This window comes from Ranitomeya imitator, chromosome 3 (assembly GCF_032444005.1).
Source record: "Ranitomeya imitator isolate aRanImi1 chromosome 3, aRanImi1.pri, whole genome shotgun sequence".
Classification (NCBI taxonomy): domain Eukaryota; kingdom Metazoa; phylum Chordata; class Amphibia; order Anura; family Dendrobatidae; genus Ranitomeya; species Ranitomeya imitator.
In genome coordinates, this window is record NC_091284.1 from 15084775 (window position 1) to 15228953 (window position 144179).

The window sequence follows — 144179 nt, forward strand, 5'->3', positions numbered from 1 at the left end:
ATACATGATAAGATCCTGTCTGCAGCCACCACTAGGGGGAGCTCCCTGTATACAGAGATACATGATAAGATCCTGTCTGCAGTCACCACTAGGGGGAGCTCCCTGTATACAGAGATACATGATAAGATCCTGTCTGCAGTCACCACTAGGTGGAGCTCCCTGTATACAGAGATACATGATAAGATCCTGTCTGCAGCCACCACTAGGGGGAGCTCCCTGTATACAGAGATACATGATAAGATCCTGTCTGCAGCCACCACTAGGGGGAGCTCCCTGTAAACAGAGATACATGATAAGATCCTGTCTGCAGCCACCACTAGGGGGAGCTCCCTGTATACAGAGATACATGATAAGATCCTGTCTGCAGCCACCACTAGGGGGAGCTCCCTGTATACAGAGATACATGATAAGATCCTGTCTACCGCCACCACTAGGGGGAGCCCCTGTATACAGAGAAACATGATAAGATCCTGTCTGCAGTCACCACTAGGGGGAGCTCCCTGTATACAGAGATACATGATAAGATCCTGTCTGCCGCCACCACTAGGGGGAGCCCCTGTATACAGAGAAACATGATAAGATCCTGTCTGCAGCCTCCACTAGGGGGAGCTCCCTGTATACAGAGATGCATGATAAGATCCTGTCTGCAGCCACCACTAGGGGGAGCTCCCTGTATACAGAGATGCATGATAAGATCCTGTCTGCAGCCACCACTAGGGGGAGCTCCCTGTATACAGAGATACATGATAAGATCCTGTCTGCAGCCTCCACTAGGGGGAGCTCCCTGTATACAGAGATACATGATAAGATCCTGTCTGCAGTCACCACTAGGTGGAGCTCCCTGTATACAGAGATACATGATAAGATCCTGTCTGCAGCCACCACTAGGGGGAGCTCCCTGTATACAGAGATACATGATAAGATCCTGTCTGCAGCCACCACTAGGGGGAGCTCCCTGTAAACAGAGATACATGATAAGATCCTGTCTGCAGCCACCACTAGGGGGAGCTCCCTGTATACAGAGATACATGATAAGATCCTGTCTGCAGCCACCACTAGGGGGAGCTCCCTGTATACAGAGATACATGATAAGATCCTGTCTACCGCCACCACTAGGGGGAGCCCCTGTATACAGAGAAACATGATAAGATCCTGTCTGCAGTCACCACTAGGGGGAGCTCCCTGTATACAGAGATACATGATAAGACCCTGTCTGCCGCCACCACTAGGGGGAGCCCCTGTATACAGAGAAACATGATAAGATCCTGTCTGCAGTCACCACTAGGGGGAGCTCCCTGTATACAGAGATACATGATAAGATCCTGTCTGCCGCCACCACTAGGGGGAGCCCCTGTATACAGAGAAACATGATAAGATCCTGTCTGCAGCCTCCACTAGGGGGAGCTCCCTGTATACAGAGATGCATGATAAGATCCTGTCTGCAGCCACCACTAGGGGGAGCTCCCTGTATACAGAGATGCATGATAAGATCCTGTCTGCAGCCACCACTAGGGGGAGCTCCCTGTATACAGAGATACATGATAAGATCCTGTCTGCAGCCTCCACTAGGGGGAGCTCCCTGTATACAAAGATACATGATAAGATCCTGTCTGCAGCCACCACTAGGAGGAGTTCCCTGTATACAGAGATACATGATAAGATCCTGTCTGCAGCCACCACTAGGGGGAGCTCCCTGTATACAGAGATACATGATAAGATCCTGTCTGCAGCCTCCACTAGGGGGAGCTCCCTGTATACAGAGATACATGATAAGATTCTGTCTGCAGCCACCACTAGGGGGAGCTCCCTGTATACAGAGATACATCATAAGATCCTGTCTGCAGCCACCACTAGGGGGAGCTCCCTGTATACAGAGATACGTGATAAGATCTTGTTTGCAGTCACCACTAGGGGGAGCTCCCTGTATACAGAGATACATGATAAGATCCTGTCTGCAGCCACCACTAGGGGGAGCTCCCTGTATACAGAGATACATGATAAGATCCTGTCTGCAGCCACCACTAGGGGGAGCTCCCTGTATACAGAGATACGTGATAAGATCCTGTCTGCAGCCACCACTAGGGGGAGCTCCCTGTATACAGAGATACATGATAAGATCCTGTCTGCAGCCTCCACTAGGGGGAGCTCCCTGTATACAGAGATACATGATAAGATCCTGTCTGCAGCCACCACTAGGAGGAGTTCCCTGTATACAGAGATACATGATAAGATCCTGTCTGCAGCCACCACTAGGGGGAGCTCCCTGTATACAGAGACACATGATAAGATCCTGTCTGCAGCCACCACTAGGGGGAGCTCCCTGTATACAGAGATACATGATAAGATCCTGTCTGCAGTCACCACTAGGGGAGCTCCCTGTATACAGGGATACATGATAAGATCCTGTCTGCAGCCACCACTAGGGGGAGCTCCCTGTATACACAGATACATGATAAGATCCTGTCTGCAGCCACCACTAGGGGGAGCTCCCTGTATACAGAGATACATGATAAGATCCTGTCTGCAGCCACCACTAGGGGGAGCTCCCTGTATACAGGGATACATGATAAGATCCTGTCTGCAGCCACCACTAGGGGGAGCTCCCTGTATATAGAGATACATGATAAGATCCTGTCTGCAGCGACCACTAAGGGGAGCTCCCTGTATACAGAGATACATGATAAGATTCTGTCTGCAGCCACCACTAGGGGGAGCTCCCTGTATATAGAGATACATGATAAGATCCTGTCTGCAGCCACCAGTAGGGGGAGCTCCCTGTATACAGAGATACATGATAAGATGCTGTCTGCAGCCACCACTACGGGGAGCTCCCTGTATACAGAGATACATGATAAGATCCTGTCTGCAGCCACCACTAGGGGGAGCTCCCTGTAAACAGAGATACATGATAAGATCCTGTCTGCAGCCACCACTAGGGGAGCTTCCTGTATATAGAGATACATGATAAGATCCTGTCTGCAGCCACCACTAGGGGGAGCTCCCTGTATACAGATATACATGATAAGATAATGTCTGCAGTCACCACTAGGGGGAGCTCCCTGTATACAGAGATACATTATAAGACCCTGTCTGCAGCCACCACTAGGGGGAGCTCCCTGTATACAGAGATACATGATAAGATCCTGTCTGCAGTCACCACTAGGGGGAGCTCCCTGTATACAGAGATACATGATAAGATTCTGTCTGCAGCCACCACTAGGGGGAGCTCCCTGTATATAGAGATACAAGATAAGATTCTGTCTGCAGCCACCAATAGGGGGAGCTCCCTGTATACAGAGATACATGATAAGATTCTGTCTGCAGCCACCACTAGGGGGAGCTCCCTGTATACAGAGATACATGATAAGATTCTGTCTGCAGCCACCACTAGGGGGAGCTCCCTGTATACAGAGATACATCATAAGATCCTGTCTGCAGCCTCCACTAGGGGGAGCTCCCTGTATACAGAGATACATGATAAGATTCTGTCTGCAGCCACCACTAGGGGGAGCTCCCTGTATACAGAGATACATCATAAGATCCTGTCTGCAGCCACCACTAGGGGGAGCTCCCTGTATACAGAGATACGTGATAAGATCTTGTTTGCAGTCACCACTAGGGGGAGCTCCCTGTATACAGAGATACGTGATAAGATCCTGTCTGCAGCCACCACTAGGGGGAGCTCCCTGTATACAGATACATGATAAGATCCTGTCTGCAGCCACCACTAGGGGGAGCTCCCTGTATACACAGGTACATGATAAGATCCTGTCTGCAGCCACCACTAGGGGGAGCTCCCTGTATACAGAGATACATGATAAGATCCTGTCTGCAGCCACCACTAGGGGGAGCTCCCTGTATACAGGGATACATGATAAGATCCTGTCTGCAGCCACCACTAGGGGGAGCTCCCTGTATATAGAGATACATGATAAGATCCTGTCTGCAGCGACCACTAAGGGGAGCTCCCTGTATACAGAGATACATGATAAGATTCTGTCTGCAGCCACCACTAGCGGGAGCTCCCTGTATACAGAGATACATGATAAGATCCTGTCTGCAGCCACCAGTAGGGGGAGCTCCCTGTATACAGAGATACATGATAAGATCCTGTCTGCAGCCACCACTAGGGGGGGCTCCCTGTATACAGAGATACATGATAAGATCCTGTCTGCAGCCACCACTAGGGGGAGCTCCCTGTAAACAGAGATACATGATAAGATCCTGTCTGCAGCCACCACTAGGGGAGCTTCCTGTATACAGAGATACATGATAAGATCCTGTCTGCAGCCACCACTAGGGGGAGCTCCCTGTATACAGAGACACATGATAAGATCCTGTTTGCAGTCACCACTAGGGGGAGCTCCCTGTATACAGAGATACATGATAAGATCCTGTTTGCAGCCACCACTAGGGGGAGCTCCCTGTATACAGAGATACATGATAAGATCCTGTCTGCAGCCACTACTAGGGGGAGCTCCCTGTAAACAGAGATACATGATAAGATCCTGTCTGCAGCCACCACTAGGGGGAGCTCCCTGTATACAGAGATACATGATAAGATCCTGTCCACCACTAGGGGGAGCCCCTGTATACAGAGAAACATGATAAGATCCTGTCTGCAGTCACCACTAGGGGGAGCTCCCTGTATACAGGGATACATGATAAGATCCTGTCTGCAGCCACCACTAGGGGGAGCTCCCTGTATATAGAGATACATGATAAGATCCTGTCTGCAGCCACCACTAGGGGGAGCTCCCTGTATACAGAGATACATGATAAGATCCTGTCTGCAGCCACCACTAGGGGGAGCTCCCTGTATACAGGGATACATGATAAGATCCTGTCTGCAGCCACCACTAGGGGGAGCTCCCTGTATATAGAGATACATGATAAGATCCTGTCTGCAGCCACCACTAGGGGGAGCTCCCTGTATACAGAGATACATGATAAGATTCTGTCTGCAGCCACCACTAGGGGGAGCTCCCTGTATACAGAGATACATGATAAGATCCTGTCTGCAGCCTCCACTAGGGGGAGCTCCCTGTATACAGAGATACATGATAAGATCCTGTCTGCAGCCACCAGTAGGGGGAGCTCCCTGTATACAGAGATACATGATAAGATCCTGTCTGCAGCCACCACTAGGGGGAGCTCCCTGTATACAGAGATACATGATAAGATCCTGTCTGCAGCCACCACTAGGGGAGCTTCCTGTATACAGAGATACATGATAAGATCCTGTCTGCAGCCACCACTAGGGGGAGCTCCCTGTATACAGAGACACATGATAAGATCCTGTTTGCAGTCACCACTAGGGGGAGCTCCCTGTATACAGAGATACATGATAAGATCCTGTCTGCAGCCACCACTAGGGGGAGCTCCCTGTATACAGAGATACATGATAAGATCCTGTCTGCAGCCACCACTAGGGGGAGCTCCCTGTATACAGAGATACATGATAAGATCCTGTCTGCAGCCACCACTAGGGGAGCTTCCTGTATACAGAGATACATGATAAGATCCTGTCTGCAGCCACCACTAGGGGGAGCTCCCTGTATACAGAGACACATGATAAGATCCTGTTTGCAGTCACCACTAGGGGGAGCTCCCTGTATACAGAGATACATGATAAGATCCTGTTTGCAGCCACCACTAGGGGGAGCTCCCTGTATACAGAGATACATGATAAGATCCTGTCTGCAGCCACCACTAGGGGGAGCTCCCTGTATATAGAGATACATGATAAGATCCTGTCTGCAGCCACCACTAGGGGGAGCTCCCTGTATACAGAGATACATGATAAGATCCTGTCTGCAGCCACCACTAGGGGGAGCTCCCTGTATACAGGGATACATGATAAGATCCTGTCTGCAGCCACCACTAGGGGGAGCTCCCTGTATATAGAGATACATGATAAGATCCTGTCTGCAGCCACCACTAGGGGGAGCTCCCTGTATACAGAGATACATGATAAGATCCTGTCTGCAGCCACCACTAGGCGGAGCTCCCTGTATACAGAGATACATGATAAGATCCTGTCTGCAGCCACCACTAGGGGGAGCTCCCTGTATACAGAGATACATGATAAGATCCTGTCTGCAGCCACCACTAGGGGGAGCTCCCTGTATACAGAGATACATGATAAGATCCTGTCTGCAGCCACCACTAGGGGGAGCTCCCTGTATACAGAGACACATGATAAGATCCTGTTTGCAGTCACCACTAGGGGGAGCTCCCTGTATACAGAGATACATGATAAGATCCTGTTTGCAGCCACCACTAGGGGGAGCTCCCTGTATACAGAGATACATGATAAGATCCTGTCTGCAGCCACTACTAGGGGGAGCTCCCTGTAAACAGAGATACATGATAAGATCCTGTCTGCAGCCACCACTAGGGGGAGCTCCCTGTATACAGAGATACATGATAAGATCCTGTCCACCACTAGGGGGAGCCCCTGTATACAGAGAAACATGATAAGATCCTGTCTGCAATCACCACTAGGGGGAGCTCCCTGTATACAGGGATACATGATAAGATCCTGTCTGCAGCCACCACTAGGGGGAGCTCCCTGTATATAGAGATACATGATAAGATCCTGTCTGCAGCCACCACTAGGGGGAGCTCCCTGTATACAGAGATACATGATAAGATCCTGTCTGCAGCCACCACTAGGGGGAGCTCCCTGTATACAGGGATACATGATAAGATCCTGTCTGCAGCCACCACTAGGGGGAGCTCCCTGTATATAGAGATACATGATAAGATCCTGTCTGCAGCCACCACTAGGGGGAGCTCCCTGTATACAGAGATACATGATAAGATTCTGTCTGCAGCCACCACTAGGGGGAGCTCCCTGTATACAGAGATACATGATAAGATCCTGTCTGCAGCCACCACTAGGGGGAGCTCCCTGTATACAGAGATACATGATAAGATCCTGTCTGCAGCCACCAGTAGGGGGAGCTCCCTGTATACAGAGATACATGATAAGATCCTGTCTGCAGCCACCACTAGGGGGAGCTCCCTGTATACAGAGATACATGATAAGATCCTGTCTGCAGCCACCACTAGGGGGAGCTCCCTGTATACAGAGATACATGATAAGATCCTGTTTGCAGCCACCACTAGGGGGAGCTCCCTGTATACAGAGATACATGATAAGATCCTGTCTGCAGCCACCACTAGGGGGAGCTCCCTGTATACAGAGATACATGATAAGATCCTGTCTGCAGCCACCAGTAGGGGGAGCTCCCTGTATACAGAGATACATGATAAGATCCTGTCTGCAGCCACCACTAGGGGGAGCTCCCTGTATACAGAGACACATGATAAGTTCCTGTTTGCAGTCACCACTAGGGGGAGCTCCCTGTATACAGAGATACATGATAAGATCCTGTTTGCAGCCACCACTAGGGGGAGCTCCCTGTATACAGAGATACATGATAAGATCCTGTCTGCAGTCACCACTAGGGGGAGCTCCCTGTATACAGATACATGATAAGATCCTGTTTGCAGCCACCACTAGGGGGAGCTCCCTGTATACAGAGATACATGATAAGATCCTGTCTGCAGCCACCAGTAGGGGGAGCTCCCTGTATACAGAGATACATGATAAGATCCTGTCTGCAGCCACCACTAGGGGGAGCTCCCTGTATACAGAGATACATGATAAGATCCTGTCTGCAGCCACCACTAGGGGGAGCTCCCTGTATACAGAGATACATGATAAGATCCTGTTTGCAGCCACCACTAGGGGGAGCTCCCTGTATACAGAGATACATGATAAGATCCTGTCTGCAGCCACCACTAGGGGGAGCTCCCTGTATACAGAGATACATGATAAGATCCTGTCTGCAGCCACCAGTAGGGGGAGCTCCCTGTATACAGAGATACATGATAAGATCCTGTCTGCAGCCACCACTAGGGGGAGCTCCCTGTATACAGAGACACATGATAAGTTCCTGTTTGCAGTCACCACTAGGGGGAGCTCCCTGTATACAGAGATACATGATAAGATCCTGTTTGCAGCCACCACTAGGGGGAGCTCCCTGTATACAGAGATACATGATAAGATCCTGTCTGCAGTCACCACTAGGGGGAGCTCCCTGTATACAGATACATGATAAGATCCTGTCTGCAGTCACCACTAGTGAGAGCTCCCTGTATACAGAGATACATGATAAGATCCTGTTTGCAGCCACCACTAGGGGGAGCTCCCTGTATACAGAGATACATGATAAGATCCTGTCTGCAGTCACCACTAGGGGGAGCTCCCTGTATACAGATACATGATAAGATCCTGTCTGCAGTCACCACTAGTGGGAGCTCCCTGTATACAGATACATGATAAGATCCTGTCTGCAGTCACCACTAGTGGGAGCTCCCTGTATACAGAGATACATGATAAGATCCTGTTTGCAGCCACCACTAGGGGGAGCTCCCTGTATACAGATACATGATAAGATCCTGTCTGCAGCCACCACTAGGGGAGCTCCCTGTATACAGAGGTACATGATAAGATTCTGTCTGCAGTCACCACTAGGGTCTGCAGTCACCACTAGGGGGAGCTCCCTGTATACAGAGATACATGATAAGATCCTGTCTGCAGTCACCACTAGGGGGAGCTCCCTGTATACAGAGATACATGATAAGATCCTGTCTGCAGCCACCACTAGGGGGAGCTCCCTGTATACAGAGATACATGATAAGATCCTGTCTGCAGCCACCACTAGGGGGAGCTCCCTGTATACAGAGATACATGATAAGATCATGTCTGCAGCCACCACTAGGGCTAGCTCCCTGTATATAGAGATACATGATAAGATCCTGTCTGCAGCCACCACTAGGGGGAGCTCCCTGTATACAGAGATACATGATAAGATCCTGTCTGCAGTCACCACTAGGGGGAGCTCCCTGTATACAGAGATACATGATAAGATCCTGTCTGCAGCCACCACTAGGGGGAGCTCCCTGTATACAGAGATACATGATAAGATCCTGTTTGCAGCCACCACTAGGGGGAGCTCCCTGTATACAGAGATACATGATAAGATCCTGTCTGCAGCCACCACTAGGGGGCGCTCCCTGTATACAGAGATACATGATAAGATCCTGTTTGCAGCCACCACTAGGGGGGGCTCCCTGTATATAGAGATACAAGATAAGATTCTGTCTAAGATAAGGAACATATTTCGCTGTTTTTTGCTTCCTCTTTACATTACAGAATAGGCTTGGTGAATTGTCTCAGGTTTACATATTATACTATGGTGTCGCTGATATGTATATACAGATTAAATAAGAGTAAGGGTACCGTCACACTATACGATTTACCTACGATCACGACCAGCGATATGACCTGGCCGTGATCGTAGGTAAATCGTAGTGTGGTCGCTGGGGAGCTGTCACACAGACAGCTCTCCAGCGACCAACGATGCCGAGGTCCCTGGGTAACCAGGGTAAACATCGGGTAACTAAGCGCAGGACCGCGCTTAGTTACCCGATGTTTACCCTGGTTACAAGCGTTAAACTAAAAAAAAACAAACAGCACATACTTACATTCTGGTGTCCGTCAGGTCCCTTGCCGTCTCTGCTTCCCGCACTCAGTGACTGCCGGCCGTAAAGTGAAAGTGAAAGCACAGCCGCTGTGCTCTGCTTTCACTTTACGGCCGGCAGTCACAGTGCGGGAAGCAGAGACGGCAAGGGACCTGACGGACACCAGAATGTAAGTATGTGCTGTTTGTTTTTTTTTAGTTTAACGCTTGTAACCAGGGTAAACATCGGGTAACTAAGCGCGGTCCTGCGCTTAGTTACCCGATGTTTACCCTGGTTACAAGCGAACGCATCGCTGGATCGCATCGCTAGATCGGTGTCACACACACCGATCTAGCGATGACAGCGGGAGATCCAGCGATGAAAGAAAGTTCCATACGATCTGCTACGACGTACGATTCTCAGCAGGATCCCTGATCGCTGCTGCGTGTCAGACACAGCGATATCGTAACGATATCGCTGGAACGTCACGAATCGTACCGTCGTAGCGATCGAAATGTTATAGTGTGACGGTACCCTAAGGCACCATGGCAGCACTGTAGTTGTGGTTGTGGTTCTGAACTGGTAGTTTTATATAAGCAAAGTTAACCCCTTTACCACCGAAGGTGGTTTGCACATGAAGCCAATTCTGACCACTGTCTCTTTATGAGGTTAGAACTCTGGAACACTTCCATGGATCCCGGTGATTCTGACATTTTTTTTCGTGACATATTGTACTTCAGGATAGCGGTAAAATTTCTTCTTTAAATAATTAATAAGTAACATTTCCCACATGTCTACTTTATATCAGTACAAATTTGGAACCAACGTTTTTTTTTGTTAGGGAGTTATAAGGGTTAAAAGTGGACCAGCAATTTCTCATTTTTACAACACTATTTTTTAGCGACCACCTCACACTTGAAGCCACTTTGAGGGGTCTATATGATAGAAAATACCCAAAACTGACACCATTCTAAAAATTGCTCCCCTCAAGGTGTTCAAAACCACATTCAAGATGTTTATTAACCCTTCAGGTGTTTCACAGGAATTTTTGGAATGTTTAAAAAAAAAAAAATGAACATTTAACTTTTTTTCACAAATAATTTACTTCAGATCCAATTATTTTTAAATTTTACCAAGGGTAACAGGAGAAAATGGATCTCAAATTTGTTGTGCAATTTCTGTCTTGCCGATACCCCATATGTGGGGGGAAACTACCCTTCAGGCACAGTGCAAAGCTCAGAAGGGAAGAGGCGCCATATTGGAGTTCTGATTTTTCTGGAATGGTGTGAGGGGGCCATGTCACATTGGGAGAGCTCCTGAGGTGCCAGAACAGCAGAGACCCTCTATATATGAACTCGTTTTACAAACTACACTCCCCAATGAATTCATCTAGGGTTGCAGTGATCATATTGACACCACATGTGCCTCACAGAATTTTATACCACTGACCGGTGAAGAAATAATAAATTACATTTTTTACCATTAAAATGTTGTTTTAGTCCCAAGTTTTAATTTTTCTAAGGGCTAATAGGAAATTTTTTTACTACAAACTGAGGTCCATTTTTTCCTGAGTGCGCCAATACCCTACATGTAATCGGGAAATATTTTTCAGGCACAGTGCAAAGCTCAGAAGGGAAGGCACACCAGATTTTACTGTTATGGTTTGCAGGTGCCATAACCCACTGGGAGAGCCCCTGACGTGCGAGAACAGCAGAACCCCATTTTGGAAATTATACCCTTTGGGGAATTTATCTACAGGTGTAATGACGATTTTGACTCCATGGGTGTTTTCCAGAAACAGGCAGCAATGAATGTTGCCGAGTGAAAATTGCAAACTGCGTTGTAGTGACCAGTACGTTGTAGTGACCAGTATGTTGTAGTGACCAGTCTGTTGTAGTGACCAGTACGTTGTAGTGACCAGTACGTTGTAGTGACCAGTACGTTGTAGTAACCAGTACGTTGTAGTGACCAGTACGTTGTAGTGACCAGTACGTTGTAGTGACCAGTACGTTGTAGTAACCAGTACGTTGTAGTGACCAGTACGTTGTAGTGACCAGTACGTTGTAGTGACCAGTACGTTGTAGTGACCAGCATGTTGTAGTGACCAGTATGTTGTAGTGACCAGTACGTTATGTCCAGCTCATGCCTCTGGAGGCATGCACCCTTAAGTTAGGCGGGCTCTCATCACTTCAGAAATTCCAAACGTCGACTCTATATGTGGTTTAGGTACACTGTTGGGTTCAGAATGGATGGGGGCATTTGGATTTGGCAGCTGAGAATTTGCTGAATTTCTTTTGAGGGACGAGGAGCCATTTTGCTTTTCCAGAGCCTTTGTGCTACCAGTTACATGGAAGCCCCCTATATTTCCATTAACAGATCACAGACCTGAGTGGGGACTTGCTTTTTGTGTGGATTGAGTTGAAGCTTTTATTGGGAACATTTTACATAACGTTTGGGATCACAGTTATCCTGCGCTCTACGCTGAGCACTTACTTTGTGGTTTTCGTCTAAATCTCTGAGTGACGTGATTCAGATGAAACCCCCGAGGGATCCACTCACTATGAGGCAGCAGAGTTACTCTGGACTCCGTCTGGCCTCTGTTCAGCGGTGTCCTTCTTTTCAGAGGTGCATAAAACTAAAACTGTGGCCGACGGCACTTTTATGCAATCCTAAAAAGACAGACACCACCGAATCACAAGTCAGACAGCATCCACAGTGCCTACATCTGCCTCATTATAGGGAATCTTCGGCAGGGGGTTCCGTCTGAATCACATATTTTAGAGATTTACACAGAAACCTCGATGTAAGCGCTCAACGCAGTGCGCAGGATAAATATGCGTCGAGCCTTACTGCGATCTTTGGGAGGCAGAATGAAAAAAATCAACAGCAGGTGAAGAATTGGTTTTCATTATTTTTTATGCCGTTGGTCATGAGGTATAAGTGATTAGGTGACTTTCTTCTTCGGGTCGGTGCGATTACAGCGATACCACATTTATATTGGGTTTTTATGTTTGCCTGCTGTCACACACTAAAAGACGCATTTTATTGCAAAAAATAATTTTTGCATCACATTTTGAGAGCTGTAATTTTTCCATATTTTGGTCCACAGAGTCATGTGAGGTCTTGTTTTTTGCAGGATGAGCTGATATTTTTATTTTTACCATTTTCAGGCACATGACATTTTTTGATCGTTTTCTATTCCGTTTTTTAGGAGGCAGAATAAACAAAAACCAGCAATTTAGGAATTTCTATTTTTTTTTTTTTTTGGGGGGGGGGAGTTATGCTGTTCTGTGTGTGGTAACATTGATAAGACAGTTTTATTCAGGTCAGTATGATTACAGCGATACCACATTTACATTTTTTTTATGTTTTGGCAATTTTACACAATCGCTGGAATCAGCCTGGGCTGTTTTGCTGTTTCAATATAATCAGTGTTTTATCGGCAGGAAATTTTTTATCACTACAGGACTAGGTGCCTCGTGTCTCCTAGTCCAATCTTGCCTGGAATCATAGGTTTTATACATTTTGACTGATAACGTGTATATATCCTCATCCTGCTCTATTAGCTACAATTGAATCCAATATAGATAATGCACTGAACTCGACTGATACATTGCAGCAAAGCAGTGGATAGACCTGTGCGACTGCTGCTGAGTGCGGCCGCTGCTGAGTGCAGCTCATGGACTAGTCACAGTATTGAAGATGGTGAAGAGCAGAAGTTCCCTGGGGCTTTCCCCTGTGGCAGTATATATGTATCAGGGTGTCTATACGGTGATGACAGCATATTTGTGTCTATATGTTACGATCTATGTGTTGAGAACTGATTTTCTTCACTGCTGGTCCTCATTCCAGGTTTTGGTATGGGAGGGAGTCTCCGTTTCTTGTTCTCCCTCGTATTTTTACTAGTTCCACATTTCCCTTTATCTGCATTATGGAGCTGTGCTTCAGCTGCAGAGAAAAGGACGTCATAACCACAGTGAGCCCTTATTTGCCTAATATCTGCTGCTGCCCATCACTTCCCTAGAATGACAGCTAGCAGAGGTCTGGAAAATGGTGCGAAATTCAACGTCTAGTAGAAATGTGCAATTATTACAGGGCACAAACAAATAAATCATTGTAAAATCAGAAGTTAAGAAACTTCACAGCTTATTACAGTAGCTGATAAAATGCTGCTGTTTCTGAGGTGTGACATGGCGAGGCGTCCACCAGCTCCGTGTCACCTGCTACAGTCACATCCATGCTCAGATTGTGCTCTGATCGGCTCTGTCAGCAGTTCTGCAGCGAGCGCTGATGTTATGGGGCCTGTGGTTCTGGTCAAGGTTACAGTGACTGGGGATGTGCGCACAGGGAGGGAGCTCACAGAGGCAGTCAGGCTCCGCACTGGGCTAGAATACATTATAGGATACATTGCCCCCTCCAGAACACTGAGACCTCCCTGGTGCCAGGGTCTTCACCTGTAACATCACTGACTTCAGGAGAGCGTCAAAACGAACATACTAGATAAAGAGGGAGAAAACTTCTGAAGACGAAAATGTGCAGCAATTTACCGATCCTGAGACTGTATAGTAGTCTCAGGAAGGTGCTTTGCAGGTGGAGTGGGCGGCAAAGCTGCTTCTGCCATGAGGCAAAATACGATGCCACCCCCAGAAGTGGGGTTGCACTAGAGCCGGTCCAAAGCATACAGGTGGTCCCCTTCTTTCTGCATTTACGACTTTCAGACATGAAAACAATTGAAGACGCGAGCACTGTAAAAGACGGAGATAAGTGTTCATCAGCCCTCGCCCCGACGTCCAGCTACGTAATAAGGCCACCTCATGAAGCTGACCCCATCACACTGCCGCTGTCTCTGCTGCACTACAGGAGTGTACAGCGGCGGGGACGGGCAATGCTTTATGGAGCCAAGAAATAAGGACTTTGTGTCAGTGTGAGGAGACAGTATGGTGGAGCAGGGTGAGCATAGTATAGAGTGGGGGCAGCATGGGGAACAGTGGGGACAGTGTCGAGGGGGGGGGGGGGGGAGTGTGGAAATAGGGACAAGGTGAGGGAGTACAGTGTGAGGAACTGGCTGCATGGAGGGACAGTGTAGATGCAATGTATCATAAGAGGGGCAGTGTGGGGGTCATATTTTGTACAGTTAACAGTGAGGGGTGATGGTTTAGGTGCAGCATGTGCATATATTTTTATTTCAGGGGCATTAGAATTACACTTCGTTTTAAGGGCACTCTGTTGATATGTGCCGCAGAAGGACAGAGAAACCGGTTTTTACGTACCGGTAATAGGATTTTACAGAGTCCACGACAGCACCCATACGAGAGAGGGGATCCGCCCACCATCTGGACAGGAACCTACAGGATTTAAAGGGGCGGTCCCCCTCACCACTCCAGTTTGTGTTTCAGAGTATAAGGGACACCGCCATTGAGTTAGTACACAATCATAAATACTTAAACATTACTAAATACCATCACCTTCTAGAGAGTGACAATTAAAAGCACACCTTCCAATAGAGTGCAGGAAACCAGTGATTAACTACGGGGGGGAATGTGCGGGTGCTGTCGTGGACTCTGTAAAATCCTATTACCGGTACGTAAAAACCGGTTTTCCTATCGCCACGACAGCACCCATACGAGAGACTTTAAAAGACCAATCACCTGGGAGGGACTACAGCACTAAGTACTGAACGGCCAAAGTCTAAATTGGCCTTACATGATAGATCAAGACGGTAATGATTATAAAAGGTGGAAGGAGATGACCATGTTGCCGCCTTACATATCACGTCTATGGAGACGTCCGTTCTCTCCGCCCAGGATGAGGCCATGGCTCGGGTGGAGTGGGCCTTGATGCCTTCTGGTGGAATTTGACCTTTGGCAGTATAGGCAAGGCATATCGCATCTCTGATCCATCTGGCAATAGAGCCCTTTGTTACACTCGCCCCCTTCCTTGGATTCTGAAAGGAAACAAACAGAGCCCTACTCTGCCTCCAAGGTTCTGTTTTGTGCAGGTATTGTAATACTGCTCTTCTAACGTCTAGCATATGACATTTCTGCTCCTCTGCTGAAACTGGATTATCACAAAATGATGGTAAATATATTTCTTGACTTCTATGGAATTTAGAAGCTACCTTTGGCAGATATGCTGGATCCGGTTTTAAAACTAACCTATCCTGAAAGACCATTAGATAAGGAGGGTCTACCGACAACGCTTGCATATCACTCACTCTTCTAGCAGAAGTCAAGGCCACTAGCAGAGCCGTCTTTAAAGTTAAATTTTTAATGGAGACAGAATCTAATGGCTCAAAGGGGGGTTCTGTTAAAGCATCCAAAACCAAATTTAGATCCCATGGCGGTAATCTAATAATATGTACAGGGTTACTACGTTCCATAGCTCTCATGAATCTAGATACCCATCTATTTCCTGCCACATTGCTATTATATAATGCCCCCAGGGCAGATACCTGAACTCTAAGGCTATTTACCGCCAAACCCAATTCTCGGCCTTTCTGCAAGAATTCCAGAATAGCCGGAATTGGAATTTTATCCGTAAAGGGCTGTTGATAAAAGGCAAGGAATTTTTTCCAGATTTTACAGTAAATTTTAGTAGTGACTTCTTTCCGGCTACTTAAAAGGGTAGATATTAAAGCGTTAGAAAAACCCCTCCTTTTTAATAATTCCCTCTCAAATTCCATGCCGTCAAATGCAGAGATTCCACATTCGGATAACGAAATGGACCCTGAGAAAGGAGTTCCGGACTCACCGGCAACACCCAGGGGTCGGTCACGGACATTGCCCTGAGTAAGGAGAACCATGCCCTTCTGGGCCAGAAGGGGGCAATTAGGATTACTCTCGCCCCCTCCTTCCTGATCTTCCTGAGAACTAGAGGGATCAGACATAGTGGGGGAAATGCGTAGGCTAGAGGGAAATCCCAATGAATCTGAAGGGAGTCTACTACAGAAGGTTTGTCCGCTACCCGAAGGGATGCAAACTTCTTGGTTTGTCTGTTTTCCCTCGTAGCAAACAGATCTATAACAGGTAACCCCCAGAGACCCACTATCTGTTTGAAAACTAGCCGATTTAGGACCCACTCTCCCTGACGCAGAGAATGACGGCTGAGGTAATCTGCCTCTATGTTGTGTTCTCCTCGTATGTGAACCGCTGAAAGAGAATGAAAATGAGCTTCGGCTATGTTGAATATGTCTGCGGTGGTGATCATCAGAGACTTTGACCTCGTTCCTCCCTGATGGTTGAGATATGCGACCACTGTCGTGTTGTCCGACTGAACTCTTACATGCGAGCCCCGCAGGAACGGTAGCCATCTGAGCAGGGTATTTTTTTACTGCCATAAGCTCTTTCCAATTTGAGGATCTTTGGGCCTCTAAGCGAGACCATTGTCCTTGAGCCCAAACCTCTCCTATGTGAGCTCCCCATCCTATTGGACTGGCATCGGTTGTGACCGTGTTGTCTGGAACTATTTCCCAATGTACCCCTTTTGCCAGATGTTCCATATTTAGCCACCATTCTAGACTCTTTAGAGTGGTGGTAGATAGCTTGAGTCTTCCGCTTAAGTGACCTTGAAGACTCCTCTCTGTATCCAGGACCTGGGCTTGCAATATCCGAGTGTGGAATTGAGCCCACTGAACAGCCGGTATGCATGATGTTAACGATCCCAATAGGGACATTGCGTCTCTTAAGGTCAGATCCGGTTTCTTTATCACAGCCCTGACTTTGTGTATAATCTTCTGCTTCTTTTCCTCTGGAAGAAAACACAGCTGATGTTCTGAATTTAGCAAAATACCCAGGAAAATCTGATTTGTTGATGGGTTTAGTTTTGACTTCTCTAAGTTGACCAGCCAACCTAGGTCCTGTAGGGAAGATATTATACAGTTTAGGCGATCTTTACACTGAACAACCGAATTACCCACTACTAGGAAGTCATCCAAGTAGGGTATAACTAATGTATCCTGTTCTCTGATATGAGCCATTACTTCCGCAATGACTTTAGTAAACACTCTTGGCGCCATAGATAATCCAAATGGCATTGCCGTAAACTGAAAGTGCCTGACCTGATTGTTTAAGCACACCGCCATTCTGAGGAACCGTTGGTGATCTTCGTGAATGGGCAGATGGTAGTACGCATCTTTTAGATCCAGGACTGTCATATAACACCTGGGAAAAAGAAGTTTAGTCGCTGATTTAATTGATTCCATCTTAAAAGCATGGTATTGTAGGAATTTGTTCAGTTTCCGTAAATTTATGATGGTTCAAAAGGAACCATCAGGTTTGGAGATTAAAAATAAAGGGGAATAGAATCCTTCCCCCTCCTGCTCTTTTGGAACCTCTACAATAACTTCTTTCTGTCTCAGTGTCTGAATCTCTTTTTCCAGGGCCTTCTGTTGGTCTAAGGAACCAGGGGCAGTCAATATATAATAATTTGAAGGTTTTTCCAGGAACTCTAATCTCAATCCTGACCTAATTATACCCAGGATCCAATTACTGGAAGTTATTCTGGCCCACTGAGTATAGAAATGTTTTAGTCTGCCCCCTACAGGAAGATTTGAATTAACGATAGTTTCACCTACGTCTTGAGGAAGATGATGTATTGAAGTCTGAACTTCTCTTCTTCGGCTCTGGTGCCTCCCAATTTCGGGCTGAGTAGGGTCTCCGGTACGGGAAGCGTCTCTTGAAGGTATTCCTAAAGGTGGGATTGAACACTTTAGGAAAACCTCTATTCCTATCCTCAGCCTTAGCTAGGATGTCATCTAGCACCGGGCCAAATAAGTACTCACCCCTGCATGGAATGGTACATAGTTTAGCTCTAGCCTGTGCGTCTCCTTTCCAGGTTTTAAGCCATAAAGCCCGCCGGGCAGCATTTGAAAGTCCTGCTGATCTGGCCGCCAGTTTCAAGGTATCCACCGAGGCATCCGCCAAATACGCCACACCATCCCGAATCTGGGACAGTGAATCCAGCAACTTATCACGAGGTATTTTAGTTTTAAGCTGCTCCTCCAGCTGCGCTACCCAGACCATAACTGATCTGGCTGTGCAGGTACCTGCGATTGCTGGTTTAAAAGCACCTGACGATGCTTCCCAAACTTTTTTAAGAAACATGTCTGCTTTCCTATCCGAAGGGTCTTTCAGAAGACCTACATCCTCCAGTGGTAAGGTGCCTGATTTAGATGTGGAGGCCACAGCCGCATCCACTTTAGGTATTTTCACCCACTCTGCTAGGACTTTATCATCAAAAGGGTACCTTCTCTTTGCTGATGATGGTAGGAAACCCTTATCCTGTTTGTCCCACTCACGCTTAATAAGGTCCTTCACAGTATCTACCACAGGAAACGATTTACGGCTTCTCTGGCACAACCCTGCAAACATTAAGTCCTGGGTTGACCTTGGCTCTTTGTTCTCTACAACCCCCATGGTTGTGCGAACTGCCTTAACCAGTACGTCCGTTCCATCTACTGAAAAACAAGGTCTCCCTTCTTCGTCCGAAGAGGACGGTGATGATGAACGTGAGCATTCACCTTCCTGCAACGACGGACTGGATCCTGGTGATACTTCCCTGGATCTCTCATGCCGACTGCTTCTAAGGGAACAATCAATTTCCTCCCTTATAACTGCTCTGAGATCTGATGCACGAAGGGGAGCCTCTTCTTCTAAGGTCTGGCAAATACAAGTTTGGCAGAGCCTTTTCTGATAACTATCAGGTAAGGGAACTGTACATAGGGCACATTGCCTGTGCTTAGATTTGGCTGATTTCTTTGCCTAAAACAAAGCACAATGACAGACAGACTATATCAGCTACCAGGTGATTTTCGTCATGACACTCACCAAGGCTGAACTGAGCAGTACCGGTCTCTGAGGGGAATCCGTATGTGACGTTGAGGCACCCGCATGCTGCTGCCCCCGTACCACACTGCTGCTGCTTTTGGAGCGGCTGCTGTCGCTCTTCTTGCTCTGGTCAGGCACCTCCACCTGAAGGTGCTCTGTGTCCGCAACCGAGGACATTTCTTTGCCGCACGTTGCTCTGCAGCCTCTGCCGCTTAATACCAGCAGCCGCGCCTCCTCCCCCAGCCTCCCCCGGAAGTCCTACCTTCCACTTCCGGGTCATCGGTATGAAGGGACGCTGAGCCAGCTGCGCTCACGCGACCCAGGGCGGCACTGCCCGACCCCTGGGATCGCATCCGTACGGCCAGACGAGGAGGGGTCTGAAAAAGAACACCCCCGACGCTGCTTCCAGAGTCCCCGATTCTGCCGTTCTCAAGGATACCGCGCAGAGGCCTGGTGGACCTGGGTAAGAGACATCCTGCAGGGTCCTACCATCCGGACAGGAACCCAAACTGGAGTGGTGAGGGGGACCGCCCCTTTAAATCCTGTAGGTTCCTGTCCAGATGGTGGGCGGATCCCCTCTCTCGTATGGGTGCTGTCGTGGCGATAGGAAAAAGGTGAGTCCGCAGAGATGAGCTGCAGGTGTCTGGACTACATAGAGACAAAAGGGGTGCAAATAACTCCAATCCGGTATGCCCCTCAGTCTGATGATGGCTGGTAACAACTCCCAGTATCTCCTTACTTCTGCCAAAGACATACTGGGAGTTGTAAGTTTATGCGATATAAGTGTATATGGCGGAACAACTTGAAATTGCAGTTCATCGTTGTACTAAGCTTGATGATGTATTCATCTTCTGATACTAAATCTGGAGCAGTCTTCATGTACTGATTAATAAAGCACCAGAACCACCATAAATAAATCAAGCACCAGAATCACCATGTCCAGATGGTAGCTCTGATGTTGTATTCATGTACTCGTGTTGGTTCTGGTGCTGTATTAATGTACTCATGGTGGTTCTCGTGCTGTATTCATGTACTCGTGTTGGTTCTGGTGCTGTATTCATGTACTCATTGTGGTTTTGGTGCTGTATTCATATACTCATGGTGGTTCTCGTGCTGTATTCATGTACTCATTGTGGTTTTGGTGCTGTGTTCATGGATTGATTGTGGTTCTGGTGCTGCGTTCACATACTGAAGGTTGTTCTGGTGCTGCGTTCATGTGTTGAAGCTTATTGTGCTGTATTCATGCTCTAATGATGGTTTTGATGCTCTATTTCTCTACTGATGATGATGGTTGTGAAGCTGTATTCCTGTATTGTTACTGGTTCTGATTTTGACCACATGCGGCAATCCATGACTTGTCAGATTAAGTACTACATGGCTGTTAGTAAGGTCTTGTACTATCTGACAAGTTAAGGATTACTACATCTGTTTTTATGTTAGGATAATTAAACCTTTGCATTTGAAGACCCACAAGATTGACATTTTGGCTCTCCTGTGCCACAGGCTGCGTTTCATTGCAGATTGTGATTTGTCTACAGAAGATGCCGTTGAGGATCCTGCTCTATCCGGTCTCACCATATTGATTGGTTTGGCCTTGTGTGGGGGGGGATCTAGATTGTATTGGCTAGAGCTCCCCCTAGTGGAAGCACCTCGGATTGCAGAGCAGAATATTCGTGTTTCACCGGATGTGGCCCCTTTAATACGGAATGGCGATCTGACAGGACGCCCAGATTTTATAATACAGATTTATTTCCATTTCTTACATTTATACTGAAAGCAGCCAAATGTCTCATACTGCATGAAGGCGGGTATACATAATGCGTCGGTGCCTCCGCCAGCTGGAGGCGCCGTGTGGTCCTGCGGACATACGCGGTGCGCGCTCGCCGGCTGACATGCTAGCGCAAGCTATACGTTATTAGGTCTCGTCGGCTCCTCGTCTACCGTCCTGGGGGCTGTGGGATACGGCGGTCGGGGGGATTCTGACCAAACAAATCTTTCCTTATAAAGAAAATAAATCTATGTACAAGACATAAATATATAAATATCTATAGTATAAAAATAGACTCCGTTTATTTCTCTGCTGCACGGGGGACGAACGAGCCGGAAGACGCAATATTACCGAGAGCGGCGGCCATATTGGAAAGGTCACGTGGGCCCCTGAGCACGTTTACAAGGGTCCCCGATCTGTCTGCTGGTTCAGGGTCTCCGCTGCAGTGCATCGTGGGAGATGTAGCGCTCACACCTAGCAAAGCATCATGGGAGCGGAGCTGACTGACGACACACTGGTGAGCACAGGTGTGGGACGAGGTCACGCTCTCAGTAGGATCAGGTATTTCGGCTCAGTCGTCCCCCGTTATAGTCCATGATTGGGTCCATTAGGTGGCCGGTCCCTGGGACGTGTGCCGGCCGGGTCGGTCTTCTGTCTCGCTGCTCTGTGCTGGGACATGATGGAACTGGGGGTCCGTGGGGGAATTCGGCACCACCGGACTCTCCGCCATCTCTGCCGGGGGCAGGAAGTACGAGCAGTCTGCCATAAAGAAAGGACAGAGATGAACAGCGGTGGTCTACTGCTCCCTGTTATCAGCCATTTCAGGCCCTTATTACGTCATGTCGCGTATCTCCAGTGTTGAGAGCCTCATTGCGTGGCATACGTTACCTTGGCATAGCGGGCTCTCGGTGGGCACGGACAGGATGGGGAATGTCTGGCTGGGGTCCGGTATTCGGGGGGACGCTTGGTCCTCGGGTGGGGGGATCTCTCCGTAGGGAGGAGCTCTGTCCTGATCGCACAAGTCGCACATTACGGTCACATCGCTGCTCTGCCGCTCGTACAACCTATAAAGAAAAATACTGGAACGTTATATCACAACACCCCCCCCTACAGCACAGTGAGGACCCCCCAATATCAGCGCTCATCATATATCAGACCCCCGTGTACTGTAAGGAGATCACAGCATGGACTGGGCAGATTGGATTATACACCCATTTACTCACTCTGGGGGGTGGAGGTCCGTGGGCTCAGGGGGTCCGGAGTCATTCTCCAGCAGCGTACTGGCCTCGTCCTGGTTACAGAAGACATGATGGAATATATTCAGCAAAGATCTGCCGATCCCTGCTGTTACCCATGGCTGTAGTCTCCTCCAAAGCTGTAAGTGCAGCTCTGGCTGTGACTGGAGGACGGTGGGTGCCATTGCTCACCTTGTGCAGCGTCTCGGAGGTGTAGTCTCTTTGCTTGCCACCCGGATGCAGCAGTTTAGCAGGACAGTTGCCATTCATCACAGACCCATTAGAGTAAGGGATGGTGCTGATGGCCGGGGCCCCTCGGAGCGGCACCATCGTGTACTGGCAGGAGGAGGAGGGGTTCAGGAGTCCTGTGCTGGGAAATGTCACGTCTGTTTGCTCTGCAAAGAAAATAAAAACATGGAGGTGAAAATGGTGACAAACTCCAGAGCGTTCATCTGCACTCAACGCGTTCAAGATCATTCATACCATCCAAACATGCTCGAGAACGTCCACACCCACCTGACATGCTCCAGAACGTCCACACCCACCCGACATGCTCCAGAACTTCCCTATCCACCTAACATGCTCGAGAACGTCCACACCCACCCGACATGCTCCAGAACTTCCCTATCCACCTAACATGCTCCAGAAGGTCCACACCCACCCGACATGCTCCAGAAGGTCCACACCCACCCGACATGCTCCAGAACGTCCACACCCACCCGACATGCTCCAGAACGTCCACACCCACCCGACATGCTCCAGAACTTCCCTATCCACCTAACATGCTCCAGAAGGTCCACACCCACCCAACATGCTCCAGAACGTCCACACCCACCCAACATGCTCCAGAACGTCCACACCCACCCGACATGCTCCAGAACTTCCCTATCCACCTAACATGCTCCAGAAGGTCCACACCCACCCGACATGCTCCAGAACTTCCCTATCCACCTAACACTCTCCAGAACGTCCACACCCGACATGCTCCAGAACGTCCACACCCATCCAACATGCTTCAGAACGTCCACACCCACCCAACATGCTCCAGAACGTCCACACCCACCCAACATGCTCCAGAAGGTCCCTATCCACCTAACATGCTCCAGAAGGTCCACACCCACCCAACATGCTCCAGAAGGTCCACACCCACCCGACATGCTCCAGAACTTCCCTATCCACCTAACATGCTCCAGAAGTTCCACACCCATCCGACATGCTCCAGAACGTCCACACCCACCCGACATGCTCCAGAACTTCCCTATCCACCTAACATGCTCCAGAAGGTCCACACCCACCCAACATGCTCCAGAACGTCCACACCCACCCAACATACTCCAGAAGGTCCACACCCACCCAACATGCTCCAGAACGTTCACACCCACCCGACATGCTCCAGAACTTCCCTATCCACCTAACATGCTCCAGAACGTCCACACCCACCCAACATGCTCCAGAAGGTCCACACCCACCCAACATGCTCCAGAAGGTCCACACCCACCCAACATGCTCCAGAACGTCCACACCCACCCAACATGCTCCAGAACGTCCACACCCACCCAACATGCTCCAGAACTTCCCTATCCACCTAACATGCTCCAGAAGGTCCACACCCATCCGACATGCTCCAGAACGTCCACACCCACCCGACATGCTCCAGAACTTCCCTATCCACCTAACATGCTCCAGAAGGTCCACACCCACCCAACATGCTCCAGAACGTCCACACCCACCCAACATACTCCAGAACGTCCACACCCACCCAACATGCTCCAGAACTTCCCTATCCACCTAACATGCTCCAGAAGTTCCACACCCATCCGACATGCTCCAGAACGTCCACACCCACCCGACATGCTCCAGAACTTCCCTATCCACCTAACATGCTCCAGAAGGTCCACACCCACCCAACATGCTCCAGAACGTCCACACCCACCCAACATACTCCAGAAGGTCCACACCCACCCAACATGCTCCAGAACGTCCACACCCACCCAACATGCTCCAGAACGTTCACACCCACCCGACATGCTCCAGAACTTCCCTATCCACCTAACATGCTCCAGAACGTCCACACCCACCCAACATGCTCCAGAAGGTCCACACCCACCCAACATGCTCCAGAAGGTCCACACCCACCCAACATGCTCCAGAACGTCCACACCCACCCAACATGCTCCAGAACGTCCACACCCACCCAACATGCTCCAGAACTTCCCTATCCACCTAACATGCTCCAGAAGGTCCACACCCATCCGACATGCTCCAGAACGTCCACACCCACCCGACATGCTCCAGAACTTCCCTATCCACCTAACATGCTCCAGAAGGTCCACACCCACCCAACATGCTCCAGAACGTCCACACCCACCCAACATGCTCCAGAAGGTCCACACCCACCCAACATGCTTCAGAACGTCCATATCCACCTAACGCTTTCCAGAACGTCTACACCCACCCAACATGCTCCAGAACGCCCTTTCCACCCAACATGCTCCAGAACGTCCCTTTCCACCCAACATGCTCCCGAATATGTCCCTATCCACCCAACATGCTCCAGAACGCCCTTTCCACCCAACATGCTCCAGAACGTCGCTATCCACCCAACATGCTCCAGAACGTTCCTATCCACCTAACGCTCTCCAGAACGTCCCTATCCACCCAACACACTCCAAAACGTACATATCCACATGACTTGCTCTGGAATTTTCATATTCACTTAACATGCTCCAGAACATCCATGTCCACCCAACATGCTGTAGAAAGTCCCTATCCACCCGGAATGCTCAGGAATATTCATATTTCCCCAACATGCTGCAGGAAAAAAAAGTATTTAGTCAGCCACCAATTGTGCAAGTTCTCCCCCTGATAAAGATGAGAGCGGCCTGTAATTGACATCATACGTGACCACAACTCAGAGTCACAATGAGAAAACAAATCCAGGAAATCACCTTGTCTGATTTGGGAAGATTTATTTTGCAAATTATGGTGGAAAATAAGTATTTGGTCATTAACAAAAGTTCATCTCAATATTTTGTTATATTTCCTTTGTTGGCAATGACAGAGGTCAGACATTTTCTGTAGGTCTTCACACGGTTGGCGCACACTGTTGGTGGTATGTTGGCCCATTCCTCCATGCAGATCTCCTCTAGAGCAGTGATGTGTTGGGCCTGTCACTGGGCAACACGGACTTTCAACTCCCTCCAAAGGTTTTCTCTGGAGTTGAGATCTGGAGACTGGCTAGGCCACTCCAGGACCTTCATATGCTTTTTAAGAAGCCACTCCGCTGCCCTGGCGGTGTGCTTGGGATCATTATTATGCTGAAAGATCCATCCACGTTTCATCTTCAATGCCCTTGCTGATGGAAGGAGGTTTGCACTCAAAATCTCACGATACATGGCCCCATTCATTCTTTCATGTACACGGATCAGTCGTCCTGGTCCCTTTGCAGAGAAACAGCCCCAAAGAATGATGTTGCCACCCCCATGCTTCACAGTAGGTATGGTGTTCTTTGGATGCAACTCAGCATTCTGTTTCCAAATACGACCAGTTTTGTTTCTACCAAACAGTTCTACTTTGGTTTTATCAGACCATATGACATTCTCCCAATACTCTTCTGGATAATTCAATTGCTCTCTAGCAAACTTCAGACGGGCCCGGACATGTACTGGCTTAAGCAGGGGGACACGTCTGGCAGTGCAGGATCTGAGTCCCTGGCGGTGTAGTGTGGTACTGACGGTAGCGGTAGCCTTTCTTACGGTGGTCCCAGCTCTATGCAGGTCATTCATTAGGTCCCCCGCGTGGTTCTGGAATTTCTGCTCACCGTTCTTGTGATCATTTTGACCCCATGGGGTGAGATCTTGCGTGGAGCCCCAGTTCGAGGGAGATTATCAGTGGTCTTGTATCTCTTCCATTTTCTTATTATTCCTACCACAGTCTATTTCATCACACCAAGCTGCTTGCCTATTGCAGATTCAGTCTTCCCAGCCTGGTGCAGGGCTACAATTTTGTTTCTGGTGTCCTTCGACAGCTCTTTGGTCTTCACCATAGTGAAGTTTGGCGTGTGACTGAGGCTGTGGACAGGTGTCTTTTATACTGATAACAAGTTCAAACAGGTGCCCTTACTACAGGTAATGAGTGGAGGACAGAGGAGCCTCTCAAAGAAGAAGTTACAGGTCTGTGAGAGCCAGAGATCTTGCATGTTTTTAGGTGACCAAATACTTATTTTCCACCATAATTTACAAAATAAATCTTGACAAATCAGACAAGGTGATTTTCTGGATTTGTTTTCTCATTGTGACGCTCATAGTTATGGTCTACCTATTATGTCAATTACATGCCTCTCTCATCTTTTTAAGTGGGAGAACTTGCACAATTGGTGGCTGACTAAATACTTTTTTTTCCCCCACTGTTTGTCCACCCATCACACTGCAGGACATCCCTATCCACCCACCATGCTCAGGAATTTTCATATTCACCCAAGATGATTCAGAACTAGTGATGAGTGGTCGTGCTGGCATAAGGTGTTACCTGAAAATGCTCTGGTGCCTATCTGTTAGCCACGATACATGCAGGGATTGCCCGTTTGTTATACAATCCCGGCATATGTTTTGGCTGTCTAACACCATGAGACATGCAGCCGTGGGGACTCTAACATATTATTCGAGCATTCCGAAGACACTTGGTTAGCACCAGAGCATCTTCAGATATCACCTTATCCCAGCACATTTCCTCATCAATATTCAGAACGTTCATATCCAAACATGATCCAATGTGTTCCTATTCACCCAGCACGATCCTGAACATTCTTATCCACCCGACATGCTCTAAACCGTCCATATCCAAATAACATTCTCAAAAACTTTCATATCTCCTCCGTATGCCCTTTAGCGCTTATATCCACATGTTCTAGATCTTTCGTATCTACAAATCAGACCAGTCGGTACATACAAGATTCTAGAAATGTAACATTTTGAATGTGACCCTGCAGACACTTACTTTGCTTGGACAGCGCCCTCCACAGGCAGATAGGGGTGAAAGCGACAATCAAAAGAACTATGGAGCCCAGAACTACCCCCACAATCAGATACGGCAAGTCACTGGATCTCGCCACCGTGGCGGTTCCAAGAGGCCCATTTCTGTTGGGTGGCAGCTGCGGTGATGGCACGGCAGGCAGCGGTTGACGACCTCCTTGAGTAGAAGACTTCCGAGCTGTAAGTAAAGAGAACTAGTTGATGATGACTCTCACCGATACCAGAGCCGGCACCCTAGGATGGATCCCACTATTGGTGCCCTCCATTACAAATCATTCCATATTATCTGGCCTGTTAGTAGTCAGTCATGTCAGTGAGGCACGAGGTACATGGTGCCTCACTTTCCACTGAGGGTAATACCGGATGCCATAATTACCTTTAGTTTCGCAGATCATGACGTTACTGAACTCGCTCTCGCCACCCTTATTATAACATTGCATCTTGATATCATAGGAGGTTTCGGGCTGAAGATCGGTGATGGAGTGCCAGTAACGGTCACCTGGAATGAGGGAGTGACATTTGCAGGTGTAAATGTACAGATGGACATAAGAGAGGCGTATAAATGTACAGTAAAACCATGGGAGCAAGAAAACAGCGCCCCTAATGGAGAATACTAGCATCACGGTATAACATACAGAGTGATCCCGCGACAGATCTGGTGGTACGTGTGGGCAGTGGAGGAAATCGCCACTCACCTTCCACCATGTCCTTCTTGTAGTCGCTGTCATTGTCGCTGTCCGTGGGGCGATAATAGATGTAGAAGCCGTGAATGGGGGTGTTGTTGTTACTCGCCGGGAAGTACTACAGAAAGAAGAAAGACTAGACTATGACTACATAGATGATGAGAGTTATAGTCTTCATTATATGAAACTAGGGAGCAGCACACGTGTGCACCCCACCCCCCCATCACAACCGGGCAGGACACTTACCACCCATTTCAGCATAATGGTGGTCTCGTTGACGGCTTCAGTGAAAGTGATATACGGTCCGGTGACCGGACGCTCGTAGTTGCGGTTGCTGTACCCCGACACCATGTAGGGCTTGGAGGGCGCACTAGGCTGACTTTCTCCTAAGATATTCAGTGCCCTCACCCTGAATCTGTAGCCGGTTCCTGAAGAAGGAAAATAATCAAGACAATAAGACACCTGGTAGCTTCATCATGTAATATGGCCAAGGTAGGATGATGACAATGTCAAAAAAAATTGAAAGATTTTCCAAAATTTCCACTGGAAATCTCTTCGTATCCCCGAAACGCAACAAGGCCCTGGTCTAATGGTGATGTCAGCAGCCCGTGGTCAGTAGAAGGGAGCCCTGAAAACCTCCTCGCTGTGATTTCATGGTTGAGGTGCAATACATGCATGACGTCACACCGGGCGATCAGAAGAACGCCGGCAATGTCGACGGGTAGGGAGAGGTTCACAGTGTTTCCAAGCAGGTCAATATGATCGTCACTGTAGGAGTTCAGTCCATAGAGGCTGCTCAGTTCGGGCGTCACCCTATAAACCTTCAAGACTTTGTCACCTACTGCAAAAACGTGCATGCCTCCCTTACCTTTCTCAAGCTCTGATATTTCCACGGACAGCCGGGATGGCGGGATATCACTGGTGGCCAGGATCCAGTCTCCAGGCTGCTTCAGCTTCTTATACTCTACTCGGAAAGACTGAATGGGGAATCCACCATTGCCTCTCGGGATCCACGTCACAAACACGGACGTCTCTGAAGCCATGGAGATAGTGGGTCGGTCCGGAGCCTCAGGAGCTGTAATCAGAATGGAAATTGCTCCATTGTTCCACATTGATTTTGTTATTGGCCAAGACTCATCGTCATTTATCAGTTTACTTACGGGATAGCCGGTTGTTGTCGGGCTGGATGCTGCTGACGGTGCTTGTCCCAGGATCATCCTTCTGGATTTGAACCTCTTTACTGGCAATGATCTCTGGTTTTGGACGTCGACCTACAAATTAAAAAAAAAAAAAAAATCAATTATTATTTCATGACCACAGTTTCACTAAAAATTTGGCGATAAGCACCAAAAATCAGGGCAAGTCACCTGTCCGAAAGGTCATCATGGCCGTCTGTCCTTCCCCAGCGCAGTTATATGCTGCCATCTCCACTTCATACAAGCTGCCAGGGTCCAATTTGGTGAGTATTTGCCGATGCTGCGTTCCAGGAACACGGGACACCGTCCATTCATCTGTGGCATTGACCACCTGGTGCAAAGTATGGAAATGTCAGATGGGAAATATGAAGACAAGATCTGCTCTGGTGACCCCAACCGTTCAGTAGAACTTTTGAAGGGACCAGGGTGAGGGCATGGAGCTGTGCCAGGTTCCTCTACACCTTTGTTTTATTAATGAGGTGGGGTTCAAAGGTTACGATCCACTAAAACCATCACCAGTTGTTTTATAAAACCAAAAGTTATAAATTTGGCAAATCCATTCACCCCTTGTATTGTATAAGTATCAGATGAGGTGGCTGAATTCATCCCTCTCTGCTTACCTTGCGGTGTTTGATGGTATAGAACAGAATCGGAGCGCCGCCATTGTGACGTGGTTTCCAAGTCAGTTCATAGTAATCTGTCTTCGAGGTCCGAGGGGAGCTGAGGATGATTGGAGCTTCAGGCTGGAAGACAGTGGTCTTGTCAAGCAAACATGGCACCGGTAACCCTGGGGTGGGAAGTCTTGGTTTCAACTGAGCCTTTAAGAGCAGATGTTTGTCATCCGGGATCGGAAGTGCAGTTGGAGGAAAAGTGTCCCTTTCCGATGCCAGGTTTGGTAGAGCTCCTGGATATAAAACATAGCAGGGAGATTATTATGATTGAAGACCTTTCACCAACCTGTCAAATTTTAGGACCACACAAATATTTCTCACCTGTCCTTGAGGTCATTAGGAAAGTCAATGTCTGGGCACTCCCAACCTCATTCTCGGCTACACACTGATAGATACCATCATCTTCCGGCCCCACGCTGGTCACCCGTAGGATCCTCCTGGAAATCTTGTGCCTTGAACTAGGTAAAAGCGGCATGGCATTTCTCAACCAAACCACTGAGGGTTGAGGATTACCCCTGACATTGCACGTGAACTTTGCACTTTGACCCCAGGTGACCATCTGCTGGGAGCTCTCCATATCGACTTCTGGTGGTTCTAAAGGAAAAATATTATGGAACATCATGAAATATCATGGTCCTTGAACCAAGTGTGGTCACAATCCCCAAGCTGCACTGATCTAGAAACTCACCAAAAACTTGTACGTTATAGAAGATGAAGGCCGAACCTCCATCTCCGATCCCATTTGTGGCCGTGCAGGTGTAGGTCCCAGAATCCTTCTCACTGGTGGCCTCTATGAGGAGGTTGGTGAGCAAGAAACGAGTCTTGTTTTGACCACTGACTTCGGCTCCATCTTTTGCCCAAGAGACTTTGGGTGGTGGCATGCCACCTGCTACACACTCAAGAATGAGGCTCTGTCCTTTCGTGACAATGATGGTTTGCGCCACCGGAGGGTATATGATACGGGCGGCTTCCGCTGTTGAACCTAGAGTCAGTAATGGACATAATGAACATTAGAACAGAGCAAAACTAGGGTTCTGAAATTTCTCATTGATTCGTCATCTTCACTTACGTCGAACACGAAGTCGTTCACTGGACACCGATGTCTTCACCTCCTGAGTCACTGGGTTGTACGCCGCACACTTGTACGTTCCCTCATCGTCCTGGGTAGCGTTCACTATTTGTAGGTTCCCCGAGGGCATGATAAGGTAGTTATCTGCAGGCACAAGGAATGTATGAACAAGTCAACCCAACATTCAAGACTTGAAAACAGGATGGGGGCCCAGATCCTACTGACATCACAAGACCTGGCACCACCACATTCATTCAATGTCCTATCAAAGCACACAAAGCACCAATAAAGGACCTGGAAATATAAAACCCACCCACTAGGAGCCACTTAGTCATTAAACAGAGCTGAGAGGAGTCTCATAACACATGGATATTAATTTTTTTCACGGGCAAGCTTTGACTTTTGCGAACATGCTGTCCTCTTTGATTGTACGCCATACTTCATTATCATAAGGCGAGACTCCGGACAGGGCATCATATATTATCTAGTATATAACCAATCCCCAGTATGACTTGTTCTGTGCCCGTTTATGCTGCCATCTCTACCCTTTTCCTGTATATTGTTTTTCCGCACCCCTGGACGGCGTCGGTGTGAAGTGACAGCAGGTAAGGATCACATTGTCTGTGCCGCCTGGGGGATTATTATTTAATTATTATTTGACACCAGAAGCTTAAGAAAGGCTGACACTCCGAGACCTGATACCGCCAGTCCGTGTCCTCCTAATCCCGGCATCGACTGTCAGGTTAACCTCTTAACGCCTGCTCATGCTCAGTAGACTACAGGGGACGGTATGTAATCTCATCGCTCAATTATGGGCGAACCCACAGCCAAGAGGGAGGCAGAGCCGCGTCATTCCCTCTTTATATAGGTGGTGAAAGGGTTAAGTCTGAGCGGATCTGACAGGTTGCGCTCTAGGGTACTGCAGGCAGAGCAGAACGCAGTGCAGCCTGGGGCGGCTCCGTCACCTGGAGACAAACGTTTCTCCTCTTCCAGTATTATGACTTTCCAAATCAGCGAGGATTGTCAGGCCCGCAGCGGCTGCAGCTCCGGACATGTTCACCGCAGATGAGGTGTGTCCTGAGCTGCAGGGCCGAGACGAGCTGAACTGACACCCGGCCAAGAACACAAGGACGTATCTCGCATGAGGCTTAGGCTACTTTCACACTAGCGTCATGTGACGTCCGTCGCAATGCGTCATTTTGGAGAAAAAACGCATCCTGCAAAGTTGCCCGCAAGATGTGTTTTTTCTCCATAGACATGCATTATCGACGTATGGCCACACGTCGCATCCGTTGTGCGACGGATGCGTTGTGTTTTGGCGGGCCGTCGGCACAAAAAAAGTTCCATGTAACGTGCGACGTGTCTGCCATTTCCGACTGTGCATGCACGACCGAAACTCTGCCCCCTCCTCCTCGGACATTACAATGGGGCAGCGGATGCGTTGAAAAACTGCACCCGCTGCCCCCGTTGTTCATTTAATTTTACAACGTCCGTCGGGCCGACGCATGGCGACAGCCCCGTACCGACGGAAGTGTGAAAGTAGCCTTAGATACATGGCTCAGTCAGAGGATTAGATACACGGCTCAGCAGACTATATCACACATTATAGGATTAGATACACAGCCTGGCAGATGGAGACTTAGATACTCCAAAAGCCGGCTCCCTTCTCTACCTCTGGATGTCTCCAGCCATTCCTGCTTGACGCTGTACCGCACTTGCGCCTTGGGGTGACTCTCCGGCACGTTACAGGCGATGACCGCCGTGTTTCCTTCATCCACTTCGATGTCGTGTTGAGTGTCAAACTTAAAATCCTGCAGATCTGTAAAAACACAATGAGAGAATATTATAATTAGTCCATGTCGCGGTCTGTAGAGGGGAGAATACAGAATATGTATGAAGCTCCAGCGCAGAGAGCCCCGCGCGTCAGTAACATCGTCCCTTCTCTTGTTACTTAGTATCCTTTTTTTAATCAAACTGTATAATAACAATCTTCTCATTGTTTTACTAATTTCACAACAATTTCAAAACTTTTTCTCAACTTTTTTTTACAATCTGCCTCCTCTCTGCTGCTTCTCCTCTGTGTCAGTCTGTACTGCGTGTCTGGAATTATATTTAATCACCATCAATTTCATGAGAATATTTTTGTAAAAATCTGGATATATTGACGACGTCACAAATTAAAACAGGCTGTAGTCGCCATCTATTAGGGGTTTCCAGAAGGAAACTTGGGACAACAAGTAGTTAATCTTGCAAGGAGGGGCTAGGAGGGCCTCTGTTTCTGTAGAATGGAAAAATCGGGCTAAACTGGCTTTGGTTTCTGGCCCAGGCTTCATACCGGTACATTTGAGAAATCCATTAGGAACTGTTTTTCTAGCAATCTCCCAGTGCACATTCCAGGCTCGGGCCCATCAGCCAGCTCCCATCAATCACAGGCCTGTTCTCCAAGGCCCCTATACACATCTCAGACACTCAGGGGTTTTTTTTTTTATGTCATCATTGGCCGGGTCCCCAATTTAACAGTCTCCCCTTCCAGTCACATCCAACCCCTTTCTCCCTCCCTTGAACTGGCAGCTGAGTTCTCTTTTTTCTCCTTCCTGTGCCTGGACAGAAAGCAGGCGAGAAGCAAGGCCAACGAGCTCGAGAGTGAGAGAAGCCAATGCTCCTGGCCAACATACGCTTCATACATCCCTAGTGGCTTCTCCATTCTAGACACACATTGCTCCATGACCCGCCGACACAAGTAAAAGAGAGACTTTCTGCTTTCAATTAAATGTTTAAAAAAAAAATGCTGAAAAAAAAATCAAAAGTTCTCTTTGTAAAGGAAAAGAGATGGAGGGGAAAGAAATAATCAGAAAATTGTGCAAGAATTCTGCAGTATAAAAGGTTTAGAAGAAGATTCAGAGGTCTACATGAGTGCATGTCCTTAAGATACAGATAGACGTTACTCCGGGAGATCAAGGCTTCGACAGCCGCCCATCGAATGTAAACATTGGGATCGAGCTCCGAGTGGAATGTCGCTAAGCCGGTGTTTACTAGTCTGACAGCAGAACAGTGTCAATTGTAACAAACATATTACATCCTCCACTAAACAGAACATCGGACCAGAGCCTGGAGAAAAAACAGCAAAAACAAACCAAGGACGTGAGAACTTGGCACGCCGTTCAGAGGCTCTAGCCAAAATATTAGTCCTTTAGTCCATGAAATCTTTGACCACAGTGGTCACAGCTTGTGAGCAGGTCTTCAGATACGAAGTTCTCATAGTCTCCATCGGTCTTGTTCTAAGCGAATCTCTTGATGGTCTTGTGAAAGTTGGATGTTCTCGTACAACATCAAGTATCTATCTAAATATGCTGATTAGTAACCTTACTACTAGAGTCTCAGAAGGACAAGGATGAAGTTTGAAGAACCGTCTCAAAGGTGCTTCATGACCTAGATAATAACAGCAATGACCCTGTCAAAAAGCTTTCAAAGAGATCACAAAAGAGGAAAATTGTCAAAAATGAAGAACAACGTTACAGGGGGTTCTTCATGACATAGATAGATATCGAAATCATTGAAGCAAAATGAAGAGGAAAATGGTTAAGGATGAAGAGTGAAGAACCATGTTAAAGATTCTTCATGACCTAGATATCGACATCGTTGAACCTAGAAGCTCAAGGACAATACATAAAACAATCAAATGGAGCCTTGACTAAGTCAAGGCCGTCTGTCCACCAATGAACAAATCATAAGAAAACAATTATGCTAAGAAAAAGACGACGATAACCATAAAGAAGTTTTGAGATGTAAACAGGAGGTTCTAGAGAAACTTTTCATTTGGTTGTCAGGAGATGAATCGATAGTTCAGATAGAATTCTTACTGTCTGAAGATTTTGTCGTAAACATTTCCTCCTCTGAATGGTTCTATATGGGACTCGGAAGTTTTTTTGTAACTCAACCCTGAGGTCATTAAACAAAGTTCAGCTGTGAACTGTCTGCGATTGATTCTGTGATGTGGTGCTATTCCTGGGAAGATGGAGAAGCCACAGATCACCCAAAACTCAACGCTCTACAACAACGATACAAAGAAAAAGATCAAAACACAAAAACACTCAAAATCCAGAAAGTAAAAAAAAACTGAGAAAAAGGTCATCAAATAAAAGGAGAAGGGCTGGTGAAGGAAACTTAATTAAAAGTTAACGAGAAATTAAAAACATGTGAGCGCCTATGGTGTCAGCGCAGTCTTTTCCTGCCAATTGGAAAGCGTTTAAAAGGGGAGTTACATCAAACTGTGGATTTTGGCATCGGAGAGTTGCACCTTTGGCCTTGGTGGGCATTTTCCAAAGCAATTTCTGAGGTCCTTTAGTTATGGATATGAAGCACTATGGTCCTTTTCTTCTGGTTGTTGGCAGGAGTTTCAGGTGTCAAATTACAGCCAAATTTACCAATTTCATCTCCTAAATGTATTTGCGCCACTATAACCTCAACAGGTCAAAAATTTTCCATAAAGGACAAACTGAGTTTTTTTTTTTTCTGACAGTAAATGAACCAATGATGGACGATAGCCCTGAAGTCTCCATAGATCCCTCACTGGAGGATCAGCTAAAAATGGTTTCACAACACAAAATCACACATATATCAAAAAGCATTTCTGTATCACGAAGAAAAAGAAACATTAATAAAAATGGAAATATTCAAGAGAAATAGTAAAAAATATATATATATTTGGCAATAAGCAAACATTCAGCTCAACAAGCAAGAAATTGACGTAAATTGGTAGAGAAGCATTTAATCCAGGCATTTAAGGAAAAATTAAAGCCCCTTTGGAGAGTAATCAGACTTCACCTTTAATCATCGAGCAGGAATGTAACTTTCTGACTTTCCAATCAAGCAAATAAAAAATAATAGCTCCAAGTTCTCATTTTTCTCTCCTAATGTTTTAGTTTTATTATTTTCTCTTCTCAGGGCAGAAAAACAAACCCAGATGAAACTCGGGACACATGAAAAGGAAAAATGTGCAAGAAAAAAAAAGTTAATTCTGGGTACTTGGCTTCTTTGCTCAGTGTCTGGTATTAACGAAAACCTCAGCAATGTTCTCGAGAAGGTGGAAGGAAAAAGAAGATCTACTACAGACAACAAGCATTCGGCAACTTCAATAAGTGGGGTAGAGGGGTGAAGGTTTCTTAAATCGGGCTACTTCGATCAGCCCCATCCAGATAACCCGAATCTGAGAGATGTTCTTAGAACACCTGGACGATAGAGAAACAAGGCAGAAGAACCTATGTCTTCGAAATGTGGTGCTGAAGAAGGAGGTTATTAATACCACGGATGGCAAGGAGAACAAATCAACTTTGGAACAGATCAAGTCAGACATGTCACTTGAAGCAAGGATCACCAAGCACAGCTTGCCTACTTTGGACATATCATATGAAGAGAACAATCACTGGAGAAGGACATCATGGTAGGAAGAATAGAAGGAACAAAGGGAAGAAGAAGACCAGCAACACAATAATAATAATAATAATAATAATAATTTTTATTTATATAGCGCCAACATATTCCGCAGCGCTTTACAAATTATAGAGGGGACTTGTACAGACAATAGACATTACAGCATAACAGAAATCACAGTTCAAAATAGATACCAAGAGGAGTGAGGGCCCTGCTGCTCGCAAGCTTACAAACTATGAGGTGGATGGTAACAATTGCTTTAGTTATTCGGACCAGCTATAGTGTAAGGCTCAGGTGTTCATGTAAAGCTGCATGAACCAGTTACCTGCCTAAGTATGTAGGAGTACAGACACAGAGGGCTATTAACTGCATAAAGTGTATGAGAAGATGATGCGAGGAACCTTTTTTTTTTTTTTTTTTTTATTATAAATAGGCCACACAGGGATCGTTAGGTTAATGCGTTGAGGCGGTAGGCCAGTCTGAACAAATGAGTTTTTAGGACACGCTTAAAACTGTGGGGATTAATCGTATTAACCTAGGTAGTGCATTCCAAAGAATCGGCGCAGCACGTGTAAAGTCTTGGAGACGGGAGTGGGAGGTTCTGATTATTGAGGATGCTAACCTGAGGTCATTAGCGGAGCGGAGGGCACGGGTAGGGTGGTAGACTGATACCAGGGAGGAGATGTAGGGTGGTGCTGAGCCATGGAGTGCTTTGTGGATGAGGGTAGTAGTTTTGTACTGGATTCTGGAGTGGATGGGTAGCCAGTGTAATGACTGGCACAGGGTAGAGGCATCGGTGTAACGGTTGGTGAGGAATATGATCCTGGCTGCAGCATTCAGGACAGATTGGAGCGGGGAGAGTTTTGCAAGAGGGAGGCCGATTAGTAGAGAGTTACAATAGTCCAGACGAGAATGAATAAGTGAAACAGTAAGAGTTTTTGCAGAGTCGAAAGTAAGAAAAGGGCGAATTCTAGAAATGTTTTTGAGATGCAGGTAAGAAGAGCGAGCCAGTGATCGGGTGTAGGGGGTGAATGAAAGGTCAGAATCAAGGATGACCCCAAGGCAGCGGGCATGTTGCTTTGGAGTAATGGTGGAACCGCATACGGAGATGGCAATGTCAGGCAAAGGTAGGTTAGTAGAGGGAGAGAACACGAGGAGTTCAGTTTTTGACAGGTTTAGTTTCAGATAGAGGGAGGACATGATGTTAGAGACAGCGGTAAGACAATCACTGGTGTTTTCTAACACAATGGCTCGTTATGGTCAAAATAACGGTGGAGAAGACCCTGGTGAACCTATCTAGGCTTGCACAAGATCGCTCTTCCTACAGAGCATTCATCCATAAAGTCGCCATAGCTCAAGATCGAGCCAAAGTTTGTTAAATAATAATCTCAGAAGACCAAAATGTGTTAAATCCGTCCTTCAGAGATTACACCGTGGTCAAAGTTTCCTACTCGCAGACTCATTTGGCGAATTGTTTGGTCGGCAACCACAAGCTCAAATTTAACTTGTGGTGGGTTTGAAACAAAAAACATATTGTTTTTTTTTTTTTTATTTCATATAGTTGACCCAAGTATAATCAATTTCACAATCTCATTCTCTTCTCAAACAAGCCCACGAATGGTCTATAGACCCCAGAATCCCAAGCAGATATTGATCTGATTTTGGCTTCTGAAAGAAAAAAAAAGAATTACAATACATCCAAAGATAAACAATTTACTGTAGATCTTAGAAGTTAATGTTGGACCCTTCCAGAATCCAGTTACCCAGTAAGAAGACGTTTCATGGAAAACAACACAAAAAGTTAGACGTCAAGGTCATGGTTCGGAAATTATCCATTTCAAGAAGAAGACATCCGAGAGTTGCAGTGATGGAAATTTCACAATAGTACCTAAAATAGGACCTTTTGGGAGTGTCAAAGGTCTCGGACTGCACAAATCCCTGAAACATTTTCACCAATGTGTCGGCAAAGTTTTTGGATTGTTTTCTATTAATGTTTTTGAGGATTCCCATTAGTGGACCACTAAGAAAGTCCGACCGGCCATTAAGCTTACGTTCCCTTGTGCACCACACAGGGTGAAGTGGACTTCTTCTTAGTGACTTGTGTTGGCTCCTGACTTTTCTAAATGCCTTATTGTTGCCATTTTTTCTACAGCTTTATTTTTTTTTCAACCTTCTAGAAAAGTTACAAAATGATTCTTCCGAGTCTCCCGATATTTATATTCTAACATCACTTGGTGGAATTTTTCCAGGCAGGAAGAAGAAGATGTAGCGTGATTACGACTTCAGCGAGACCAATCAATAGAGCCACTTATTGGTGAATTACGGGGTCGGGCCAGGAAATGACTTTAATGAGAGGATCATTAACATGAACCTGTTCTGCTCATTACACGAGAAGGCCTCAATGTACAGAATGTTTTTGCATTTTTTTTTTTTGTGTGCTCCTAATGATAATCTCTCGCTGCCTCATACCATCTGATTAAGGCAATTATCCTCCTCCCTCGTCTCCCACCTTTCCGAAATACAGAGCCCAGAACAAACTGAGCTTTTGAGCATTCAGATATTTTTTATGGATGGAGAAGGCTGGAAAAACATGAAAAAAAATATCTATTTTTTTTTTAAGTAATAAAAAAAATTGCATAGAACCGGCTGCCAGACTCGGTCGAGTTCATAACATTTCTTAAAATGACTTCCAATGTTTAACGTTAATGGAATTTTTTACACCTGCACTTAAATTCAAGAAGGAAAATAAAATGGATTAATCCTTTAAGACAGGGTGGACCCAGCCGAATAGTGCCAGAAGTTAACTCCTCGAGGTCTAGAAGAGCGCCGACTAGTAAAGTGGAAGGGTCCAAATTATGGAAGATCATGAGCAGAAAGTAGCAAAAGAAAAATTGTTAAGGCAAAATATTTGTAAATATTGATTGTCAGATTTTCAACGTTCCATGATATAAAGATAAGAAGGAGAATATTCCATTGTGTCCTGAGTGTTCACTGCAATATCCAGGATGGAAAGTTATTAAACGACAAGAGAAACAGAAGAGAATCCGCGACTCCAGAAACAGGAAATGAAAAGATTTCTGACCGGAGAAAAATGTACAAATTAATCTTCGGCTTTAACTTCAGCCGATGATGAAAATCTGAGAGACAAAGCTAAAGAGGAACAAGATGTCCGAGTCTACAGCACAGATGTACCCAAAACCTGTCCCTGCACGCCGAGCGTCAGCATCCTGTACCCCAAGTGTCAGCGCCATTATCCTGCACCCTGAGCGTCAGCATCATCATCCTAACCCCCAGTGTCAGCGTCATCATCCTGTACCCCAAGTGTCAGCGCCATTATCCTGTACCCCTAGTGTCAGCGTCATTATCCTGTACCCCCAGTGTCAGCGTCATTATCCTGTACCCCCAGTGTCAGCGTCATTATCCTGTACCCCCAGTGTCAGCGTCATTATCCTGTACCCCCAGTGTCAGTGTCATTATCCTGTACCCCGAGTGTCAGTGTCATTATCCTGTACCCCGAGTGTCAGTGTCATTATCCTGTACCCCGAGTGTCAGTGTCATTATCCTGTACCCCGAGTGTCAGTGTCATTATCCTGTACCCCGAGTGTCAGTGTCATTATCCTGTACCCCGAGTGTCAGTGTCATTATCCTGTACCCCGAGTGTCAGTGTCATTATCCTGTACCCCGAGTGTCAGTGTCATTATCCTGTACCCCGAGTGTCATTATCCTGTACCCCGAGTGTCAGTGTCATTATCCTGTACCCCGAGTGTCATTATCCTGTACCCCGAGTGTCAGTGTCATTATCCTGTACCCCGAGTGTCATTATCCTGTACCCCGAGTGTCATTATCCTGTACCCCGAGTGTCATTTTGTCCCAGTATCACCCCCTGGATTCGCTCTTTCTTCCTCCAGTCTCGTTGATACATTTATCAGTGTCCGGACCGGAGGAATTTCTCTTAGAGAGTCAGTGATGCGGGACCCCGGGAGGGGCTCATCCGATGTGAGCAGAGCAGGAAGAAATCCCTTCATTGCTGGCTCTTACATTCTTGCCTTCATATAACAATGTAAAATAACCTACAATCGCTAAATTGCTTTTGATATTTATAATTCTAAATAGAGAATTTTTTTTTTTTTTTTTTTTTGGGGGGGGGGGGGGGGGTGGAGGTTAAAAATGTGCATGCCTAACCATACAGAGGTACAGACAGGGGGCTCCCCAGCTGGTCGCCACCCAGAGGAGCTGCACAGACCTCTTCTTTTACTGGCACCCCCCAAAGCATCCATGAAACGAATGCCTATTGTCAGCGCGGGCACGTACCTCTCACTTCAGAGAAATCAAGTTTTATTCTTGACTATCTTGCCTCCATCATTGCAACAGATGTTATTATTGCAAAAAAATGGTCAAAAGCAAAAAGACCTTTCATTTAAAACTCATTTATTGCTTCATTTATGTGAACGATGTGATGTAATGTAACTCCTGGACTAATCGAGACCAGAAGTCAAAGTTTTCCTAGTAAATATGAACATATTTTATACACAGAGAAGCTGAACCCCTCGGATAGAGGGACGTTACCCCATCACAGTTCTGCATTCCAGGCCGCCAGGAAGAAAGTCATTGTAACTGCTATTTACATTGGACCATACCTTAAGAAAATTCATCTTAATTAAGGCCTCTGGAGACTGAACCTCCGAAAACCTGATAGGTGTGTAAGTTGACGGGCCTTACTCTGGGAAGAATGGTTCTTTGTGTTTCCTTCAGCCTCCATCTCTTCTGTGGCGGCATTTCTGCCATGCACACAGCAAAGAAAAACAGAGCTTGCAAGTCATTATGAAGGGACCGCCATGGGGACGTAGACAATGCAAGAGAAGGAGAAACCATCAAGGTTGCCGTCATGGACCATTTATTCTACCTTACAAGGGGCTCTCTGTATGAAGATAAATGTAAAAGATCAATGTTTTAAGATGTGGGGAAAGTGGGATCAAGTCATTTAAAGGGATCATATTGTTTTACCAAACTTCTAGCATGTCATAACAGTTAGGACAACAAGGTAGAACCAAATCAGGGTGCCTTGCATTCTAATAATCAATACAGTTTCTAACTCACAGACCCATCAACTGCAACATTACCAAATTTTCATCTCACTCTACATTTCCATTCTTAAAGGGATACAACCATAGTCATTATATCTCCAGTATATATAGTGCACATGTGCTGGATCTACACAAGAGTCATGGTAATGGATGAGTTAACTGAAATAGGCCTCCATTCCTGTGTAATCATATCTCTCATTAAAACTATGTCCCCCCCACCCATCCTCTGCATGCTCATTTATCAACTCTCAAGCAAAAACACTACCCCTATTCTGCTCAGGAATGTGTTTTCAGAAACTCTATCCCACTCTCCTAGCCTGGGCCAAGTCCCAAAACTCTCAGGGATTAATGACAGAGGGGGCTCTTTAACCCCCACCCCTATGTACTTCCATCTCAAGGGGATATAGTTCTTGGTATGTTCACCTGCATACAGCATTGTTACTGATCCTGAGCTCTGGGGAAGGGTCTCACAGCTGTAATCCATGAAATTGTCAAAATTCAATCACCTTTGTCTAACCCATTCGTAGCCGGAGGGGAAAACCACAGACTGATCTGCATTCCGAGGAACTTCTGACGTCAAAACACTCTTCATGCAGGCTCCTGACCCTCTGCTCCCTTAATACTTTCCCTACATCTGTATGATGTTTAATAATGACTGAATATTAATAGGACGGAAAGTATAAAAATGTGCTTATTAGGTCTGGCAGATTGTCCTACTCAGGCCTACAAGTTGAGGCTATTGGAAAACATTACTTTCATGCCTCAATGCAATGAGACGCTTGTTCCAATAGTTACTTGTATAGTCATGATGGTATCGGCAAAACAAGTTCTTAGTATCATTCAATTCAGTGATGTCCACAAGGGATGGTAATTTGGAGCAAACATCATCCCTTGTACATTATTTTAGACTGTGTGCTGCACCTCTAACTCTGACTTGGGTATTACTATAGATGGCCATACAGAGAACCATTGGCAATGCACTTTGTTCTGTACACAGGGATGATTATTGGGTCAAATCTCACTTGTTGATCATTAATTTCACCAATTATAAACATATGTTCCTAGTATCCTTGCATTCAGTATTGTCAGTCAAACAATGTTCCTCACATTGTGGATGAAAATGGGTTAAAAGTTCACCTTCTGTTCAGTATTTTAAATTGTTGATTGCTTCTGTACCTCTGGCTTAGATATTATAGTTTGTGGCAATAGAGAGCATCACTGACCATGCAAGAAGTAATTTGTAAAGGGGACAGTAATAGGGTCAAACCTCACCCCATGTTAATTATTATAGATCGTTGCTCACTCCTCTACCTCTGGCTTAGATATTGTATTTTGTGGCTATAAACAGCATCACTAACCATGTAAGAGGTAATTTATAAAGGAGATAGTAATGGGGTCAAACCTCACCCCTTGTTCATTTTTATAGAGTGTTGTTCGCTCCTCGACCTTTGGCTTAGAATGTCCCTGACTGACTGTGACAATACAGAGCATTATTAACTATAAAATAAGACAATCCATTGGAACAGTTGTGGGCTCAGCATATAGGCTTTGAGACAAAAGGGATAAGAGGCTGTGTTTGATCTAATTATTATCCCAAATGATATCTATGGTTGTTTCCCATTGGAATGCAGTTAAATACAATATGAGGGCTTAACGCGTTCACATTCCATGTTACAATCGTTCATTGTGTAATGAACAGTCATACTCACTAGCTAGGGTGACAATTGCCGGAACGCTAGCTATGGCTCCAGCTGAGGTATGAACGATGCACTGATATCTCCCTGCAGTTTCATTATTCAGCCCGGTGATCACCAAGGTTCCTCCTAAAACCAAAATCCCTGGGAATTCTTCAAGCTCCTCTCCATTCAACCTCCAAGATATGGTTGCACTGGCTGGTTCCACCACACAACTAAGAGTGACTGATCCACCATATTTCTGGAACGTAGACACCGGCTGGACCAGGAATTGTGGGACTTGGACTGAAAAAAAAAAAAAAAAAAATGATAATGTAAAAATATTAGTATGAGTTTATGGTAATTCATGTGTAATAATTAGCATTTTCGTTACCATTTCTCTTCTTGTGGCTCTATCACGTCACCAGTGTTAGTATATAGCAGTATTATTGGAGCATTGTATGGCATTGTCAATTGTGGCGGCTGTCATCAAAACATCTCTGAACTTCACTCTGCACGTACGTACCTACACGGACACGTGACCTTTTGATTTGGCGAGTACGATTTCTATTTATGATTACCTGCCATTCCGAGCCACCTCTGTGTTAGGCGATATATGTGACAATATTATGTGAGCACCACATGAGGATATTCTCTTGGCACGAGATGGCACTTTTATGGGTTCACTGTGTGACAGTATTATCCGGGCACTATTTTTCGTGTGTTTTAGGATATTTTATTCTAGTTTCCTGTGGCACAGGACGACATTGTTCTGCACAGTTTGGCAGCATTACATGGGCACGGTTTGGCACTGATACATTTCACTGTATAGAGATAATATTTAGATGCAATTCTATGGGCAGTGAATGGCAATACTACTTTAGTTGGTTTCTGACGCCCGGGGTCCATTACACACCTCCATCAGACCGCCTTTTCCTACCTATGACCTCATGATCCGCTGGGCTATATATACACATCATCATTAATCCTGGGCATTAGTAATACTCTTCAAACGTCACCCGCATTTAGCGCCCTCTAACCCGGTGATGGCACCGCGCCCAGCCGGAGCAGACAGCACTGAGCCGCCTTTGTCCGCTAGACTCGGTTTCTGATCCTCTTATCCCACAATGTCTTCCATATGTGATGGAGACGACTCCTGTTAGCGGCTCATCTCCCGGGGACGATATAACCTTTACACTGTGACATCATGTCTGCTGTGTGTCAGTGACATCACGCCTCAGGAAAGAGCAGAAATCATCATTAGTGATCTCACCCAATGCAAAACAGTCAATGGAGAAGAAAGAACTCATCACATTTGTTGTAACAACTTGTGTCAGTGAATTGGACAATTCCTATTTAGAAAACGTCTACAGACCGGCGACATCTCACAGTCTGGGGTCACGTAGATACATACAGTACAGACCAAAAGTTTGGACACACCTCATTTAAAGATTTTTCTGTATTTTCATGAGTATGAAAATTGTACATTCACACTGAAGGCATCAAAACTATGAATTACCGCATGTAGAATTATATACTTAACAAAAAAGTGTGAAACAACTGAAAATACGGTGTTTCCCTGATAGTAAGACACCCCCGAAAGTAAGACGTAGTGGGGGTTTTAGCGGGGTCGGCTAATGTAAGACGTACCCCGAAAGTAAGACGTAGTAAATAGTGTTGAGCATTCCGATATCGAGTTCCAATACTTTTGTGGTATCGGGAATCGGTATCGGGATCCATATTCATGTGTAAAATAAAGAATTAAAATAAAAAATATTGATATACTCACCTCTCCGGCGCTCCTGGACCTTACCGCTGTAACCGGCAGCCTCCGTTCCTAAGAATGAGGAGTTTAGGACCTTTGAGGACGTCGCGGCTGACGTCGCGGCTTGTGATTGGTCGCGTGAGCGGTCACATGAGCGCTCACGCGACCAATCACAAGCCGCGACGTCATCGAAGGTCCTAAACTCCTCATTCTTAGGAACGGAGGCTGCTGGTTACAGCGGTAAGGTCCAGGAGCGCCGGAGAGGTGAGTATATCCATATTTTTTATTTTAATTCTTTATTTTTTACATGAATATGGATCCCAGGGCCTGAAGGAGAGTTTCCTCTCCTTCAGATCCTGGGAACCATCCAGGGATACCTTCCGATACTTGTGTCCCATTGACTTGTATTGGTATCGGTATCGGCGATATCCGATATTTTTCGGGTATCGGCCGATACTATCCGATACCGATACTTTCAAGTATCGGACATACCGTATTGCTCAACACTAGTAGTAAACTGTACGTTGGAAAAAAAAACGCAGCGTTTTTTTTTTCCAATGTAAGACATACCCCGAAAGTAAGACATAGTGGGACTTTTGAGTGGTAAAAGAATGTAAGACACTGTCTTACTTTCGGGGAAACACGGTATGTCTTATATTCTAGGTTCTTCAAAGTAGCCACCTTTTGCTTTGATGACTGCTTTACACACTCTTGGCATTCTCTTGATGAGAAATCTGCTCGTGTTTTTTTTCACGTTTTTTTCCAGTGCTACCCAATACAATAATATAGCGGCAAATCCGCAAAATTAATGATCATGCTGCGTTTTTTTCCGAGATGCGTTTTTTTTTCTAAAAAAAGCAACATGGGAACAAAAATTGCAGAATGCATTAAAATATATGGGATGCTTAATGTAAGCCTTTTTTTAGCGTTTTTGCAGCGAAAAACCACAGAAAAACCGCTATAAAAAACAAAAAAAATCCTGAACGTGGGCACACAGCCTAAAACATCCATTTATTTCTTCATATTAAAAACCAGTAACAAAAAAGGTCAGGCAGTTTGGATACACTCATGATTAAGACCTGCCTGGGTCAAAACATGTTGGTTCCTATGACTTTTTTTTAATCATGAGTGTATCCAAACTGCCTGACCTTTTTCTGTTACTTGTTTTTAATATGAAGAAATAAATAGATGTTTTAAGAAATCTTGGATTTCCTGGGATCATTCGTCCAAAGATGCATATCAACCTTCACCCAGTGGATCCGTGCAGCCTGGTGGACATATTAACCAGAGGAGGAGATGAGCTGACAAGGTGACCAGAAAAGAAAAAAAAACAAACACAAAAAAACAGCAATTTAAGGAAAAAATGAATTAATCTTTATTAATACAAAAAGTTACACACAAAATAAACGGTAAAACAGATCACATCAGGCTAGGGACCCTGCTAAACATCTATAGCTGAGATAATGATGAAAAATTTAGCAATAAAGATGATAAAGTGCATCATGAAAATAGAGGCAATAGCATTGATTGCATACTAATACGAATAACCATCTCAAAGAATGCAAAAATTGCTAGTTTATTATAAAGTGCTTGTGCAAATGATGGTATAGTCAGTAAGTATAAGCAGTCAATGTACTAATAAAACCCCTATTATGTAAGCGAGGAGCTAAATACTTATTACTAGTGATGAGCGAATATACTCGTTACTCGAGATTTCTCGAGCACGCTCGGGGGTCCTCAGAGTATTTTTTTAGCACTCGGAGATTTAGTTTTTAGGGCCGCAGCTGAATGATTTACATCTGTTAGCCAGCATACGTACATGTGGGGGTTGCCTGGCTGCTAGGGAATCCACACATGTACATATGCTGGCTAACAGATGTAAATCATTCAGCTGCGGCAAGAAAAACTAAATCTCCAAGCACTAAAAAAATACTCGGAGGACCCCCGAGCGTGCTCGAGAAATCTCGAGTAACGAGTATATTCGCTCATCATCACTACTTATTACCCCTCGTGAACTATAGAGCTCTATTCTGGATAAGTAATGAAAAAGGGGGAGCCCCACACTAACATTGTATACTATATGAAATTTGTCAGAGTAAATAACATAGTATTTAAGGTTGAAAGCAGACTTTAAGTCCATCTAGTTCAACCCATAGCCTAACATGTTGATCCAAATGTGCTAACACAAATGCTATCTGCAGCTTGTAATATTCCCCTAGTATGTAACTTACTCAGATAAGATGAAGGGTCCGTGCCACATCCCTCAACCCCGACGCGCGTTTTGTCCACACTTCTTCATACTAGTGTGCAATCAATGCTATTGCCTCAATTTTCATGATGCACTTTTATCGTCTTTATTGCTAAATTATTCATCATTATCTCAGCTATAAATGTTAAACAGGGTCCCTAGCCTGATGCGTCCGTCGCATTAGAGGCATCTGTTTTATTGTTTATTTCGTGTGTAATTCTTTGTATTAATAAAGATTGTTAACTGATATTTCCATAAATTGCTGTTTTTTGTGTGCTTTTTCTGGTCACCTTTTGTTCACTCCTTATTTGGAGGGATTTGGTGAATCAGACTGGTTTACTGCCTATTTATAGCATGAGTTAATATGGATCATACTCCCTATTGATTTAAACAGAACCTGTCACCCCCAAAATCGACGATGAGGTAAGCCCACCAGCATCAGGGGCTTATCTCCAGCATTCTGTAATGCATTCTGTAATGCTGTAGATAAGCCCCCAATGTAACCTGAAAGATGAGAAAAAGAGGTTAGATTATACTCACCCAGGGGTGGTGCCGCTGTGGTCCGGTCTGATGGGCGTTGCGGTCCGGTCTGGCACCTCCCATCTTCTTACGATGACGTCCTCTTGTCTTCATGCTCCGGCGCAGGCGTACTTTGCCCTGTTGAGGGCAGAGCAAAGTACTGCAGTGCGCAGGGAAAGGTCAGAGAGGCCCGGCACCTGCGCACTGCAGTACTTTGCTCTGCCCATAACAGGACAAAGTACGCCTGAGCCGGGCGCGCAGCGTGAAGACAAGAAAAGGACGTCATCCTATGAAGATAGGAGGCCCTGGACCGCGACGCCCATCGGATCGGACTGCCCGCCCCTGGGTAAGTGTAATCTAACCTCTTTTTCTTATCTTCCAGGATACATCGGGGGCTTATCTACAGCATTACAGAATGCATTCCAGAATGCTGGAGATAAGCCCCTGATGATGGTGGGCTTAGCTCATTGTCGATTTTGGGGGTGACAGGTTCCCTTTAATAACAATGTACCAGTGCAGGCAAAAATTCTAGAGTCCAAACTGATTAGGGTTGTACAGACAGGACACAACTGTAACAAACTCTCAGCTGTGAGAAGTACATATCTACAACTTCTCATAGCCTGGGGGCACAAATAGATCTAGATTAGACCTGGGAAAAGTGTATAGGGGGACTATGTAGGGGCTGATATTGTATATAGGGGCTTATTCTGTATATAGGGGGATTATGTGGGGGCTCATACTGTATTTAAGAAGCCATGTTGTGGCTCATTCTGTGTATAGGAGGCTATGTGGGGGCTCATACTGTATATAGGAGGCTTTGAAGGGGCTCATACTGTATACAGGAGCAATGTGGGGGCTCCTTCTGTATACAGGAGGCTATGTTGGGCTCATACAGTGCATAGGAGGCTATGTGGGGGCTCATACTGTATATAGGAGGATATGTGCGGGCTCATACTATATATGGGTATAAAGGGGGATTATGTGGGGGCTCACATCGTATTTAAGTGGCGATGCAGGGGCTAATAATATATTTAAGAAGCTATGTGGGGGCTCATACCATATTATACCATACATGCACTGTGAGTTCACCAATAAACAACCTAGTAGTGAAAGCAGCCACAAACTCCTCCGTTAATAGTTGATCAATATCGTAATTTTCCTGATGATCGGGGGCAGCAGAGACCTGTTTGTGACAAAAAAGTTACAGAGGGTGATATCTTGACATGTGGGCTGTATGTGAGCTCATATTGTATATGGGGGCTGTGTGCGGGCTGATATGGTATGATTAAGAATTTGTACATTGGGGCTGTATTGGGAAGAATATAATGCTGTCTGCAGGGAATGCAGGGCAAGAGTTAGAAGAGCTAAAGCCAATAATGAAGTGAGGCTTGTAAGGGAGACCAAAAGCAGCAAAAAAGGATTTGGGGTAAAAGAGGCAAAAGAAAAGTCAAGATGCTAAAGGATTTTTACAGGATGAAAAGGGTGAAGTGGTCAGAAATTATGTTGAGAAGGACGAACTTTAAATTCCTATTTTCCATCTGTGTTCTCTCAGAAAGTAAATGCAACATCAACTGATCTTCAATGTCATCGAAGGAATAAAATAATCCACACTATCCATAAACAGACGGTGAGGGAACACTGAGCTAATTTACATGAATTTACAGCTCCCGGTCCAGATGAATTACATACTAAGGTACTGAAAGAGTTAGCAGAGGAAATTGCAGAACCACTAGCCAGAAACTTTGAAAAACACTGGAAAAAAAGAAGTCCCAGAGGCTTGGAGAAGGGCAAATGTTGTCCCTATCTTCAAAAAAGGAAAGAAGTTGGTGCCAGGAAATTACAGGCCAGTGAGCCTTACTTCTATACCAGGGAAGGTCTGTGAACAAATTATTACACAGCATGTATGTAAGTACTTGGATAAGAATACAGTAATTAACCAGAGCCAGCATTGGCTTGCAGCAAACAAGTCATATCAGACTCATCTAATGTCCTTCTATGATGGAATCACTGACTGGGTGGATAAAGGAAATGCGGTAGATAGAGTATATCTAGACTTCAGCAAAGCATTGGATAATTATCTCATACTATCCTTATTGAAGAAATGACCAATTATGGAATTAACAAGGGAGGATAGGGGGATGTCTGGATACTTAATTCTGCTCAATATTATATGATACAATATAAAATAATTACAATATGTTAATATTAATATTGAGAAGAATTCATTTCAGTCTATTGGTTCGGCTTCCGCAACACTCTTGGTCTCACATCTGGTCCCTTGGAAAAATTAATTGACCACCCCAGACCTAGATGCATCAGCAACACAAATCTCTTCTATTTTGATAGTTGTTACAACGTATCAGCGCATGTAACAACAATCCTGGAATCCAAACTGTCTAGGATCGTGCAGACTAGATGCCACTGTGACAAACCCTCAGCTTTGAGGTATCTTTGATTAGGACGAGTTTTAAGCACTAGACATCAAGAATGAACGTTTATATTCACTGACAGCAAGCAGATGTATCGAGAATTGACAGAAATTCATACACAAGGAATATGAGGAAATTGCAGAACTTCTCGTTATGTTATGTAGGTTTATCATCCAGTCCTCCGATCAGGAGGCTACGTGACATGTAACGCATCAGCGGCAGGCGAGATCATCACACCTGTCCAACAACAACAGGGGTGGCGCTCACCCGGGCACAGGCTGGCACACATCCCACTATCACTCAGCTCAGGCGTTGTGGCATCATTAATCCAGCTCATGTGTGTGCGTGTAGATAGTAAGCTCCCTGGTCCAGTAGATGAATGGCACAGCAGATTCTCAAATGTTAGATGTCCAAGATGAGATTACGGGAAGTCTTAGGACTAGCGGCAGTCGTGCCCAGTGGTGACTGCAGACAGCGAGAGACTTACCAGGCAGGTCCTGGCAGCAGACTGTGGAGAGGAGGCAGCAGCAGACGGCGGCGACCGCAGAGATCCGGACCATCATCCTGATTCCATATACAGCAGCGGGGACCCTGGGCACATTCACCGCGCTCCCCGACCCTGAGCCGCCAGCACCTGTGGAGACAACACAAGCCATAAATACACAGATAGGGGGTCCTGCATCACTAATGGGGGCTACAGAAGAACGTCCTGGCACGGTCAGGTGTAGATACAGAAGAAGGAAAAACAGGAGAGATGTCCAGCTCAGCCGACACCCCAAGGGGTAATAGAGATCCGCATCTACAGTGACACTGTGACCGCTCTTACAGTAGAGAATCCACAGTGTGACCGCTCTTACAGTACAGAGCTCTATAGTGTGACCGCTCTTACAGTACAGAGCTCTATAGTGTGACCGCTCTTACAGTACAGAGCTCTATAGTGTGACCGCTCTTACAGTACAGAGCTCTATAGTGTGACCGCTCTTACAGTACAGAGCTCTATAGTGTGACCGCTCTTACAGTACAGAGCTCTATAGTGTGACCGCTCTTACAGTACAGAGCTCTATAGTGTGACCGCTCTTACAGTACAGAGCTCTATAGTGTGACCGCTCTTACAGTACAGAGCTCTATAGTGTAACCGCTCTTACAGTACAGAGCTCTATAGTGTGACCGCTCTTACAGTACAGAGCTCTATAGTGTGACCGCTCTTACAGTACAGAGCTCTATAGTGTGACCGCTCTTACAGTACAGAGCTCTATAGTGTGACCGCTCTTACAGTACACAGCTCTATAGTGTGACCGCTCTTACAGTACAGAGCTCTATAGTGTGACCGCTCTTACAGTACAGAGCTCTATAGTGTGACCGCTCTTACAGTACAGAGCTCTATAGTGTGACCGCTCTTACAGTACAGAGCTCTATAGTGTGACCGCTCTTACAGTACACAGCTCTATAGTGTGACCGCTCTTACAGTACAGAGCTCTATAGTGTGACCGCTCTTACAGTACAGAGCTCTATAGTGTGACCGCTCTTACAGTACAGAGCTCTATAGTGTGACCGCTCTTACAGTACAGAGCTCTATAGTGTCACCGCTCTTACAGTACAGAGCTCTATAGTGTGACCGCTCTTACAGTACAGAGCTCTATAGTGTGACCGCTCTTACAGTACAGAGCTCTATAGTGTGACCGCTCTTACAGTACACAGCTCTATAGTGTGACCGCTCTTACAGTACAGAGCTCTATAGTGTGACCGCTCTTACAGTACAGAGCTCTATAGTGTGACCGCTCTTACAGTACAGAGCTCTATAGTGTGACCGCTCTTACAGTACAGAGCTCTATAGTGTGACCGCTCTTACAGTACAGAGCTCTATAGTGTGACCGCTCTTACAGTACAGTGCTCTATAGTGTGACCGCTCTTACAGTACAGACCTCCATAATGTGACCGCTCTTACAGTAGAGACTCTGCAGTGATAAACAGTAATAACAACTGAACATTTATCATATGTTTCAATTTGTAACCAATATTTACAGCTTCCTCTCTGTAGTATAATCCATAGACACGTTACAACAATAAACAGTTCATCTAGCACCCAAAAAAACCAGGAAGCCCCTGCTGGCCATGCTGGGACTTGTAGTTCTCCAGCCTCAGTCAGGAGCTCTCCACAGGAGGAATACACTCATCACACGATGATCACATGCAAATACATCAAGGATAAAAGGTGCGATAAGCGGCAGGCGTGTTACGGTCACATGACTGCGACAATGGCGGAGGTGCTGAAATCTGCAGCCTAAACACAACCTTCCAAGAGTAAAGAAAAGCCCTACAAGACGGAGAAATAAACACGATGGTGAAAAAAGACGTCAAAACAAAGGAAACACAAATAACATTGTAACCAAAATGTCTCAGTAATGTTCTGAGAGCAACTTGTGGGGGGGAGATTGGGGTCTACAAATCCCAACAGCTACTGGAGATGGAGCTTTCCCTCTCGCCTCCATGGAAGGGACATTCCTGGGGCACACGAGGGGCCACCAGACTCACTTGTAGGGATAAAGTCCTGGCCGTGCCCTTTTCAGAATGAAGGCAACAGCAGCTGTTTGGAAATCTTAATACTCTTCCCACCAGGTTAAAATAACAATTTCCTGTGAGTGGGGGTTTAGATGACCTCTGACCCGCAGACCCCTTCTCTTTACACCCCTCCCTCCCCAGCCGCCTCCTCCTCTGGCCTTAGATAGGCATGTAAATCATACCCCAGGGGGGAATCATTAGTGGAGTGAAATTAACAAGGGCTGGAACTTTATAAAAGACACAACTCCAATTCCTTCTGCTATAGGGGCTGCAGGGGAGTGAGGGGGGCTACAGGCTCACATTTCACCACTCCAGAGTGGACAGTCAGGAACATGTCCTCCTCTTCTGCAGAAGTTAACCACTTCCACACTGTATGAAAGAGAATCACATTAAGTTGAGGGTATATCGACGATGTTCCCATAGAAAGTAATGGGCGACTCTGATCACCAAGTCTTTCAGCAGTAAGGTGATGCCATAAGATGAAAAAACATGCTGCTGTCACTTTAAAAAAAAAAAATCACATAGCACAGATTCCAAATGGCAACACTGTTGCACTGGAGCTCTGAACAGTCCCCCATATTTGAAAAAGTAAAACATGAGAATCATTGATCACAGATATGCAAAGCGCTGTGCACAACTTATATTGCACTGTAATGACCCTTTAATGACCTGAAAACCCAATTAAAGCATGCAGGTCCACTTTAATCCATGTGTCAAATCAGGATGCCATGCCGCTATGTGGCATGACTCGATATTGTAATATTTGAGATAAAGCACCCATGTGTATTAGGAGAGCTATGGAGGCATCATTATAGATACATCAGCTGAATGTATCATTGCAGGTATGTTTCATCAGTGGGTTGTTGGTGAGTTGAGATGAAACAACCATGGGTTTTAAGAGAGCCGAGTCTATCATTATAGATATATAAGATGATTATTAATAATAATAATAATCATTATATAGTGCCAACATATTCCGCAGCGCTTTACAGTTAAACAATTCATACACACGTCATAAGTAACAACATCCAAAATAATACAATAAATAAAGCAAAATAAGAATATCCAGATCGTGAGGGAAGACAAAGTACAGGGACTGATTTACAGTGGTGATGATGCAGCCATCTTGAGGGAGTGGGGGACAGATAAAGGCTGCATGAGGTTGTCGCCAGCCAGTACTTGTGGTGCTGTTGGGTGCGGTGGAGTTTGATGGAGGGTTATTTTCAGATAGTGAATTGGCCACACACACAAACACACATACAAGGATTGTACTGTTCCAGGTAAATTTAATCTTTAGATTACTGGAAAGCGAGATAAAGCACCTTTAGGTACTGAGGGAACTTAGGAGGTATCATAAGCGATTCACAGGATAATTGAATTGCTGGATTATTGGAAAAAACACCTTTGGATATTGGGGGAGCTGTGAAAGTGTCCTAAATTAATACATAAATTGGTCGGCTATACCACTGTCAGCAAGTTTGTGTGGATTATTGGAAAGTTTAGATGAAGCATTCATCTTTGTTGGTGGAGCTAAGGAAGTATCATTAAAGAAACATAAAATCAATGTCACACTGCAGTTTTGTTTCATCAGTGGATCATTGAAGAGCTGAGATAAAACACCTATGGGTATTGGAGGAACTGAGGAGGAATTTTAAAAGATTTAACAGAAAGTTTCATCTGTGAGATTATAAAACGTTGCGATAAAGAACCCTAATGTATCTGGAGAGAAGAGATCATACATTGGATGAGTATATCAGTCCGTTTAAGTTTTATCTGTTGCGTTTTGGAAGACAGAGATAAAGCACCCATGAGTATTGGGGGAGCTGAGGAATGATAAATAGAATGGGCTTATCACTCCAGGAAATATTGACCTGTGGATTATGGGACAAAGCATCCATGAATTTTGGTGGAACTGAAAAAAAGGGGATGGGTCCAGGACCAGCAGTCAAAATTTGGGGGAATCTGCACTAAAGATAAGTAATAGGGAGGTACACTGTTACTTAATGTAAGAATAAGACGACTGCACGATTTTTACATATAAAAGTCAGACATTATTGTAACAAAGTTTGTAATAAAGCCACGCCAACACATGAAACAGAAAGATCATATTTCCACTTTAAGAACCACAATTTGCTGCATAAAATAACAGGCAATGTGTCATGAAAGTCTATATTTGCTGAAAAAATATACACAGTGGTCAAACCATCCCGGGTCAGAAAATCAGTCGTGGTTCCCGATCACGACCACTGAATCTTATTATTACCACCTTCCGTGCAAACAAGGCTCACAATAGGTATCAGCCGTGTCAGAATACGTATTCCTGGGACCTGTAGTGCTTTAGTATTTCTACTGTCTTGATGCAAATGTAGGAATCTGATACTTCTATCTGGAATGCTAAACTGGATTACAGGTGGGGGCGCTGTTGCATTCATTTCCATTTAAAATGACAGTGGTAGAAAGTGGTACTGCAACTGACAAATGTAACTGCGTACTTCAATAAGATTTGAAGGAAAATTTGCCCAAAAAGTCTAGAATCCATCACGAAAAAGAGAGAGAAAATCTCACAAAAAAATAAGAGATTCTAAAGAGTCCCATAGAATTCATTAATCCTAAATCCTACAGGAGTTGAAAATTAGGGGCAAAATCTTAGAATTATCTTTCAGCCCCGTCCGAGTACTTTCCACACCTCAGATGATGATAGTTTCATATAAATAAACTTATGAACGCAATTCAAAGCCCCCTCTGCCTCTCCCCCCTATTCATACCTACCAGAGAGAGTCCTGGCGCGGATCCCCAAACTGTGAGGCCAGATCCTCATCATTGGGGTCTGCTTTATCTCAGCCCGGCTATTTCTGGCACTCGCAGGTTTGCTAGTGGGAGGTTGGACGCGTATGACTGCGTGGAAACTTGGCCTTACAAGTCCGCGTCTTGTGAGACGTCTTTTATTATTTCATTTTTCTTGATTTTCCCTTCTTATACTTGGCAGTTCTGCCTAAACAAGTGATAGAGAAATATTATTGCGGACGCTGCGCCACCCAAACTCCCAGTAACTCCTTTGTCACCAAAATGGAACTTTTTTTGCATTTTTACTTTTATTGGGGGGGTTGAGCCACCATAATTGGGAACCGCGGATTGGCCAAATTAGTGGCGGGTTGAGAAGAAGGAAGCTAAATGAAGACTTTTTTTTATCTACAAAGATGGCTGCTCGGGAACACAAGAAGCCGCCATGGGACCATCCAAGGACAAACATGCTCTAAAGTCAGGTGACTACCACTGGGGGTCTTGTCCCCATTGATAATGCAATATTAGCCAAAAAGGAACCTTCTTCTACGCATGGCCATTTTTAGTTCCATCCTTGGTTTTCTGGACAGGTCCGGACAATGGACAACACCCATTATTGTCCCTTTAAGAGTCTAGCTTTAATCACGACTTGGGCATCCATATTCAGTTAATAACATTGCATCACAAAGAAAGTTTCTGGGAGCTTTGCAGTTGACCACCAAAGAGAAATACTCGTGATCTGTACAGTTCTGTTTCCTATCAGTGGGATTACATCCAGTGTTTGAGTAGAGGGGCCAAGTCCAACCCTGGACACATAAAACATCTTCTGGAATGCAATATATCCTCCTACTGACAGGGGCTGCACCCTCCCAAAGTCATAAAACTTTCAAGGAGAGAGACCACAAGGCAACCAAGCCACCACAGGCAGTGGCCAACAGGAGCCCCAAAAATAGTAGAGCAAAAAGGACCAAGGAAGGTAAGAGAATACGAAGAGCGGAGAGGCGGAAAAGCAGAATCCGAGAAAAAGGATGGGACAGTATTAAAGAAGGCGATCGGATGGGCAAAGATCTGCCAACTCCACCGTGGAAGAAGACGCACCAGACGGAGACCTGTAAGGGATATCTTCTCTAAAGTGCCACAACAATCAAGAATGTATGGACCACCATCGATGCAGCCGGAGAGACGGGCGCATCGGAGAACACGTGATGGTTCCAAGGAAAAAAGAAAATGTATGAATTTGGAAGAAAATTGACAGCAAGTAAACACATTCCTACCAGAGAGGACCAAATGTCTCAGGTCTCTTCCAAGAAGACCTGGCACTCTCCTCCCTGACGCCTTCCCCTTGGCTCTAGCCCCTTGGCGTTCTCTCCGGACACTCTCCTCCCTGACGCTCTCCTCTGGTGCTCTCTCGTCTGCTCCCCTGGCGCTCTTCACTATCAACCTCCCCGCCACTCTACCCTGGTGCTCTCTTCACTAAAGCTCTCCTGGTGCTCTCTCCCCCCCCCCCCCCCGGCGATCTTCCCTCTAACACTCTCCCCTTGGCTCTAGCCCCTTGGTGCTCTCTCCTGACACTCCCTTCTGATGCTCCCTGATGCTCTCTTCTGGTGCTTCACCGCCCCCCATGACACTCTATCTTGGTGCTCTCCCCCACCCTCACACTCTCTTGGTGCTCTTTCCCCTGGCGCTCTTCCCTATGATGCTTTCCCCTGGCTTTAGCCCCTTGGTGCTCTTTCCTCACACTCCACCCCCTGATGCTCTCCTCTGGTGCACACACGCCCTCCCCGATGCTCTACCTTGGTGCTCTTCCCCCTGACACTCTCCTGCTGCTCTTTCACCTGGCGACGCTCTCCCCCCTGATGCTCTACCCCCTAATGCTCTCCCCTTTGCCCTGACGCTCTACCCTGGGGCTCTCCCCCTGACCTTCTCTTTCCCCTGGCTCTCATGGTGCTCTTTCCCCTGAAACTCTCCAGGTGCTCTTTCCCCTGATGCTCTCTCTCCTGACACTCTCTTGGTGCTCTTTCCCCTGACGCTCTCTCCCCTGACACTCTCCTGGTGCTTTTTCCCCTGATGCACTCCCCGACACTCTCCTGGTGCTCTTTCCACTGACGCTCTCTCCCCTGACACTCTCCTAATGCTCTTTCCCATGATGCTCTCTCCCCTAGACACTCTTGGTGCTCTTTCCCCTGACGCTCTCTCCCCCTGACACTCTCCTAGTGCTCTTTCCCATGACGCTCTCTCCCCTGAACTCTCTTGGTGCTCTTTCCCCTGACGCTCTCTCCCCTGACACTCTCCTGGTGCTTTTTCCCCTGATGCTCTCCCCCGACACTCTCCTGGTGCTCTTTCACCTGATGCTCTCCCCCTGACACTCTCCCCCTGACACTCTCCTGGTGCTCTTTCCCCTGATGCTCTCCCCCTGACACTTTCTTGGTGCTCTTTCCACTGATGCTCTCTCCCCTGACACTCTCCTAATGCTCTTTCCCATGACGCTCTCTACCCTGACACTCTCCTAGTGCTTTTCCCAAGATGAATTGATCAGACTTCACTTCTTAAACCCTACAATTATTTAAGGCCAAATGAAAAAAAGCAAAAAAAAAAAAATTACAAAAGAACTGGAGGGGGAAGAAGAAGACCGGATAGGACTTTTTTTTCCTCAATTTGCTTTTGCTTCTGTCCCTTTGCTCAGGATCTTCTCCACTTGACAAGCTGCTAATTGGATAAGTGCAGATCCCACACTCTCCCGATGCCTCAGAACTGGGTTGGGAAAAGTTTTTTGGAGGGAGATCATTGGTTTAATAGTGAGGGGTGTTTTTTTTCGCCTCTCAACATGAATTCCATCTGCTCCCCCCCCCCCCATCTCTGATGACGCAGCTTGAATATTCATGTATTTTCGGGGTGCCCCCCCCTTCTGCCCCTCTCATAGCGCGGCACAATACCCCAGATAACAGCCCCCCCTCCATGCATTAGATAAACACAGGCAGTGTCAAGTGTGAGGAGGAACTACAACTGCCAGTCATGCATCGGCCTCACAATGAGACCCTCTAATATACTGCATGCTTTCCATATGGGGGCTGCGTTGCCCCTGGAAACACTAACAGGCAGAACGAGGCTTAATAGAGTCCGTATTCATTGTCATGCAGCAAGCTGGCTCAAGAGACTATTGCCCCGTGGGTCGGTATCCATTATTTCTACACCCCCCCTCCTTCTTTCTCCTTTCATTTTTTTTCCTTTTATTGAAAAGGGGACAAAAGACCAAGGTTGCTTAAGGGTCCCAATCTGGAGAGGATCGGGGGGGTCTCACAGAAAAGACTTTGCTGCGGTTTGGGAGCCTTGAGGAGGGGGCAAAAAAAATAAGAGACTAAATTAAAGAAGAAAAAAAAAATTGAAAGTTAAAAAGCAAAAAGCGAGCAGAGGTGCCAGCTGTCCATAGAAAAGCTGCCATAGCCGAGGGACAAAGGCCTGGCATGGAAAAAGGTCAACGCAGAATAGAAAAAACAGCTGCTTGAGACCAGAACCACGTCTGACCACCCGCCTCGCAGACGTGGCCTGGGCCAAAAAATCCTGCCAACCGTGCAATGGCGACAAGTCCCCGCACCCACGGCTCAGAGTCCTTGAAGGTTAATGTAGTGTCCTGTGCACTTCATCCATTAGAAAGGCCCAAAATCAACATTTCTGCTCCTCCTTGATCGGCCCCGAGTGTGCGGGGGGCGAGGTGCCCGCTGTCGTGTTCTTCTCCTCATGCGCTTCTTAGATCGCAGATTCAGATAACAGGATGGTAATGGTGGAAGAGGCAAAGGACCCTCAAGAGCACATCAACCAAGCAGCAGGAAAATCCCACTTCTAGCATTTGTAACCTCAAGTTTCAGAGAACCACAAATACGTCAACTGCAGCATCCTAAAGCATGGACGCCTCAACCAAAGTGTTCTGAAGCATGGACACATCAAACACAGCGCTGACACCTACACCACAGTGGCCCAGAGAACGGACAGATCAATGGCAGCTCCCCTAAGTGCGGACACATCAGCCGCAGTCTCGATGCCTGGACACCACAACCACAGCGGACACCTCAACCGCTGAGACCTGAAGCACAGACACCTCAACCGCAGCGTCCTGAAGAGCCGACACCTCAACCGCAGCGTGCTGAAGCACGGACACCTCAACCGCAGCAACATGAAGAACCGACACCTCAACCGCAGCGTCCTGAAGAACCGACACCTCAACCGCAGCGTCCTGAAGCACAGACACCTCAACGACAGCGACCTGAAGCGCAGACACCTCAACCGCAGCGTCCTGAAGAACAGACACCTCAACCGCAGCGTCCTGAAGCGCAGACACCTCAACCGCAGCGTCCTGAAGAACCGACACCTCAACCGCAGCGTCCTGAAGCGCAGACACTTCAACTGCAGCATCCTAAAGCACGGACGCCTCAACCGAAGCATTCTAAAGCGTGGACACATCAACCACAGCGCTGACACCTACACCACAGTGGCCCAGAGAACGGACAGATCAATGGCAGCTCCCCTAAGTACGGACACATCAGCCGCAGAGTCTCGATGCCTGGACACCACAACCACAGCGTCGGATACCTCAACCACTGAGACCTGAAGCACAGACACCTCAACCGCAGCGTCCAGAAGAGCCGACACCTCAACCGCAGCGTGCTGAAGCACGGACACCTCAACTGCAGCAACATGAAGAACCGACACCTCAACCACAGCGACCTGAAGCGCAGACACCTCAACCGCAGCGTCCTGAAGCGCAGACACCTCAACCGCAGCAACATGAAGAACCGACACCTCAACCGCAGCATCCTGAAGCGCAGACACTTCAACTGCAGCATCCTAAAGCACGGACACCTCAACCGCAGCGTCCAGAAGAGCCGACACCTCAACCGCAGCATGCTGAAGCACGGACACCTCAACTGCAGCAACATGAAGAACCGACACCTCAACCACAGCGTCCTGAAGCGCAGACACCTCAACCGCAGCATCCTAAAGCACGGACGCCTCAACCGAAGCGTTCTAAAGCGTGGACACATCAACCACAGCGCTGACACCTACACCACAGTGGCCCAGAGAGCGGACAGATCAATGGCAGCTCCCCTAAGTGCTGACACATCAGCCGCAGAGTCTCGATGCCTGGACACCACAACCACAGCGTCGGACACCTCAACCGCTGAGACCTGAAGCACAGACACCTCAACTGCAGCGTCCTGAAGAGCCGACACCTTAACTGCAGCGTCCTGAAGCGCAGACACTTTAACAGCAGCATCCCGAAGCACGAATATCTCAAACGCAGTGACCCGAATAGCAGACACATCAAGCGCAGCAACCCGAAAAGCAGAAACATTAGCCGCAGTGACCCGAAGCATGGACATATCAACTGCAGTATCCTGAAACACGGGCACATCAACCGCAGCGTCCTGAAGCACGGGCACATCAACCACAGCGTCCTGAAGCACGGGCACATCAACCACAGCGTCCTGAAGCACGGGCACATCAACCACAGCGACCTGAAGCACGGGCACATCAACCACAGCGACCTGAAGCACGGGCACATCAACCACAGCGTCCTGAAGCACGGGCACATCAACCACAGCGTCCTGAAGCACGGGCACATCAACCACAGCGTCCTGAAGCACGGGCACCTCAACCGCAGCGTCCTGAAGCACGGGCACCTCAACCGCAGCGTCCTGAAGCACGGGCACATCAACCACAGCGACCTGAAGCACGGGCACATCAACCACAGCGACCTGAAGCACGGGCACCTCAACCACAGCGTCCTGAAGCACGGGCACATCAACCACAGCGTCCTGAAGCACGGGCACATCAACCACAGCGACCTGAAGCACGGGCACCTCAACCACAGCGTCCTGAAGCACGGGCACATCAACCACAGCGTCCTGAAGCACGGGCACATCAACCACAGCGTCCTGAAGCACGGGCACCTCAACCGCAGCGTCCTGAAGCACGGGCACCTCAACCGCAGCGTCCTGAAGCACGGACACATCAACCACAGCGTTTTGAAGCACGGGCACTTCAACCACAGCGTCCTGAAGCACGGGCACTTCAACCACAGCGTCCTGAAGCACGGGCACATCAACCACAGCGTTTTGAAGCACGGGCACATCAACCACAGCGTCCTGAAGCACGGGCACTTCAACCACAGCGTCCTGAAGCACGGACAGATCAACCACAGCGTCCTGAAGCACGGGCACATCAACCACAGCGTCCTGAAGCACGGGCACATCAACCACAGCGTCCTGAAGCACGGGCACATCAACCACAGCATCCTGAAGAATGGGCACATCAACCACAGCGTCCTGAAGCACGGGCACATCAACCACAGCATCCTGAAGCATGGGCACATCAACCGCAGCATCTTGAAGCACGGGCACCTCAACCGCAGCGTCCCAAACTGACAACACCTCAACCGAAAATCTAAAACCATAAACACATGAATCCTAACATCTATTTTTCATGCTGAAGAGAAATCAGGAATCGCTCATTTTCCCTAAGTTTTTGTAAACTTTTCTTAGGTCGTTTTCTAAGCGCTTTTTTTTATTTTTTCCCCCAGAGTTTTATCCTTCAGGGTTTTTTTTTTTATCCATGTTTTGGAAGTATTTGGAATCCATAATGCAAAGAAAAAAAAAAAATGCCAAGAGCCATTTCAGCCTTCCATTGCCATCAGTACAGTACAGAGCATCTTTTTAGACACCTCAACTGCAGCGTCCAGAACCAAGGATGCCTGAACTACAGAGCTGAAAATAACCCACGAGTATCTGCACTGCAGCACCTAGAACCAGCAACACTTAAATACTTATTTCTGGACTCGAGAACCCCACGGATCCCCACCCCTCAGCTCCAAGAGCCCCACGGACGCCCACACCTCGGGTACAAGAGCCCCACGGACGCCCGCACCTCGGGTACAAGAGCCCCACGGATGCCCGCATCTTGACTCCAAGAGCCCCACGGAGCCCGCACCTCGGGTACAAGAGCCCTATGGACACCCAAACCTCAGCCCCATGGACACCTGAACTCCAGCATCTAGAACCATAAACACTTTACTCTGAATGACTACTGGACCATTCCCAAAGTCCCACATTCAGACCACTGGGTGGCGCCGCTCTATTGCCAGCTTGCATTGCTTCTGAGGCATGGCATCAATAATTCGGAAATTTACCCCCATTTAATCTGTTCTCCCACCCCAGTGTGAGCGGCATTGCCGATTCCCCTCACAGTGGGAGGAACAATGCACAGTTTGCAGGTGGATTTGTTCCTCCGTCTCCCTCCCATTGTGTGAACAAGTCCTTAGAGGGCAATTTACAAGAGTTTGTTGTAAGTGGACAATCCCTTTAATTTCTCTGTGGGATTAGTGGATCTCTTCACGTGTTTGCTTTTGGCGCTTTGTGCCACCTGCTTCCAGCCACATTTCAGCTTCACACTGTGCTCAGAGCAAACATGGAGCACAAGGAGGAAACCAAGCGGAGACCCAGCCACTGTGGATTTAGCTAATCTCTGTGTGATGTCGCCAATCCATCAGGAATCTCCGCACATCAGCACCAGCGCAGAGTCATAACAGTGTGCGAAGAGGAGAAGAACCAGAGGAAATCAAAGAGCGAAAACCAGAGGTTCACACTCATCACCAGAGATCAGCGGTGACCTCACTGAGAATGTCTCCTATCCATCACCAGAGATCAGAGGTGACATCACTGAGAATGCCTCCTATCCATCACCAGAGATCAGAGGTGACCTCACTGAGAATGCCTCCTATCCATCACCAGAGATCAGAGGTGACCTCACTGAGAATGCCTCCTATCCATCACCAGAGATCAGAGGTGACCTCACTGAGAATGCCTCCTATCCATCACCAGAGATCAGCGGTGATATCACTGAGAATGCCTCCTATCCATCACCAGAGATCAGCGGTGACATCACTGAGAATGCCTCCTATCCATCACCAGAGATCAGCGGTGACCTCACTGAGAATGTCTCCTATCCATCACCAGAGATCAGCGGTGACATCACTGAGAATGCCTCCTATCCATCACCAAAGATCAGAGGTGACATCACTGAGAATGCCTCCTATCCATCACCAGAGATCAGCGGTGACATCACTGAGAATGTCTCCTATCCATCACCAGAGATCAGAGGTGACATCACTGAGAATGCCTCCTATCCATCACCAGAGATCAGCGGTGACATCACTGAGAATGCTTCCCATCCATCGCCAGAGATCAGAGGTGACATCACTGAGAATGCCTCCTATCCATCACCAGAGATCAGCGGTGACCTCACTGAGAATGCCTCCTATCCATCACCAGAGATCAGCGGTGACATCACTGAGAATGTCTCCTATCCATCACCAGAGATCAGAGGTGACATCACTGAGAATGCCTCCTATCCATCACCAGAGATCAGCGGTGACATCACTGAGAATGTCTCCTATCCATCACCAGAGATCAGAGGTGACATCACTGAGAATGCCTCCTATCCATCACCAGAGATCAGAGGTGACCTCACTGAGAATGCCTCCTATCCATCACCAGAGATCAGCGGTGACATCACTGAGAATGCCTCCTATCCATCACCAGAGATCAGCGGTGACATCACTGAGAATGTCTCCTATCCATCACCAGAGATCAGCGGTGACATCACTGAGAATGCCTCCTATCCATCACCAAAGATCAGAGGTGACATCACTGAGAATGCCTCCTATCCATCACCAGAGATCAGCGGTGACATCACTGAGAATGCCTCCTATCCATCACCAGAGATCAGCGGTGACATCACTGAGAATGCCTCCTATCCATCACCAGAGATCAACGGTGACATCACTGAGAATGTCTCCTATCCATCACTAATGATCAGCGGTGACATCACTGAGAATGTCTCCTATCCATCACCAGAGATCAGAGGTGACCTCACTGAGAATGCCTCCTATCCATCACTAATGATCAGCGGTGACATCACTGAGAATGTCTCCTATCCATCACCAGAGATCAGAGGTGACATCACTGAGAATGCCTCCTATCCATCACCAGAGATCAGCGGTGACCTCACTGAGAATGCCTCCTATCCATCACTAGAGATCAGAGGTGACATCACTGAGAATGCCTCCTATCCATCACTAGAGATCAGAGGTGACATCACTGAGAATGCCTCCTATCCATCACCAGAGATCAGCGGTGACATCACTGAGAATGCCTCCTATCCATCACCAGAGATCAACGGTGACATCACTGAGAATGTCTCCTATCCATCACTAATGATCAGCGGTGACATCACTGAGAATGCCTCCTATCCATCACCAGAGATCAGAGGTGACCTCACTGAGAATGCCTCCTATCCATCACTAATGATCAGCGGTGACATCACTGAGAATGCCTCCTATCCATCACCAGAGATCAGCGGTGACCTCACTGAGAATGCCTCCTATCCATCACTAGAGATCAGAGGTGACATCACTGAGAATGCCTCCTATCCATCACTAGAGATCAGAGGTGACATCACTGAGAATGCCTCCTATCCATCACCAGAGATCAGCGGTGACATCACTGAGAATGCCTCCTATCCATCACCAGAGATCAACGGTGACATCACTGAGAATGTCTCCTATCCATCACTAATGATCAGCGGTGACATCACTGAGAATGCCTCCTATCCATCACCAGAGATCAGAGGTGACCTCACTGAGAATGCCTCCTATCCATCACTAATGATCAGCGGTGACATCACTGAGAATGTCTCCTATCCATCACCAGAGATCAGAGGTGACATCACTGAGAATGCCTCCTATCCATCACCAGAGATCAGCGGTGACCTCACTGAGAATGCCTCCTATCCATCACTAGAGATCAGAGGTGACATCACTGAGAATGTCTCCTATCCATCACCAGAGATCAGAGGTGACATCACTGAGAATGCCTCCTATCCATCACCAGAGATCAGCGGTGACCTCACTGAGAATGCCTCCTATCCATCACCAGAGATCAGCGGTGACATCACTGAGAATGTCTCCTATCCATCACCAGAGATCAGAGGTGACATCACTGAGAATGTCTCCTATCCATCACCAGAGATCAGAGGTGACATCACTGAGAATGTCTCCTATCCATCACCAGAGATCAGCGGTGACCTCACTGAGGATGCCGCCTATCAGCAGCACACTTTCTATAGGCCGCCCTCAGGCCGCTCATCCCTCGGTGACATTCACTCTCCTTTCATCCCTTGTACACACAGTGCAGCAGGCGCCTCTGGGATAATCCGCAGTTTGCTTTAGTCAAGTGCTCTTATCCCATCGCCCCGCGGAGACCAAAAATGGCGACAGACGGATAATTAGAAGTTCAGACCCAAATCCTCCTCCCTCCCCAACACAAGTATCTAATCCTCTCCTGTGTGATACCGTCTGCTGAGCCGTGTATCTAAATCTTGTATGCAGCTCACCGGGTATGATGGGATCACTGGCACTGGTCTCTGCGGATTTTTTGTGGTGCAGAAACGCTGCAGATCCGCAGTTGATTTACAGTAAAATGTAAATCAATGCGAAAAGCATGCCACTTCTTTTTTGTGAATCTGCAGCGTTTTTGTACCCATTCCATTATAGGAAACCGCAGGGGTAAAAAAACACAGCAAATCCACAGCAAAAACGCACAAAAAACGCTGCGGAAATGCACAAAAAAACGCGACAAACCCGCAGCTGCGTTTTCTGCCAGGAGAGGCAGAATCCGCACCAGAAATTCCTAAGCCTAATCCGCAACGTGTGCACATAGCCTGACTTATAACATAAGAGACAAATTAGGAAACTCCAGCAGAAGACGATCTGCCGGGGGTCTAGGATCACAGTAGCGGTGTCAGCACTGTGCCCGGGCGATGCCACACTGCACCCGCAGATCCTGATCGACTTCATGATTATACTCTAGTCACATCCAAAGCTGCACCACCAATGTGACTGACCAGTTGGGGAATGATATGCCCGATAATGCAGCACAACAGAGTGGGCTCTGGGCAATGCCCCTACCAGGAGGAGATACAGGACCCCCAGAATCCTGACTGCAGCTTTGGATGTGACTGGAGTATAAGATCTGATATAAGTGCTCAGCTTCGGCCTCCATCCTGTAGCATCAGACACTTCCCCGGGTCAATATATCGGCGTTATTACATTCTCCTCCGCCTTTTTATACCATGTGTGACTTTAATTCAGGAAGAGAATGAAGGATCGATCCGCGTTCTCCTCCCGACATCCTGGACGGTCGATAGGACGACACCAATATGTCCGAGCTCTGATCCCAGCAAGGACACGACAGGGCGGGATACAAGTCACAGGTTTATCAGAAGTGACCGTTCCCGTCTGAGGGTTATAGATTGTAAGCTCTTGTGCACACTGCAGATCCACCAAGGAATACAGCCATACTGTGTCAGAGAGCGGCAGCACGCTAACTGTCAATTAACATCGCCATACAGTTCTCATATACCACCGTACAGTGGCCAAATACCACCGCCATACAGTTCTCATATACCACCGTACAGTGGCCAAAAATCACCGCCATATAGTTCTCATATATCACCGTGCAAATGTCAATTAACATCGCCATACAGTTCTCATATACCACAGTACAGTGGCCAAATACCACCACCATACAGTTCTCATATACCACCGTACAGTGGCCAAATACCATCACCATACAGATCTCATATACCACCATACAATGGCCAAAAAACACCGCCATACAGTTCTCATATACGACAGTACAGTGGCCAACACCGCCATACAGTTCTCATATACCACCAAACAACTGCCAAATAGCACCGCCATACAGTTCTCATATACCACAGTACAATAGCCAAATACCACTATGCAGTACTCATATACCAATGTACAGTGGCCAAAAAACACCGCCATACAGTTCTCATATACCACAGTACAGTGGCCAACACCGCCATACAGTTCTCATATACCACCGCACAACTGCCAAATAGCAACCCCATACAGTTCTCATATACCACCGTACAGTGGCCAAATAACACCGCCATACAGTTCTCATATACCACCACCATACAGATCTCATATACCACCATACAATGGCCAAAAAACACCGCCATACAGTTCTCATATACCACCATACAACTGCCAAATAACACCACCATACAGTTCTCATATACCACCATACAGTGGCCAAATAACACCGCCATACAGTTCTCATATACCACCGTACAGTGGCCAAATAAGACCGCCATACAGTTCTCATATACCACCATACCACTGAGAAACACTGCCATACAGTTCTCATATACCACAGTACAATAACCAAATACCACTATGCAGTACTCATATACCACCGTACAGTGGCCAAATACCACCGCCATACTGTTCTCATATACCACCGTACAACTGTCAATTAACACCGCCATACAGTTCTCATATACCACAGTACAGTGGACAAAAAACACCGCCATACAGTTCTCATATACCACCGTACAGTGGCCAAATAACACCGCCATACTGTTCTCATATACCACCGTACAACTGTCAATTAACACCGCCATACAGTTCTCATATACCACAGTACAGTGGCCAAATAACACCGCCATACAGTTCTCATATACCACAGTACAGTGGCCAAACACTGCCCTATACGAGTCTCATACCACCGTACAACTGCCAATTAACACCGCCATACAGTTCTCATATACCAACGTACAGTGGCCAAATGCCACCTCCATACAGTTCTCATATACCACCGTACAGTGGCCAAATACCACCGCCATATAGTTCTCATATACCACCGCCATACAGTTCTCATATACCACAGTACAGTGGCCAACACCGCCATACAGTTCTCATATATCACCATACAACTGCCAAATAGCACCGCCATACAGTTCTCATATACCACAGTACAATAGCCAAATACCACTATGCAGTACTCATATACCAATGTACAGTGGCCAAATAACACCGCCATAGAGTCCTCATATACCACCGTACAGTGGCCAAATAACACCGCCATACAGTTCTCATATACCACCGTACAGTGGCCAAATAACACCGCCATATAGTTCTCATATACCACCATACCACTGAGAAACATTGCCATACAGTTCTCATATACCACAGTACAATAACCAAATACCACTATGCAGTACTCATATACCACCGTACAGTGGCCAAACACCGCCCTATACGAGTTTCATACCACCATACAACTGCCAATTAACACCGCCATACAGTTCTCATATACCATCAGACAGTGGCCAAATATCATACAGTCCTCATATGCAACCGTACAGTGACCTAATACCACCATATAGTGACCAAACACCACCATACAGTTCTCATATACCACTGTATAATTGCTAAATAACACCACCATACAGATCTCATACCACTGTACAGTGGCCAAATAACACTGCCATACAGTGGCCAATTAACACTGCCATACAGTTCTCATATACCACCGTACAGTGGCCAAATAACACCGCCATACTGTTCTCATATACCACCGTACAACTGTCAATTAACACCGCCATACAGTTCTCATATACCACAGTACAGTGGACAAAAAAACACCGCCATACAGATCTCATATACCACCGTACCTTGGCCAAACACCGCCCTATACGAGTCTCATACCACCGTACAACTGCCAATTAACACCGCCATACAGTTCTCATATACCAACGTACAGTGGCCAAATGCCACCTCCATACAGTTCTCATATACCACCGTACAGTGGCCAAATACCACCGCCATACAGTTCTCATATACCACCATACAACTGCCAAATACCATCGCCATACAGTTCTCATATACCACAGTACAGTGGCCAACACCGCCATACAGTTCTCATATATCACCATACAACTGCCAAATAGCACCGCCATACAGTTCTCATATACCACAGTACAATAGCCAAATACCACTATGCAGTACTCATATACCAATGTACAGTGGCCAAATAACACCGCCATAGAGTCCTCATATACCACCGTACAGTGGCCAAATAACACCGCCATACAGTTCTCATATACCACCGTACAGTGGCCAAATAACACCGCCATATAGTTCTCATATACCACCGTACAGTGGCCAAATACCACCGCCATACAGTTCTCATATACCACCATACAACTGCCAAATACCACCGCCATACAGTTCTCATATACCACAGTACAGTGGCCAACACCGCCATACAGTTCTCATATATCACCATACAACTGCCAAATAGCACCGCCATACAGTTCTCATATACCACAGTACAGTGGCCAACACCGCCATACAGTTCTCATATATCACCATACAACTGCCAAATAACACCGCCATATAGTTCTCATATACCACCATACCACTGAGAAACATTGCCATACAGTTCTCATATACCACAGTACAATAACCAAATACCACTATGCAGTACTCATATACCACCGTACAGTGGCCAAACACCGCCCTATACGAGTTTCATACCACCATACAACTGCCAATTAACACCGCCATACAGTTCTCATATACCATCAGACAGTGGCCAAATATCATACAGTCCTCATATGCAACCGTACAGTGACTTAATACCACCATATAGTGACCAAACACCACCATACAGTTCTCATATACCACTGTATAATTGCTAAATAACACCACCATACAGATCTCATACCACTGTACAGTGGCCAAATAACACCGCCATACAGTGGCCAAATAACACTGCCATACAGTTCTCATATACCACAGTACAGTTGCCAATTAACACTGCCATACAGTTCATTCATATATATCACTATATAGTGGCCAAATAACACCGCCATACAGTTCTCATATACCACCGCACAGTGGAAACACCGCCATACAGTTCTCATATACCACTGCACAGTGGAAACACTGCCATACAGTTCTCATATACCACTGCACAGTGGAAACTCTGCCATACAGTTCTCATATACCACTGCACAGTGGAAACACTGCCATACAGTTCTCATATACCACTGCACAGTGGAAACTCTGCCATACAGTTCTCATATACCACTGCACAGTGGAAACACTGCCATACAGTTCTCATATACCACTGCACAGTGGAAACTCTGCCATACAGTTCTCATATACCACTGTACAGTGGCCAAATAACACCATACAGTTCTCATATACCACTGTATAATTGCCAATTAACACCGCCATACAGTTCTCATATACCACCGTACAGTGGCCAAATAACTCCACCATACAGTCTTGTAGATTGTGAGCCCTCGCGGGCAGGGTCCTCTCTCCTCCTGTACCAGTTGTGACTTGTATTGTTTAAGATTATTGTACTTGTATTTATTATGTATACCCCTCCTCACATGTAACACGCCATGGAATAAATGGCGCTATAATAATAAATAATAATAATAATACAGTTCTCATATACCACCTTACAGCGGCTAAACACCACCATACAAAACCTAAATACTACAGAGAATCCAAATAATATCACCATACAGTGCTCAGATAAAACCACTATACACTGCCCAATACCGCTATACAAATAACACTACTGTACAGTGCTCAAATATCACCATAAAGTGCTGAAAAATGTCATCATACAATGTCCAAGTCACAGCTCCAAACAACGCACATTGTCATCAGTGTTCAAAACAATAGCACAAACGCTGAAGACATCATTTGCTTTCTGGGTCTGTTCATGTTCCTGCACATACAGTATCCAAAGTCGTAAACTTAACGTTAGTCCTAAATTTCTTTAGTCATACAGTGCTCATGCAATAGCGCTCAAATAATATCACCATACAGCGCTCATATAATACCACCATACAGTCCTCATATAATATCACCATGCCGCGCTCATATAATATCACCATACAGTGCTCATAATATCACTATACAGCGCTTATATATAACCATACAGTGCTCATATACCACCATACAGTGCTCAAATACCACCATACAGTCCTCATATAATATCACCATATAGTCTTCATATAATATCACCATGCCGCGCTCATATAATATCACCATACAGTGCTCATAATATCACTATACAGCGCTTATATATAACCATACAGTGCTCATATACCACCATACAGTGCTCAAATACCACCATACAGTCCTCATATAATATCACCATATAGTCTTCATATAATATCACCATACAGTGCTCATATAATACCACCATACAGTACTCATACCTCCATACAGCGCTCATATAATATCACCATACAGTGCTCATAATATCACCATACAGCGCTCATATAATACCACCATACAGTCCTCATATAATATCACCATGCCGCGCTCATATATAACCATACAGTGCTCATATAATATCACCATACAGTGCTCATATAATACCACCATACAGTACTCATACCTCCATACAGCGCTCATATAATATCACCATACAGTGCTCATAATATCACCATACAGCGCTCATATAATACCACCATACAGTCCTCATATAATATCACCATGCCGCGCTCATATATAACCATACAGTGCTCATATAATATCACCATATAGTCTTCATATAATATCACCATACAGTGCTCATATAATACCACCATACAGTACTCATACCTCCATACAGCGCTCATATAATATCACCATACAGTGCTCATAATATCACCATACAGCGCTCATATAATATCACAATACAGCGCTCATATAATACCGCCATACAGCGCTCATATATCACCATACAGTGCTCATATATCACCATACAGCGCTCATAATATCACCATATAGTGCTCATAATATCACCATACAGTGCTCATAATATCACCATACAGTGCTCATAATATCACCATACAGTGCTCAAATAATATCACCATACAGTGCTCATATACCACCATACAGCGCTCATATAATATCACCATACAGTGCTCATATAATATCACCATACAGTGCTCATACACCACCATACAGCGCTCATATAATATCACCATACAGTGCTCATATACCACCATACAGCGCTCATATAATATCACCATACAAGGGTCATATATCACCATACAGTGCTCATATAATATCACCATACAGTGCTCATATACCATCATACAGTCCTCATATAATATCACCATACAGTGCTCATATATCACCATACAGTGCTCATATACCACCATACAGTACTCATGTAATATCACCATACAGTGCTCATAATATCACCATACAGTGCTCATAGCCCACCAGTCCTCATATCACCATACAGTGCTCATATAATATCACCATACAGTGCTCATATAATAGAACCATACAGTGCTCATATAATATCACCATACAGTGCTCATATAATATCACCATACAGTGCTCATATACCACCATACAGCGCTCATATATCACCATACAGTGCTCATATACCACCATACAGCGCTCATATAATATCACCATACAGTGCTCATAATATCACCATACAGCGCTCATATAATACCACCATACAGTTCTCATATTATCACCATACAGTGCTCATATCACAATACAGTGCTCATATAATATTACCATACAGTGCTCATATCACCATACAGCGCTCATATTACCATACAGTCCTCATATAATATCACCATACAGTGCTCATACACCACCATACAGCGCTCATATAATATCACCATACAGTGCTCATATAATATCACCATACAGTGCTCAAATAATATCACCATACAGCGCTCATATAATATCACCATACAGTGCTCATATAATATCACCATACAGTGCTCATATACCGCCATACAGTCCTCATATAATATCACCATACAGTGCTCATATAATATTACCATACAGTGCTCATATACCAAACAGTACTCATATACCGCCATACAGCGGATACATGGATGAAGCTGCTCCTCCTATACATAAAACAACTCGGCACAGACGGCAACAACCGTGGCCCACGCTGCAAACACGTTCCCTGCAGCGGTGCTCCAGGTGCGCAGAACGTCTGTGGAGAAAATCTAATCTACCCGAAGATTTCATCCATTATAAGTTCATGCTAAAGACATACAATTCTGCCCTTCACCTCTCCAAACAAACCTACTTCAACACCCTCATCACCTCCCTGTCCAATAACCCTAAACGTCTCTTTGACACGTTCCAGTCCCTACTCAACCCAAGAAAGCAGGCCCCAACCACGGATCTCGGTGCTGACGATCTGGCCAATTACTTCAAAGAAAAAATTGACCACATTCGACAGGAAATCATCTCCCAATCTCTTCATACCATGCACTGTCCTCCCTCCCCCACTGCATCTAGTTCACTCTCTGACTTTGAAGCAGTTACAGAAGAAGTAAGCAGGCTCCTTGCATCTTCTCGCCCAACCACTTGCACCAGTGACCCCATTCCGTCACATCTCCTCCAGTCCCCGCTCCAATCTGTCCTGAATGCTGCAGCCAGGATCATATTCCTCACCAACCGTTACACCGATGCCTCTACCCTGTGCCAGTCATTACACTGGCTACCCATCCACTCCAGAATCCAGTACAAAACTACTACCCTCATCCACAAAGCTCTCCATGGCTCAGCACCACCCTACATCTCCTCTCTGGTCTCAGTCTACCACCCTACCCGTGCCCTCCGCTCCGCTAATGACCTCAGGTTAGCATCCTCAATAATCAGAACCTCCCACTCCCGTCTCCAAGACTTTACACGTGCTGCGCCGATTCTTTGGAATTCACTACCTAGGTTAATACGATTAATCCCCAATCCCCACAGTTTTAAGCGTACCCTAAAAACTCATTTGTTCAGACTGGCCTACCGCCTCAATGCATTAACCTAACGATCCCTGTGTGGCCTATTTATAAAAAAAAAAAAAAAAAGGTTCCTCGCATCATGTTCTCATTCACTTTATGCAGTATTAGCCCTCTGTGTCTGTACTGCTACATACTTAGGCAGTTAACTGGTTCATGCAGCTTTACATGAACACCCGAGCCTTACACTATGGTTGGTCCGAATAACTAAAGCAATTGTTATCATCAACCTCTCGTGTCTCCCCTTTTCCTCATAGTTTGTAAGCTTGCGAGCAGCAGCGCCCTCACTCCTCTGGTATCTGTATTGAACTATATTTCTGTTATGCTGTAATGTCTATTGTCTGTACAATTCCCGTCTATAATTTGTAAAGCGCTGCAGAATATGTTGGCGCTATATAAATAAAAATATTATTATTATTATTATACAGCGCTCATATAATATCACCATACAGCGCTCATATAATACCACCATACAGTACTCATACCGCCATACAGCGCTCATATATCACCATACAGTGCTCATATAATATCACCATACAGTGCTCATATACCACCATACAGCGATCATATAATATCACCATACAGTGCTCATAATATCACCATACAGCGCTCATATAATACCACCATACAGTGCTCATATACGCCATAGAGCGCTCATATAATATCACTATACAGCGCTCATATAATATCACCATACAGCGCTCATATAATACCACCATACAGTGCTCATATACCGCCATAGAGCGCTCATATAATATCACTATACAGCGCTCATATAATATCACCATACAGTGCTCATATAATATTACCATACAGCGCTCATATAATATCACCATACAGTGCCCATACACCACCATACAGTGCTCATATAATATTATTATTTATTTATATAGCACCATTGATTCCATGATGCTGTACATGAGAAGGGGTTACATACAAGTTACAAATATCACATACAGTAAACAAACTAACAATGACGGACTGATACAGAGGGGCGAGGAACCTGCCCTTGCGGGCTTACATTCTACAGGATTATGGGGAAGGAGACAGTAGGTTGAGGGTTGCAGGAGCTCCGGTGTTGGTGAGGCGGTAGCTCCGGTGTTGGTGAGGCGGTAGCTCCGGTGTTGGTGAGGCGGTAGCTCCGGTGTTGGTGAGGCGGTAGCTCCGGTGTTGGTGAGGCGGTAGCTCCGGTGTTGGTGAGGCGGTAGCTCCGGTGTTGGTGAGGCGGTAGCTCCGGTGTTGGTGAGGCGGTAGCTCCGGTGTTGGTGAGGCGGTAGCTCCGGTGTTGGTGAGGCGGTAGCTCCGGTGTTGGTGAGGCGGTAGCTCCGGTGTTGGTGAGGCGGTAGCTCCGGTGTTGGTGAGGCGGTAGCTCCGGTGTTGGTGAGGCGGTAGCTCCGGTGTTGGTGAGGCGGTAGCTCCGGTGTTGGTGAGGCAGCAGCGGTGTCAGTGCAGGCTGTAGGCTTTCCTGAAGAGATGGGTTTTCAGGTTCCGTCTGAAGGATCCGACTGTGGTTGATAGTCGGACGTGTTGGGGCAGAGAGTTCCAGAGGATGGGGGATATTCGGGAGAAGTCTTGGAGGCGATTGGATGAGGAGCGAATAAGTGTGGAGGAGAGAAGGAGGTCTTGGGAGGACCGGAGGTCACGTGAGGGAAGATATCGGGAGATTAGTTCAGAGATATATGGAGGAGACAGGTTGTGGATGGCTTTGTAGGTCAGTATTAGCAATTTGAACTGGATACGCTGAGGGAATGGGAGCCAGTGAAGAGATTTGCAGAGGGGGGAAGCGGAGGAGTAGCGAGGAGAGAGATGGATTAGTCGGGCAGCAGAGTTAAGGATGGACTGGAGAGGTGTAAGGGTGTTAGCAGGGAGGCCACAGAAAAGGATGTTGCAGTAGTCAAGGCGGGAAATGATGAGGGCGTGCACAAGCATTTTAGTAGATTGGGGGTTGAGGAAAGGACGGATCCTGGAGATATTTTTGAGCTGGAGGCGACAGGAGGTGGAAAGAGCATGGATGTGTGGTTTGAAGGACAGGGCAGAGTCGAAGGTTACTCCGAGGCACCGGACTGCGGGTACAGGGGAAAGCATGATGTCATGGACTGCGATAGATCGGTCAAGTAAGGAAGATTTGTGGGATGGAGGAAAGATGATGAGTTCAGATTTGTCCACATTGAGTTTGAGGAAGCGAGAGGAGAAGAAGGAGGATATGGCTGATAGACACTCTGGGATTCTGGACAGCAGAGAGGTGACATCTGGGCCAGAGAGGTAGATCTGAGTGTCGTCAGCATAGAGGTGGTACTGGAATCCATGGGACTTTATGAGTTGTCCCAAGCCAAGTGTATAGATTGAGAAGAGTAGGGGTCCTAGAACAGAGCCTTGGGGGCCTCCAACAGAGAGAGGGTGGGATGAGGAGGTAGTATGGGAGTGGGAGACGCTGAATGTGCGGTTGGAAAGGTATGAGGCGATCCAGGATAGGGCGAGGTCCTTGATGCCAAAGGAGGAGAGGATCTGTAGTAAGAGGCAGTGATCAACTGTGTCAAAAGCAGAGGACAGGTCTAGAAGGAGGAGTACAGAGTATTGTCCAGTAGCTTTGGCGGTAAGTAGGTCGTTAGTGATTTTGGTCAGGGCAGTCTCAGTTGAGTGATGGGGGCGGAAACCAGATTGTAGATTGTCGTACAACAAGTTAGATGAGAGGTGGGAGGAGAGTTCAGAGTGGACATGCTGCTCCAGAAGTTTGGAAGCAAATGGGAGCAGCGATATTGGGCGATAGCTGGACATAGCGGTTGGATCGAGGGTTGGCTTTTTAAGGATAGGCGTGATTGTGGCATGTTTGAACGCAGAGGGGAAGGTGCCAGAAGTTAGTGATAGGTTGAAGAGGTGGGTTAGGGATGGGATAAGTGTGGTGGTGAGGTTGGGGAGGAGGTGGGATGGGATGGGTCGAGCGCACAGGTGGTGAGGTGGGATTTGGAGAGGAGACAATTAAGTCCCCCTTCAGTGATGTTGGATAGGGAGGTTATGGGGTTTGGGCATTGGTCTGGTATACAAAGGGGTTGTGGTGGTTGAACAATAAAGACTTGCCTTGTCTGGTCGATCTTATTTTTAAAGTGTGTGGCGAAGTCCTCAGCAGAGATGAGGGAGGTTGGAGGGGGCAGTGGGGGGCGGAGGAGGGAGTTAAATGTTTTGAATAACTGTTTGGGGTTGTGGGATAGGGAAGATACGAGGGTTGTGAAGTAGGCCTGTTTAGCAGAGGTGAGTGCAGATTTAAAAGCGAGTGTTGCTTGTTTGAATACAGTGAAGTCATCTTGCGAGTGTGTTTTCTTCCAACGCCGCTCCGCAACCCTGGACACTTGCCTTAGCTTTTTGGTGGTGTTATTATGCCAAGGTTGTCTATTGATATGTCGCGCTCTGCCATGGACGAGAGGGGCAACCGTGTCAATAGCTGATGTGAGAGTGGCATTGTAGAAAGCAGCAGCACTGTCTGTGTCGTGGAGTGAGGATATGGATGCTAATGGTAGGATGGAGTCAGAGAGTGTGTGGGTGTCTAGGTGTGCAAGGTTTCTGCGTGGGTGCGCATGTTGCTGGATCATATCACCATACAGTCCTCATATAATATCACCATACAGTGCTCATATACCACCATACAGCGCTCATATAATATCACCATACAGTGCTCATATAATATCACCATACAGTGCTCATATACCACCATACAGTGCTCATATACCACCATACAGTCCTCATATAATATCACCATACAGTGCTCATATATCACCATACAGTGCTCATATGCCACCATACAGCGCTCATATAATATCACCATACAGTGCTCATATATCACCATACAGTGCTCATATGCCACCATACAGTGCTCATATAATATCACCATACAGTGCTCATATAATATCACCATACAGTGCTCATATAATATCACCATACAGTGCTCATATACCACCATACAGTCCTCATATAATATCACCATACAGTGCTCATATATCACCATACAGTGCTCATATACCACCATACAGTACTCATGTAATATCACCATACAGTGCTCATAATATCACCATACAGTGCTCATAGCCCACCAGTCCTCATATCACCATACAGTGCTCATATAATATCACCATACAGTGCTCATATAATAGAACCATACAGTGCTCATATAATATCACCATACAGTGCTCATATAATATCACCATACAGTGCTCATATACCACCATACAGCGCTCATATATCACCATACAGTGCTCATATACCACCATACAGCGCTCATATAATATCACCATACAGTGCTCATAATATCACCATACAGCGCTCATATAATACCACCATACAGTTCTCATATTATCACCATACAGTGCTCATATCACAATACAGTGCTCATATAATATTACCATACAGTGCTCATATCACCATACAGCGCTCATATTACCATACAGTCCTCATATAATATCACCATACAGTGCTCATACACCACCATACAGCGCTCATATAATATCACCATACAGTGCTCATATAATATCACCATACAGTGCTCAAATAATATCACCATACAGCGCTCATATAATATCACCATACAGTGCTCATATAATATCACCATACAGTGCTCATATACCGCCATACAGTCCTCATATAATATCACCATACAGTGCTCATATAATATTACCATACAGTGCTCATATACCAAACAGTACTCATATACCGCCATACAGCGGATACATGGATGAAGCTGCTCCTCCTATACATAAAACAACTCGGCACAGACGGCAACAACCGTGGCCCACGCTGCAAACACGTTCCCTGCAGCGGTGCTCCAGGTGCGCAGAACGTCTGTGGAGAAAATCTAATCTACCCGAAGATTTCATCCATTATAAGTTCATGCTAAAGACATACAATTCTGCCCTTCACCTCTCCAAACAAACCTACTTCAACACCCTCATCACCTCCCTGTCCAATAACCCTAAACGTCTCTTTGACACGTTCCAGTCCCTACTCAACCCAAGAAAGCAGGCCCCAACCACGGATCTCGGTGCTGACGATCTGGCCAATTACTTCAAAGAAAAAATTGACCACATTCGACAGGAAATCATCTCCCAATCTCTTCATACCATGCACTGTCCTCCCTCCCCCACTGCATCTAGTTCACTCTCTGACTTTGAAGCAGTTACAGAAGAAGTAAGCAGGCTCCTTGCATCTTCTCGCCCAACCACTTGCACCAGTGACCCCATTCCGTCACATCTCCTCCAGTCCCCGCTCCAATCTGTCCTGAATGCTGCAGCCAGGATCATATTCCTCACCAACCGTTACACCGATGCCTCTACCCTGTGCCAGTCATTACACTGGCTACCCATCCACTCCAGAATCCAGTACAAAACTACTACCCTCATCCACAAAGCTCTCCATGGCTCAGCACCACCCTACATCTCCTCTCTGGTCTCAGTCTACCACCCTACCCGTGCCCTCCGCTCCGCTAATGACCTCAGGTTAGCATCCTCAATAATCAGAACCTCCCACTCCCGTCTCCAAGACTTTACACGTGCTGCGCCGATTCTTTGGAATTCACTACCTAGGTTAATACGATTAATCCCCAATCCCCACAGTTTTAAGCGTACCCTAAAAACTCATTTGTTCAGACTGGCCTACCGCCTCAATGCATTAACCTAACGATCCCTGTGTGGCCTATTTATAAAAAAAAAAAAAAAAAGGTTCCTCGCATCATGTTCTCATACACTTTATGCAGTTAATAGCCCTCTGTGTCTGTACTGCTACATACTTAGGCAGTTAACTGGTTCATGCAGCTTTACATGAACACCCGAGCCTTACACTATGGTTGGTCCGAATAACTAAAGCAATTGTTACCATCCACCTCTCGTGTCTCCCCTTTTCCTCATAGTTTGTAAGCTTGCGAGCAGCAGCGCCCTCACTCCTCTGGTATCTGTATTGAACTATATTTCTGTTATGCTGTAATGTCTATTGTCTGTACAATTCCCGTCTATAATTTGTAAAGCGCTGCAGAATATGTTGGCGCTATATAAATAAAAATATTATTATTATTATTATACAGCGCTCATATAATATCACCATACAGCGCTCATATAATACCACCATACAGTACTCATACCGCCATACAGCGCTCATATATCACCATACAGTGCTCATATAATATCACCATACAGTGCTCATATACCACCATACAGCGATCATATAATATCACCATACAGTGCTCATAATATCACCATACAGCGCTCATATAATACCACCATACAGTGCTCATATACGCCATAGAGCGCTCATATAATATCACTATACAGCGCTCATATAATATCACCATACAGCGCTCATATAATACCACCATACAGTGCTCATATACCGCCATAGAGCGCTCATATAATATCACTATACAGCGCTCATATAATATCACCATACAGTGCTCATATAATATTACCATACAGCGCTCATATAATATCACCATACAGTGCCCATACACCACCATACAGTGCTCATATAATATTATTATTTATTTATATAGCACCATTGATTCCATGATGCTGTACATGAGAAGGGGTTACATACAAGTTACAAATATCACATACAGTAAACAAACTAACAATGACGGACTGATACAGAGGGGCGAGGAACCTGCCCTTGCGGGCTTACATTCTACAGGATTATGGGGAAGGAGACAGTAGGTTGAGGGTTGCAGGAGCTCCGGTGTTGGTGAGGCGGTAGCTCCGGTGTTGGTGAGGCGGTAGCTCCGGTGTTGGTGAGGCGGTAGCTCCGGTGTTGGTGAGGCGGTAGCTCCGGTGTTGGTGAGGCGGTAGCTCCGGTGTTGGTGAGGCGGTAGCTCCGGTGTTGGTGAGGCGGTAGCTCCGGTGTTGGTGAGGCGGTAGCTCCGGTGTTGGTGAGGCGGTAGCTCCGGTGTTGGTGAGGCGGTAGCTCCGGTGTTGGTGAGGCGGTAGCTCCGGTGTTGGTGAGGCGGTAGCTCCGGTGTTGGTGAGGCGGTAGCTCCGGTGTTGGTGAGGCGGTAGCTCCGGTGTTGGTGAGGCGGTAGCTCCGGTGTTGGTGAGGCGGTAGCTTCGTTGGTGATGAGGCAGCAGCGGTGTCAGTGCAGGCTGTAGGCTTTCCTGAAGAGATGGGTTTTCAGGTTCCGTCTGAAGGATCCGACTGTGGTTGATAGTCGGACGTGTTGGGGCAGAGAGTTCCAGAGGATGGGGGATATTCGGGAGAAGTCTTGGAGGCGATTGGATGAGGAGCGAATAAGTGTGGAGGAGAGAAGGAGGTCTTGGGAGGACCGGAGGTCACGTGAGGGAAGATATCGGGAGATTAGTTCAGAGATATATGGAGGAGACAGGTTGTGGATGGCTTTGTAGGTCAGTATTAGCAATTTGAACTGGATACGCTGAGGGAATGGGAGCCAGTGAAGAGATTTGCAGAGGGGGGAAGCGGAGGAGTAGCGAGGAGAGAGATGGATTAGTCGGGCAGCAGAGTTAAGGATGGACTGGAGAGGTGTAAGGGTGTTAGCAGGGAGGCCACAGAAAAGGATGTTGCAGTAGTCAAGGCGGGAAATGATGAGGGCGTGCACAAGCATTTTAGTAGATTGGGGGTTGAGGAAAGGACGGATCCTGGAGATATTTTTGAGCTGGAGGCGACAGGAGGTGGAAAGAGCATGGATGTGTGGTTTGAAGGACAGGGCAGAGTCGAAGGTTACTCCGAGGCACCGGACTGCGGGTACAGGGGAAAGCATGATGTCATGGACTGCGATAGATCGGTCAAGTAAGGAAGATTTGTGGGATGGAGGAAAGATGATGAGTTCAGATTTGTCCACATTGAGTTTGAGGAAGCGAGAGGAGAAGAAGGAGGATATGGCTGATAGACACTCTGGGATTCTGGACAGCAGAGAGGTGACATCTGGGCCAGAGAGGTAGATCTGAGTGTCGTCAGCATAGAGGTGGTACTGGAATCCATGGGACTTTATGAGTTGTCCCAAGCCAAGTGTATAGATTGAGAAGAGTAGGGGTCCTAGAACAGAGCCTTGGGGGCCTCCAACAGAGAGAGGGTGGGATGAGGAGGTAGTATGGGAGTGGGAGACGCTGAATGTGCGGTTGGAAAGGTATGAGGCGATCCAGGATAGGGCGAGGTCCTTGATGCCAAAGGAGGAGAGGATCTGTAGTAAGAGGCAGTGATCAACTGTGTCAAAAGCAGAGGACAGGTCTAGAAGGAGGAGTACAGAGTATTGTCCAGTAGCTTTGGCGGTAAGTAGGTCGTTAGTGATTTTGGTCAGGGCAGTCTCAGTTGAGTGATGGGGGCGGAAACCAGATTGTAGATTGTCGTACAACAAGTTAGATGAGAGGTGGGAGGAGAGTTCAGAGTGGACGTGCTGCTCCAGAAGTTTGGAAGCAAATGGGAGCAGCGATATTGGGCGATAGCTGGACATAGCGGTTGGATCGAGGGTTGGCTTTTTAAGGATAGGCGTGATTGTGGCATGTTTGAACGCAGAGGGGAAGGTGCCAGAAGTTAGTGATAGGTTGAAGAGGTGGGTTAGGGATGGGATAAGTGTGGTGGTGAGGTTGGGGAGGAGGTGGGATGGGATGGGTCGAGCGCACAGGTGGTGAGGTGGGATTTGGAGAGGAGACAATTAAGTCCCCCTTCAGTGATGTTGGATAGGGAGGTTATGGGGTTTGGGCATTGGTCTGGTATACAAAGGGGTTGTGGTGGTTGAACAATAAAGACTTGCCTTGTCTGGTCGATCTTATTTTTAAAGTGTGTGGCGAAGTCCTCAGCAGAGATGAGGGAGGTTGGAGGGGGCAGTGGGGGGCGGAGGAGGGAGTTAAATGTTTTGAATAACTGTTTGGGGTTGTGGGATAGGGAAGATACGAGGGTTGTGAAGTAGGCCTGTTTAGCAGAGGTGAGTGCAGATTTAAAAGCGAGTGTTGCTTGTTTGAATACAGTGAAGTCATCTTGCGAGTGTGTTTTCTTCCAACGCCGCTCCGCAACCCTGGACACTTGCCTTAGCTTTTTGGTGGTGTTATTATGCCAAGGTTGTCTATTGATATGTCGCGCTCTGCCATGGACGAGAGGGGCAACCGTGTCAATAGCTGATGTGAGAGTGGCATTGTAGAAAGCAGCAGCACTGTCTGTGTCGTGGAGTGAGGATATGGATGCTAATGGTAGGATGGAGTCAGAGAGTGTGTGGGTGTCTAGGTGTGCAAGGTTTCTGCGTGGGTGCGCATGTTGCTGGATCATATCACCATACAGTCCTCATATAATATCACCATACAGTGCTCATATACCACCATACAGCGCTCATATAATATCACCATACAGTGCTCATATAATATCACCATACAGTGCTCATATACCACCATACAGTGCTCATATACCACCATACAGTCCTCATATAATATCACCATACAGTGCTCATATATCACCATACAGTGCTCATATGCCACCATACAGCGCTCATATAATATCACCATACAGTGCTCATATATCACCATACAGTGCTCATATGCCACCATACAGTGCTCATATAATATCACCATACAGTGCTCATATAATATCACCATACAGTGCTCATATAATATCACCATACAGTGCTCATATACCACCATACAGTCCTCATATAATATCACCATACAGTGCTCATATATCACCATACAGTGCTCATATACCACCATACAGCGCTCATAATATCACCATACAGTGCTCATATAATATCACCATACAGTGCTCATATAATATTACCATACAGCGCTCATATAATATCACCATACAGTCCTCATATAATATTACCATACAGCGCTCATATAATATCACCATACAGTGCTCATATAATATCACCATACAGTGCTCATATACCACCATACAGTCCTCATATAATATCACCATACAGTGCTCATATAATATCACCATACAGTGCTCATAATATCACCATACAGTGCTCATATAATATCACCATACAGTGCTCATATAATATCACCATACAGTGCTCATATACCACCATACAGTCCTCATATAATATCACCATACAGCGCTCATATAATATCACCATACAGTGCTCATATATCACCATACAGTGCTCATATACCACCATACAGCACTCATAATATCACCATACAGTGCTCATATAATATCACCATACAGTGCTCATATAATATTACCATACAGTGCTCATATAATATCACCATACAGTCCTCATAATATCACCATACAGCGCTCATATAATATTACCACACAGTGTCCATATAATATCATCATACAGCTGATGAACAATCTTGTCTTATAATATATAAGTAACAGTTTTATAAATACGCTAAATAATTAATACCGCCAAACAGATTGCACATTGCCGCCATCACCAGTGTTTCTCTTACTGGCTGTGTTCAGTACTGGAGCTGATGACTGATATATAATCGTTCACAGGAGCTTCTCCTGCGCGGTGCCAGCGATCGCTGGAGAAAGGAGCTGGTTTGTCGGCCGACGTGGTCATATAAATCACTGATTGTCAGCAGCATGTCGCTCATGTAACCTGTACAGAGACCAGCTGTCAGCAGCAGAGACTCAGCGCAGATGATTGCAGTGTAAATGGCGACATACAATACAAGGGTCGATATTTGCTGTATTGTTGAAAATGATTGGAAGAAAATCCACATGTCACCAGTGACCGTTACAATACCGTCATACAGCAGTAAAATACCACAATACACTGCTCAACTACAGCATGCAGTAATAAAATACCACCATATAATGTGAGCAGCAGCTCCAACTAATCCACAAATTACTGTACGAACGCTGCCATACTACAGCGGAATAATACTACCATAATACTACCATACCACATTAAAATAGCAGTTCCATACAACACAGCGTACATAATGCACACATATGGTGATTTAATACCACATTAAAGTGCCCAAATAATGCTCTTATATACTGGCCAATAAAAGTGCCATACACTAGCCACATAGCGCCAAACAGTGCCTAAATAATTCTCCTATACACCGCACAAGTAACGGAACATACACCACTTGCCACACAGTGCCAACATACACTGCGCAAACAATCCCCTACAGTTGGCAAACAATGCTGCCATACAGTGCTGAAAAGCATACCACCATACAGTCCCTAAATAATACTCCCATATAGTGCGCAAAATGATTCTATAGACTGCGCAAATAAGAGTACCGTAAATCAGTCATTTAATGTCGCCATAAGTTACCTTTATCTTCCTATACACTGCCCAAATAATGCCAACATATTGTGCCTAAATAATACCGCCATACAGGGCCACATAACCTCATATACTACCCACCGGTGACAGCGCCGCGGTTTCCGCTCTCTACCCCCAGAGCGGTCTGGGGTTTGGGGTTTGCGGCTTCAGGTGACCGGGGGATGGGATTAGCGACCTCAGGTCGTGTTTTCTTAAGGTTTGCGGCATCTCAGCCTGTGAACCCCCCATAGCTGTCACCAGAAGGCGGAGGCCACGGGCGAGCGGAGGAATGCGGGCGCTGCTATTCCGGACATTTATAGGGTGTCCTATTGTGGCCTCGTAACTGCGATATTATACGCGCCACTTCTGGGCGACACATTAGAAGCTGCCGCCGCCGCAGACAATGGCGGCATTTATACCTCGCTCACACCGGCCTCTAATTAACCGCAGCTGGAGGCCGCAGTAAATGACTCCATCCCATCATTACCGTGGAGCACAACGAAGCCTACAGGAAACCAATAATGCCACCTGATGTGAGCGCCAGGGGCGCAATAAAACCGCCCCCATCTGTAAATTGTAGGAATAACCTTGTAGAGAGGTAACGACATAAAAAGAAAAAAAATAATCATAAAATCTCACCTGAAAAACATCAATGAGGCAGGAAAGAAATCCCCACTCAGGACATCATCTCTCATTAGTGTGCCAGCGATAAAAATACCGCCATCATCCATCACACATGGCACATATACACAGTATATACCCAGCACCTATATATAGTATATACACACAGAACCTATACATAGTATATACACACCGAACCTATATATAGTATATACACACAGCTCCTAGATATAGTATATACACACCGAACCTATATATAGTATACACACACAGCTATATATAGTATATACACAGCAACTATATATAGTATATACACACAGACCCTATATATAGTATATACACACTGAACCTATACATAGTATATACACACTGAACCTATACATAGTATATACACAGCACCTATATATAGTATATACACACAGAACCTATACATAGTATATACACACAGAACCTATATAGTATATACACACAGAACCTATATATAGTATATACACACAGAACCTATATATAGTATATACACACAGAACCTATACATAGTATATACACACTGAACCTATACATAGTATATACACAGCACCTATATATAGTATATACACACAGAACCTATACATAGTATATACACACAGAACCTATATAGTATATACACACAGAACCTATATATAGTATATACACACAGAACCTATATATAGTATATACACACAGAACCTATATATAGTATATACACAGCACCTATATATAGTATATACACAGCACCTATATATAGTATACACACACAGCACCTATATATAGTATATACACAGCACCTATATATAGTATATACACACACAGAACCTATATAGTATATACACACAGAACCTATACATAGTATATACCCAGCACCTATATATAGTATATACACACCGAACCTATATATAGTATATACACAGCACCTATATATAGTATATACACAGCACCATATATATATATATATATATATATAATATACACACAGAACCTATATATAGTATATACACACATAACCTATACATAGCATATACACACCGAACCTATATATAGTATATACACAGCATCTATATATAGTATATAAATATATCTTGGTACCGTGTTAGCCAGTGGATAGAAAAATATTTAGAATTGAGAGTCCTCAAGGTATCAACCACTGAGGACTCTCAATTTTTATATAGTATACTAGATGGCAGCCCGATTCTAAAGAATCGGGAGTCTAGAATCCATATATACTTTATTTATTCAAATGTAAGAATAATACAATTAATAAATAATAGTAAGAAAGAACAAAAATAATAGGCAGTATATGGAGAAAACACCAAACAAAAGTTCAAAATTGGTGTGAAAATGTCACTGAACCACTTCACAACTAAATATATATAGTTTTGGTAAATGGTATTATCATTTTTTTGACGAAATTCGGCAGGAGCTTGAAGAGCAACGTCACTGGGCCCGCCTCCACGCAGTAGAAACTTGCTGTGAGGTAAAAATTCAAAAATCACACCAAAATGGTGGGCGGAGTGTGTCACAGTACGGCACGTTTCTGATTGGTCGCTCGCAGCAGGCGGCAACCAATCAGACACTGGACACTGTTGACGTCGCTTATCTCCGGACATTAGCTCCGGACATTAGCTCCGGACATTAGCTCCGGACATTAGCTCCAGACATTAGCTCCGGACATTAGCTCCAGACATTAGCTCCGGACATTAGCTCCAGACATTAGCTCCGGACAAAGCCACGGAAGTTGGCACAAATTGCAGGAAGTAGTATTCTAGGCAATTATATATTAGATACACACCGAACCTATATATAGTATATACACAGCACCTATAAACAGTATATACACACAGCACCTATATACAGTATATACACAGTAGTATATATATGCACAGCTCCTATATATAGTATATACACACAGCATCTATATACACGCAGCTCCTATATATAGTATATACACACACAGCTCCTATATACAGTATATACACAGTAGTATATATACACGCACAGCTTTTATATATAGTATATACACAAGCACCTATATACACGTAGCACCTATATAAAGTATACACACAGCACCTATATTTGAGTATATACCCACATCACCTATATACATAGTATATACAAAAAGCTCCTATATACAGTATACACACAGCTCCTATATACAGTATATACACACAGCTCCTATATACAGTATATACACACACATGACCTATAAAAAGTATATACATACAGCTCCTAGATATAGTCTATATACACAGCACATATATATAGTATACACACAGCTCCTATATATAGTATATACACACACAGCCCCTATGTATAGTATATACACACAGCACCCATATATAGTATATACACATAGCTCCTATATATAGTATATACACACAGCCCCTATGTATAGTATATACACACAGCCCCTATGTATGGTATATACACACACTTCACCTATATACACTGTATATACACACACACACACACATCACCTATAAATAGTATGTACACACCCCTATATATAATGTATACACACAACAACTATATATAATATATACACACAGCTCCTATATATAGTATATGCACAGCTCCTATATATAGTATATGCACAGCCCCTATATATAGTATATACACATAGCTCCTATATATAGTATATACACACAGACCCTATGTATGGTATATGCAAAGCTCCTTGATGTAATATATACACACAGCTCCTATATATAGTATATACACAGCACCTATATATATAGTATATACACCCCCCCTATATATAGTATATGCACAGCACATATATGGAATATATAATATATACACACTGCTCCTATGTATAATATATGCACAGCGCTTATGGTAAACCTAAACAAATCCTCTGAAAGATCGGAAAAAAAATTGAGCTTTGTGGCAGCTTTTTCTGAGCGCAATAATTTGTAGCTTCTAAAATATGTAATAAACTTTGCTCCACGTTTTATAGTTAAAGAACAGCAAAAGTTTTATAAGTCTGTGGATCCCCGGCCCTGGCCTCCTGGTACGTCTCTGGCCTTCGCCTCCTTGTTCGGCCCTGGCCAAAACCTCCTTGTGTGTCAGCGGCCCTCATCCTCCATGTTCATCTCTGACCCTCACCTCCTTGTTTGTCCCTGGCCCTTGCCCCCTTGTGCGTCCCCAGCCCTCACCCCCTTGTGCGTCCCCAGCCCTCGCCCCCTTGTGCGTCCCCAGCCCTCGCCCCCTTGTGCGTCCCCAGCCCTCGCCCCCTTGTGCGTCCCCAGCCCTCGCCCCCTTGTGCGTCCCCAGCCCTCGCCCCCTTGTGCCTTCCCGGCCCTCGCCCCCTTGTGCCTTCCCGGCCCTCGCCTCCTTGTGCGTCCCCAGCCCTTGCCCCCTTGTGCGTCCCCGGCCCTCGCCCCCTTGTGCGTCCCCGACCCTCGCCCCCTTGTGCGTCCCTCGCCCCCTTGTGCGTCCCCGGCCCTCGCCCCTTGGATGTCCCTGGCCCTCGCCTCCTTGTGCCTCCCCGGGCCTCGCCCCCTTGTGCGTTCCCGGCCCTCACCCCTTGTGTGTCCCTGGCCCTCGCCCCCTTGTGCGTTATTAGCCTTTGCCATTTTGTGCGTCCCCAGCCCTCACACCCTTGTGTGTCCCCAGCCCTCGCCCGTTGGATGTCACTGGTCCTCGCCCCCTTGTGCCTCCCCAGCCCTCGCCCCCTTGTGCCTCCCCAGCCCTCACCTCCTTGTGTGTCCCCAGCCCTCACCCCCTTGTGCCTCCCAGCCCTCGCCCCCTTGTGCCTTCCCGGCCCTCGCCCCTTGTGTGTCCCCTTGTGTGTTGTTGGCCCTCGCCCCCTTCTGAGTCCCCAGCCCTCGCCCCCTTGTGCGTCCCCAGCCCTCGCCTCCTTGTACATCCCCAGCCCTCGCATCGTTGTGCGTCCCCAGCCCTCGCCCCCTTGTGCGTCCCCAGCCCTCGCCCCCTTGTGCGTCCCCAGCCCTCGCCCCTTTACGTTCCCAGCCCTCGCCCCCTTGTGCGTCCCCAGCCCTCGCTCCCTTGTGCGTCCCCAGCCCTCGCCCCCTTGTGCGTCCCCAGCCCTCGCCCCCTTGTGCGTCCCCAGCCCTCGCCCCCTTGTGCGTCCCCAGCTCTCACCCCCTTGTGCGTCTCCAGCCCTTGCCCCCTTGTGCGTCCCCAGCCCTCGCCCCCTTGTGCGTCTCCAGCCCTCACCTCCTTATACATCCCCAGCCCTCACCTAATTATACATCCCCAGCCCTCGCCCCCTTGTGCGTCCCCAGCCCTCGCCCCCTTGTGCGTCCCCAGCCCTCGCCCCCTTGTGCGTCTCCAGCCCTTGCCCCCTTTACGTCCCCAGCCCTCGCCCCCTTGTGCGTCCCCAGCCCTCGCCCCCTTGTGCATCCCCAGCCCTCGCTCCCTTGTGCGTCCCCAGCCCTCGCCCCCTTGTGCGTCCCCGACCCTCGCCTCCTTGTGCGTCCCCAGCCCTCGCCCCCTTGTGCGTCCCCAGCCCTCGCCTCCTTGTGCGTCCCCAGCCCTCGCCCCCTTGTGCGTCCCCAGCCCTCGCCCCCTTGTGCGTCCCCAGCCCTCGCCCCCTTGTGCCTTCCCGGCCCTCGCCCCCTTGTGCCTTCCCGGCCCTCGCCTCCTTGTGCGTCCCCAGCCCTCGCCCCCTTGTGCGTCCCCGGCCCTCGCTTCCTTGTGCGTCCCCGGCCCTCGCCCCCTTGTGCGTCCCTCACCCCCTTGTGCATCCCCGGCCCTCGCCCCCTTGTGCCTTCCCGGCCCTCGCCCCTTGTGTGTCCCCTTGTGTGTTGTTGGCCCTCGCCCCCTTGTGAGTCCCCAGCCCTCGCCCCCTTGTGCGTCCCCAGCCCTCGCCTCCTTGTACATCCCCAGCCCTCGCATCGTTGTGCGTCCCCAGCCCTCGCCCCCTTGTGCGTCCCCAGCCCTCGCCCCCTTGTGCGTCCCCAGCCCTCGCCCCCTTGTGCGTCCCCAGCCCTCGCCCCTTTATGTCCCCAGCCCTCGCCCCCTTGTGCGTCCCCAGCCCTCGCTCCCTTGTGCGTCCCCAGCCCTCGCCCCCTTGTGCGTCCCCAGCCCTCGCCCCCTTGTGCGTCTCCAGCCCTTGCCCCCTTGTGCGTCCCCAGCCCTCGCCCCCTTGTGCGTCTCCAGCCCTCACCTCCTTATACATCCCCAGCCCTCACCTCCTTATACATCCCCAGCCCTCGCCCCCTTGTGCGTCCCCAGCCCTCGCCCCCTTGTGCGTCCCCAGCCCTCGCCCCCTTGTGCGTCCCCAGCCCTCGCCCCCTTGTGCTTCTCCAGCCCTTGCCCCCTTTACGTCCCCAGCCCTCGCCCCCTTGTGCGTCCCCAGCCCTCGCCCCCTTGTGCATCCCCAGCCCTCGCTCCCTTGTGCGTCCCCAGCCCTCGCCCCCTTGTGCGTCCCCGACCCTCGCCTCCTTGTGCATCCCCAGCCCTCGCCCCCTTGTGCGTCCCCAGCCCTCGCCTCCTTGTGCGTCCCCAGCCCTCGCCCCCTTGTGCGTCTCCAGCCCTTGCCCCCTTTACGTCCCCAGCCCTCGCCCCCTTGTGCGTCCCCAGCCCTCGCCCCCTTGTGCATCCCCAGCCCTCGCTCCCTTGTGCGTCCCCAGCCCTCGCCCCCTTGTGCGTCCCCGACCCTCGCCTCCTTGTGCGTCCCCAGCCCTCGCCCCCTTGTGCGTCCCCAGCCCTCGCCTCCTTGTGTGTCCCCAGCCCTCGCCCCCTTGTGCGTCCCCGGCCCTTGAGGACTTATGAGGGCATTTCCATGTGGGATCCAAATATGAGGGAGTCTGTACAAAGAAAAAAAAATATTGGGCCTTGGGGGCAAATATTAGAAGTGAACTTGGCTCCGTCCCTTCATTGGAATGCAAGTCCTATGGCACGGGCAGTGGTGATTGGTCAGCTTTTAGCCAGGAGGTGGAGCTCCCCGTGCCCAGTGCTGCCCCTGCAGAACAATGAATCATAGGTGATCTGCAGAGCGGGGGAGGGGTGCTGACAAGTTACAGTGGCGCCATACCCCCCCATCTAACAAGGGCCACAATATTTGGACACAATTCATCAGCATTTAAGGGCCTTTATAGAAGAGCCCCCATGTACACATGTGACACGTCTTATAGGAATCTCGGCTCTGCTACATCTGACCCCAAAAGTAATCCAGTGTGAAGGGGAAAGTGTCAGATTGCAGCCAGTGAGGAGAGATCGGGGTGTGAGCGCCCTGGCAGGCTGCCGGCACGTGAATAGTTAATCGCGCCTCTGTCCTCATTTGACTTCTGGCTGAAATCATCTCATAAATTCTAATGGGAGACGAGACGGAAACTTCTGCATCACGAGATCATTTTTGGGACTCACCTGAGAGGCCGCGCCGTGCCCTTCTGTAGATTGTCGGCTCCTGGGCCCAGGACGCCCCCTGATTAAACCCCGTTACAATGGCGGAGATAATCAGTGCCCACCTCCCGAGATCAGGCTGCCCCCGCTGATGGTGCCGCTCGCTCCCTATTTATTTCTTGCTGACAAAGCAAGCAGTGATCTTAACAAGATGAATCTGGCAGAACATGACAGAGTGAGGAAACCATTGTCGCCCGGCTTTTTTTGCCGCCATAGGTGAGGATTGGCATGACACGTGGTCACGGGACTCCGGACGCCACGTGGCACCCACCAGTTAGTATTAATTACTGTTGGGACATTCCCTTTTACAGTGGTGGCTAGATCTCAGACCTATTGCATTTCCTGGTGGAAGAGAGCTAATTTGCATAAGTTGCGTACAAGTGCACCCACTTAAAGGGGATGTCCACTACTCGACAATTCCTTCTTAAATGCCAACACGCAAAGTTCAGGAGCGGTGCCATCCCAGAGATGTCGATGCTGTGTCTCCTGACATTGTTATGTCATATGACCGCTGCAGCCAATCATGAACACTGCGACTAATCATGGGTTGCCGATTGGCTGCAGCATTCACGGTACCACCAGTAGACACGGCATCTTTACTACACCACCGATCTGGTGGGTGAATTAGCATTTAAGAAGGGGTAGACCACTAGCAGACATCCCCTCTAATAAGTGCCCCCAAGACACCCAAGACGCCCTCTTTCAGGTAATGACGCCACCTTCTGCCCAGACAGCATGCTGGGAAATAATGTTGGTGGCTCTCTGTGGCTGCGCCCCCTTGTGTTTTCCACGGCCCCCCATGTCCTCGGGTCATACATACACCTTGTCCGCTCTGTAGCGTATTCTCACACCTCTGAATCCCACCATAAACCGGCGACACTGAGGTCTGCTCCGCCAGCGCACATTATTACTGACCCCTCCATGGCTAACGGCAGATTAAAAGTGGCCATAGAGGGTCTTAAAGGGCGACTCCACCCAGAGCTGATGTTTCTATATCAACCCAATGGAATTAAGTGACCCCCGATGGGAACGACTGGGGGAGGGGAAGTGACAACCACTAGGAGCGGAGTAAAGGAACAGAGTGGTTGTCACTTTTTTAAGCCCCTCCCCCAGCGCGGCAAAGTTGTAGTATCAGCTCCAGGTATCATCAGCCCGGTGACTTATGGGAAAATATCCAGCGGTGATTTCACCTGTCACCGCTGCATCTCATAATGGAGGAAACTGATCTGTGGCGTTGTCTGGGCAGGTCTGTGACTGGCGGAGGAGCCCAGATCACCGGTTGTGTAATACCATGTAATGTATGCAGGTGTAGCAGAGCTGGAGGTGCCTTTTAACCCTTTAAGTACTAATGTAGTCGAGTACATGCAGGGATTGCTGATGTCGTCATGAAAAACTCATTTGTTCCATCTGACAAACCTAGCTCTGCTAGATCTGATAAACAGCTATTCGCCAACCAAGAAACTTAGCTCTACTCCATCAGACCAGCTGAGTACTACAACATGAAAATAACTCAGCTCTGCTATATCTTGTAATCAAGTCTGACCTTCAGACAAAGTCAGCTGTGCCCAATGCAAACAACATGACTCTGTGACAAACCTAGCTCTGTTACGTCTGTTAAATGGCTATTCATCGCCCTCCAAACTTAGCTCTGCTCCATCAAATCAGCTCAGTAAGGCATCATCCAAACAACCCTGCTCTGCTACATCTTATAATCAACTCTGACCTTCAGACTAATTCAGCTGTGCCCAATGCAAACAACATGACTGTGACAAACCTAGCTCTGTTACGTCTGTTAAACTTAGCTCTGCTCCATCAAATCAGTTCAGTAAGTATCATCCAAACAACCTAGCTCTGCTACATCTTATAATCAACTCTGACCTTCAGACTAATTCAGCTGTGCCAAATGCAAATAATAGGACTCTGTGACAAACCTAGCTCTGTTACATGGCTATTCACCACCCACCAAACTTAGCTCTGCTCCATCAGACCAGCTCAGTAACATACCATCCAAACAACCCAGCCCTGCTACATCTTGTAATCAACTCTGACCTTCAGACTAAGTCAGCTGTGCCCAATGCAAACATGACTCTGTGACAAACCTACCTCTGTTACATGGCTATTCACCACCCACCAAACTTAGATCTGCTCCATCAGATCAGCTCAGTAAGGCATCATCCAAACTACCTAGCTCTGCTACATCTTATAATCAACTCTGACCTTCAGACTAATTCAGCTGTGCCAAATGCAAACAACATGACTCTGTGACAAACCTAGCTCTGTTATAGCTGTTACATGGCTATTCGCTACCCACCAAACTTAGCTCTGCTCCATCAGATCAGCTCAGTAAAGCACCATCCAAACAACCTAGCTCTGCTACATCTTGTAATCAACTCTGGCCTTCAGACAAATTCAGCTGTGCCAAATCCAAACAGCATGACTCTGTGACAAACCGGATTCTGTGACAAACCTAGCTCTGTTACATCTGCTACATGGCTATTCACCACCCACCAAACTTAGCTCTGCTCCATCAGATCAGCTCAGTAAAGCACCATCCAAACAAATCAGCTCTGCTACATCTTGTAATCAACTCTGGCCTTCAGACAAAGTCAGTTGTGCCCAATGCAAACAACAGGACTCTGTGACAAACCTAGCTCTGCAACCTTTCGTAATCAGCTCTGCCCCATCCCATAAATGGATCTTCTCACAAACTTGGGACACCTATTAGCAAATGGACAGAGCTGGGTTTGTCTAATCAGCTCTTCGCCATCCAACCACCTCTGCTCCATTAGACAAAATCCTCTCCACTCAGTCGGACTCAGCATCACAGAGAAAATCCATTCTTGAGGGCCCTGTCATCACTCTTGACCCCACTAATGACACTTATGAAGAAGTTAGCCTCCACTTTCTTATCTGCACACTTGGGATCTGCCACCAGTGGTTACTGGAGTTTCTGGGACTTGTAGTTCAGCAGTAGACACCGTTAGAATACTATATATTACACTCGGGTTATTTTTAAACACAAACATCAAACTTTGCGCCATTTTCTCAGACCAAGGAAATATCATCCAGAAGAATTCCACACATGAGGCACAGATATAGTAACACACAAAAAAAGACATAATGACAATGAAAAATCAGAGAGAGGTTACCCCCACAACCCAATTATTACAGACCCGAGACCCCCAAAACTGGTTCAGAAACCACAGAATAAACGATAGAAGCATCAGCAGTTCTAAGAAACAAGATGCGACAGCAAAGGTCCAGTACAAACAATGCACAAAAACATTAAAAAAAAGTCCCCCACTATGTAAAACTTCAGGCTAATGCTATGGGATGATGCAAATGACACAAAAAAAAAAGTTTTGAAAAGTTTTGAAAAATCCACGAAGAAAGCAAATAAGTAACATTCTGATAATACTAAAAATTATTTGCTTTATTAAAAATTGAATATATTTTTTAAATATTAATGTCTCTCAAGCAGTCGATTAATAGTTTACATCACAATCTCATAAACACACTTCATATAATAAAATCGCAGGGACGTCATTGTAATCAACTGTTTATATAAACAATCAAAATTCTAAATACAAAAAAGTAAAAAAAAAGTTATTTTTTTTTTTTCTTGGAATTTCGCAAACAACCGTATAAAAAATTTAAAAAAATAAAAGTTAATATCTTTAATGTTTTACTTAAATAAAATTGTATCTAATCAATATATAACAAAAAGTCTAAAATATTTTCAATATAATTTATTGTTAAATTATATTATATATAATAAATAAATTATACAAATAATATATTATATAAAAAATTATATATAATAAATTAAATATTTTTAAATTTGTCATTCAAATTTAATTCAATTTGTTCGTTTTTTTTGCTGGGGTCTTTGCGGCTATTTTGCTGACTTTTACAACTTTCCATGTCATACAACACATTTTCTATGTAGTATGTCATGTAGCGGACCACCGAGGGACTGACGGATAGGATTGTTTTTGAAGAAAATTCTAAAATTGAACTTAAAAAAGTAAACAATAAATAAATAAAAATTTTATGCTTTATGACAAGAGGATATTAGATTGTCCCTACAAAAGAACATCCCGAAACAATGTCAGCTCGAGACCCACCACCCCCCGGCGGACCCCAGAAAGTCACGGAACAACATAAAGAACTTTATACAATCTTTCGATACAATGTTTCCTTATTCCTCACAAAGTTCTGGGAAGGAAAATCTTCCGGATCCAACATGAGGGAATATTCCGGGATCGACCCAAGACAACTAGGCCCGGCCTGGGAAACCTCAGGGGCTAAACTCTCCGCAGACCCCCAAGAAGTGGGATAAACATGCAGGAATCCGGGAATTACACGGAGGCCTTCAGGAGTCACTATTCCAAGACAGAAAAGGTTTCCTTTAAAAAAAAAAACAACTTTGCACTTACCAGGAGGAAGCAGAAGTGACACAATGTAGCAAGCTGCTCTCCTATGGATACATTTGGATCTAGGGGGTTCTGCAGATTTAAAGGGCCCTCCTGGAGTTTGGTTCTCCAGCTCCTTGGGTTAGAGGGAAGTTTCTAGGAAGTGAGCATGTTCTGGGCTCTGGATGGGATCTCTGGCTCCTAAAACAATCCCCTTCTTTAGCAGGATAGGAGCCTCCCCTCTGAGAGCAGGGGGAGAGGGGGGAAGGGAAGGCTCAGGAGAGGAGGCTTGTACCAAAACACACAAGTTCTCCTCCTCATCAGCCTGTAGTGAGGAGGAGGAGAGCACAAATCCAGCAAGTGGCCACTGCACTCTCAGGACTTGAGAATTATGGTTTCTGCAAATTGCAGATGAAGCCACATGAAGGGTCTGAGGTGGAGGGAAAGTAATGGTGATGATGGTCTGCAGCCTGTGGTGGTGGTGGTGTCAATGTAGGGGGGGTGTATGGCAGGCCGGACCCTCCCCCCAGCAGGGTTTTGTGGGGTAGCTGAAAGACCCTGTAATCCGCCCACTATTCATGAGGGGGTCTGTGCAGCTGCTTGGGACAAAAACATTAGATTTTACTCCTTGGTCTCAGCAGCAAGTGGGAGCAGACGATGTACGAAGGCGCAGGCCCAGCTCTGCTATGCGACAGCGCAGAAGTAGAAAAACCAGTAGAATTACAAAAATGTATAGCGTATGGCCCGGAGGATGATTGGCCCATAGATCTGTATCGTTATGCCTTCCCTAATCGTTCTTTGCTCCTTCCATGTGTCAGTATACACTGCAGCTCTGGGATTATATTCATGAGCCAGGGAGCTCAGGATGAAGGGGAATGTCCGCAAGGACAGGGTCCTCTCCCCCCTGTAATCCTGTTTACTGTAAACGATATCTATAACCCTGTATGTAACCCTTTCTCATGTACAGCACCATGGAAGTAAGTGCTATATAAATAAATAATAATAATAATGGTGAGCGCTGCAGTATATAGAACGGTGAACAGGAAGGTGCCGCATCCGTGACTGTGATCCGAGGAAGACTGCTAATAAAAGAAGCAGGTTGAACCGATAATGATAAAATCACAAATTAATCCCCAAATCATAATTTATCATCTATCCAGTGGATAGTCTGCAAATCGCCGGGGGAACCCCAACAATCCCAAGATGGAACCCCAAGAATGGTGGAGCGATCTCCATAGATTGTCCATGGGACTGCTGGAAATACCCGAGCGCTGGACTGGGCTTTCTCCAGGGGATGGGGCATCACTTGGGATTTGGGGAACCCTCGGCCCTCGGGTTTCTCCTTTGGCTCCATGATTGCAGACGCAGAACATTTTGCACTATGACATTCTGGATGAACTGAGCTCCGGATTCAGATGCCCCCGACTCTATAAAAGGCTCCCAGGACAATATTCCTACATGTCTGCTGTCATCGGCACCACTTGTGTGGAGAAATGATGTTCAGTTTGTCAGTCGTGCTCGGCCATAAACCTCCACCGGCATATTAGACAGGTGATGGAGCCGGCGGACACTAGAACAGAACGCCAAACATTGATACATTCTTACAATATTTCATGGGTTGAAAAAAGACCTCGGTCCATGAAACTCAACCATTCCCACCAATTGTCATCATCACTAAATTATCAATAACTCACAACGTTATGTGTTCTGAGGAAATCACCGGACCCCGTTATAAAAGCTCCAGAATGCCGACAAAACTGATACATCAGAGGCCAAGCGTTTTCATTCTTCACTATTTTTAAGATTTCTTCTGATTTGTCACAATTGTATCCAGTCTACAGAATATCTAAGGAAAAAGAGGCTGAGACATCTCACCAGCATTTATAAATGGCAACAAACTATCATGGGGCAGAGAGAAACTTGTGCTCAGTTCACAGAGGAGAATAGCTACAATTATAACATATTTCTTATCCTAAACTATATCCTGTATTATACCCCAGAGCTGCACTCACTATTCTCCTGGTGCAGTCACTGTGTACATACGTTACATTACTGATCCTGAGTTACCTCCTGTATTATACCCCAGAGCTGCACTCACTATTCTGCTGGTGCAGTCACTGTGTACATACATTACATTACTGGTCCTGAGTTATATCCTGTATTATACTCCAGAGCTGCACTCACTATTCTGCTGGTGCAGTCACTGTGTACATACATTACATTACTGATCCTGAGTTATATCCTGTATTATACTCCAGAGCTGCACTCACTATTCTGCTGGTGCAGTCACTGTGTACATACATTACATTACTGATCCTGAGTTATATCCTGTATTATACTCCAGAGCTGCACTCACTATTCTGCTGGTGCAGTCACTGTGTACATACATTACATTACTGATCCTGAGTTACAGCCTGTATTATACTCCAGAGCTGCACTCACTATTCTGCTGGTGCAGTCACTGTGTACATACATTACATTACTGATCCTGAGTTACATCCTGTATTATACCCCAGAGCTGCACTCACTATTCTGCTGGTGCAGTCACTGTGTACATACATTACATTACTGATCCTGAGTTACATCCTGTATTATACCCCAGAGCTGCACTCACTATTCTGCCGGTGGAGTCACTATGTACATACATTACATTACTGATCCTGAGTTACATCCTTTATTATACTCCAGAGCTGCACTCACTATTCTGCTGGTGCAGTCACTGTGTACATACATTACATTTCTGATCCTGGGTTACATCCTGTATTATACTCCAGAGCTGCACTCACTATTCTGCTGGTGCAGTCACTGTGTACATACATTACATTACTGATCCTGAGTTACATCCTGTATTATACCCCAGAGCTGCACTCACTATTCTGCTGGTGCAGTCACTGTGTACATACGTTACATTACTGATCCTGAGTTATATCCTGTATTATACTCCAGAGCTGCACTCACTATTCTGCTGGTGCAGTCACTGTGTACATACATTACATTACTGATCCTGAGTTACAGCCTGTATTATACTCCAGAGCTGCACTCACTATTCTGCTGGTGCAGTCACTGTGTACATACATTACATTACTGATCCTGAGTTACATCCTGTATTATACCCCAGAGCTGCACTCACTATTCTGCTGGTGGAGTCACTATGTACATACATTACATTACTGATCCTGAGTTACATCCTGTATTATACTCCAGAGCTGCACTCACTATTCTGCTGGTGCAGTCACTGTGTACATACATTGCATTACTGATCCTGAGTTACATCCTGTATTATACCCCAGAGCTGCACTCACTATTCTGCTGGCGCAGTCACTGTGTACATACATTACATTACTGACATTATTGATCCTGAGTTACATCCTGTATTATACCCCAGAGCTGCACTCACTATTCTGCTGGTGCAGACACTGTGTACATACATTACATTACTGACATTACTGATCCTGAGTTACATCCTGTATTATACCTCAGAGCTGCACTCACTATTCTACTGGTGCAGTCACTGTGTACATACATTACTGATCCTGAGTTATATCCTGTATTATACCCCAGAGCTGCACTCACTATTCTGCTGTAGAAGTCACTGTGTACATACATTACATTACTGATCCTGAGTAATATCCTGTAGTATACCCCAGAGCTGCACTCACTATTCTGCTGGTGCAGTCACTGTGTACATACATTACATTACTGACATTACTGATCCTGAGTTACATCCTGTATTATACCCCAGAGCTGCACTCACTATTCTGCTGGTGCAGTCACTGTGTACATACATTACATTACTGACATTATTGATCCTGAGTTACATCCTGTATTATACCCCAGAGCTGCACTCACTATTCTGCTGGTGCAGTCACTGTGTACATACATTACATTACTGACATTACTGATCCTGAGTTACATCCTGTGTTATACCCCAGAGCTGCACTCACTATTCTGCTGGTGCAGTCACTGTGTACATACATTACATTACTGATCCTGAGTTGCATCCTGTATTATACCTCAGAGCTGCACTCACTATTCTACTGGTGCAGTCACTGTGTACATACATTACTGATCCTGAGTTATATCTTGTATTATACCCCAGAGCTGCACTCACTATTCTGCTGGAGAAGTCACTGTGTACATACATTACATTACTGATCCTGAGTTACATCCTGTATTATACCCCTGAGCTGCACTCACTATTCTGCTGGTGCAGTCACTGTGTACATACATTACTGATCCTGAGTTACACCCTGTATTATACCCCAGAGCTGCACTCACTATTCTGCTGATGCAGTCACTGTGTACATACATTACATTACTGATCCTGAGTTACATCCTGTATTATACTCCAGAGCTGCACTCACTATTCTACTGTTGCAGTCACTGTGTACATACATTACATTACTGATCCTGAGTTACATCCTGTACTATACTCCAGAGCTGCACTCACTATTCTGCTGGTGCAGTCACTGTATACGTACATTACCAGTGAACATCAGGAACCTTTAGCAGAGATACATTTCTTTCATTGTTTCCTCTTCCATCCTCTGCTCTGCTCAGTGCTGCGGTATAATGTCCTCAGTGCCGAGGTATAATGTCCTCAGTGCTGCAGTATAATGTCCTCAGTGCTGCGGTATAATGTCCTCAGTGCTGCGGTATAATGTCCTCAGCCCTGGGGTATAATGTCCTCAGCGCTGCGGTATAATGTCCTCAGCACTGGGGTATAATGTCCTCAGTGCTGCGGTATAATGTCCTCAGCACTGGGGTATAATGTCCTCAGCGCTGCGGTATAATGTCCTCAGCGCTGCGGTATAATGTCCTCAGCGCTGCGGTATAATGTCCTCAGCGCTGCGGTATAATGTCCTCAGCGCTGCGGTATAATGTTCTCAGCGCTGCGGTATAATGTTCTCAGCGCTGCGGTATAATGTCCTCAGGGCTGCGGTATAATGTCCTCTGTGCTGCGGTATAATGTCCTCAGGGCTGCGGTATAATGTCCTCAGGGCTGCTTTATAATGTCCTTAGCGCTGCAGTATAATGTCCTCAGGGCTACGGTATAATGTCCTCTGTGCTGCCGTATAATGTCCTCAGTGCTGCGGTATAATGTCCTCAGCGCTGCGGTATAATGTCCTCAGCGCTGCGGTATAATGTCCTCAGCGCTGGGGTATAATGTCCTCAGCGCTGCGGTATAATGTCCTCAGCGCTGCGGTATAATGTCCTCAGCGCTGGGGTATAATGTCCTCAGCGCTGCGGTATAATGTCCTCAGTGCTGCGGTATAATGTCCTCAGCGCTGTGGTATAATGTCCTCAGCGCTGCGGTATAATGTCCTATGTGCTGTGGTATAATGTCCTATGTGCTGTGGTATAATGTCCTCAGCGCTGCGGTATAATGTCCTATGTGCTGTGGTATAATGTCCTCAGCGCTGCGGTATAATGTCCTCAGCGCTGGGGTATAATGTCCTCAGCGCTGCGGTATAATGTCCTATGTGCTGTGGTATAATGTCCTCCTTGTTGCTTCGCTTCTGCACATGAGCTGCATAGAGACAGGAGAGCAGGAATCCCTCATGTCTGTGTGTTGTGTATAGGAGACATGATGGCGGCTTCTCTCCACCCTCCAGCTCAGAGACAACTGAAAATTACAGCCAGAATTTGCAGAGGTAAAACTGGTGACAACTGCAGATAGAGGTGGTGTAATGGCCAGAGATTGTGCACACGGCCCTCTATTATTTGGGCACTATTTAATGCTGGCACAGAGGAGCGCTGCTTTGGACTATGTGTTCTAGTGCTCTCCAGCGTTGCATGGTGGTATTATTTGTCAATACTAGAACAAATGCCCTGAAAACAATAATAGGGACCAGAGAACTCCAAAGGTACATAAGTAACAACAGGTGAAAACACACACCAGAAAACGGAGTATAATCCACAATATAATTTTATTAGAATAAAAACAGTAGCAAATACACCAAAACTGTTAAAATGAAAAACCACTGGAAAACCAATAACGGGACACAACATAACCAACATACACATAGGCCTATAGATGTATATATACCCTGTAAGAATTGAATACTCCCAAAATTAACCTATCAGATGCAATGTATGTCAGCATGCTAAAATAGCTAAATGCATAGGGTAGTGCAAATAGGTACACAGTACAAGCGGAAAATATTGGTCTAACCAAGACCTAACAAAAAGGTACACATGGAGGAGACATGGTATACTTACTAAATAGCAGAGGCAATGTGCCGGTAAGAGGTCGGTCCCTGCCGCCCCGGTGACTGTGACTGATGGAGCTCCGCCGTGTTCTCCGGCCCCGGAGGGATGACATTCACTGACAGGCGGCGTGTCTGGCTGTCAGTCACACCAGGATTAGGGTACACGGTGCGGGTTTTGTGCGGTTCCTCCTCTCCTTCCTCCCATAAATCCCCTCTGATGCAGATTTCTCATTTCTTTCCATGCAGTTCATTCACTTTTAGGCTGTGTGCACACGTTGCTGATTTTTCACGTTTTTCCCTGAAAAAAACACTATAAAACCGCAAAAAAACTGCATACATTATGCATCCCATCATTTTTAATGAATTCCGCAATTTTTGTGCACATGATGGGTTTTTTTCCGTGAAAAAAACGCATCGCGGTAAAAAACGCAGCATGTTCATTAATTTTGCGGATTTTTCGCGGATTTCCCACTATATAATGCATTGGGAAATGTCTGGAAAAATCGCACCAAAAACGCGGTAAAAACGCATGCAGATTTCTTGTAGAAAATCTCAGGATTTTCTCAGGAAATTTCTGCAAGAAATCCTGAACGTGTGCACACAGCCTTACGTTGGGCGGATTTCACCCACATTATTTTGCTACGTGATCGCTGAGAGCAATCAGCACCGTTCTGTGAGAATCACCCTGATCAGTGAGGGATCGGCTGCAGCGTGCAGGACAGCGCTGCGGCCGGCTGGTCACATGTCGGCTGGGATCGGTCACCCAGCTTTCCCGGGCCAGGATCCGTGTAGACGGGGGACGGTGCGGAGGTCGCGGCTCTGCCAGCGGGAGACAAGGAGGGATCCATAAAAGGAGAAGACACTTCTCCACCCGGCGGCTCCTCACATCCCGGCGACTGCACAGCGTCGTCTGTGCGGCCAGGAGCAGCCGGAGGCGCTAATAACCGGCCCAGACACCGGGTACATGGCACCACCCTGTGTGTATCTAAGCCTTTCATGTGTGATACTGTGCTGAGGAGCCGCGTATCTAAGCCTAACATGTGTGATACTGTGCTGAGGAGCCGTGTACCTAATCCTACCATGTGTGATACTGTGCTGAGGAGTCGTGTATCTAAGCCTAACATGTGTGATACTGTGCTGAGGAGTCATGTATGTAAGCCTACCATGTGTGATACTGTGCTGAGGAGTCATGTATCTAAGCCTACCATGTGTGATACTGTGTTGGGGAGCCGTGTATCTAATCCTACCATGTGTGATACTGTGTTGAGGAGACATGTATCTAAGCCTAACATGTGTGATACTGTGCTGAGGAGTCATGTATCTAAGCCTAACATGTGTGATACTGTGCTGAGGAGTCATGTATCTAAGCCTAACGTGTGATACTGTGTTGAGGAGCCGTGAATCTAAGCCTACAATGTGTGATACTGTGCTGAGGAGTCGTGTATCTAAGCCTAACATGTGTGATACTGTGCTGAGGAGTCGTGTATCTAAGCCTACCATGTGTGATACTGTGCTGAGGAGTCGTGTATCTAAGCCTAACATGTGTGATATTGTGCTGAGGAGCTGTGTACCTAAGCCTACCATGTGTGATACTGTGCTGAGGAGCCGTGTATCTAAGCCTTTCATGTGTGATACTGTGCTGAGGAGTCATGTATCTAAGCCTACCATGTGTGATACTGTGCTGAGGAGCCATGTACCTAAGCCTTTGATGTGTGATACTGTGCTGAGCAGCCGTATATCTAAGCCTACCATGTGTGATACTGTGCTGAGGAGTCGTGTATCTAAGCCTACCATGTGTGATACTGTGCTGAGGAGCCATGTACCTAAGCCTTTGATGTGTGATACTGTGCTGAGCAGCCGTGTATCTAAGCCTACCATGTGTGATACTGTGCTGAGGAGTCGTGTATCTAAGCCTAACATGTGTGATATTGTGCTGAGGAGCTTTGTACCTAAGCCTACCATGTGTGATACTGTGCTGAGGAGCCGTGTATCTAAGCCTTTCATGTGTGATACTGTGCTGAGGAGCCGTGTATCTAAGCCTACCATGTGTGATACTGTGCTGAGGAGCCATGTACCTAAGCCTTTGATGTGTGATACTGTGCTGAGCAGCCGTGTATCTAAGCCTACCATGTGTGATACTGTGCTGAGGAGTCGTGTATCTAAGCCTACCATGTGTGATACTGTGCTGGGGAGCCGTGTATCTAAGCCTACCTGTTATGATCTGGTGGCCTAGGAGCAGCATGAGACGTACTCTGGAGAAGGTGGTCCCTGTACTGACCGCAAACCCTGAACCTAGCGGCGCAACTAGAAGTAGCCGTGGGGGGTACCTAACACTCCCTAGACCCCTCGGCACAGCCTAAGATCTAACTACCCCTAAAGACAGAAAAAGGAAACCTATTTTGCCTCAGAGAAAATCCCCAAAGGATAGATAGCCCCCCACAAATATTGACGGTGAGAGGAGGGGAAAAGACATACACAGATATGAAATCAGATTTTAGCATAGGAGGCCATACTAGCTAAAAAGAAAGAATAGAACAGAGTACTATGCGGTCAGTATAAAAACACTAGAAAATATCCACCGCAGAAAATACAAATCACCACATCTGACTAAAGACATGGAGGGTATATCTGCATCTCCAGAGACACAGCTAGGCTGCAAAAAATCCTTCACAGACAAAGCTAGACAAGACAAAAACATGAAAAAGCACTGAACTATAAGGTCCACTGCAGGTGGACAGCAAAAACAAAGCCAGGACTTATCTTTGTAGAAAAACACAGCAAACTGGAGAGACCAGCAGTGAAGTGAATCCTTCCAGAACAATGGACAACTGGCACTGACTAAAGGATCCTGCAAAGCTATATACCCCAGTCAGTTTTGCAATTAGTAGATACACCTGTCCACTCCTGCAGTCCAGGCACAACTGCATTACCCTCTACAACCACCGGAGGGAGCCCAAAAGCTGAATTCACAACACCTACCATGTGTGATACTATGCTGAGGAGCTGTGTATCTAAGCCTTTCACGTGTGATACTGTGCTGAGGAGTCATGTATCTAAACCTACCATGTGTGATACTGTGCTGAGGAGCCGTGTATCTAAGCCTTTCACGTGTGATACTGTGCTGAGGAGTCGTATATCTAAGCCTACCATGCGTGATACTGTGCTGAGGAGTCATGTATCTAAGCCTTTCATGTGTGATACTGTGCTGGGGAGCCGTGTATCTAAGCCTACCATGTGTGATGCTCTGCTGAGGAGCCGTGTATCTAAGCCTACCATGTGTGATACTGTGCTGGGGAGTCGTGTATCTAAGTCTTGCATGTGTGATACTGTGCTGAGGAGCCTTGTATCTAAGCCTACCATGTGTGATACTGTGCTGAGGAGCCGTGTATCTAAGCCTAACATGTGTGATGCTGTGCTGAGGAGCAGTGTATCTAAGTCTTGCATGTGTGATACTGTGCTGAGGAGCCGTGTATCTAAGCCTACCATGTGTGATACTGTGCTGAAGAGCCGTGTATCTAAGTCTAACATATGTAATACTGTGCTGAGGAGCCGTGTATCTAAGCCTACCATGTGTGATACTGTGCTGAGGAGTCGTGTATCTAAGCCTAACATGTGTGATACTGTGCTGAGAAGCCGTGTATCTAAGCCTACCATGTGTGATACTGTGCTGGGGAGCTGTGTATCTAAGCCTACCATGTGTGATACTGTGCTGGGGAGCCGTGTATCTAAGCCTACCATGTGTGATACTGTGCTGAGGAGCCGTGTATCTAAGCCTTCCATGTGTGATACTGTGCTGAGGAGCCATGTATCTAAGCCTAACGTGTGATATTGTGCTGAGGAGCCATGTATCTAAGCCTCTCATATGTGATATGATAGTGTGCTGAAGAGCAGTGTATCTAATCATATCATATGAGATACTGTGATGGGGAGTAGTGTATCTAAGCCTATCATGTGTGATATTGTGTTGAGGAGCCGTGTATCTAATTATATCATGTGTGATATTGTTCCAAGGAGCTGTGTATCTAAGCCTATCATGTGTGACACTGTGCCAAGGAGATGTGTATCTAAGCCTATAATGCATGATACTGGGCCGAAGAGTCATGTATCTAAGCCTAACATGTGTGATACTGTGCTGAGGAGTCATGTATCTAAGCCTAACATGTGTGATACTGTGTTGAGGAGCCATGAATCTAAGCCTACCATGTGTGATACTGTGCTGAGGAGTCGTGTATCTAAGCCTACCATGTGTGATACTGTGCTGAGGAGTCGTGTATCTAAGCCTACCATGTGTGATACTGTGCTGAGGAGTCGTGTATCTAAGCCTAACATGTGTGATATTGTGCTGAGGAGCTGTGTACCTAAGCCTACCATGTGTGATACTGTGCTGAGGAGCCGTGTATCTAAGCCTACTATGTGTGATACTGTGCTGGGGAGCCGTGTATCTAAGCCTACCTGTTATGATCTGGTGGCCTAGGAGCAGCATGAGACGTACTCTGGAGAAGGTGGTCCCTGTACTGACCGCAAACCCTGAACCTAGCGGCGCAACTAGAAGTAGCCGTGGGGGGTACCTAACACTCCCTAGACCCCTCGGCACAGCCTAAGATCTAACTACCCCTAAAGACAGAAAAAGGAAACCTATTTTGCCTCAGAGAAAATCCCCAAAGGATAGATAGCCCCCCACAAATATTGACTGTGAGAAGAGAGGGAAAAGACATACACAGATATGAAATCAGATTTTAGCATAGGAGGCCATACTAGCTAAAAAGAAAGAATAGAACAGAGTACTATGCGGTCAGTATAAAAACACTAGAAAATATCCACCGCAGAAAATACAAATCACCACATCTGACTAAAGACATGGAGGGTATATCTGCATCTCCAGAGACACAGCTTGGCTGCAAAAAATCCTTCACAGACAAAGCTGGACAAGACAAAAACATGAAAAAGCACTGAACTATAAGGTCCACTGCAGGTGGACAGCAAAAACAAAGCCAGGACTTATCTTTGTAGAAAAACACAGCAAACTGGAGAGACCAGCAGGGAAGTGAATCCTTCCAGAACAATGGACAACTGGCACTGACTAAAGGATCCTGCAAAGCTATATACCCCAGTCAGTTTTGCAATTAGTAGATACACCTGTCCACTCCTGCAGTCCAGGCACAACTGCATTACCCTCTACAACCACCGGAGGGAGCCCAAAAGCTGAATTCACAACACCTACTATGTGTGATACTATGCTGAGGAGCTGTGTATCTAAGCCTTTCACGTGTGATACTGTGCTGAGGAGCCGTGTATCTAAGCCTACCATGTGTGATACTGTGCTGGGGAGCCGTGTATCTAAGCCTACCATGTGTGACACTGTGCTGGGGAGCCGTGTATCTAAGCCTACCATGTGTGATACTGTGCTGAGAAGCCGTGTATCTAAGCCTACCATGTGTGATACTGTGCTGGGGAGCCGTGTATCTAAGCCTACCATGTGTGATACTGTGCTGGGGAGCCATGTACCTAAGCCTACCATGTGTGATACTGTGCTGAGAAGCCGTGTATCTAAGCCTACCATGTGTGATACTGTGCTGGGGAGCCGTGTATCTAAGCCTTTCATGTGTGATACTGTGCTGAGGAGTCATGTATCTAAGCCTACCATGTGTGATACTGTGCTGAGGGGCCATGTATCTAAGCCTTTCACGTGTGATACTGTGCTGAGGAGTCGTATATCTAAGCCTACCATGCGTGATACTGTGCTGAGGAGTCATGTATCTAAGCCTTTCATGTGTGATACTGTGCTGGGGAGCCGTGTATCTAAGCCTACCATGTGTGATGCTCTGCTGAGGAGCCGTGTATCTAAGCCTACCATGTGTGATACTGTGCTGGAGAGTCGTGTATCTAAGCCTACCATGTGTGATACTGTGCTGAGAAGCCGTGTATCTAAGCCTACCATGTGTGATACTGTGCTGGGGAGCCGTGTATCTAAGCCTACCATGTGTGATACTGTGCTGGGGAGCCATGTACCTAAGCCTACCATGTGTGATACTGTACTGAGAAGCCGTGTATCTAAGCCTACCATGTGTGATACTGTGCTGGGGAGCCGTGTATCTAAGCCTTTCATGTGTGATACTGTGCTGAGGAGTCATGTATCTAAGCCTACCATGTGTGATACTGTGCTGAGGGGCCATGTATCTAAGCCTTTCACGTGTGATACTGTGCTGAGGAGTCGTATATCTAAGCCTACCATGCGTGATACTGTGCTGAGGAGTCATGTATCTAAGCCTTTCATGTGTGATACTGTGCTGGGGAGCCGTGTATCTAAGCCTACCATGTGTGATGCTCTGCTGAGGAGCCGTGTATCTAAGCCTACCATGTGTGATACTGTGCTGGAGAGTCGTGTATCTAAGCCTACCATGTGTGATACTGTGCTGGGGAGTCGTGTATCTAAGTCTTGCATGTGTGATACTGTGCTGAGGAGCCTTGTATCTAAGCCTACCATGTGTGATACTGTGCTGAGGAGCCATGTATCTAAGCCTAACATGTGTGATGCTGTGCTGAGGAGCAGTGTATCTAAGTCTTGCATGTGTGATACTGTGCTGAGGAGCCGTGTATCTAAGCCTACCATGTGTGATACTGTGCTGAAGAGCCGTGTATCTAAGCCTAACATGTGTAATGCTGTGCTGAGGAGCCGTGTATCTAAGCCTACCATGTGTGATACTGTGCTGAGGAGTCGTGTATCTCAGCCCAACATGTGTGATACTGTGCTGAGAAGCCGTGTATCTAAGCCTACCATGTGTGATACTGTGCTGGGGAGCTGTGTATCTAAGCCTACCATGTGTGATACTGTGCTGGGGAGCCGTGTATCTAAGCCTACCATGTGTGATACTGTGCTGAGGAGCCGTGTATCTAAGCCTTCCATGTGTGATACTGTGCTGAGGAGCCATGTATCTAAGCCTAACGTGTGATATTGTGCTGAGGAGCCATGTGTCTAAGCCTCTCATATGTGATATGATAGTGTGCTGAAGAGCAGTGTATCTAATCATATCATATGAGATACTGTGATGGGGAGTAGTGTATCTAAGCCTATCATGTGTGATATTGTGTTGAGGAGCCGTGTATCTAATTATATCATGTGTGATATTATTCCAAGGAGCTGTGTATCTAAGCCTATCATGTGTGACACTGTGCCAAGGAGATGTGTATCTAAGCCTACAATGCATGATACTGTGCCGAAGAGCCAAGTATCTCAGCCTATCATGTGTGACAGTGCAGCGCCCCAGAGACCTGGACGTTGCAGTAATGTCGCTCTGCCGCTAAGGGGAGTGATGGTACGTCTGATGGCACTAAAGGAGTGCTCCTGACCAGGTATCACCAGCACACATTACACTTCACACTTCGGCCACTAGGGGGAGAAAAAGGCTTTATTTATTAGGCCACTCCTCACACTGGTAAAACTAGGGGTTGGATAGGAAGTTAGTCAGAAGCTGACTGGGTTTTGTCCAGGCAACATCCCGTAGCAGGGGGTGTTGCGGGGAAGATTCAGGGGGGTCCCTGTCAGGCGTGGGAACCTGGCAGGTACCTAGCGACAAGGCAGAACGTTACGGAGCCGCGCCTGCACTACCTTGCGGTGGCATCTAAAGAAAGGACACGAAGCGAAGGATATTGTGGACAGTGAGAAACGAGATCAAGAACAAAGGAGAGCCAGTAGGAGTCGTGCCCGGTGAAGGGCAACATCCTACTGAGGCGCATAGCCGGTGCCCGGAACACCGAGGAAGTGACTGACTTTATGCCTTACTTCAAACAGAGGCAGGACAGTTAATTATAGGTTGGCTGTCTACCTTACATCACCTAAGCAGACATAGGGGGCAACCGTGGAGAGGGGCGTCTCTAGGGTCCCGGAAGAGCTCCGAGCCTTCCCGTCAAGCGGGTGCGTCCTAGCCGTAACAAACTGGGGGAAGGAGAATAGAAAGAACGAGAAAGAACTAGAAAGAACGAGAACAGAAGTTGTGAGGACTATACCGAATGCTCAGCAGGGTAGGACTACAACACACAGGCGCTATTGGTAGGCACTGATTTCCACCTGCAAAGGAAACTCTGGATGTGCCTTCGGACCGGCCGGTTTCAGACAGCCCTGTTAGCAGTGCTCTGGACTGAAGATCCTGAAGCCTTCAGTAAAGAGGTAAAGAGACTGCAACCCTGTGTCTTCGTTATTGTCTGCACCTCACACCATCACCATCTACATTATCGGGAAGCCCTGGGGACATACTTCACCTGTGGGAAGGTTCACCATCTAGCTGCCATCACATCACCCCAGTGGACCCCTAAGCAGTGTCAGTCACCCTGACTGAACACCACAGGTGGCGTCACGAAACCTTGACAGACTTGTTTCACCATTTATTGGACGCCCCTTGGCAGGGTCACGGACCGGGTCCAGCCACCGTGACAACTCCAGAACTGAGCCAGAGAGGACCGAGTAACCCACGGCCCTGCGTCTGGGGGCGATCCAACTTGGTGTCACGAACAGGATCGTACTTAAGCCTGAAGAATTGGGTCATGTGTGCCTTGGAACTGTGATTGAATTGTGCTTGAACTGTCATTTATTGCAAAGACTGTGTATTGCTAACTGCCGCCAAGATTCCCGCGCCACGAGGAGCGCAGGAGAAAGAGGGCGTGCCATGGGAGGAGATCGTGAAAGCGGCGCCAAAAGTAGTGACCGCCCCCTCCGACTACGGCTGCAGGATGACGAGCTCAAGAATGCAGGAGCTCACACCCCAGAAGATGGAGGAGCCTCGTGTGTGTGCCGCCGCAGATCAAGAAGTAGAGATGGCGACCAGCGAGTGCCTGAACCGCGACGAAGTAGCCCAGGACCCCCTCAGTCCACCGGAGGCGAGTCAGAGCTTGCCGCTACTGGAGATGCCCGACTGTTATGATAAGGTAATTCAGTACCACAATGGACATAGAGGTCAGAGCACATTCAGTGACCTGACAATCACCCAAAAACATAGAACGAGCTCTGAGACGTGGGAACTCTGCTGACCACAATCCCTAATCCTCTCCAACCACACTAGAGGCAGCCGTGGATTGCGCCTAACGCTCCCTATGCAACTCGGCACAGCCTGAGAAACTAGCTAGCCTGAAGATAGAAAATAAGCCTACCTTGCCTCAGAGAAATACCCCAAAGGAAAAGGCAGCCCCCACATATAATGACTGTGAGTAAGATGAAAAGACAAACGTAGAGATGAAATAGATTTAGCAAAGTGAGGCCCGACTTTCTGAACAGAGCAAGGATAGGAAAGGTAACTTTGCGGTCAACACAAAACCCTACAAAAACCACGCAAAGGGGGCAAAAAGACCCTCCGTACCGAACTAACGGCACGGAGGTACACCTTCTGCGTCCCAGAGCTTCCAGCAAGCAGGAAAAAACAAATAGACAAGCTGGACAGAAAAAACAGCAAACAAAATAGCAAAGCGGAACTTAGCTATGCAGAGCAGCAGGCCACAGGAACGATCCAGGAGGAAACAGGTCCAATACTAGAACATTGACTGGAGGCCAGGATCAAAGCACTAGGTGGAGTTAAATAGAGCAGCACCTAACGACTTCACCACATCACCTGAGGAAGGAAACTCAGAAGCCGCAGTACCACTTTCCTCCACCAACGGAAGCTCACAGAGAGAATCAGCCGAAGTACCACTTGTGACCACAGGAGGGAGCTCTGCCACAGAATTCACAACACCCGACCTCCCGACTCCGGACGTGGGGTCGGCGACGGCGAGGAAATGGAAGTCGGAGCTGTGCAAAAAGATCGCACAGGGAGAACCGTAGTCAGAGCCGCAGCAGACTCCAGTGTCCTCGTCAGCGGAGCCGATCGACATCGGTGGAACCACATCAGACGTAGGTACCAAAAGCGACCCTGCCCCACCGACCGATCCAGCTCCAGTGACCGCTCCCCATCCCATCTATGACTGGTCTCCTGCTACCAAGATTGTGGTGGCAGCCCTTTACGCCATGAAGGGAATACTGCCCCCGCTACCGACACCTATGGGGGAACCGTTAGATGTGAGTCACGAGGGGGTGATCTTTGAATGGGATGCTCCAAGGTTCCAACCAGACGGGTCCAGACAGGAGAGCTCTTATGTCATCGGGCTCACCTGGGAGCAGTATAGAAGAAGCTAAATTTCGCAGTGGAAAGACTGAGAACGAACAGAACAGACCGCCCGACCAGAGGTACGGGACGCCCCTCATCAACTGCTGCCCTGAGAGTTTGGTGAAACAGGGGATAGTGCTGGCCTTCCACCTGAGAAGGGGTTGTGGCTTTATACTGGAGCCAGGGCTGCCGACTGAAGTCTTTGTGACTAGCTATAATGTGGAACCCCAGTCCCACAGTGTACCTCCACTCCGAAACTTGTACAGGGGGGACCATGTGACCTCCACTAGCCACTGGAGTGAGCGAGGATGTTATGCCAAGAGAGTCAAACGATGCGCGCTTGTGGTCACGCCATCTACGATCATGACCGAAACTGGTGACAGTACTCCGCCGACCCCCGACCCCGCAGGACCCAGCACTACTACCCCGGCATGTGGTGTACTGCTTGCGGAATCTGCCACCGGCACCGCCGTTCGTACCCAGACCACTACTGACTTGATGAAGACAGTGCTGGACGATGGCACAGAGCCAGACCTTCCCGGTCACTACCGGCTGATGTCTTGTCACCTGCTATAGAAATAAACCTCGGAAACCTGAAACTGTAAATAGTTAATTGTTTGTCTTCCTGCTGTTTTGCTGCTAACCCCAGTTTAGGGTTAACTCTTAAAGGGATCCCTTTGTTTACCCGGGATCCCTCTCATTTTATTTTGCACAAGTTCATCACTGTTTAAAAGACTGCCGAATCATGGACGGTGAATGATTCACACACTGTTGTGTAAATAGTTCGCACCTTCTTAAAGGTGCCCTCTACTGGTTTTACAAAGAAAGAAGGCTTTGTGAAGAGACTGTTTTGAATACAGCACAGAAGGTCTTGCTTTTCAACAGACTTTCAGATAGAGAGAATCTGCACTACCTCAAAGAGACTTGGTTCCCTCTTAAAGGGTATGTTCACATGTTGCACTTAAGTATAATGTTGCCTTAAGAAAGTTAAATTGTAATAATGTTAAATGTTAATAATGTTACTAGAGATTGAGGACAGGAAAAGTTGGAAGCCGAATTTCAACATAGTGAACCCGTAGGGGTTAGAGAGTCCTCCTGGGAACCATAGAAAGATAGTTGATTGCGACAACAGCAGTAGGCCCAGACAAGGAGCTAGGTGGTCCTGCATTTGTGAAGTTAGAAAAATAAAGAAAAAGTTGAGTTTGCCTTATAGTACTTTATAGTAAGCCTTTAGTGGGTTCAGCGTATACGCCCTTAAAGGAGAAGTTAAATTATTGTTCAGAATTTGCACTTAGTAGAATACCCGGCAGGGTGCCAGAAGTTATTTATAGTTAGAGTGTTATTTAAAATATTTAACCTTGTTTTCGTTTGTAACGTTCAAGTGTCCTCATCTGCCATAAAGGGAAGCATTGTTATATTCATTTGTTCCTTGCATTTCAAAAATTTGCATGACTTTTGCTAACATGTATTGTTGTCCTTCTTCCCAGTCCAGGAGTACTGGATTTAACCGGGGGGGGGGGGGGGGGGGGGGGAAAGTGCAGCGCCCCAGAGACCTGGTCGTTGCAGTAGTATCGCTCTGCCACTAAGGGGAGTGATGGTACGTCTTACGGCACTAAAGGAGATGACCTGACCAGGTATCACCAGCACACATTACACTTCACACTCCGGCCACTAGGGGGAGTAAAAGGTTTTATTTATTAGGCCACTCCTCACACTGGTAAAACTAGGGGTTGGATAGGAAGTTAGAACAGAAGCTGACTGGGTTTTGTCCAGGCAACATCCCGTGGCAGGGATTGTTGCAGGGGAAGATTCAGGGGGGTCCCTGTCAGGCGTGGGAACCTGGCAGGTACCTAGCGACAAGGCAGAACATTACGGAGCCGCACCTGCACACCCTGCGGCGGCATCTAAAGAAAGGAGACGAAGCGAAGGATATTGTGGACAGTGAAAAACGAGATCAAGCACAAAGGAGAGCCAGTAGGAGTCGTGCCCGGAGAACGGCAACATCCTACTGAGGCGCGTAACCGGTGCCCAGAACACTGAGGAAATAACTGACTTTATGCCTTAATTCAAATACCGCAGGACAGTTAATTATAGGTTGGCTGTCTACCTTGCATCACCTAAGCAGACATAGGGGGCAACCGTGGAGAGGGGCGTCTCTAGGGTCCTGGAAGAGCTCCGAGCCTACCCGTCAAATGGGTGTGTCCTAGCCATAACAAACCTGGGGGACGGAGAATAGAAAGAACGAGAAAGAACTAGAAAGAACGAACGAACTAGAAGTTGTGAGGACTATCCCGAATGCTCAGCAGGGTAGGACTACAACACACAGGCGCTAGTGGTAGGCAACGATTTCCACCTGCAAAGGGAAACTCTGGATGTGCCCATCGGACCGGCCGGTCTCAGATAGCCCTGTTAACTGTGCTCTGGATTGAGGATCCTGAAGTCGCCAGTAAAGAGGTAAAGAGACTGCAACCCTGTGCCCTCGTTATTAACTGCGCCTCACACCATTGCCATCTACATTACTGGGAAGCCCTGGGGACATACTTCACCTGTGGGAAGGTATACCATCTAGCTGCCATCACATCACCCCAGCGGACCCCTAAGCAGCGTCGGTCACCCTGACCGAACACCACAGGTGGCATCACGAACCCTTAGACGACTTTCATCACCCCTTTTATTGGACGCCCCTTAGCAGGGTCACGGACTGGGTCCAGCCACCATGACAACCACAGAGCTGAGCCAGAGAGGACCGGTGCCAAGTAATCCGCGGCCCTGCGTCTGGGGGGGCGCTCCAACATTGTGCCAAGGAGTCGTGTATCTAAGCCTATCATGTATGATACTGTGTCGAGGAGCCGTGTATCTAAGCCTATCATGTGTGATATGATACTGTGCTGAAGAGCCATGTATCTAAGCCAATTATGTGTGATACTGTGCCGAAGAGCATTGTATCTAACCATATCGTATGTGATACTGTGACGGGGAGTAGTGTATCTAAGCCTATCATGTGTGATACTGTACCACTGTATCTAAGACGACCATGTGTCGTACTGTGGATTATATGTCCCGATCCCCCATTATCCACTGGGTGTTTAGTGGATTGTGTGTCTCTGCCCCCGGTGTCTAATGTATTAGACTCCGGCCCCGGTATATTACAGCCTCCTGCCCCCCGGCGTATAAGCTCCGTCCCCCTAGTGTATAACCTCCAGCCCCGGTATATTACATACAGCCTCTGTTCCCCCAATGTATAACGTCCGGCCCCGTGCCCTCATTGTATAACCTCCTTCCCCCCAGTGTATAACCTCCATCCCCTCAGTGTATAACCTCCGGCCCCCCAGTGTATAACCTCCAGCCCCGGTATATTACAGCCTCTGTCCCCCCAATGTATAACGTCCGGCCCCGCTCCCTCAGTGTATAACCTCCGTCCCCCAAGTGTATAACCTCAGTCCCCCAAGTGTATAACCTCCATTCTCCCCCCAGTATATAACCTCCAGCCCCCAGTGTATAACCTCAGTCCCCCCAGTGTATAACCTACGGCCCCGGTATATTACCGCCTCTGTCCCCCAGTGTATAACCTCTGGCCCCCCGCTATATTATAGCCTCCGTCCTCCCACCCCCGGCATATTATAGCCTCCGTTCTCGGTATATTATAGCTTACGTCCTCCCACCCCCTGTATATTTCAGCCTCCGTCCTGTCCTCCTGTCCCCGGTATATTATAGCCTCCATCCTACCGCCCCCAGTATATAACTTCCATCCTCCCGCCCTTGGTATATAACCTCCGGCCCCCCATGCCGGCCATGCCTTCTGCTTTTACTAACATTTGGCAGAATGGTCACTGGTCACTGATACCAGCGCGGTCCTATAGAAGCCTCTGGGGTAACGAGTCCGTCCATGACATTTCTTCCTCCTGAACCTCCCGCCATCAGTGATATTACTCAGAAGTGGAAGGAACCGCAGCAACTCAGCCACGAAGTGGAAACCCCGTAAGGTTACCGAGTGCTTAGGGGTCTCCGAGTGCTTAGGGGCAGAGGGCAGAAAAGTCACCACTCTGCTGACTCCATAACTACAGCGCCCAGACCTCCTCTGGTATCAGCACAAACACTGCGCCCCCGCCAGGAGCATCATGGATGAACATCACCAAGCACATCATCAAAGACTCTGGAGGAGACATGTGCTGTGCAGGTGTAAGGAGGTGACGGGGACCCTCGTCTGCCCCCTCTCTCCCATGTGCTGGGCCCGTGCCCCTTATGCGTACCTGGACAGTGTACCTGTTTATTAATGCATTAATGCTATATACATGTGATGTCTTTATGCTGTATCATTGTAATTTATGTGCTATGATGTATCTTGTGTTTTGCATTGTTATTAACATGTACTGTAGTGTGCTGTGTTTGCCATGCACATGTAAGAGGCAGGGACAGAAGTGGTTAACCCAGGAGGCTGGGCTAGCAGCTTCCAATCAGACAGAAAGTCCCTGTCTGCAGCTCAGTCACTGCTCAGGCAGGCTTGCCTGTGGCTGGGTGTGCTCCCCTGCTGGGAGCTGGCCATGACCCTGGAGGGGAACAGAGCTGCCAGTGGACTGTGGGGCAGTGGGCACAGGGACTGCGTGTGTGCCCCACAAGAGACTTGCAGCTCCTGGAATTTGTCTGGAGCTACTGTCTCTGCTGCTGCAGCCGTTACTGGACAGAGGGATAGCTCATGAATTGTGCCTTCCTTTCTTCATCACCTTTATTAAATACAAGTTGCCACTGTTGGGCCCTACAACGTGTGACGCGTGGTGCATCCGTTCCAGCATGGAGAGGAGCCAGATGTCTGAGGTAGCTCACTGTGACCCGGGGCTGGGACTGGAACTGTCATTTCATGTGCAAGCGGCTGGGGTGCTCACTGACTGTGACCTAGTGGACTCGGCTATGACTACTACACCGTGCCACCTTGTTACACAGTGACGGATCGCACGTCTCTATCTGTGTCTGATGGAGGAGTCTGGGTTTGGTGATTCCAGGAGGACGTTACCCCCCTGACTGCATTGTGCCCCCTGTACCGATGGTGGAGGGGGATAATGTTATGTGCTGTTATCAGGGGGCGGCCTCGGACCCTCAGCTCCAGTGATGGAAAAATCCTAATCTTGAGCACAAGATATTGTGGACAATTGTAGCTTCAGCTTTGTGGTAACAGTTTAGGAAAGACCTTTATTTGTCCCCCATGATGAGGTCCATACAGACATGGAGGGGGAATGTTTCCCGGATCCACGCTTTACCTCCCTCACCCCGGTCTGCTAAACTCTTTTGTGTGCCACTTTGGGCGTTGCAGATGAACCAGAGATGCCATGTGATCATGCGCCTGGGCCTATATAAGGCCTCAGCAATACACCTGTGTCTACCATTCGAACTTTTTAGTTACTCCTAAGTTGTCCGTTACCTGTTCCCTGCTATGTATCCGCCTGCGGCTTCCAGGACATCTCCTGTCAGCCTGTGAATGGCTTCCAGTACCTCTGCTACCTGTTCCCAGCCTTCCAGGACCTCTCATACCTTTCTGCTGTCTTCCAGGATCTCTGCTTCCTGTCTGCTGTCTTTCAGGACCCCAGTTACATGTCTGCCTACGGCTTTCAGTACCTCTGCCACCTATTCCTGGTCTTCCAGGATCTCTGCTACATTTCAGCCTGCGGCTTCCAGGACCTCTGCTACTTGATTCCAGCCTTCCAGGACCTCTTGTACCTTTCTGCTGTCTTCCAGGATCTCTGCTTCCTGTCTGCTGTCTTCCAGGACCTCAGCTACATGTCCACCTACAGCTTTCAGTACCTCTACCACCTATTCCCAGTCTTCCAGGATCTCTGCTACATTTCAGCCTGCGGCTTCCAGGACCTCTGCTACATGTACGCCTATGGCTTTCAGGATGTCTCCTGTCTGCCTTTGTCTTCTAGGACCTCTTCTACCTATTCCTGGTTTTCCAGGGCCTCTGCTATGTGTCTGCCTGCGGCTTCCAGGATGTCTTCTTTACACCTGCAGCTTCCAAAGACTCAGCATTGTCAAGTATAGAAACTCCTCCCATTGTTCTCAGTGTAGTCTGTGGTTCAGCTTTATTTTCTGCCTGCAATGATGTAGGTTGTGGATTTGATTCCCGAGGAGAAAAGATTTTCAATTTTTTTTTAATTATTATTTTGTTTTTCTTTATTTTTTAGTGGTTTTATAGGAACCAAAAAAATCTGACTTTTTTTTTCACTTCTAGAATATGTATCAGTAAAATCTGCCTGTGGGGTCAGAGCCTGCAATACAGAATCAAGTATCCAAACTTCTCCTACCTTCATCAGTGGCTCGTATCTCTAGCTGCCGCCTGCAATGACACAGGCTGTGGAGTCAGATCCCAGGAGATCTCAAGAAAATGAATCTTTACTTAGTTGTGACAGCGGCACTGATCCCTCTAATCGGGGTGTGAGGTGCGCTTGTATAATAAGGGGCGTGTCCTTGGATGCCCCGCCCACTGTCAGGGTGTACAGAATTATTAGCAGCTTGTTCACCTCTGCCAAAATTGGCAAAAAAGAGATTTCCTGACTTTGAAAAGTCCCAGATTGATCTTGGTCAACAGAGGATGCAGAACCAGCACCACAACGACACGGCCGAGGTGAGGAGGCCGAGCCCGACCACCACTGAGCAAGACCCAGAAATACAAGGTGCTCAGTGCTCAGAGACATGGCCGAGGTGAGGAGGCCGAGCCCGACCACCACTGAGCAAGACACAGAAGTACAAAATGTTCAGTGCTCAGAGACATGGCCGAGGTGAGGAGGCCGAGCCCGACCACCACTGAGCAAGACCCAGAAATACAAGGTGCTCAGTGCTCAGAGACATGGCCGAGGTGAGGAGGCCGAGCCCGACCACCACTGAGCAAGACACAGAAGTACAAAATGTTCAGTGCTCAGAGACATGGCCGAGGTGAGGAGGCTGAGCCCGACCACCACTGAGCAAGACACAGAAGTACAAGGTGTTGAGTGCTCAGAGACACAACCGAGGTGAGGAGGCTGAGCCCGACCACCACTGAGCAAGACCCAGAAATACAAGATGTTCAGTGCTCAGAGACACAGTGGAGGTGAGGAGGCCGAGCCCGACCACCACTGAGCAAGACACAGAAGTACAAGGTGCTCAGTGCTCAGAGACATGGCCGAGGTGAGGAGGCCGAGCCCGACCACCACTGAGCAAGACACAGAAGTACAAGGTGTTCAGTGCTCAGAGACACAGTGGAGGTGAGGAGGCCGAGCCCGACCACCACTGAGCAAGACACAGAACTACAAGGTGCTCAGTGACATGGCCGAGGTGAGGAGGCCGAGCCCGACCACCACTGAGCAAGACACAGAAGTACAAGGTGTTCAGTGCTCAGAGACACGGCCGAGGTGAGGAGGCCGAGCCCGACCACCACTCAGCAAGACACAGAAGTACAAGATGTTCAGTGCTCAGAGACACGGCCGAGGTGAGGAGGCCGAGCCCGACCACCACTGAGCAAGACACAGAAGTACAAGGTGTTCAATGCTCAGAGACACAACCGAGGTGAAGAGGCTGAGCCCGACCACCACTGAGCAAGACCCAGAAATACAAGATGTTCAGTGCTCAGAGACACGGCCGAGGTGAGGAGGCTGAGCCCGACCACCACTGAGCAAGACACAGAAGTACAAAGTGTTCAGTGCTCAGAGACATGGCCGAGGTGAGGAGGCTGAGCCCGACCACCACTGAGCAAGACACAGAAGTACAAGGTGTTCAGTGCTCAGAGACACGGCCGAGGTGAGGAGGCTGAGCCCGACCACCACTGAGCAAGAGACAGAAGTACAAGGTGTTCAGTGCTCAGAGACACGGCCGAGGTGAGGAGGCTGAGCCCGACCACCACTGAGCAAGAGACAGAAGTACAAGGTGTTCAGTGCTCAGAGACACGGCCGAGGTGAGGAGGCCGAGCCCGACCACCACTGAGCAAGAGACAGAAGTACAAGGTGTTCAGTGCTCAGAGACACGGCCGAGGTGAGGAGGCCGAGCCCGACCACCACTGAGCAAGACACAGAAGTACAAGGCGCTCAGTGCTCAGAGACACGGCCGAGGTGAGGAGGCTGAGCCCGACCACCACTGAGCAAGACACAGAAGTACAAGGTGTTCAGTGCTCAGAGACACGGCCGAGGTGAAGAGGCTGAGCCCGACCACCACTGAGCAAGACACAGAAGTACAAGGTGTTCACAGTGCTCAGAGACACGGCCGAGGTGAGGAGGCTGAGCCCGACCACCACTGAGCAAGACACAGAAGTACAAGGTGTTCACAGTGCTCAGAGACACGGCCGAGGTGAGGAGGCTGAGCCCGACCACCACTGAGCAAGACACAGAAGTACAAGGTGTTCAGTGCTCAGAGACACGGCCGAGGTGAGGAGGCCGAGCCCGACCACCACTGAGCAAGACACAGAAGTACAAGGCGCTCAGTGCTCAGAGACACGGCCGAGGTGAGGAGGCTGAGCCCGACCACCACTGAGCAAGACACAGAAGTACAAGGTGTTCAGTGCTCAGAGACACGGCCGAGGTGAGGAGGCTGAGCCCGACCACCACTGAGCAAGACACAAGTGGAAACGTCAAAAGTAGTATACTGTGCAGTGTATACATTTTTCTGGGCGGTGTGCATACTATACGGGACAATTTTACAGCAGTTAGCGCTTTTCGGCACCTCTGGCATCTTTTCTCTCCTCCAGTAATTACTGTTTCTCTGTGACGTCTCAGCAGCTGGACAAACACTGAGGTGACTTCAACCTCGGCCGCTTTTCTTGGCTCTTGTTTGGACTCTTTATAAAGTGATGGAAGTGTCTTATGAAGTGTCCCTGACAGCGCGTCAGTCACCATCCTGACAGGTCACCATGGAAACCTGAGCACAAGCAGAGTATTGTCAGCCAGAGTGTAATACGGAGGACTGAGGCGGGGTCTCCTCTATAGGTACTGGCGGGAGCGATGCTGCCTCAGGAGTCTGTGCCCCCGTAACACTGACACCGAGCACAGTGACCCATCCAATGACATGAGTGGCAGAGAACCGTAATGTAATAACAGCGATATCCACTGTGCCCCCATAATAACAGTGATATCCACAGTGCCCCCATAATAACAGTGATATCCACAGTGCCCCCATAATAACAGTGATATCCACAGTGCCCCCATAATAACAGTGATATCCACAGTGCCCCCATAATAACAGTGATATCCACAGAGTCCCCATAATAACAGTGATATCCACAGTGTCCCCATAATAACAGTGATATCCACAGTGTCCCCATAATAACAGTGATATCCACAGTGTCCCCATAATAACAGTGATATCCACAGTGCCCCCATAATAACAGTGATATCCACAGTGCCCCCATAATAACAGTGATATCCACAGTGCCCCCATAATAACAGTGATATCTACAGTGCCCCCATAATAACAGTGATATCCACAGTGTCCCCATAATAACAGCGATATCCACAGTGCCCCCATAATAACAGCGATATCCACAGTGCCCCCATAATAACAGCGATATCCACAGTGTCCCCATAATAACAGTGATATCCACAGTGCCCCCATAATAACAGCGATATCCACAGTGCCCCCATAATAACAGTGATATCCACAGTGCCCCCATAATAACAGTGATATCTACAGTGCCCCCATAATAACAGTGATATCCACAGTGTCCCCATAATAACAGTGATATCCACAGTGCCCCCATAATAACAGCGATATCCACAGTGCCCCCATAATAACAGCGATATCCACAGTGCCCCCATAATAACAGCGATATCCACAGTGCCCCCATAATAACAGCGATATCCACAGTGCCCCCATAATAACAGCGATATCCACAGTGTCCCCATAATAACAGTGATATCCACAGTGTCCCCATAATAACAGTGATATCCACAGTGTCCCCATAATAACAGTGATATCCACAGTGCCCCCATAATAACAGTGATATCCACAGTGCCCCCATAATAACAGTGATATCCACAGTGCCCCCATAATAACAGTGATATCCACAGTGTCCCCATAATAACAGTGATATCCACAGTGCCCCCATAATAACAGTGATATCCACAGTGCCCCCATAATAACAGTGATATCCACAGTGCCCCCATAATAACAGCGATATCCACAGTGTCCCCATAATAACAGCGATATCCACAGTGCCCCCATAATAACAGCGATATCCACAGTGCCCCCATAATAACAGCGATATCCACAGTGCCCCATAATAACAGCGATATCCACAGTGCCCCCATAATAACAGCGATATCCACAGTGCCCCATAATAACAGCGATATCCACAGTGTCCCATAATAACAGTGATATCCACAGTGCCCCCATAATAACAGCGATATCCACAGTGCCCCCATAATAACAGTGATATCCACAGTGTCCCCATAATAACAGTGATATCCACAGTGCCCCCATAATAACAGTGATATCCACAGTGCCCCCATAATAACAGTGATATCCACAGTGCCCCCATAATAACAGTGATATCCACAGTGCCCCCATAATAACAGTGATATCCACAGTGCCCCCATAATAACAGTGATATCCACAGTGTCCCCATAATAACAGTGATATCCACAGTGCCCCCATAATAACAGTGATATCCACAGTGTCCCCATAATAACAGCGATATCCACAGTGCCCCCATAATAACAGCGATATCCACAGTGCCCCCATAATAACAGCGATATCCACAGTGCCCCCTAATAACAGCGATATCCACAGTGCCCCCATAATAACAGCGATATCCACAGTGCCCCATAATAACAGCGATATCCACAGTGTCCCATAATAACAGCGATATCCACAGTGCCCCCATAATAACAGCGATATCCACAGTGCCCCCATAATAACAGTGATATCCACAGTGTCCCCATAATAACAGTGATATCCACAGTGTCCCCATAATAACAGTGATATCCACAGTGCCCCCATAATAACAGTGATATCCACAGTGCCCCCATAATAACAGTGATATCCACAGTGCCCCCATAATAACAGTGATATCCACAGTGCCCCATAATAACAGTGATATCCACAGTGTCCCCATAATAACAGTGATATCCACAGTGCCCCATAATAACAGTGATATCCACAGTGTCCCCATAATAACAGTGATATCCACAGTGTCCCCATAATAACAGTGATATCCACAGTGTCCCCATAATAACAGTGATATCCACAGTGCCCCCATAATAACAGTGATATCCACAGTGTCCCCATAATAACAGTGATATCCACAGTGTCCCCATAATAACAGTGATATCCACAGTGCCCCCATAATAACAGTGATATCCACAGTGTCCCCATAATAACAGTGATATCCACAGTGTCCCCATAATAACAGTGATATCCACAGTGTCCCATAACAGTGATATCCACAGTGTCCCCATAATAACAGTGATATCCACAGTGCCCCCATAATAACAGTGATATCCACAGTGCCCCCATAATAACAGTGATATCCACAGTGCCCCCATAATAACAGCGATATCCACAGTGTCCCCATAATAACAGTGATATCCACAGTGCCCCATAATAACAGTGATATCCACAGTGCCCCCATAATAACAGGAATGTTGGGGGGTCTCTGGGGCTATGGGCAGAGTGTTTAGTGAACTTCTGGGCCAAAGTATCAGGGAATCTTTATATTGGGGCAACAAGTGATTGTGCCGCCTCCCCGTGTGCGCTAATAGTGTATCTCCAGGAAATGTTGCTCCATATGAGACACGACACAATGTAATGCTGCACACAGTGATGTGAGGGCACTGTATCTAATCCTATCCTGTGTGATACTGTCTGCTGAGCCGTGTATCTAATCCTCCCCTGTGTGACACTGTCTGCTGAGCCGTGTATCTAATCCTCTCCTGTGTGATACTGCCTGCTGAGCTGTGTATCTAATCCTGTCCTGTGTGATACTGTCTGCTGAGCCGTGTATCTAATCCTGTCCTGTGTGATACTGTCTGCTGAGCCGTGTATCTAATCCTATCCTGTGTGATACTGACTGCTGAGCTGTGTATCTAATCCTATCCTGTGTGATACTCTCTGCTGAGCCGTGTATCTAATCCTCTCCTGTGTGATACTGACTGCTGAGCCGTGTATCTAATCCTCTCCTGTGTGATACTGTCTGCTGAGCCGTGTATCTAATCCTATCCTGTGTGATACTCTCTGCTGAGCCGTGTATCTAATCCTATCCTGTGTGATACTGACTGCTGAGCCGTGTATCTAATCCTATCCTGTGTGATACTGTCTGCTGAGCCGTGTATCTAATCCTATCCTGTGTGATACTCTCTGCTGAGCCGTGTATCTAATCCTATCCTGTGTGATACTCTCTGCTGAGCCGTGTATCTAATCCTATCCTGTGTGATACTGACTGCTGAGCCGTGTATCTAATCCTATCCTGTGTGATACTGACTGCTGAGCCGTGTATCTAATCCTCTCCTGTGTGATACTGTCTGCTGAGCCGTGTATCTAATCCTATCCTGTGTGATACTGACTGCTGAGCTGTGTATCTAATCCTCTCCTGTGTGATACTGTCTGCTGAGCCGTGTATCTAATCCTCTCCTGTGTGATACTGTCTGCTGAGCCGTGTATCTAATCCTATCCTGTGTGATACTGACTGCTGAGCCGTGTATATAATCCTATCCTGTGTGATACTGACTGCTGAGCCGTGTATCTAATCCTCTCCTGTGTGATACTGTCTGCTGAACCGTGTATCTAATCCTATCCTGTGTGATACTGACTGCTGAGCCATGTATATAATCCTATCCTGTGTGATACTGACTGCTGAGCCGTGTATCTAATCCTCTCCTGTGTGATACTGTCTGCTGAGCCGTGTATCTAATCCTCTCCTGTGTGATACTGTCTGCTGAACCGTGTATCTAATCCCATCCTGTGTGATACTGTCTGCTGAGCCGTGTATCTAATCCTATCCTGTGTGACACTGTCTGCTGAGCCGTGTATCTAATCCTCTCCTGTGTGATACTGACTGCTGAGCCGTGTATCTAATCCTCTCCTGTGTGATACTGTCTGCTGAGCCGTGTATCTAATCCTCTCCTGTGTGATACTGACTGCTGAGCCGTGTATCTAATCCTATACTGTGTGATACTGTCTGCTGAGCCGTGTATCTAATCCTATCCTGTGTGATACTGACTGCTGAGCTGTGTATCCAATCCTATACTGTGTGATACTGTCTGCTAAGCTGTGTATCTAATCCTATACTGTGTGATACTGTCTGCTGAGCTGTGTATCTAATCCTATCCTGTGTGATACTGTCTGCTGAGCCGTGTATCTAATCCTATCCTGTGTGATACTGTCTGCTGAGCTGTGTACCTAATCTTGTAGTGTGATACTTCTTTCTAGTATATCCTTGCCTGTACACTCCCGGGGATATGACGGAATAATATCTGGGGGTCGATAGTTGATCCCTCTGAGACGACAGCAGTGAAGGGTTAATGGCCCCGGACCCCCGCACTCAGCGCCTGGCGCTCGTCATCATCACTGGCTCTAATTCAGGAGAACATGTTTATTTAGAAACAGATTACATATCATGACTTGCTACTCTCCTCCAGGTCCCCAGAGAGGGGAAATCAGAGCCCCCCCCCGCCCCGCGCCTTTAAGGAACATGTGTCCGCCATTACTTTCACTTTAAGTGCAATCATGTCTGTTAACGAGATCACATGACGTAATATCGCAGAATCCACAACCAGACGTGAACTCCAGGATTTGGGGTCAATCTCACTGATTATAGGATCCGTATCTGGGGAGAGCAGAACGATTTCAGGAAAATACCATCCCACCGATGACGAGGATGAACTCTCGCTGATCCGAAACGCGTGGAAAGCGAAACACAGCAGATTCAATATGTGTTTAGTAACGGCTGATGATACACGGTGCGCTATTCTGTTCTCTTACAGGGACGTTTCCCATGGATTATTTCCATCCAGAGACACATGATAAGATCCTGTCTGCAGCCACCACTAGGGGGAGCTCCCTGTATACAGAGACACATGATAAGATTCTGTCTGCAGTCACCACTAGGGGGAGCTCCCTGTATACAGAGATACATGATAAGATCCTGTCTGCTGTCACCACTAGGGGGAGCTCCCTGTATACAGAGATACATGATAAGATCCTGTCTGCAGCCACCACTAGAGGGAGCTCCCTGTATACAGAGATACATGATAAGATTCTGTCTGCAGTCACCACTAGGAGGAGCTCCCTGTATACAGAGATATATGATAAGATCCTGTCTGCAGTCACCACTAGGGGGAGCTCCCTTTATACAGAGACACATGATAAGATCCTGTCTGCAGTCACCACTAGGGGGAGCTCCCTGTATACAGAGATACATGATAAGATCCTGTCTGCAGTCACCACTAGGGGGAGCTCCCTGTATACAGAGATACATGACAAGATCCTGTCTGCAGCCACCACTGGGCGGAGCTCCCTGTATATAGAGATACATGATAAGATCCTGTCTGCAGCCACCACTAGGGGGAGCTCCCTGTATACAGAGATACATGATAAGATCCTGTCTGCAGCCACCACTAGGGGGAGCTCCCTGTTTACAGAGATACATGATAAGATCCTGTCTGCAGCCACCACTAGGGGGAGCTCCCTGTATACAGAGATACATGATAAGATCCTGTTTGCAGCCACCACTAGGGGGGCTCCCTGTATACAGAGATACATGATAAGATTCTGTCTGTAGCCACCACTAGGGGGAGCTTCCTGTATACACAGATAAATGATAAGATCCTGTCTGCAGCCACCACTAGGGGGAGCTCCCTGTATACAGAGATACGTGATAAGATCCTGTCTGCAGCCACCACTAGGGGGAGCTCCCTGTATACAGAGATACGTGATAAGATCCTGTCTGCAGTCACCACTAGGGGGAGCTCCCTGTATACAGAGATACGTGATAAGAACCTGTCTGCAGCCACCACTAGGGGGAGCTCCCTGTATACAGAGATACGTGATAAGATCCTGTCTGCAGCCACCACTAGGGGGAGCTCCCTGTATACAGAGATACATGATAAGATCCTGTCTTCAGCCACCACTAGGGGGGGCTCCCTGTATACAGAGATACATGATAAGATTCTGTCTGTAGCCACCACTAGGGGGAGCTCCCTGTATACAGAGATACATGATAAGATCCTGTCTGCAGCCACCACTAGGGGGAGCTCCCTGTATACAGAGATACATGATAAGATCCTGTCTGCAGCCACCACTAGGGAGAGCTCCCTGTATACAGAGATACATGATAGGATCCTGTCTGCAGCCACCACTAGGGGGAGCTCCCTGTATACAGAGATACATGATAAGATCCTGTCTGCAGCCACCACTAGGGAGAGCTCCCTGTATACAGAGATACATGATAAGATCCTGTCTGCAGCCACCACTAGGGAGAGCTCCCTGTATACAGAGATACATGATAGGATCCTGTCTGCAGCCACCACTAGGGGGAGCTCCCTCTATACAAAGATACATGATAAGATCCTGTCTGCAGCCACCACTAGGGGGAGCTCCATGTATACAGAGATACTTGATATGTGTTGTGAATTCTGCTTTTGGGCTCCCTCCGGTGGTTGTAGGTGGTAATGCAGTTGTCTCTGGGCTGCAGTCCTTGACAGGTGTATCTGCTGATTGCAATTCTGACTGGGGTATTTAGGTTTGCAGGAATCATTAGTCCTTGCCAGTTGTCAGTGTTTCTTGGGAAGTGTTTGATGTCTGTCTGGCTTCTCCTGCTTAGCTGCCAATTCAGCAAAGATAAGTGTCTGTTTCTTTTTCTATTGCACACAAGCTGTGTGCTTGTTTTTTGATTGTATTCCTGCTCTGAGTTTAGTAGTCTCTGGGAGTTGCAGATATACGTTCCACGTCTTTAGTTAGATGGAGGAATTTTTTGTATAATCTGCTGTGGATATTTTTGGAAGGGTTTTAATACTGACCGCACAGAACTCTGTCCTATCCTTTCCTATTTTAGCTAGAGTGGCCTCTTGTGCTAAATCCTGTTTCCTGCCTGTGTGTGTCTTTCCTCTTCTACTCACAGCCAATATTTGTAGGGGGCTGCCTATCCTTTGGGGCTCTGCTCTGAGGCAAGGTAGTATTCCTATTTCCATCTTTAGGGGTATTTAGTCCTCCGGCTGTGACGAGGTGTCTAGGGCTTGTTAGGTACACCCCACGGCTACTTCTAGTTGCGGTTTTAAGATCAGGATTTGCGGTCAGTATAGTTACCACCTACTCCAGTGAAAGTTTTCATGCTGTTCCAAGGTCACCGGATCATAACAGTACAACTGGCCAATAATGAGTTAAATGCATCTCAGAAGAAGGGAAGAAAGGTGTTGAGCCATTTTTTTTTCTTCAGTCTGCTTTATTTTCTCTTCCCTCTTTATCTCTGGGTGGCTGAGGAGCTTTGTGCAAGCATGGATGTTCAGGAATTAGTTTCTCGTGTAGACCAGCTTGCTGCTAGGGTACAGGGTATTTCTGATTATATTGTTCAGACTCCTGTTTTAGAACCGAAGATTCCTACTCCTGATTTGTTTTTTGGTGACAGGTCCAAATTTTTGAGTTTTAAAAACAACTGTGAACTATTTTTTGCTCTGAGACCTCGATCCTTCGGTGATTCCATTCAGCAGGTTAAAATCGTCATCTCCCTGCTGCGTGGCGATCCACAGGATTGGGCGTTTTCCCTGGAATCTGGGAATCCAGCTTTGCTTAATGTAGACTCCTTTTTTCAGGCTTTAGGATTATTATATGATGAACCTAATTCTGTGAATCAACTTGAGAAGACCTTGTTGGCCCTGTCTCAGGGTCAAGAGGCGGCAGAATTGTATTGTCAGAAATTCAGAAAATGGTCTGTGTTGACTAAATGGAATAATGATGCTTTGGCGGCAATTTTCAGAAAGGGTCTTTCTGAATCCGTTAAAGATGTTATGGTGGGGTTTCTCACGCCTTCCGGTCTGAGTGATTCTATGTCTCTGGCCATTCAGATTGACCGGCGCTTGCGGGAGCGCAGAACTGTGCGCGCTGTGGCGTTGTTCTCAGAGCAGATTCCTGAGCCAATGCAGTGTGATAGGATTCTGTCTAAAACAGAACGACAAGGATTCAGACGTCAGAATAGGTTGTGTTATTATTGTGGCAACGCTTCTCATGTCATTTCAGTCTGCCGTAAGCGGACAAAGAGGATTGCTAGTTCATTTACCATCAGTACTGTACAACCTAAATTTCTTTTATCTGTGTCCTTGATCTGCTCATTGTCATCATATTCTCTCATGGCGTTTGTGGATTCAGGCGCCACCTTGAACTTAATGGACTTTGACTTTGCCAGGCGTTGTGGTTTTCCCTTGCAGCCTGTGCAGAACCCTATTCCTTTAAGGCGCATTGATGCTACACCCTTGGCTAAAAATAAGCCCCAGTTTTGGACACAGGTGACCATGCGCATGGCGCCAGCCCATCAGGAAGATTGTTGATTTCTGGTGTTGCACAATTTGCATGATGCTATCGTGCTGGGTTTTCCGTGGTTGCAGGTACATAATCCTGTGTTAGATTGGAAGTCCATGTCTGTGACTAGTTGGGGTTGTCAGGGGGTTCATAATGATGTTCCTTTGATGTTAATCTCCTCTTCTTCCTCTTCTGAAATTCCAGAGTTTTTGTCTGATTTTCAGGATGTATTCGATGAGCCCAAGTCCAGTTCCCTTCCACCACACAGGGACTGCGATTGTGCTATTGACTTGATTCCAGGCTGTAAGTTTCCTAAGGGTTAACTTTACAACCTGTCTGTGCCTGAACATACCGCCATGCGGAGCTATATTAAGGAGTCTTTGGAGAAAGGGCATATTCGTCCATCTTCTTCACCGTTGGGAGCGGGGTTCTTTTTTGTTGCTAAAAAAGATGGTTCCTTGAGACCCTGTATTATCGCCTCTTGAATAAAATCACGGTCAAGTTTCAATACCCTTTACCTTTGCTTACCGATTTGTTTGCTAGGATTAAGGGAGCTAGTTGGTTTACGAAGATTGACCTTCGGGGGTCATATAATCTTGTTCGTATTAAGCAGGGTGATGAATGGAAAACTGCGTTTAACATGCCCGAAGGCCATTTTGAATACCTTGTAATGCCATTCGGACTCTCTAATGCTCCATCTGTTTTTCAGTCCTTCATGCATATTTTCCGGACTTATATTGATAAGTTCCTGATTGTATATTTGGACGATATTTTGATTTTTTCCGATGATTGGGAGTCTCATGTGGAACAGGTCAGGATGGTATTTCAGATCCTTTGTGACAATGCCCTGTTTGTGAAAGGGTCTAAGTGTCTCTTTGGGGTGCAGAAGGTTTCTTTTTTGGGCTTTATTTTTTCTCCCTCGTCTATAGAGATGGATCCGGTTAAGGTTCAGGCCATTCATGATTGGATTCAGCCCACATCCGTGAAGAGCCTTCAGAAATTTTGGGGTTTTGCAAATTTTTATCGCCGTTTCATTGCTATTTTTTCCAGCGTGGTTAAACCCTTGACCAATTTGACGAAGAAAGGCGCTGATGTGGCGAATTGGTCCTCTGCGGCTGTCTCTGCCTTTCAGGAGCTTAAACATCGATTTACTTCTGTACTTCTGCTCCTGTGTTGCGCCAACCGGATGTTTCTCTTCCGTTTCAGGTTGAGGTTGCCGCTTCTGAGATTGGGACAGGGGCCGTTTTGTCTCAGAAGGATCCTGTTGGTTCCTTAATGAAACCGTGTGCCTTCTTTTCCCGTAAGTTTTCGCCTGCTGAATGCAATTATGATGTCGGCAATCGGGAGTTGTTGGCTATGAAGTGGGCGTTTGAGGAGTGGCGACATTGGCTTGAGGGAGCTAAGCACCGTATTGTGGTCTTGACCGATCATAAGAATTTGATTTACCTTGAGTCTGCCAAACGGCTGAATCCTAGACAGGCTCGATGGTCCTTGTTTTTTTCCCGTTTTGATTTCGTGGTCTCGTACCTTCCGGGTTCTAAGAACATTAAGGCTGATGCCCTCTCTAGGAGTTTTTCGCTTGATTCTCCTGAGGTCTTAGAACCTGTCGGTATTCTGAAAGAAGGGGTGGTCCTTTCTGCCATTTCCCCTGATTTACGACGGGTTCTTGAGGAATTTCAGGCTGACAAACCTGACCGCTGTCCTGTGGGGAAACTGTTTGTTCCTGACAGATGGACTAATAGAGTGATTTCTGAGGTTCACTGTTCCGTGTTGGCTGGTCATCCTGGCATTTTTGGTACCAGAGACTTGGTTGGTAGGTCCTTTTGGTGGCCTTCTTTGTCACGTGATGTGCGTTCTTTTGTGCAGTCCTGTGGGACTTGTGCACGGGCAAAGCCTTGTTGTTCCCATGCTAGTGGGTTGCTTTTGCCATTGCCGGTCTCAGAGGCCCTGGACGCATATTTTTATGGATTTTATTTCTGATCTTCTGGTTTCCCAGAGGATGTTGGTTATCTGGGTTGTTTGTGACCGGTTCTCTTAGATGGTTCATTTGGTGCCTTTGCCTAAATTGCCTTCCTCTTTGGATTTGGTTCCGTTGTTTTTTCAGCATGTTGTCCGTTTGCATGGTATTCCGGAGAATATTGTGTCCGACAGAGGTTCCCAGTTTGTTTCTAGGTTTTGGCGGGCCTTTTATGCTAGGCTGGGCATTGATTTGTCTTTTTCTTCTGCGTTTCATCCTCAGGCAAATGGTCAGACCGAGCGAACTAATCAGACTTTGGAGACTTATTTGAGATGCTTTGTGTCTGCTGATCAGGATGATTGGGTGGCTTTCTTGCCATTAGCCGAGTTTCCCCTTAATAATCGGGCTAGTTCGGCCACCTTGGTTTCGCCTTTCTTTTGTAATTTTGGTTTTCATCCTCGTTTTTCTTCTGGGCAGGTTGAGCCTTCTGACTGTCCTGGTGTGGATTCTGTGGTTGACAGTTTGCAGCAGATTTGGGCTCATGTGGTGGACAATTTGGTGCTGTCTCAGGAGGAGGCTCAACGTTTTGCTAACCGTCGTCGGTGTGTTGGTTCCCGGCTTCGGGTTGGGGATCTGGTCTGGTTGTCTTCCCGTCATGTTCCTATGAAGGTTTCTTCTCCTAAGTTTAAGCCTCGGTTTATTGGTCCTTATTGGATTTCTGAGATTATTAATCCGGTGTCTTTTCGACTGATGCTTCCGGCCTCTTTTGCTATCCATAATGTCTTCCATAGATCTTTATTGCGGAAATATGTGGAGCCCGTTGTTCCCTCTGTTGATCCTCCGGCCCCTGTGTTGGTTGATGGGGAGTTGGAATATGTTGTTGAGAAGATTTTGGATTCCCGTTTTTCGAGGCGGAAACTTCAGTACCTTGTCAAATGGAAGGGTTATGGCCAGGAGGATAATTCTTGGGTTTTTGCCTCTGATGTCCATGCCGCTGATTTGGTTCTTGCCTTTCATCTGGCTCATCCTGATCGGCCTGGGGGCTCTGGTGAGGGTTCGGTGACCCCTCCTCATGGGGGGGGGTACTGTTGTGAATTCTGCTTTTGGGCTCCCTCCGGTGGTTGTAGGTGGTAATGCAGTTGTCTCTGGGCTGCAGTCCTGGACAGGTGTATCTGCTGATTGCAATTCTGACTGGGGTATTTAGGTTTGCAGGACTCATCATTAGTCCTTGCCAGTTGTCAATGTTTCTTGGGAAGTGTTCGATCTCTGTCTGGCTTCTCCTGCTTAGCTGCCAATTCAGCAAAGATAAGTGTCTGTTTCTTTTTCTATTGCACACAAGCTGTGTGCTTGTTTTTTGATTGTATTCCTGCTCTGAGTTTAGTAGTCTCTGGAGTTGCAGATATACGTTCCACGTCTTTAGTTAGATGGAGGAATTTTTTGTATAATCTGCTGTGGATATTTTTGGAAGGGTTTTAATACTGACCGCACAGAACTCTGTCCTATCCTTTCCTATTTTAGCTAGAGTGGCCTCTTGTGCTAAATCGTGTTTCCTGCCTGTGTGTGTCTTTCCTCTCCTACTCACAGCCAATATTTGTGGGGGGCTGCCTATCCTTTGGGGTTTTGCTCTGAGGCAAGGTAGTATTCCTATTTCCATCTTTAGGGGCACGGCTACTTCTAGTTGCGGTGTTAAGATCAGGATTTGCGGTCAGTATAGTTACCACCTACTCCAGTGAAAGTTTTCATGCTGCTCCAAGGTCACCGGATCATAACAGATATGATCCTGTCTGCAGCCACCACTAGGGGGAGCTCCCTGTATACAGAGATACGTGATAAGATCCTGTCTGCAGCCACCACTAGGGGGAGCTCCCTATATACTGAGATACATGATAAGATCCTGTCTGCAGCCACCACTAGGGGGAGCTCCCTGTATACAGAGATACATGATAAGATCCTGTCTGCAGCCACCACTAGGGGGAGCTCCCTGTATACAGAGATACATGATAAGATCCTGTCTGCAGTCACCACTAGGGGGAGCTCCCTGTATACAGAGATACATAAGATCCTGTCTGCAGCCACCACTAGGGGGAGCTCCCTGTATACAGAGATACATGATAAGATCCTGTCTGCAGCCACCACTAGGGGGAGCTCCCTGTATACAGAGATACATGATAAGATCCTGTCTGCAGCCACCACTAGGGGGAGCTCCCTGTATACAGAGATACATAATAATACCCTGTCTGCAGTCACCACTAGGGGGAGCTCCCTGTATATAGAGATACATTATAAGAGCCTTTCTGCAGTCACCACTAGGGGGAGCTCCCTGTATACAGAGATAAACGGTAACATTACAATGTGACGTCCACAATTATAAATATGTATCTAGTCTACTATATAATTGTCTAAGGGTTACTTCCGTCTGTCTGTCTGTCACGGATATTCATTGGTCGTGGCCTCTGTCTGTCATGGAAATCCAAGTCGCTGATTGGTCATGGCTGTTTTGCCGCAACCAATCAGCGACGGGCACAGTCCCGAAGTAAATGGCCGCTCCTTACTCCCCGCAGTCACTGTCCGGCGCCCGCATACTCCCCTCCAGTCACCGCACACACAGGGTTAATGCCGGCGGTAACAGACCGCGTTATGCCGCGGGTAACGCACTCCGTAACCGCCGCTATTAACCCTGTGTGTCCCCAACTTTTTACTATTGATGCTGCCTATGCGGCATCAATAGTAAAAAAATGTAATGTTAAAAATAATTTAAAAAAAACCAAAAAAAACCTGCTATACTCACCCTCCGTTGTCCGCCGAGCCGCACGCGCCTGCCGCCATCTTCCGTTCCCGGCGATGCATTGCGAAATTACCCAGATGACTTAGCAGTCTCGTGAGACCGCTTCTGTGAACGGAAGATGGTGGCAGCCGCGTGCGTATCGGGGTGAGCATGTAACTATTTTTTATTTTACTTATTTTTTTAACAGGGATATGGTGCCCACACTGCTGTATACTACGTGGGCTGTGTTAGATACCGCATGGCTGCTATATACTACATAGGCAGTGTTATATACTATGTGGGCTGTGTTATATACTACGTGGCCTATGTTATATACTACGTGGGCTGTGTTACATACTGCGTGGCTGCTATATACTACATAGGCAGTGTTATATACTATGTGGGCTGTGTTATATACTACGTGGCCTATGTTATATACTACGTGGGCTGTGTTACATACTGCGTGGCTGCTATATACTACATAGGCAGTGTTATATACTACTAGATTGTGGCCCGATTGTAACGCATCGGGTATTCTAGAATATGCATGTCCCCGTAGTATATGGACAATGATGATTCCAGAATTCGCGGCAGACTGTGTCCGTCGCTGATTGGTCGAGGCAACCTTTATGACATCATCGTCGCCATGGCAACCAATATGACATCATCAATCAGAGACGCGGGATTTCTACGTCGATACTGTGCCCGTCGCTGATTGGTCGAGGCCTGGCGGCATCGACCAATCAGGGACGCGGGATTTCCAGGACAGACAGACAGAAAGACAGACAGACAGACGGAAAAACCCTTAGACAATCTATATATATAATTGCCTAAGGGTTTTTCCGTCTGTCTGTCTGTCCTGGAAATCCCGCGTCTGATTGCGGCCTCGACCAATCAGCGACGGGCACAGTATCGACGTAGAAATCCCGCGTCTCTCATTGGTCGAGGCCGCAAGGCCTCGACCAATCAGCAACGGGCACAGCGACGATGATGTCATAAAGGACGTAGACATCCCGCGTCTCTGATTCAGCGACGGGCACAGTATCGACGTAGATGGCATAATGGTTGCCATGGCGACGATGATGTCATAAAGGTTGCCTCGACCAATTAGCGACGGGCACAGTCTGCCGCGAATTCTGGAATCATCATTGTCCATATACTACGGGGACATGCATATTCTAGAATACCCGATGCGTTAGAATCGGGCCACAATCTAGTTATATATATAGATGTGGGCAGTGTTATATACTATATGGCCTGTGTTATGTACTACGTGGGCTGTGTTAGATACCGCGTGGCTGCTATATACTACATAGGCAGTGTTATATACTATGTGCGCTGTTATATACTACGTGGCCTGTGTTATATACTATGTGGGCTGTGTTAGATACCGCGTGGCTGCTATATACTACATAGGCAGTGTTATATACTATGTGGGCAGTGTTATATACTACGTGGCCACTGTTATATACTGCGTGGGCAGTGTTATATACTACGTTGCTGCTATATGCTGCGTGGGCAGTGTTATATACTGCGTGGCTTGTGTTATATAGTACGTGGCCTGTATTATATACTGTGTGGGCTGTGTTATATAGTACATGGCCTGTATTAACGCATTGGGTATTCTACAATATGTATGTATATAGCAGCCACGTAGTATTTGTCTGCTATATCCTACATGGCTCCTATATACTACGTGGCCTGTGCTATATACTATGTGGCTGCTATATACATACATTTTGTAGAATACCCGATGCGTTAGAATCGGGCCACCATCTAGTAAATAATATTATCCTAAAATACCATGAAAAGTATCAGGAGGAGACAGGAGGGTGAGTATGTCGCATGCGCTGTATGTGAGGGCCTAGTTCATATGAAGGTGATCACAGGCTGCTTGTTCTCATCAGGGGTTAAAGTATATAATCCCCAGCCAGGATATTGTTTTATAATGCTGCAGAAATCCAGGAGATCTGTGCTGGTATCTGATAGAGCTGCACGCAAGAAGACCACACAGCCTCCCCAGCATCAACCAACCGTCCTCTCACTGCACAAGATGTTTAATTCTTGTAAAAATAACTTTATGATGGATGTTTACAATCTAAACATAACACCCCCAATAATGTCTGACGCCCCCCTACACCACGTCAGGAATGCAGCATTGTACAGAGCTAATCCCCAGAAGGAATGTCCTACACAAAACTAGAAAGATAAACCTACAATGGTGGTCACCTCTCTGACAACACCAAGCGCTACCCGGACAGGAGACGTAAGTGACAACCACACTAGGCTGCATTATAGTAGTTATATTCTTGTACATAGGAGCAGTATTATAGTAGTTATATTCTTGTATATAGGAGCAGCATTATAGTAGTTATATTCTTGTACATAGGAGCAGTATTATAGTAGTTATATTCTTGTATATAGGAGCAGTATTATAGTAGTTATATTCTTGTACATAGGGGCAGTATTATAGTAGTTATATTCTTGTACATAGTGGCAGTATTATAGTAGTTATATTCTTGTACATAGGGGGCAGTATTATAGTAGTTATATTCTTGTACATAGGGGGCAGTATTATAGTAGTTATATTCTTGTACATAGGAGCAGTATTATAGTAGTTATATTCTTGTACATAGGAGCAGTATTATAGTAGTTATATTCTTGTACATAGGGGGCAGTATTATAGTAGTTATATTCTTGTACATAGGAGCTGTTTTATAGTAGTTATATTCTTATACATAGGAGCAGTATTATAGTAGTTATATTCTTGTACATAGGAGCAGTATTATAGTAGTTATATTCTTGTACATAGGGGGCAGTATTATAGTAGTTATATTCTTTTACATAGGAGCAGTATTATAGTAGTTATATTCTTGTACATAGGGGCAGTATTATTGTAGTTATATTCTTGTACTTCGGGCCAGTAGTAGTATGATAGTCCTACCTAGTCCTGTGAATTGGTGGAGAAACGTTTCTGCATTTTTTAGTGAACATCCACTTGGATATTGTTCTCAGTGGCCGGTAACAATAATTGATAATTGGATATTGATAAGTTGTCACTCCCCAACTTTTCTATAATCATTCATAGTAATTAGAACCAAAGATACAGAGATTCTTGTAATATGGAAGTACTTTTGTGTCAGACACCATTAGTACAATTCTTCAGCCCGTTTGTTCTTTTTCCTGGCATCAGACATCGTGATTTGTTGGCTTCGCTCGTATTTAGACAGATTTTCCCCAAATATCAATAAAATCTGCAGAAATGACATTGGAATCTACAACTTGATCTTTGTGATCTTTTCTCTACAGTCTGGGATCCTCTGAGAACGTTGCAGCCATCAGATTCTAATGTCACACTTGTCTCTCCGCCTGGACTAATTGGTTTTCTCCTCTTGCCCTTCCATACAGTGATGAGAGGCTCCTGATTTCGGAGGATTTGTGGACATAAACCCTGTGTTTGTTAGTTGTGTCTGATCACAGAGCTGTTTAAACAAGACGCTACCAAACCATTATGTCCTGGCCTGCTGTAGTCCAGTCCCCACACCCAGTGTGCACACTGTAACATGCCGGTCCTCACACCCAGTGTGCTCAGTGTAACACACCAGTCCTCACACCCAGTGTGCACACTGTAACATGCCAGTCCTCACACCCAGTGTGCACACTGTAATATGCCAGTCCTCACATCCAGTGTGCTCAGTGTAACACACCGGTCCTCACAACCAGTGTGCACACTGTAACAGACCAGTCCTCACACCCAGTGTGCTCAGTGTAACACACCAGTCCTCACACCCAGTGTGCTCAGTGTAACACACCAGTCCTCACAACCAGTGTGCTCAGTGTAACACACCAGTCCTCACACCCAGTGTGCACACTGTAACATGCCAGTCCTCACACCCAGTGTGCACACTGTAATATGCCAGTCCTCACATCCAGTGTGCTCAGTGTAACACACCGGTCCTCACAACCAGTGTGCACACTGTAACAGACCAGTCCTCACACCCAGTGTGCTCAGTGTAACACACCAGTCCTCACACCCAGTGTGCTCAGTGTAACACACCAGTCCTCACAACCAGTGTGCTCAGTGTAACACACCAGTCCTCACACCCAGTGTGCACACTGTAATATGCCAGTCCTCACATCCAGTGTGCTCAGTGTAACACACCGGTCCTCACAACCAGTGTGCACACTGTAACAGACCAGTCCTCACACCTAGTGTGCTCAGTGTAACACACCAGTCCTCACACCCAGTGTGCTCAGTGTAACACACCAGTCCTCACACCCAGTGTGCTCAGTGTAACACACCAGTCCTCACACCCAGTGTGCACACTGTAACATGCCAGTCCTCACACCCCACATCCTCTCTCTTCTCTTTTCGCTTCTTATCTAATTTTTCCTTCTCGTCTTTTCTCCTCTTTTGTCTTATCTCTTCTCTTCTGTTTTCTCCTTTTGTCACGTCTCTTCTCTTCTCAACTGTTCTCTTCCCCCTTCCCTTTTCTTCTCCTCTTGTCTCTTCTCTTCCTCCTCTCTCTTCTATTCTCCTCTCTTTTCCCTTGTCTTCTCCTCTTCCTTATCACCTCTTCTCTGCTCCACTTGTCTTTTCCTCTATTTACCTCTCCTCTTTTCTACTTTTTTCTTCTCTCCATTCCTCTCTTTTCCGCTTGCCTTCTTCTCTCCTTTTGTCTTCTTCTCTCCTTTTATCTTCTTGTCTCCTCTTGTCTTCTTCTCTCCCCTCCTCGTCTCCCCTCCTTTGCTCTTCTCTCCTCTTTCCTTCTTCACTCCTCTTGTTTCCTTCTCTCCCCTCTTCTCTCGTCTCTCTCCTCTTGTCTTCTCCCCTCGTCTCCTCTCCTCTTGTCTTCTCCTCTCGTCTCTCTCCTCTTGTCTCCGCTCCTCTTGTCTTCTCCTCCTCTTGTCTTCTCCCCTCGTCTTCTCTCCTCTTGTCTCCGCTCCTCTTGTCTTCTCCTCCTCTCCTCTTGTCTTCTTCTCTCCCCTCGTCTTCTCCTCTCGTCTCTCTCCTCTTCTCTTGTCTTCTCCCCTCGTCTCCTCTCCTCTTGTCTTCTCCCCTCATCTTCTCCTCTTCTCCCCTCATCTTGTCTTCTCCTCTCCTCGTCTTCTCTCCTCTTGTCTTCTCCCCTCATCTTCTCCTCTTCTCCCCTCATCTTCTCCTCTCCTCTTCTCCCCTCGTCTTGTCTTCTCCCCTCATCTTCTCCTCTCCTCCCCTCGTCTTGTCTTCTCCCCTCATCTTCTCCTCTCCTCCCCTCGTCTTGTCTTCTCCCCTCATCTTCTCCTCTCCTCTTCTCCCCTCGTCTTCTCTCCTCTTGTCTCCCCTCGTCTTGTCTCCTCTCATCTTCTCCTCTCCTCCCCTCATCTTCTCCTCTTGTCTTCTCCTCTCCACATCAGAAGTCTATAGTGGCCCCCTGGGTGCCCTCCGCTGTATCTTCTGGCCCCCCGCTGTGCTCTTCTGGCCTCTGCCATCTTCTTTTCCAGCCACTTCCAGACTAATTGTTTTGCATCTTGATCTTTTCAAGAATCTTTCTAAGTTTTCACTGTCTCTTTTTGCAGCCATTGCTGCATCTACGGCGCGTCCTCCATCATTATGGGGTCTCCAGTGATGGAACCAGTCAAGGCCCCTAGAACCAGTGACACCAGTGAGGCGCCGGGCACGTGGTGCCTCATCCTTAGCTATGAGCCCATGGCTGAGCAGTCACCTGGGTGCCACCATTGCTGTACTGCCTCTCTTATGGCCTCCAGGTGGGAACGCTCCAACATCGGCCTTTGGGGGCTTTATATTAGAGGTTTTCTGGAAGACCTCCAATATCAGGGGCTGGGGGGCATGTATTATATTCATAGCCGCTAAGCATGAAAGAAGTTCCGCAGCGTCCTGCCAGCTCGGCCTCTGGCCCCGTGCAGCGACACCTCTCTGGAAGGTGTTTGGAGACTCACATGGAGTCACTTAATGGAAACATGTGGACAGGAACCCGAGCAGCGACAGACACAATGGCGCAGTAATGGCCTCCAGATGGCGGGCCGCCCCCTCATCCGTCCGCGCCGCACCTCACGAATACATCACGGACTTGGCTGCAGCCATATGAGATGAGTGTGAAATACGAGTCCAGACACAGGCGGCTGCCAGTAATGAGGAGCAATAAACCCTGGTTAGCAGACGGAACATGTGCGAGCCTGCAAGATGGCGGCCGGGGAGTGGGGGGCACAGCTGTCCGGGACCAGGGGTATTCTGGTGAAGCCTGGCCTCACAATACACCCCTGGGCCGTGGAAGACCCCAAGAGCTTATATGTCCCCCCTCCTCGCATCTATCTAAACTGGTAAACCAATAAACCACAGCCGAGATGGGTCTGACTCGGGGGTCCCGACTCCCTCATTCACTCGGGGGGTGGGCACTTGACAAAAATTTCCCATCCACCATCAAACCCTAGGGGCTTTTCCTGGTCATTCTGCTGCTACAGGTTTATAAGGGAAGGTGGTGGGCGGAGCTACAGTGTGATTGACAGGGCTGTTCCGTCTTCCTGCGCCGCAGTGAGGGTCCGCTCGGAAAATCACGTCCTCCATCCTGCACTTCTCTTCCCTCCCACACGGTTTTGGCTTGGGGGTCTCTATGGGTATAGGGGTCTAGTTTGGGGTTTGAATTTGTTTAGGGGGTCTAGGCTGCAGGTCTATCATTATTTACAGGCTCTGGTCTGGAGTCTTCATTCATTTATAGGGATCTGGTCTGTCTTCTGCTTTTATTAAAGGGATCTAGTTTGGAGTTTTCATTAAGGGGGTCGAGTCTGAGGTTTGTAATTATTTAGGGGTCTGGAGTTTATTTTTATGGTCCAATTTAGTCCATTTATTTTGAGGGGTTAGGCTTTGCATTTACAGGGAAGCACTAGGCCTGACATCTGTATTTCCTTAAAGGGATGCTATCTGCTTTTATTAAAAGGGGTCTGGACTGGGGGGGTCTGTATTTAGGAGTTTTGGTCTGAGGCTTCTATTAGAGTTCTGGGGTCTTCATGAATTTAGGAGGCTGGGCTTTTATTCAGGTTTTATTTAGGGCTACAGATGTCTGAATTTAGGTAGATGGGTTTGGTCCTGTATCTGTATTTCTTTAAGGGGATGATATCTGCATTAACTAAAGGGGACTGGTTTGGGGTCTGTATTAATATACGGGTCGTTTATGAAATCTTCATTTATTTAAGGGGAGTCTCCATTAATTTTTTTTTTTTTAAATTCGTTTATTTATTAATCACAAATAAAATACAGTATAAATGTTTGTCTTTGTTATCGACTTGCACGGTTACATTCACAAGAAAGGAAAAGACACCAGAGCATACATATACCAATCATTTGTATGTATATAAAGAAGACATATATATAAAATTATGAAACTGTCAGTATACAAAGTTCCTAAACTACAACCGAACTACACCTAACTAAACTAAGCCTCCAAAGCTACTACTACTTCGCCTTATTACAGTAACATTATACTCTCTATTGCGCAATATCTGCAGAACAAAAGGTCAAATACACTGTATCCTTATCAATTGGTTAGATCACAAAGTGAGATGGGAGGCATTCCACCCATCCCAGATTTTATTGAACTTACCCGGGCAACCCCTATTCTGGTAAAGTGTGCGTTCATATGGGACAATTGTGTTCACCAGCTCAACCCAGGACCTAAGCGTGGGGGGTGACCTTCCCATCCACCGCAGCGCTAACATCTTTCGTGCCAAGAATAATACTTCACGTAAAAAAATCCCAACATAATGTTCCCAAGCCTCCTCATCCCAAACTCCAAACAGACAAACCAGAGGTTCAAGAGGAACCGGGATTGATAGTAGTGAGGTCAATAACGACGTTACCTCCCTCCAATATTGAAAAATAATTGGGCACTGCCATATCATGTGTATGAAGTCAGCATCTGGTGAGTGGCAACGCAGACATTCCGACGTCGAGTATCGACCCATCCGAAAGAGTCTCACTGGGGTCAAATATGACTGATGAATTATATATAACTGGGTCATCTTGTTATTAATTGACGGGGATACTTTAAGGGGAGAGTCAAGAACGTCCTCCCATACTTCATTCTGCATATCGGAGATAAGTCCCTCCCACTTGCTCTTAACCAAGTCTATGGCTGAATTCGACCCCATTGATAACAGATATGTGTATATGGATGAAATAAGACCCTGAGGCCCCTGTGATTTAAGAATGCCTATCAGTGGAGTCTCCATTAATTTTGAGGGTTTCTGGTTTGAGGTTTCTATTTATTTAGTAGCTGGTCTTGGGTCTGTATCTATTTAAAGAGATTTAGGGACTGTATTTATGTAGATAGGTTTGGTCTGGTGGCTGCATTTCCTTAAAGGGATTGTATCTGCATTAACTAAAGGGGTCTGTATTTAGGGGGTCTGGTCTGGGTCTCTATTTACGGGAGGGGTGATATCTGCATTTAGTTAGGGGGTCTGTATTTATTTAGGCTTTTGGTTTGGGGTTTGGATTCTTGAGGGCACCTGGTCTTGGGTTTGCATATGTTTAGGGGGTCTGGGGTCTGTATATATTTAGCGGTGATGATAGCTGTGTTTAATAAGGGGGTCTACGTTACAGGTGGGGTCTAATTTATTTAAGAGTGGGATCGGTTCTTATGTAATAGCGATACAAACCCTCTGAGTACGGGGGATCCTTTATTTTGGGCCGGGGCTTATGGTAAAAGGGTTTTGTTTCTTGGTACAGAGATCTCCTTGATGCACCTTCTCAAAAGTTAGGGAGTGCGGCAGGAATTGTTTCCAAATTTGGGCCGGCAGAATTGTGGCTGCAGCTTTGGAT

The 144179-nt window shown here is 46.9% G+C and overlaps 2 protein-coding genes across 2 annotated transcripts; both read right to left on the bottom strand.

Annotated features, from left to right (window-relative positions):
• Window positions 1–21088: 21088 nt before the first annotated feature.
• Window positions 21089–97037, bottom strand: BOC (BOC cell adhesion associated, oncogene regulated). Its single transcript, XM_069760526.1, has 19 exons — window positions 96869–97037; window positions 50649–50795; window positions 43237–43506; window positions 32686–32832; window positions 31014–31157; window positions 30633–30926; window positions 30266–30538; window positions 29894–30177; window positions 29445–29604; window positions 29238–29348; window positions 28946–29152; window positions 28324–28505; window positions 28090–28195; window positions 27771–27893; window positions 27360–27572; window positions 22557–22759; window positions 22353–22420; window positions 22018–22193; window positions 21089–21888 (listed from the first exon to the last, which is right to left on the bottom strand). The coding sequence occupies exons 2-19, from the start codon at window positions 50722–50724 to the stop codon at window positions 21737–21739; spliced, it is 3189 nt and encodes a 1062-aa protein (XP_069616627.1). The 5' UTR covers window positions 50725–50795; window positions 96869–97037; the 3' UTR covers window positions 21089–21736.
• A 43099-nt stretch (window positions 97038–140136) lies between these two features.
• Window positions 140137–140520, bottom strand: LOC138671520 (octapeptide-repeat protein T2-like). Its single transcript, XM_069759695.1, has one exon. It carries the CDS (start codon window positions 140518–140520, stop codon window positions 140137–140139), a length of 384 nt encoding a protein of 127 aa, XP_069615796.1.
• Between the last annotated feature and the right edge of the window lie 3659 nt (window positions 140521–144179).

What these genes read in the sequence shown, in the direction of transcription:
- BOC (XM_069760526.1), bottom strand. Translation starts at nt 50,724, where the DNA reads ATGATGGTCCGGATCTCTGCGGTCGCCGCCGTCTGCTGCTGCCTCCTC. An exon ending in GGCAATTGTCACCCTAGCTA is followed by an intron (nt 32,833 to 43,236) that starts GTGAGTATGACT and finishes GTGTTTTTACAG; the next exon opens with ATCTGCAGGATTTTAAGTTT. An exon ending in CCATTATGCTGAAATGGGTG is followed by an intron (nt 28,196 to 28,323) that starts GTAAGTGTCCTG and finishes TTCTTTCTGTAG; the next exon opens with TACTTCCCGGCGAGTAACAA.
- LOC138671520 (XM_069759695.1), bottom strand. Translation starts at nt 140,520, where the DNA reads ATGAGGGGAGAAGAGGAGAAGATGAGGGGAGAAGACAAGAGGAGAGAA.